General features: G+C 31.2%; 13 protein-coding genes and 1 non-coding gene across 20 annotated transcripts; 7 read left to right on the forward strand and 7 right to left on the reverse strand.

Annotated features, from left to right (window-relative positions):
- The first annotated feature begins 4257 nt into the window (after positions 1-4257).
- On the forward strand, positions 4258-6513 carry LOC114385218 (two-pore potassium channel 3-like). Its single transcript, XM_028345237.1, has 4 exons — positions 4258-4327; positions 4580-4783; positions 5021-5953; positions 6483-6513. The coding sequence occupies exons 3-4, from the start codon at positions 5109-5111 to the stop codon at positions 6511-6513; spliced, it is 876 nt and encodes a 291-aa protein (XP_028201038.1). The 5' UTR covers positions 4258-4327; positions 4580-4783; positions 5021-5108.
- On the reverse strand, positions 5947-10310 carry LOC114383485. 2 transcript variants are annotated; one of them, XM_028343168.1, is made up of 5 exons: positions 10041-10310; positions 9529-9728; positions 8470-8945; positions 8149-8222; positions 5947-7368 (listed from the first exon to the last, which is right to left on the reverse strand). In XM_028343168.1, the coding sequence occupies exons 1-4, from the start codon at positions 10216-10218 to the stop codon at positions 8186-8188; spliced, it is 891 nt and encodes a 296-aa protein (XP_028198969.1). In that variant the 5' UTR covers positions 10219-10310; the 3' UTR covers positions 5947-7368; positions 8149-8185. The 2 variants fall into 2 exon arrangements, with proteins under 2 accessions (XP_028198969.1, XP_028198968.1); XM_028343167.1 differs by lacking the exon at positions 5947-7368 and having other exon boundaries at positions 8004-8222.
- Positions 10311-18292: 7982 nt separating this feature from the next.
- Positions 18293-21092, forward strand: LOC114383649 (WRKY transcription factor 71-like). Its single transcript, XM_028343366.1, has 3 exons — positions 18293-19086; positions 19569-19709; positions 20190-21092. Exons 1-3 carry the CDS (start codon positions 18605-18607, stop codon positions 20572-20574), a joined length of 1008 nt encoding a protein of 335 aa, XP_028199167.1. The 5' UTR covers positions 18293-18604; the 3' UTR covers positions 20575-21092.
- Positions 21093-34202: 13110 nt separating this feature from the next.
- LOC114385382 (probable receptor-like protein kinase At2g42960) lies at positions 34203-39664 on the reverse strand. Of its 4 annotated transcripts, none has more exons than XM_028345436.1 (9): positions 39526-39664; positions 38911-39060; positions 37666-38466; positions 37432-37536; positions 37112-37234; positions 35943-36113; positions 35727-35856; positions 35403-35612; positions 34203-34643 (listed from the first exon to the last, which is right to left on the reverse strand). In XM_028345436.1, exons 3-9 carry the CDS (start codon positions 38358-38360, stop codon positions 34527-34529), a joined length of 1551 nt encoding a protein of 516 aa, XP_028201237.1. In that variant the 5' UTR covers positions 38361-38466; positions 38911-39060; positions 39526-39664; the 3' UTR covers positions 34203-34526. The 4 variants fall into 4 exon arrangements, with proteins under 4 accessions (XP_028201237.1, XP_028201236.1, XP_028201238.1 ...); XM_028345435.1 differs by having other exon boundaries at positions 38911-39106; positions 39526-39647; XM_028345437.1 differs by lacking the exon at positions 39526-39664 and having other exon boundaries at positions 37666-38457; positions 38911-39468.
- A 2995-nt stretch (positions 39665-42659) lies between these two features.
- On the reverse strand, positions 42660-48945 carry LOC114383700 (probable sucrose-phosphate synthase 3). Its single transcript, XM_028343427.1, has 12 exons — positions 48339-48945; positions 47665-47897; positions 47478-47541; positions 46359-47054; positions 45994-46128; positions 45624-45755; positions 45362-45538; positions 45210-45267; positions 45064-45122; positions 43878-44819; positions 43653-43780; positions 42660-43108 (listed from the first exon to the last, which is right to left on the reverse strand). The coding sequence occupies exons 1-12, from the start codon at positions 48621-48623 to the stop codon at positions 42826-42828; spliced, it is 3192 nt and encodes a 1063-aa protein (XP_028199228.1). The 5' UTR covers positions 48624-48945; the 3' UTR covers positions 42660-42825.
- Positions 48946-52093: 3148 nt separating this feature from the next.
- LOC114384712 (cellulose synthase-like protein D4) lies at positions 52094-56735 on the reverse strand. Its single transcript, XM_028344455.1, has 5 exons — positions 56284-56735; positions 55650-56048; positions 54494-55298; positions 53267-54030; positions 52094-53163 (listed from the first exon to the last, which is right to left on the reverse strand). Exons 1-5 carry the CDS (start codon positions 56733-56735, stop codon positions 52200-52202), a joined length of 3384 nt encoding a protein of 1127 aa, XP_028200256.1. The 3' UTR covers positions 52094-52199.
- An 8033-nt stretch (positions 56736-64768) lies between these two features.
- On the forward strand, positions 64769-65206 carry LOC114383035. Its single transcript, XM_028342616.1, has one exon. It carries the CDS (start codon positions 64877-64879, stop codon positions 65060-65062), a length of 186 nt encoding a protein of 61 aa, XP_028198417.1. The 5' UTR covers positions 64769-64876; the 3' UTR covers positions 65063-65206.
- Positions 65207-66682: 1476 nt separating this feature from the next.
- Positions 66683-71612, forward strand: LOC114384731 (conserved oligomeric Golgi complex subunit 5-like). The gene is made up of 3 exons (XM_028344486.1): positions 66683-67862; positions 69150-69623; positions 70282-71612. The coding sequence occupies exons 1-3, from the start codon at positions 66771-66773 to the stop codon at positions 71218-71220; spliced, it is 2505 nt and encodes an 834-aa protein (XP_028200287.1). The 5' UTR covers positions 66683-66770; the 3' UTR covers positions 71221-71612.
- A 4477-nt stretch (positions 71613-76089) lies between these two features.
- On the reverse strand, positions 76090-78647 carry LOC114384553 (GDSL esterase/lipase At4g10955-like). The gene is made up of 2 exons (XM_028344245.1): positions 78371-78647; positions 76090-77174 (listed from the first exon to the last, which is right to left on the reverse strand). Exons 1-2 carry the CDS (start codon positions 78541-78543, stop codon positions 76232-76234), a joined length of 1116 nt encoding a protein of 371 aa, XP_028200046.1. The 5' UTR covers positions 78544-78647; the 3' UTR covers positions 76090-76231.
- A 1441-nt stretch (positions 78648-80088) lies between these two features.
- Positions 80089-82342, forward strand: LOC114383516. Of its 2 annotated transcripts, none has more exons than XM_028343200.1 (3): positions 80089-80337; positions 80955-81026; positions 81946-82342. In XM_028343200.1, exons 1-3 carry the CDS (start codon positions 80133-80135, stop codon positions 82233-82235), a joined length of 567 nt encoding a protein of 188 aa, XP_028199001.1. In that variant the 5' UTR covers positions 80089-80132; the 3' UTR covers positions 82236-82342. The 2 variants fall into 2 exon arrangements, with proteins under 2 accessions (XP_028199001.1, XP_028199000.1); XM_028343199.1 differs by having other exon boundaries at positions 80093-80343.
- A 51-nt stretch (positions 82343-82393) lies between these two features.
- Positions 82394-84938, reverse strand: LOC114383517 (cytochrome b561 domain-containing protein At4g18260-like). Of its 2 annotated transcripts, XM_028343201.1 has the most exons (3): positions 84307-84938; positions 83276-83424; positions 82394-83031 (listed from the first exon to the last, which is right to left on the reverse strand). In XM_028343201.1, exons 1-3 carry the CDS (start codon positions 84430-84432, stop codon positions 82839-82841), a joined length of 468 nt encoding a protein of 155 aa, XP_028199002.1. In that variant the 5' UTR covers positions 84433-84938; the 3' UTR covers positions 82394-82838. The 2 variants fall into 2 exon arrangements, 1 of the variants encoding a protein (XP_028199002.1); XR_003660525.1 differs by having other exon boundaries at positions 82411-84149.
- A 1522-nt stretch (positions 84939-86460) lies between these two features.
- LOC114385219 (aspartic proteinase nepenthesin-1-like) lies at positions 86461-93460 on the reverse strand. The gene is made up of 5 exons (XM_028345238.1): positions 91441-93460; positions 88135-88197; positions 87929-88044; positions 87713-87776; positions 86461-87048 (listed from the first exon to the last, which is right to left on the reverse strand). Exons 1-5 carry the CDS (start codon positions 93115-93117, stop codon positions 86707-86709), a joined length of 2262 nt encoding a protein of 753 aa, XP_028201039.1. The 5' UTR covers positions 93118-93460; the 3' UTR covers positions 86461-86706.
- Positions 93461-98856: 5396 nt separating this feature from the next.
- LOC114385363 (putative methyltransferase NSUN6) lies at positions 98857-105259 on the forward strand. Its single transcript, XM_028345410.1, has 12 exons — positions 98857-99152; positions 99236-99554; positions 99668-99815; positions 100157-100294; positions 101378-101440; positions 101902-102023; positions 102316-102523; positions 102967-103178; positions 103679-103779; positions 104241-104322; positions 104574-104635; positions 104818-105259. Exons 1-12 carry the CDS (start codon positions 98941-98943, stop codon positions 104930-104932), a joined length of 1782 nt encoding a protein of 593 aa, XP_028201211.1. The 5' UTR covers positions 98857-98940; the 3' UTR covers positions 104933-105259.
- Positions 105260-120167: 14908 nt separating this feature from the next.
- Positions 120168-120239, forward strand: TRNAE-UUC. Its single transcript has one exon. It is a non-coding gene; the product is annotated as a tRNA-Glu (tRNA).
- Positions 120240-121592: the final 1353 nt, after the last annotated feature.

Genomic DNA, 121592 nt, shown 5'->3' on the forward strand with positions numbered 1-121592 from the left:
AAATTAATAATGCATGTTGAAGATGTTTTGCATAATCCCTCTGGAGTTTCATTTTCATATCACATAAAAATTTTAGGGATATAGTCTATATATTATTATACAACTAATGCATGTATGAAAGTGACTTTTTAATTATAAAGTTGAGAACGATTTGATGGATTATTTTTAAAATTGTAATTAATGACTAAATTATTATACGGTTTTAAACTATTTTAAGGGTTTACTTGAGATTAAATTAAATTGTTCAAGAAGGATCACTTGTATGATCAAAATTAAATAATAAAAAAAAACATAATTCCTTTGAATTCACGTGAACCACCAGATTGCTTGAAAAATTCACCTATTCGTATGTTCCCCCATACCAGATGCTATGGAAAATTAATGTAACTGAAGGACAAACTAACTCAATCTCTTCCTGGTCAGTGGCTACACCAGGTTCTGACATAAACTACAAATATTTATGACAATATTGAAAGACAAAGCAACAATGAAACCCACGTCAATATACATACATGAAACATTAACTAGAAAGGGATGATATTAAGCAATAAAATAAGATTACCATTAGAATTAGTCACGTAAGGTGATCCTTTCTGCACAGCACACCAGCTTGTTCACTCTCAGTCTTGCCTTCTCTACTTGACCAAAGATCGTATTCCTTACCACTTGAAGTTAAACCTAAATCATTATTCACAGCGAATCATAAAAAGGATTTTTCACCAAATTGTTGTAGTTTGCTTTTAAAATCACTAAATTGGATTGGTGTACCTTTTAAAAATTTACCTTTTGAGTTACTATATTAAATTAATTATTTAATTATTTGAGTTATTATATTTACATTATTTATTTCACATTCCAACCTTTTTTTTGAAAAATTAGAGTACTTTTTTTTGTTGTCTCTATCCGTCGCATTAAAAAAAGTAAAAGTAAAATTATTATCTCTATCCATCGAAATCACTTTTAGCAAAATAAATAAATAAAATCCATCACAATCACGGTTGTAAATCTTGACAATCTCCACTAATAAATTATTGAATTTACTTTCAGCTTATTAAGTTAATCATTCATTTGATTGTTAGGATATGATAAAACATGAAAACAGAGTAAGGATAAAATATGATAAAAATATGATAAACAAGTTATGTAAGTTTTAGGCTTATATTATTGATTTTCTATAATTCAAATATTGATTACATAAACAAAATAGGGGATCATAATTGCATTTAAGTCATTATAGGCTTAAATGTAATTTTGATCTTTCTATTTTACACAATTCATAATTTTGATTTTTCTATTTTAAAATTGAGACATTTGATTTTTCTAGTTTAAAAATTTATAATTTTAGTTCTCCTATTTTAAAATATAAACACTTAATCCCTATATTTTAGAAAATTCAAAATTTTGATCCCATATTTTAAAAAATTCATAGTTTTGGTTTAAAATTTAATTTTTCTTACATTTTATTTCTTTTATTTTTTATTTTATAATTAATTAAATCATTTCTTGAGGATATCTTAAATGAATATGTTAATTTTATGATTAAATTAGACCAAAACAAAAGAAATAAAATGTAGAAAAAATTGAAAAGTTAACTAGAATTACAAATTTTCTAAAATAGGAGCATTAAATGTCTTTCTTTTAAAATGAAATGACCAAAATCAAGTTTTTTTTTATAAATAAAAGAACCAAATGCTTCAATTTTAAAATAGAAAAATTAAAATTATGGATGAAATAAAATAGAGGAATCATAATTACATTTAAGTCTAAATTTTAATCCTATCAAATATTTAGTATGTGTCGAATGACAAACCAATAATATAACTAAATTATAGAAAATTATATTTTATTTATGCAATCAATATTCTTCAAATTATAAACAAGTTATATAAGTTTTTAAAAAATTATAATTATTATTCAAATATTTTCTTTAAAAAAATATTTGAATTAGTAATTATTTAATTTTTGATATTTTAGCTAATAATATAATTTAATTATTTTTCAAAATTATTCTCTCTCTCTATATATATATATATAACAACATTATTTTTCATATATATTAATGGAATGTTGGCGTTACGTGAAAGAGGTTGAGTTGGTGACCGTGACTGTGGGTGTGACCATGAACATCGTAGCGGTTTTCCTAGTCTTCTCTCCTTTAAATAAAAGCCTAGCTTCTCTTCTCTTTGGTTCGAGTATGCCTCTTTTTCTCCATTTCAATTTTATTCAACAGTTAATTTGTGTTAATTGTTGCATGCGATTATTATTTTTGTGCTTTGCATCCAAATTGAAATCATCATCATCATAATAATTTGCAGACATTGCATTAATGTTTATGGCAAGGTAGTATTAAGTTAGGAACCCTGTGACTAACCTATCAATTTGGCCGATAGGATGATAGGTTAGTATTATTTATATCTTGTTACCAAATTAGATTTTCTATTGATGATTACTGTTTTCCCTTTAATTAATATTTTGATTTTGTTTTCTTCCACTGGCAATTTTATATATAACCTCCAAATATCAGATAAACATAATCTTGTTTTCCCTTTAATTAATATTTTGATTTTGTTTTCTTCCACTGGTAATTTTATATATAACCTCCAAATATCAGATAAACATAATCTTGTTTTCCCTTTAATTAATATTTTGATTTTGTTTTCTTCTACTGGTAATTTTATATATAACCTCCAAATATCAGATAAACATAATCTTGATTGAATCTGTTGGAAATGGTGTAATCAAATTTACACTTGAACTATGAATATCTAAATTGCTAAGATGGTGTGTTCATTAGACAGTGCTTTTTATCAAGGTAAAGCGTACAAGAATTGCAATTCTTCAAATTAAACCGCTATGTGGATACTATCTCAAAAATACAAGCATATATACATAGGTATACTATTTCTAAGCTCTATTGCTAGTTAGATATGATTAAATTACACACAGAATGGAGAAAAAAAATATTTTTGTAACGAATATCTAAGTAAAAGAGTATGTATAAAATTTGGGAGAATATATGAAATTGCTTTATCTGCTTGCTGTCAGAATTTTAAGGAACATGATAAAGGAATCTGGTGGATAACACATTAAGACCAAATGTATGAAGTTCAAAATATGATTTAGGTCTATTTGGGTTGTCTGAGTGTTGCAACTGGAGCTTCAACAACTACTGTTTGCAGTTGATTATTCCTTTTCATAGTCAACAATCATATGCATATATGCTAAAGAGAAACATACTCTGTGTCATGATGCAAGCCACCATGTTGCATGTGAAGTGGAAATTCATGATCTATTATATTCAGTAAATGGATTTTCTATCCTCTTCATGGAAGTGAAGATTATGAATACTTGTAAGTCTTCATCATATTTATATGAACTAAAAAATTAATCTCATAGAAGATTTATTTATTCTTGGTTTTTGTTATTTCTATCCAAGAAAAAATAATACAGAGAAAACCAGTTACTTTTGATTAGAAGGAACGCATTGCCCTCTTGAAAGGCATGAACAGAGAGGGAAACTAGGTTTAAGAAATCCATGATTTGCCATATAAAGAATAAAAAGAAAGGAACTGAACAGAGAAAGATAGAATCCCCCTTTTTGTTTGTTCTTACTACTGTCAAAAGGTTCTGTTCAGTCACACAAGGCTATAGTTTAGTTCTTGTAACTCAAACTTAGAATTTCCCTCATAGATCCTGCTTTTTTGGGCATCAAACTGGGTAGTGGGCCTAATGGCTTTAGCTCTAGTATTAATTTATGTACGTGTTTTGTTTGTTTCATTTGGATATATTTAGACTGAATTTGGTTGTAATTTCACCCTGTTTCCTTCTCTCTCTTTAATTTGTTGTTAACAATATTCTCTGAAACTGATTAATTTCCTATTCTTAAAATCTGATGCTATGATTACCATAAGCTATATTAATCAGTTTTCTTGGTGATAAATATAAGTTTTGGATCTTTGTGAATGGTTTACTTTTTCAACATTCTATCGTGATCTAAAATCATTATCTAATATGCAGGGCAGTGTCATCATAATTATTTCTTACTAATGCACATGATATCATAGGTTGTTTCGTAAATACATCTTTGGGGCTGCAGATGAAGTTGAATTGATGTTTATGAACAGGTGATTGCAAGTGCTTTGAACCACTATATATAAGATTTTTTTAAAATATATAAGAACTTAAGTGTAACATAGGTGTGCATTTTATCTTTTTTGTTTGTAACTTGGATACACAATGTTCTTTCCTTCCTGGTAGGAGGAATCATGAGGATTTGCATCTGTTCACTATAATATTGAACCAAGAAATTAGAAGATTATCAACCCAGGTAATTATGCAGATTACAGCATGACTAATACTGTACTAGTAGAGTCTGCTACAAACTGTAGCTTTGTTAAATAAAATAAGAAATGTAGTAGCGAGTGAAACTTTTACATATCGCACAATTTAATTGATTGCACTGCTCTAATAATTTATTTAAATAAGTAATTATGTAAAAATAAAATAAAATTGGGTACATAAGTAATTATGTAAATTGTGTACACAAAATTTTATACTTATCTCTTGTATGACCTAACAGGTTATAAGAGTGAAATGGTCACTCCATGCACGAGAGGAAATTGTTTTTGAACTTCTTCAACAGTTGAGAGGAAATGCAGCAATAGTGTTGCTGGAAGGAGTAATGAAAAGTACAAGACAAATGATTGAGGAGCAAGAAGCAGTTCGAGGTCGCTTATTCATAACCCAAGATGTCATGCAAAGCTCAGTCTGGGCATGGTTGCAGGTTTTTAATTTTTTACCAACTACTGAACTATAATTAGTAAGCTATTAGTGTTTCATTGAATTCATTTATGTACCTATATAAGTGTGCAAAAGATTTATTTGGCATTATTACTGGTGCATGATAATTTGTATCCAATAAGGAATGATAATGCACTAGGATTGGGCCTCATATAGCTTCCTTGCATGATACTAGCTTGTAATCACTAGTCCCCAACTACAATTTGAATGCACCATGCAGGAGTCCCTCCTGAGCTCTTGCTCTAGGAAAGAAGCAGACTCACCAAACAGATAGTTCTCATCATGTCACCAATGAAGCCAAGACTTCTATGCACCTCATAGCCAACTTGGCCTTCAATAAAGGGAAGATTATCCTTCGCTCTTGCTCTGCACCATCTTTATTATTCACTGACACGGGGGTGGATTTTCAAGAGCCCTCTGAACCACACAAGTCATCAACTTCAATAGTGAAGCTATCTTTTCTTGGTGTTTTCTTGTATGTGGCAACTGGGGTGACAGTGTACATGACTAGTGGGAGTTTCAGGGGCAGTACCACTTTCAGGCCTGTAGATGCTGTGTACTTTACGATGGTAACTCTTTGCAATATTGGATATGTAGATATCGTTCCTGACTCCACGTTTACCAAGATATTTACATGTGCTTTCATTTTGGTGGGTTTTGGATTTCTTGGTTTTCTGCTCAATGGATTGGTTGCATACATTTGTGATATACAAGAGGCCTTCTTGTTGAGCATGGTGGATGAGAATAGATATAAGAAAATTCTCAGGACTTATATGGTTGATGAAGAGAAAGGAAGAATGAGGATAAGAACCAAATTCTGTCTGGCTTTGGCTGTTGTGATTGACTGCATTGCTATAGGAACAGTCACAGTGCACTTAGTTGAGGACCTGAATTGGGATGACAGTATTTATCTCTCCATTACTTCTGTTACAACGGTTGGTTATGGGGATTTTTCTCTCAGAACAGTAACCGGAAGATGCTTTGCAATTATATGGCTTTTGGTAAGCACACCGGCAGTTGCCAGGGCCTCTATATACCTCACTGAATATAGTATTCAAAAGAGAAATTGTAAGATGGCACAATGGGTTCTTCAGAAGAAGATAACATTATCAGATTTAGCAGCTGCAGACCTTGATAATGATGGATCAATCAGGTATGCTTTATTTTAAATCAAGAATTTATCATGTTGTAGAAGAGGATAAATAAAAAAAAAAAACATCTTTCACTTTTGTCCCAACGCTCTACTGTAAATTTGTATCTTCTTAATTAAAAGTCCTTTCACATCTCTCTTATGGCCATATGATTTCACCCTCTTCCGTCCGAGTTAAACAAAACAACAGAATGACCTTAGTTAGGAACTATCTGTAGCTAAATGATTGATGATGGAACATGTACTCAGTTCAAGCGTCAACGGTTCGGGTTCTTAGGATGCATAATGACATAACTCCACTATGGTTGGTTTACAATGTCTTCGAAACATATATGTCGCAATATAGAAATTTACGTGCTAATTTGAGCAAATGAGAAGGCAACGTAGCAAAATAGATTACCTGGTTGAGCCAATAGGCCTCAATCTGCATGCAGAGGTGACGCAGAAATTTTCAGTTCAATAGAGAATACTGACTACTAAGTTATATTACTTTCATTCATTTTTGTTAACTATTTTAGTTGTACTGGTGCAGCAAGTCTGACTTTGTCATATACAAGCTTTAGCAAATGGGGAAGATTACTGAAATAGACATAAGCAAACAATTTGATTCCTTGGAACATGGCATGTATGGCAAGATTACTCTTGCTGACCTCATGGAAACTGTCTATTAAATCCAAACATCTCTTCTAAAAGGGCAGGAGCAATATACGAGACTACCACTATTGTAGAGTGACTGTTTCTGCTACTAAAACCTGAGACCATCATCAGGCCACAAAAGATAACCTTAGTGTTATCTCATCCTTTATTTATTTTATTTTTTTTGGTCAAACGTTATAAGTGTATTGCACATCATTACCAACCATTTGCTGTCACTTGCCCATATGCATGAAATACGGATATTCGGTGAATAGAACTATAGAAGCATTGGCCATTACTTGCACCGATACTTGTGAAAATTGAAAAGCATAAGATCACGGGTGCCCATTATTATTTGTACTTCGTAGTACTAGTTCTATTTGTTTCTTGATGTGATGTCATACCTCAATGTTAAAAGAATATAAATTTGGATTACAGTGGTACCCTACTCTGAATAAATTTTGAAAATGTTTTTTGCATAAAGGTACCTTACACTCGGAGAAGAAGGTACTCTACTCTGTGATGGCTGCCACGAGTGGGTTTGTGAGCAAGTAAATTTGTAAGTGAAGTTAACTTTAGGTTAACCTTTTTAGTTGTTAATAAAAATTCAACCCTTTCACTCATGGAGGCCTGAGTTGAACATGCCTTACTTCAAACTAAGACGCTTAAAATAGCATGCATGAGACATTTCATAGTACATTAGTTCACACAGAAATTTATGCAGTCTAGTTAAGAATACATTTTTTGTTCTCAACATTTCACGAAGCTTTTTGTGCAAATTGCTAACATCACAATAATGGAATTAGAAAATCAGCAGCTAAAATAATAGCTATAACACTGAAACAAATGGTTTAGTCAGTAAGTGATTAATAAATGAGTTAAACAGTAAACAACACTTATCATGGCTAGTGTTAACACAATTTACACGAGTCCATAAACAGAATAATTTCATCCGCAGTTGCAGAAGCTCCTGACATCATATGATGTATGCATCATGCATGGATTGTGTAAACTCAAACACATGATGGGAGTTTATGGTATTGCATGAAACAAATATATTAAATTGTGAATCATGGAAGCCATATTTAAAACTCACAAAAAAAAAAAGCCACACCTTTTAGCCTGCCTGATACAAAGTAGATGCATGATTTAATATCTAATTTCTCATGAATCATGACAACGATAAGAACTTTAGGTGGTAACTTGCAGGCACACAAAGGACATCTCATGGAATCCTCCAAAAAAACTTCACTACTATGTGCATTTATGAGACAGAATAAGGTCAAAAGACTTTGGAATGCAAGTTAAAGACAAGGGCAAGCAACTTCACTCGGTTATCCTTATTCCTTAGTCAAATTTCTCAATCTGTTTCTCCTCCATGACCAAACAGATAATTGCGTGTTGGAAAGAATAGTGGTAAATCAAAACATCAACACCTCTTTTAATTTTAATAAACTAATAATAAGCATCTCAAATGTGTCTTTCCTGTTTCCACATTAAGTGATTAAGGGATACAAGAAAATTGTGGCAGACCTTTTTTTACAAATGAAGTTAGTTCTCACCTGGAAGCAGAAGATGAGTCGAGCAAAACAAAATTGATCAGATCCTCACTTTTGCCTCCTTAGTATTTCTAATTCTGTGAGTTTGGAAATTTGAAAAAGTGTTGCGTTACTTATTATTTTCTCTTAATATGAATATATTCATATCTTCGCATAGCGAAGAGCCTCTGGGCAATGGGGTACGAAGAAAAAAAGAAAAAAAATGAATATATACATATCAATAATTCAAAATCACTACAGAGCACCTAGTCTAAATTGATTTTTATAGTTAAATCTTCAAAGGAGACTATAAAAATTATGCTTTAATAGATCGAAGTGTTATACCTCTGTCTAATGCCATGGATGCTGTCAAGGAGTTCAATTGTTTGTTGCAACCTAGAATTCTTTGCTCTCTCTTCATTATCCAGTACCAAGGTTGAGACATTCAAAACAGTCACTAGTTCAGCTTCAATTTCACTGAGTTTTAGATCTATATATTCCATGAAGTCCTCATAAGAGGATATTTCTGACGAGTTTCTGGCTATATTTTCTTCATTTGGAGTGCTGATACTAAGGGATTCCAGAAGATGCTGAGTCTCCTTATCATCCAGTGAACTTCCTTCACTTTCGATAGAAAGTTGCACATCTTGAATATCACCACCAAATTCCGCCGTATCAGGATCTGACTCATCCTTAGTGACATTATTTTGAACTTCCTCCTTTGGAGCAATAATTCGAACTGGACTTGAAGCATCTTCTGTTGTGTCTTCAATTTTCACAGTAACATTTCCAATTAGCTGACTTTCTTTCAAAGATATTGCCTGAACCCACAATACGTTTCTTTCATTATACAGTTACTAAAATATGAACATTTTGAGTAAAAGCAACAGTAGCATACAGAGTGTGGGTGGGAATAAACATTATACATAGACGCAAAACAAACATATCTTTTAAAATACACGAGATATTCAACACTAATAGTCTAGGTTGACAGGCATAGTTATGCCATCAGTCAGTGGAACATACTGAAATACAGATTTAAGATAGAAAAGTTGAGACAATCATTGTACAAACCAGATGAAAACTGGGAATCCTCCTCAAATGAGCATAGAAAACAGATTGATATATTGATAGAGAGGAAAACAATAGCTTGAGAGGGATATATGCAGTCCCTTCTGCAGGTGCACATGCCTCTACTTGTAAACAAATCACAACTTTTTTTCCCAAACACTTGAAATAAATCCCTTCCTCAAACATATTGGCCATACATTACATTAAGAATCTAACAGAGCTGTTCTCCCTCAAATGTATTGATATTGCCATAATTACAATAGAAACTAAAACTGTGAACAAACAAGATACTACAATAGTACTGATGAATTCCATAATTTATATACACTTTACCTCACTTAGCTTGGAGGAAAGCTCATCGAGCACTTCAATGCGTCTTTTAGACTTGTCTAAAGCCTGCAACACTTTCTTCCTCTGAAAAAGCATTTCCCTTGCATAATTTTCCTGCCCCTTTTGAATGCTTATAGCTGCTTGCTTTTGAAGCTTCTCTGCAACCTCTGACAGTCGCAGAAACCTCAATCTAGCATTAGTTGCTGTTAAGTGTTAACCACCACACACAATTATTTCAATATAAGCCTCAATCCTCAATCTTTACATGAACCCTTTAGACAGCAGTCCAATTTCAATTCTTTTGGTGAGAATTGTAGTGGAAAAAGTAAAAAAAAAAGTAAAACTTCAATCATATTCATGGGACTGGCTATAATGGGTGTTGTCCAGGAAACACGGTTGATTCAGATAGAGAAAGTAACTGCTTATCTAAAAAAAAAAAAGATAGAGAAAGTAACTCAGAATGAAATAAGAATGAACAAGAACAATAATAGAGATGGGCAAGTTAAGTAGGGTACCCTTGGCTCTGGTGGCGTCAGCCTCTGAATGAAGGTGATCAAGTTGAGAACGAAGTTGGTCAGTGTTGATGGTTGAAACTGAAGAAGAAGAAGAAGAAGAAGCGCAGCAGCACGTGGATCTCCATGAAGGAACAGCCATCATAGGCATAGCTGTCACTCTAACACAGTTCAATATCATCCCTTTCTCTTCTATGCTCCACAACGTTAGACTTGGGCCGTTAGACACAACACACTCACAATTTCTCTTTCTCTTACATTGGCTAAGAATTTTAGATAGGAGGTTAATAAACCTCATCACTTCTGTTATTATTGTTAGGGTCGGGACTATTAACGAATTAAATGAATAACACAGGTTTTTATTAAAAAAGTAATTGAGTGTAATGAAAATCATAATAAGAATATCTCAATAATATTTTAAACAAAACTTATACTTCTTTTTTATCTTTTTTTTCTTCTTATCGTGATCTTATTAATCATTGTCCTGTAAAAAATGAAATAAAAAATATAACATTAAATGTTATAAATACACTTTTAATGTGATTTTTAATTAATTTTTTTATATATATTTCTTAAGCACTTCCCTTGGGTAACGATTATATGAAGAATCTTTTACTTTGGACTAAATCTCCTTTTTAAGATTTAAATTATTAAAAATAGGATTCATGAAAATTTTTATAAAATGTGGTTACTATCTAATTGTTTTTATGAATAATATATTTTTATAATCATCTATGATAAGAAAGTTAATAATTATATAATTAATTATGAGATAGATATATGTACAATAATTCTTATAATAATTTATATTATATTATTTTATGTGTTTATCTCTTTTTACTATATCATTTATTATATTTTAAAATTTTATCTCTTCTTTCACTTTTCTCGTTTTCTCTCTTTTGACAGGAAGATTTGTTGTACAAATTGTTATACAAGTATCATTCCTCATCAATTATTATAAAGTTTTATTTTCTTCATTTATTCATATTTTGAATTCCTAGTCCATGTTTAAAATGACACATTAGGTGAAATCATTTATCAAAAGAGCTCAATTACATGTCATAAGAACTTGCACATGTAGGATAACAACCCTACACCAATAGTTGCATAACTAACTATGAATGTCTCTGGAAGAATCTTTCAATCATCGTCATTATCAATGCTTAACCAATTTTATCATTAATGTTAACTTAAAAGTACTACAAATACCTTAGATCACCCTATGCAAGGTAAGTTATCACCTTATCTTTCGTCCCTTGATTCTAACCCATATTAACTTAGTGTTAGAATCATTATAAGTGACATTCAAAACACCACAAACACAAGGAAGACCAACATAATGTTATGAGGTTGTAATTCGAGTGAATACTTTCCCTTAAACGTGCAAGGAACATTGGTGTGAACTATTAGAAGGTGGATAGAACAATTTTATCATGTCCTTGGGACATATGGCACCACCCCTCAATCCACAACAAATGAAAGTCCTTATACAATGAAATGTAGTATAGAAGTAAATATTTGTAACTCCTTGGTAAATGTACCAATTTGTCGAAATAATATTTAAACGGTAATATCAAATGTCGAATTCACAAGAACTTTGATTGTACTCATAGTTTGCATATATCAAATTTTAAATGAATAAATGACTAAAACTAGATATCTTTCATAGTGATAATGCAAAGTTCAACCATAACATAGGATAGAAAAGTAGAACAACATGCAAGAGACAGAAAAAAACAAACACTTAGAGGTGGAAAATGGTATTTGGTGTTGATTTTTGTGGAAATATTGGGTGTTTGACTTATCAAAATTACTCTTGATGCAATGTTAAAGATTTTTTACTATTTAAAGTTATTACAACTATATCAACTAAACTACTTTAACCATGATTCCTCATGTGAAAGCCTAAATCACTTAATTTTACTCCTAATCCTTGAAGAGTTAAATCAAGTAATTTGCTTTAAAACTAAAGATGCACAAATAAGACTAAATAGCACCACTCTATCATTAGACATAGATTACCTAAAAGCTCCTTCAAGTTCTTAGGGTAAAAAAAATTTCCCAATGATTAAAATCCTATAGCATACATGTGAATGAGCTATCAAACCATAAACACGACAATAAACTTAAAAAGGAAGCAATAATATTAAAATAGCATTAAATGGATAGTAAAGATCATTACATCAAAGAGTGTTTAGTATCCAAGCCTCCAACCATGGGTAATTTAGTCTCTTATAGTCATGAGAGACACAACAACAAGAGATGAAACAAAGAAAATGGAAGAAGAAGAGTTCTCAAGTGAATATTTTGCTTCTTTTTCGTGCTCTTGTTGCCAACTTCTTCCAAAAGATACAATATATCCTCTTTATATTCTTAAAAATGCTACACAATTATGCTTTTCTAAAATCACTGTGCCCTAAGCCTACATATGAGCGCTTAGCGCACATGTAAAGTATAATTGGCTTAAGTGATCATGCGTCAAGCCTCCAGTCGCTTGGCTTCTCTCACTGAGCGTGCAATGGCACGTTGAACATGTTGTTTCAATTCTTCAACATCTTCTAGTCCTTTATTGGTGTATCAAAACTTTACAAAAAATAGAGAAAAATTTGTAAATTTACTAACTTTAGCATTCTTGGGATAAAAACTCAAAAGAAGCTAAATTTTCATCTTTTTAAGTCAAAAGGAGCATTAAAAGAGAAAAAAAATTAAATGATTGCTATGTAATTCAAGTATACAAATTAGGTATGCATAACAATTATCAATATCCTTGTGGATATATGGGTGCCTAACTTCATAACAACATATGTAGATCCCTAATTCAATGACTAGCTCTTAAGCAAAAAGATGGAATTGGAAAAAGAAAGAAAAAAGGTTGTTGTCATCAAGGAATACACAATGAGATAAAGTTCAAGCTTTAAATATAATTAATAACTTAGTATTTCACTTAAAAAACCTTGTATTTAGAAGTGGAGGTGATCACAAATCTAGATCAACTGGATAACTTGATGAATCCAAATCAGTCCAACAAAAAAATTGATCGATTTGGATCATTGATTAGAATTAGATCGAAAATTTGTTGATCTGATTAATTTTGGTGGGATTTCAAATTTTGATTTTGAGAATTTAATCTAATTTATATTTGTTACTTATTATGTTTTATTTTTATATATTTTTTAACTTTTAGCGTTTAAGCTTTTTAATCTACTCTAACTTTTTTTTAACGTACCCTAATTCAATATGAAATAACATTTTATGTTTTTAGAATAATCAAATAAAAAATAATAATCAAACCACAATTTAAAAAAAAAGAAGAAAAAAACTAGGTAACTATATAAGTTTTTAATTATTTACGTAAGAGTGATATTTCCCTTTGTCGAGCTCAAAATTTTTCAAAGTTTAACCCTTTTATTTTCAAAACAAAATATTCATTTTTAAAGAAATAAAAATCATGAGATTCTAAACTAGAAATATACATCCATTTTCTTAAATAAATAGATAAACTTTCTTCCTTATTCTTTTTACAAACAAAAACAAAGAAGTAAAATAAAATCATAATTATTTTACGCATTTGGTTAAGAGTAACTATTCTTTTAAAACGTACATCATAGGATATTATCACTTTCCTTATGTATTTGGCTCCTAAATCCAAACTTCGTTTCTGAAAACATTTTTTTTTCTTTTAAAAGGGGTTTCATCAATGTTATTTCTAAATTAAATAAATTTTGGTGATGAGTCTCATTTGTTATTAACTCACTTTAAAGTTTTTGTTCGTCTCCATAATATTCCTGATTACGATAAATAACTTTTTAAAAAAATACCTCATACCTTATTGTTGACAAGAAATTTTTGCAATTTTCATCGAAAACTTAGATTTTAAATCTAGATAGAGATCATTCAAAAAAACAAAAACAATCTAGATAGAGAGAAGAGAATCACATCCTCGATCTAAATTTTTTTGCTTTTAGCATTAAAATTAACGTTGTACGGGATGAACGCCAGCAAGTCGGATTGAAGTTACCAACCAAGTCTAATCCAACACAAAAGCACTCAAATATGTCAACAATTTCATGCTCCTCGTAAAGAGTTTTCAGTTGTCAGAGAAAGAAGGATATAATGATGAGCCCAGGAAATCTTGCTTGCCATCCATTTCTTTAGATTTTTTTGGTCAACACAACATATATATCTATATATATTAAAGAAAATTAACTTTGTTATAATGTAAGATTATTTAAATAATCCATAAATAAAGAAATATCATATAATCATAATACCAAAAATTCACTTTAATTAAAATTTTAATTTTTTTAACATATGTGAACAGATATAATTTATTGATAATTTAAAACTGTATATTTAATAAAATCTAACGTAATATTATTATTTGAGCTTAATTAACTCAGGTAGTTAAACTAAAAATTCCAGCTTGTAATAAAATCCTGTGGTCCGTGGTTAGGCGGACTCAAAGTCAAGGGAAAGGCAATGCAATGATGCTACAACCTCTATATTTTAGTTTTCTTTTCTCTTTATTTCTAATATATATGAATACTTTATATTCGACTTTGTACCAAAAATTACTTTATACTTGACTAGTAAAAATATATTTGTTTGTCAAATTTATATTTATTGATTATTGATAAAATTGCCCCTAATGATATAAATTACCATATCATACTCTACTTATATGCTATCACGTAAACAAAAAACTCGCTAACCATTTTATGCTTTAAATATTTTAAAAGAATTATATTGGACACCACTAAAATAAAGTATAACATCATGAACTATGTTTTTTTCATTTCTGTCATAAACCTTATGTTTGGATTAAGAAACACGGATAGCAAAAACAGGGTTACCTATATAATTAATACGACTCTAATACGTAGATTAGCCAAATTATAAAACTTATATGAGGCGTGACACGTTTTAATATAACATACTATAAAATTAATCAATAAATACATGAATCCTAATTACTTAAAAATGAAAACAACAATAAAAAGATATTGATCCTCCTTTTATCGACGTTTCTTTCAGCTTGGTTTGGTGGGGACATTAGGATGTGCTATGATTGTTGAATGGGCGGTGCTCTGATTGTTGTGTTTGCATTTGCACCCACCAAACAGAAGAAAAAGTCTTTGGTTTACCAACTTTTCTTCTCAGATATATATGGGAATTGGGAATGGGAGGTCTTACTTTGAGAAGGAGCAGACATATATATTATTCAGCAACACTATCTGTTATTTTTAAGGGGATCATTCACCAGTTTGTCTCCAAAAGGGATTAAAAAGAGGTCTCAACTCTCATGTTTAATTTGCTATTAAATATTATTGTAAATTTGTAACAAACAGCTTTAGCTTTAAGTTGAGGGTCTGTTCATTAGTGAACATCCCAGGATTCAATCGAGGTTTTTGTTTTCAGCGTACTATACATGAAGGGATGAATGCCAGAAAGTTTAATTATATATTCAACGATTGAATTTGACTTCTTTACCTGTAAGAAGCTAAAACTTTGTTATGCTATTTTTTTTTCCCGATTATATTTTGCTACACTGTCACTTGTTAACGGTTTAAGTAGTAAGTATTGTATATGGTAATCTTCAAATAAAGTTATGAATTCTTGTTTTCTAAAAATATTCGCTTTTAAATTAGTCTATTGTATTTTAATCAGATTAACTAACTTATATTCATATATTATATCATAATCAAAATCTAATTAAATAATTATTATTTTTTGTTTATATGTATTGTAAAGTATTTTTTACACAATAGGAATTTACCCAATCACCACATATATTAATTAAAAGAATGGTGTGGTGGTTAAATTAACGCTAACAATAGATATAAATTAAATTATTTATATATTTTCTTAAAAAACTTAAGCAAATAAAGAAATAGTGAGTTCTTTTGACATCATACAGTAGATACGCTGCCTCCTTTATAAAGACAAGACAAAATAAGAATTGCACCGATATATGGCGACAGATTGTAAAAATATATTTTTATCTAAAAAATTGCTATTTTAGAGTCTCCTAGTCTACACTGACATGGGGAAAAAATCTTTAATTTCTAATGTGAATTGAAAAAGAAAAAGGAAATAAAAAAAAAGGTAGCGATGTACAAAAGATCTCAGACTAAAATTAAATTAAAGGCGTTTTCTACTTTTTATCATATATCCTAGAAATCATTCGATGCTAGATTTCTTTCCCATCATAAATTCGGGTTAGGAGACACTTGAAGGGGCAATATATTATTATCTAAGTGATAATTGAGTTATGGAAGAGTGTGAATGAATAACTAATTAAATATAAAGATGACCTAAATAACATAGTAAGGGTCTAATTATTTCGACAAATGGTAGACTTTGATTCGTCTTATGTATGAGACGCCTGAAGTTAATTAATAATTCATTAGCGGATTGATCTACTCTTTACCTCTATTCTTTAGATTGAATTTTTTGACTTGTACATCTAATTAATTAAAAGAGGACAGGAAACTTTATATTTGGAGCTAAAGTCTAAAAGTTCATACATAAACAACCTTAATGCTTACACACACATTGATATGCTTCACGTATGAAGTCCTATTGCACATACATAAACATAAGTTTGTTTGGATCTGCTTAGACTTATTCTCTTGCTTATAGTTAATTAAAAACAGTGTATGCAACTATACGAGACAAATGAGAAGTTTATAAATACAGAAGATCGAGTGGGGGAATGGGGTTGGCGTTGGATATATACATATACATCACATTTTGATCATCTTATTTTCCTCTTTTGATTTGATGTGAATATGATAGTGTGAGCATATGAGCATATGATCAGGCATAAGGGAGGGAAAGGGAACCAGATGCGTGCCACAAACTTCGGGCAGCAAGAAAGGGAAAAAAGGAATGTGACGTGAAAACCCACTCAGCAACACATATATAGCCATAGTCATAGACATAGGCGTGATGAGGAACAGCATAAGTTTTTTTTTTTTGCCTTGTATGTTGTTATAGAAAGAATAAAATCCGCATTATTAAATTTATGCTACTATTTATGCATTATGCTTTTTATTTTATTTTTTACTATGATTTTAATTTTACTGTATCTAAATGGATTCATGTATTTAATTAATATATAACATAGAACTATTGTTATACCGAAGAATTTACGTTGGAGCCGAACAATCAACAATAGCAGCGAACGAATCTCTCGTACGTGTCACTCTCCGGTCAAATGCCGGTGCCCAATCGCATGACACGTGTAAGAATAATCCTCCAAAAACAAACTGTGTATAGTCGGAATTCTTGACTAACACCACTCCCTTGTTAACAACGTGACCCCCCAATGACACTTCCTTCTCTATCAAAAAATATCTCCAACAATGATAGTAATGATAATGTATATGAGTACAAATTATTTATATTCATTTGTTTATTTAATAATACATATTAATTATTTGTATTTATACAAATTATTTTATATTCATTTGTTTACTAGCTAGAAGGTATTGTGCCTTGTCAACATACTAATGCAAGGACCCCGGATAATCAATCACGCTATCATATAAGATCCTACCAAACCAAACCGTATACGTGGAGCTCAAATGAACATAAAATGTAAATTTGAGGTTGAGGTTTTTATTAATTTTTCTTCTTAAACATTACAAAGCAAGCCAAAAACCCTCTATATTAAAAAATACATAGCATTGTTGCCTTCTTAACATCAATTATCTTTTATTATATAAAAAGAGAAACATCTTAGCATGCAAGCATTATTCAACTTGTTATTTTTCTTTCTCTTTTGATTAGATTCAAAACGATCAAATAAATTAATAAAGGAGTGCTTTAATTAATTGACAAGTCGCTATCAACTATATAGGTAATAAATCTTTCAACCAACTGACTAATAATTCTCGAATCAATTGCATTTTGAGGATTAAAATATTTGCCTCATGTTAATTATTTTATATACTTTTTTTACACCCTTTAAAATATGTCAAATTGCATAATATATGAACAGAAAAAAAAAATAAAGCGACTTACTATTTTTAAGATTTGAACTCCTGACCTTAAAGTCATGCGACGACAACTTTAACGTTCTCATAAGACAAAAAAAAATACAACACAAATTAAAGTGTGTTAAACAAGTGATATACGTAAAATATGATTAGATGTTGTTTGAGAATATACGGTGTATCACTATTAAATCAAGAAATCACGCCACATGCACAAGCAGGTATATATAAACAATTGTTCCTTTATTTATTTTGAAAGAAGAAAAATTGATTTGCTTTAGAAAAAAAATGAACCACACACTGACTTTAGAAAGATTAAGATAGAGAAACACTCCCCAATTAGCTCCAAACACTAAAGTGAGGTGCAAAAGTAGAAGGGAATAAAAGCAAGAAGAAAAACAAAGTTCTAAACCAAAAGCTCACTTTCCCATAACAAGCAACCACATCGAATTTAAGTCTTAGCTGAAATATCATTCTCAAATCTACCTTTATTTTTTGATCTGGCCCTTCCTCCTCCAACCTTCTCCTTCTCCAATTCTCCCATCTCTTCAGTTTCTCTCTTCCATGGAGAATGAGAAGGACCGTTTTTATGATCCCTTTCATTACAACCACCACCATGATCAGCAACTCAACCACTCATCATCAAGCTTTCCATTCTTTAGGGACAACAACAACAACTCAGCACCAATTGGCTCACAATTAAACTTTCAAGGGTTTGATGATCATAATAACCCTTCTTCTCATCATCACACCACTTTCACTGACTGCTTACATGGTTCCATGGATTACAACACCCTCTCAAGAGCCTTTGACATGTCTTGTTCATCTTCTGAAGTGATCTCCTCCAATATTGTTGAAAACCCCAAGAAGCCTAGTGCAGGAGGAGACTCTGTGGGGGTCAGTGGGAACCAACAATCAACACCTAATTCATCTGTGTCTTCATCATCCAATGAAGCTGAAGCAATCATAGAAGAAGACTCAACCAAGAGCCAGAAAGATAAGCAGCCAAAAGGGTGTGAAGAAGGAGATGAAAAGTCTAAGAAAGAGTAGGTTTAAATTAAAATTCTTCTTCTTTCCCCCCTCTTTCTTTGTGATTTCTTATAGATCAATGGAGGGTAAGAAGATTTTAATTTCCTCATAGACTTTCTCTTTCTTCCTTTAACAATTCATGAATAGGACATGATTATCTTATTAATTATTAACTGTTATTTTCTAGAGGGTATGTTGAATTTTGAATTACTATTTAGTAGTATTTACTAATGCAATTATAGTATGCCCATATATCATTTCGTGTCTTTTCAGTTGTTTATGACTTTCAGTGTCTCTTATGAATGAATTTGGTCAATCTTGTCTCTACTCTCTTATACTATATCCAGTTGTGAGTTGTGTGTAGGTTTTTGTGTGTATGACTAAAATGGTGGAGTGTGGAACAATGATAGGCACTTAACCCTAAAATAATTGTTATCGGTTTGGTGAGTATTATCTGCCATCTTGCGGAGAATTTGACTGATGTTTTGGAGCGTTTCAGGAACAAACCCAAAAAGAAAGAGAAAAAGCCAAGAGAGCCTCGCTTTTCCTTCTTGACTAAAAGTGAGATCGATCACCTTGAAGATGGATACAGATGGAGAAAATATGGACAGAAAGCGGTCAAGAATAGTCCATACCCAAGGTTAATTATTTTTTCCAATTTCTAAATTTCTAATCTAGTTACTTGTACATTAATATTAACCTTTTAAGGCAAAAATGATGAGGGCTCTTGTATTTGTATCAGCCGAAAAAAATGATTAAGAAGGGCTGTGGAATATTGGGGTGTGCCAAAATCATCACATATTGACACACAAAGTCTTCTATTTATTTGTGTATTTATTTGTTGCCATATCGATGTAATGATTCATATTCTTGTCATACTGAGGTTGTGTAACAGCTTATTTCTAAGTACTTATTGAGGCTTGTTTTTGTTATCAACTATCTAATGATGAAATTGGAGACATACCATATATATAGTAAATATGGCCATAATATTACACTTACGTATATATATTCAACAATACCAAGAAATTATTAGTTCATCAAGAAATTATATACTTCTCATCAATTAATTGCACATTTCACGTATGAATGTAACATTGATTCTTTATATATAATTCAGGAGCTATTATAGATGCACGAGTCAGAAGTGCGGTGTAAAGAAAAGGGTGGAGAGATCATTCCAGGACCCAACAATCGTGATCACAACATATGAAGGGCAACACAACCATCACTGTCCAGCAACACTAAGGGGCAGTGCTGCAAGCATGTTGTCATCACCTTCCTTTTTTGGTTCCTCTTATATGGCGTCAAGCTTACCCCAAGATTTTCTTGCTCAGTTGCTTCCAAGTTATAGCCAAAATGATCACCAAAATCCAATGTTTAACCAAAACCTTTCCCATAATCTCCATCCCCAGCCTCAACAGCAGCAGCAGTTCCAACTCTCTCGTGACTATGGTTTGTTGCAAGACCTACTACCATCATTCCCTGGCAAACAAGTGCCATGAACTTACTAAAAACCTAGTGCATGTTTTGATTTATTTTATCTAGGAAAAATAATGGTTTTATATTTTATGTTACTACTAGAAAAATTAAAATTAGTAACGGAATGATCTATATATGTTTAAAAAAAAATTCCGTTACTAAAATTTAGTGATCCCGAAATTAACTGGTGAAGGAAAAGTAATTTTCTATCACTAAATTTGATCACTGATTTATTAATTTTTAGTAGTATACATTTCTAGGATTTAAAAAAAATAGTTATTTTTTCAAGATAAACAGAATGAAACATGCACTTGACCCATTTCTATTAGCATATGGTGGAGCTTGCAGTGTATTTTCACACTGTCTATATATAAGTATGTGTAGTAATTAAGCAGTAGCTTCCCCTTACTTGGTTAATTACCTCCTTCTCTCTTTAAGTCATATATATATGTACCTAGATTTGTATGGAAATGAAAGACAGGTCTATGGTTGTGGCCGGGGATCTAAGAGCATTAAATGAGTATTTAGAATTACTGCAGATGACATTGATCTTGATTAATATTCTTAAATATAGTTTGGTAAATTTTGTCAAAAATGTCAGAGATGGGCGGTGTGTTTTGCATCTCAGTACTTTACAAGTTGCGGATATGTAGTGGAGAAAGATAGTTTTGACAAGACGATTAACGTACCATTAATGATTGATCTTTTTCAGTGAAAGGTATATATATTGATAGGACTACTTAGTGAAGGTTTCTTGGATCACCAGCTAACACAGTTAAAGAGTGGTCAAGGAGTACGCTACTAGAAATAGAAGTTTTCAATATAACACGATGGTAACGTAGCTATTGATTAATTAATTCCTATTCATGGTCCTTATTTTTTTGCATTGATAATTTCATATATATGTCAATCATTTTACAGTTTTTATATTACAAATTATGGGGGGATTAATCAAGAAATATATAGTTACATGGAATTAAAACCGTATATATATATATATATATCGACGTTTCAGTTGTAGTGTACGAGCTTGCGTGTGTAACTATACTTTTGGTTGTCGATAAATACCTAACTTTTAAGATTGATATGATCTTCAGCTACTGTTTTACTATTTATCTTCTTTTTTCTGTTTTGTCGTGAAACCAAATGGAGGAATCAATATAGCTCCAGATGATTCAAATGCAAGCTGAAATAACAATAAATCTTTACCAACTAAACCATTTGTATATTAGGGTCTACTAGTTCGAGATGAAGTTATCTAGAATTAATGATCTATTTTTCTTTAAGGATAATAATAAACAAATTGTTAGAAATTAATTCAGTGTCTCCTTTATTTGTTTATTTAAAAAAAAAAAAAAGAAGAACCAATGGTATCATAGCATTTTTTGCTTACTATTAGATCCCCATATGATTTACAAATAGAAAGGAATGAAAGAAAAGGAACTGGAGGTTTTATTTCTCCATTCTTTTCCTCAGAGAACCTATTTTAATTAATTCACCCTTAAAATTAGGGTAAAAGTGGGAACTGAATTTTTTTAATAGATTAATTAATAAGTACAATAATTCTGTCTCGCTACTTTATACAATGCAACTTGAAAACAAGGGTAATAGAGTTTGCATTTGCTGTCTTATTAGTCTTTCAAATGAAAGTAATTTTATTCTATTCGTTTTACCCTCTAGTACATCCATAATTGTTATTCATATATTTTAAAAATCCAAACATATCATGAAAATTCTTTGTTATACTTAGGAAATTTAGACACTTTAAAATAATAATCATGTCGTGCCATATTCATATATGAACACTTTGAAATTGTAATTACATATTTCTTTCCTTTTTTAAAAAAATATTATACCAATATAGATCATATTAATATCATAATAATTAGATAAATTATAATTTTTTGGCTCATTTTTAAAATATTAATTTTCTCGTGTTTATGTTGTAGTGCAGTTTTAACTTGTGTGCATGTGTACTTTTTAGGTTATACTAATACTATATTTTCTATTTGATTTAGATTTTCATTATTGAGAATTCACTTTAACTTATTTGAATTTAGTAAGATGATTGACTGAAAAGGACAATTTTTTCGAAATTTTACTCAAACTTAAACCTAAACTAGCACAGTTAATAGGCTATATTAACACTCTCTATGTTAAGGCTTTTTTTTAATATACTTTTTAAAAAGAGTTGAGATAAGTATACAAATTCTTATTATTGTGTAAATATGACATTCTAATTAAAGCCCTCTTTCTTAATCAACATGGCGAAATGGTATGTACCTCTTCCATCCATGCCAGGCATATGATAATTAAAGTAATACGAAGACAATAATTAAAAAATAAGCGCAGATAAACCAAGAAAATATATACAACGAAAAAAAAAGCAAGAAAATGAGAGAAATTTTATTCTTAATTTAAGAACAATATGTCGCAGGCATCTTCTCGAATCTTGTTTCTAGATTTGTTTGTTTTTTCATTATTGCAAAATTTATGCTCTAAACTTTCAATATTCAGGAGCATTATCATTTTAGAATTCCAAAACTAATACGATTGGATTAATTTTCCTGTTTAAAATAACTTGATTCACGAGCTTTATATTTTTTTATCATTAATTCACGAGCTTTATATTTTTTATCCTTGATTCACGAGCTTTATATTAATACGAGTATATACGACCAACCTATAAATTCATGATATATACAAGCCAGAATTTGTGATTGAAATATATTGGCTGAAATTATGTATATATTGGACTAGAATAAATATTGCAAAGACCATATGGGTTTAAAAGTTAATGCCGTCAGGTTTTAGAAAGACAATTATAAGTAGTTAAGATGTCTGTTGAATGCTGTGACATTTGCAAAATAACTTTCTTTTTTCTACTTTTTTTTATGTATTTCTTTTTTCCTTTTTCATCATATTATTTATCAAATATATTTCTCACTCTCTTTATTCTCTTCCCTTCTTTTCATCTGATCTCATACACTATAAAATGGGGATTAGTTACCCTTAACTTTTCCATGTTCATTATTAAACAATTATTTGACGTTTACCAATCACTTTCATAATTAATCGTATCCTGTTTAGTTGTTTACGATGAATTAATGATAATCCAACTAGCCATACAGCTATCCAAGTTGAGAATTTTATAAGAAAAAAGTAATGCATTGGAAAATGGAAATGCACGTTTTAGGCTACGTGATATCCATAAAATCCTTTACTGGTTCTAACTTATAAATGTATACTAGTATATGACTATAATGGGCATATTTTATTTTTTTATTTATTTTCTACTTAAAAATTAAATACGCAATTTTTTTTGTGTGTAACTATTCAAACACGGGGGCCTAAAATCCTAAATGCATGTTTTCCGCAGATCAAATCATACTTAAAAAGGAAAAAAGAAACAAGTTGCTTAAAATTTCAGTGCTCTCATACTCATTTGCTTAGCAAGTTGCCTCGCTCTGACCTTTTTGAGATGAGTTACTGTGTTGATTATTTTTCTGCGATGTTGTACTAACTTGTGTTTATTGTTTTATTATTTGAACATAAAAAATTTAATATTAGATATATTATTATCTACAATTATTTTTATAGCAATTCTTTTAAAGTTTTTCATTCTTTAATGATAAAATCTAAAGTTAAAAAAGACAGAAAAATGTTGATATTTGCCATCAAGGCAAATAATCATGAAAGTGTGATATATTCAGATAAAATAAATGAACATTCTATCTGGGATGTTGGTTCAGAAATGTGTGATTCACATTATAATACATGTATTCTAAAAATGCACCCTAAATTAAAAGGACATTTTGTTATTTCAAATTTGTATTCCAAAGACAAGACAATATATAAAGTCTCGATGATGCTTACAACGCTTCAATAAAGTTATGGATAATTTTTATATATGGAATTTATTTTTAATAGTATACATTATTTCTTAATTAGTTATGTATAATTATATTATTGTAAATAATTTAAAATAGTAATCTCTAAAAGCAATATTTTAGTGTAACCTATAGTATATATTTTTTATATTGTACAAAATTTTACATTATCATTTTCAAAGTTCCCTTTTTTATCCATATATTTAATATACATGAGACTTTAGTAATTTCTATTGTATTTAAATTAAAAATATATATTAATTTTTTTACTGATAAGTAATATCTTAAAATACTGAACAACTAGACCATGTTAAATTCTTAATAGAATGTTGATTGGAAATTTGACACAGGTAACATTAACGTTAACGGGGGAGTGTTATATGGCATACAAAGTCAAAGCAGGTGAAGCTAACGGTATAGCTGAGGGCTGCTCCAAGGTTTAAAACATTTTAATATATAAACATTAAAACTAAAAAATGATATAATTTACTGTTAATTTTATTTCGATAATTGATAACTTTGTGAAAACGAAGGAAAAATATTCCATATATAAACAAATTCTAAATGATCACGAGACAAATAAAAAGTTACAAAACTGATTTATTTTTTTCCCACGTAAAACATTATCACAACTTTTGTAGATCGCAGAAGTCCAAATCATTATGGCTATAAATTCGGTTTACCATAATTAACGGAACTAATTAACAAACTGTGTACCATCCAAACCGTCTTAATTAATTCCATGAATGAATCATTTAGTGCCTCCATTATTGATTTATCGTTTTCTCTGTCGCCATAGAAGCTTTTTAATAAGCTTCACCTTTCTCGCGACAAAATTTGAATCCTTAACAGTTTGTCTGTCTCGTGTGCTTTTAGTTTATTCTAACAACGATTAGTCAACACAAAATTACTATCTCAACATCATAATATTTGCTACTTAAAAAAATCAAGACCTATTATTTATTCTAATATATCTTCATTTATTTTTTTAGTATAGATTATATGTATCTTTTATTAGAATAAATTTTGTTCAAGGCAAATACAACACTATGGACAATATTTTTTATTTTAATACATGCATATCCAAAAATATATTCATTTATTAGTATTTCACGTGAAATATTTAATTAATTTACAATATTATACTTTAGCTCTTTTAACAAAAATATTTTAAAAAAGAACAAGAGACTAGTTTGTTAATTAAAAATTAAAAAATGGAAACTTATCACACTTAACCAAGCTAATCAAAACAAATATTGGTTAAATTCTATCTATACACAGATAGGAAATTACCATTAAGCTAGATTAAGTCTAATGAAAGAGATTAATTACTCACAATGTAACAAAATAAGGTTTTGATCTCCATTGAAAAATATATTCATATTTAGTGTACGTCTCCCTATGTTTTAGACAAAATTATCTTCAAAAGAAGAAACTAAAGAAAAAAAAATCATACATCGATCCATATCAAATTTTGTCAAATGAAAATTTCAAGGAAACAGACGCTTACATGTTTTTTTTTTTTAAAATAGAAAAGATAAATTTTGTTTACACAATGAAATTAGCATTCTTACACTATTTTTTTATGATCATTTCTCTAGGGTTGACTTGGTGGTAAAATGAGAAGGGAGAGAGAAAAATGTTGTAGGTTTTATTTTCTAATTCATTCTTTTGAAGGCATTATCTCTCATTATTAAAAATTATAAAAATTAATGAGTTCCATAAGACACATTATTTAATAAATTTTCTTGATTTTTTATTTTTTTAATAAGTTTTAATCAATAATAAAAAAATGTGTGTTAGAAAGTGTTATTAACAATAATCGTTTCCATAATGTCACAAAGAATTATGGATTCATTCATATTAAAAAGGTTAAATGATCAATTTAGTCCCTGAAAATCTATGATAATTTTAAATTAATCTCTAAATCAAATAAATTAAGAAGCCCCTAAAAGTAGTTTATAGCTTTCATATTTATTCTTCCTCACACATTTAAGATAGATATTATCATTAAAGTGCAATTTAATTTAGTACTTATATGCAACGATTAAATTACATTTTAACGATACTATTCAGAGACCTATTTGTAATAGAAGACAAATATGGAAGACAAAAGTTATTTTGAGGGACTCTTTTTAATTTATTAGCATAAGAGACTAACTTGAAATTGTAGTTCACTTTCAAGATGCCTATTGAAAAATGAAGGCGGATTAACCTGGGTAAATTTACAAATGAAGTATTAAATAATTTGAAATATTTCACCAAATTGAGACAATCAATACTAAAAGCCTTTAATTTAATTAAATAATGTCATATATACTTTTCGATTTATTAATATTAAGACACTCCAATACTAGTAGCAAATCATAGTTTCTCACATGGACACTAAATAACTACATAGCATTGATAAATCAATATTTTTAAATATTATTCTTACTAAAATTTATAATTGTGACACATCAAGATGAACGTAGTTGAGTGGGATCTCAAACTTCACATGTCGGCTAGGAGATGTGCCTTTAATAGGAGGAGAGAGCTGTAAAATAAATGTCTCTGACGCTCAAATATATGATTAATAAGGCTCGTATGAGTGAAAGAGAGAGGGGGCACATGCTTGTTGCCGTGTGCTGAGTTTGTGACTGATCGGATATGATTGTTATGTTAAGAAGTTTGATGAAACCTGTATTTATATTAGTTGAACATCGTTACTAGTTCTTGTTTATAGGGGTTGTTGTAGTCTTGTAGATAATTTTTGACTTATAGATAATAACTAAGAGCTTGCAGACATTGTCAGAGATAAACACTTGCTTATACATAGAAGGTAGAATATAATCGTATCTTATAGATAATGTGTGACTTTATAGATAATTTAATATCTTTCAATCAATAAAATAATACATTGATTTAAATATTAATAGGTTAGAGATACCTGTTTGTTGAGAAGTTTAACAGCGGATGAGACATCTACACTCTTGTAACAAGACCGATGTGAAAAGTTGACACATATCTCTCATTGACAAATAGAATGCCACACAAATTTTATAAGTTATCAACAATACAAATATTATTTGAAACTTTATTAGAGTTTTCCGGTGTTGTCTACCACAATTTGATAAAATATTTCAAAAGGGATCTACTTTTATGATTTGTTTGTAAAATTAACCCCTTTTACCCGTCCCCAAAATTGAAAAAATAGTCTAGCTATATAAATGCACCAGTTGTCGTTGCCCAACTTGTTTGCAATAGCGACTTTTCATTTGTCTACACATACGGATACAAACAAAGTTGTTGCCCAATAAAAGTTTGAGTGACATGCAAGGCATATCTTGATACAATAAGGAAAGTGTTTCATTAATGTGGGACAGTAAAAATTATCCTATTTTGTAGAAATAAATTCATTACTGAAGTAGTATTTCATGTACGATTTTATTTTTAATCTTTTTATGAATACAAAACATGTTAAAAAAATCCAAGTAAATTTTACAATGCAGTTAAAGTTTTTTAAAATTTATAAATGATTGTGGAAATTTTAAAATCAATTTATTATAAAAATAAAATTTTAATCCCTCGAGCAAATTATAATATTTTCGTACTAAATCCTTTTACTTATTTGTACATTGGATTTTTTTATCATGTCATAAATGTTAAGTGTGTAAGAATTTTACCAATAATTAATCTTTATTAAAAATTCTAAGCGATCACCTCTAATATCTTGATTAACTAAGAATCTAAGTCTAATTTCATCATACCAACGAAATAATATTACTGAATAGTCATATTTTTGTTATGGTATATAACATTAGCCTTGAAAAAAAGATCAGTTGACGTGGAATTAGACATGCAGACAGAAGAAGTGGTGCATCTATCTGGCAAAAAAGTAGACGCCGTGTATGAAGGAGAACTAAAGAAGTATTGAAGCACCAACGACAATCTCGCAAAGTCCCTCTACTTTTGATATTTGAATCGATTCCGTGGTTGAAAAAGTGACATGCTTGTGGCTATTGCTTATAGAAATAGACTTGTTTTGTCTGACTTGCAAGTTCCAACCTCAAAGCAATGCCTTAAAACGGCAATACTTTCCATCACATTCCAATTGCATAATCAACGTGACTTGAATATTGCCAACTTGTTAACTCGATCAAAAGTAAGAGTAGCAGAAGGTGGATTTACATTTTTTTAATTTCATGTTATAACTAGGGTCCAAACAAGCTAATTTATAAGAAACAGCTGGTTACTCATGTTACATACTCTTCTAATAGCATTTGAAATAATTATACTAGTTACTATGGAAACTAGCATAGATTTATACTACTCTATTTTAGAAGTCCAAATACTCAGTAGTATGCGTGTAATATATATAAAATTATGTGAAAAACGGTTTTGTTTGATAGAGAGAAAGAAGATAGAGGGAGTAGAAACAAGTAAATAATAAAAGAAAAGAGAAATAGATAAGAAATAGAGTGACAAAATTATAGTTGTTTCGTTTGAGAAAAATAGAAGGGGAGTTGAGTAAAAATAAGATAAAGTTGTTTGGTTTGAAAGTAGGAAAAGCAAAGAAATTTAATAAAATTTAAAAGTTTAAATACATATTTTTTAAAAAAAAATTAGTCTTTGTAAAAAAAATTGTTTAATTTTAATTATTATAAGTTTGTATTTTTTTTTATTTTGATTTCTGTTCATTTTTAGTCTATATAATTTTTTTTTTTAATTTTGATCTATGTGAATTTATTAGAACTCTAAATGAAAATTTTGAAATCTTAAATGGACTGAAATTAAAAAAAAACTTAGAAAGACTAAAATAAAAAAACTTTCAAACACCAAAATTAAAAAAAAAAATTAACTTATAAGGATAAAAAACATATCTAAGTTTTTTCTAAAAATAATACCATTTTACACTTACACAAAGAAAATGTTTTTTTTTTTACTGTTGGCCAACATAATCGTTATGTTAAATACACGATTGATTATGTTGGAGATCGAACGCTGGAGCTTGTGACGAAGAAGAAGACACCAACAACGCGAGATGAAAAGAGTAAAAGAGGAAGAAGACATGAGGACTGTAGGGTCAGTTTCGTAAGAGACGATAGTTTTATTATCAGTTCAATGCACGGACTTTTTTTTTAACTAATTTTTTAATTGAAATTTAATTTATGACATCCAATCTAATTAAATGAAAACTAATTACTCTAGAGAAATTTAAAATTTTGTTAGATAAAATGAAAAAATTAATTAAATTAGTTAAGTCAGAATATAGTAATTAAGAGGATAATATTTTTATATTTAAATTATTATAATAATAGAACGCAATTTCTTCCGAGTAATTCAAACTTTAAGCTAATAATTAAGGTAAATTTTTTATTTTGAGTTAAGTAAAACAAATTCTTCATATTTTATAGAAAAGATTAAACTTTCTTATTATTTTTTTAGGATAAATACTCAATTTAGTCTGACAAATTGATTCCTTAAAAATTAAAAAGTTAAATTTAATCAATGATAAAAAGTACAATATATTAATCTTGCCATTAGCCCAATCTCGTTAACATTAAAATTTATACTTATGCGACACCTTTAATGAAAATATGACAATTGACGATTATTACCTTTTAATTTTTATTTTGTGTTTTGTTTGTTAGGACATAAAAAAAGTTAAGAATGAGAATTTATTTCCAAATCAATATTTAGTGGTTTTATTTCTGTTTCAATACTGCTGCCACTAACCACGACAAAAAAAAAATGATCGAGACCCATTTCATTTGGGGAGCGTTTATAACCAATTCTTTTTATTCAATAAACATTGTTATTTATTGGCAAGTATATCGTGTGATGGAAGTAAAAAAAAAATGAAAAATATTATCTAAATGGTATTGATAAAATTGGGTAGTAATTTGCTATGTATAGTTTTTCTTCTAATCATATCATATTCTCATATTTAACTTCTTTCTCTTTGTTTTTGCAAGTGCTATTTAGAGTAGACATTTAAAATTGATAGCCACGCATCGCTTTGATACATAATTATTCTTTCTCTTGTGCCCCCTTCTTCCATTACATCATATGACAAAAATAAAGGTAATATAATTTGGGATTAGACATAAACAGTCTTTTAATGACCACTTTGAAGTTGAAATAAGTTCTAGTAAGTACTTTTCTAGTATGATTAGATAAACGAAAACATTTAAGTTGGAAGATAGTAAGTAGCTAGGAGAAAAATCAATCCATTATAACAAAGAAAATCTCAAAGTGGAAGAACTTTTAATAAAGGAGAAGAATTTTTTCAACTTGTTTTCTTTCTGTGACTTCCAAAAATGTTACTAATAATAATAAAGGAGAAGAATTTTTACATTTCTCTAATTATTCAAGTAGCATTTTCTTTTTTAAGTCAAACACATAGAGGGTGAGGTGAATTTTGGGCTTCTTCAATAAACTAAACCTAAAATTCTAAGTTGAACCTTTTTGCACTAGAGATGAATATAGCAAATTGTCTTCCTGTGAATAGTATCCTCAGGGAATTCACCTTTTTCCCATTTATGGTAGTTGCTTCTCGTGGATTTTTGGGCAAAGAGACAATTTTTTTTTTTGGAAACAGCGTAGATTTTGATGGTTGTTATGGAAGAATCAGATTTGCATTACTGTTAACTCCAATAATAAATTTTAAAAAATAAGGGATGCTTGATTTGACTGTTTTTTATTTTTATTTTCATTAGAAATAAAAAATATTAATGAAAATGCATTTGATTAGATTTTTGAAAACATTTTGGAACTTCATGTTGAGTAGAATGAAAACGCGGTAGCAAGAAATATAATTTTAAGTAAATCTAAAAATACATTTCCTTTTGAAAATGCATTTTCAGTGTTTTTATTTCTTGAAAACAGAAAATAAGAAGTCAAATCAAACATGTTTTCAGAATTCTAATCCTTTGAAAATAAAAATAATTTTCAGATGAAAATATAAACCATACACACCCTAAGATCTTGAAGTTAAAATTTCCTTCTAAGAACTAGTGATGGAGATGCCCTTAAAATTTTAAATTTCAAATTGTCTATATGCAATGTGCATCTTCCATACTCCATAGTCTACCAGAGAGCTTGTTTTCACAGTTAAGAGAAAAAAGTAGCGTTTTGTGTTTTGCAGTGTGGAAAGAAAATGTTGTTTTTTCTCATAAAAAAGATTGTGAGATATTACAATACTTGGATTTCACCCATAAATGTAAGAGTGAGAAGAAAATCGGTTTGGATTGAATCAAATTGTATTCAAATCTAAATCGAGTTGATTTTTTCTCAATCTAATTCAAGAAAAAAGAGTGTACTATTTTATAAAACTAATTTGGTTAACATATTGTTTCTACAAAATCAATTTGATTAATCAAATTAATTTTCATTCAAATATTTGTTTATTTGAAAAAAATAGCTCAAAACTAGTTTAAAAACCAATTCCAACCTGGTTGGGCTCTTAAAACATACCCAATTGTCTTACACGTGGCTTGTTTCTATTTTTTAATAATGTCTTTTGAATTTTATTACTTTAAAAAGATAATATTTTAAAAACAATTACGGTAGTTAGGATTGTAGTTTAAGTTTTTTGCATTTTATATATGATCTTCATTTTGTTTATATCTATTGATAGTTGCCTCAAGTTTTTCACTCAAATCTTCTCTGTAGTGAGTGGAAGTTAATGACTATGGACTCCATCAATTGTTTTTTTTTTTTTTTTTAATATTTCTCGTTTATTTCACGTGTACCAATCGAGGGAAGTCGTACACTTCTTTGCATTTCAATCCCCTTCACTTTTTTCTTCTTCAATATTTCACATGTACTAGACAGAGTCTTACTAATGAAAATTGTATGTACAACTAGCATGTGTTGCTTACATGCAGGTTAATTATTCGTAGATTTCTATATTATCTCTAAAGTTAATAAATAGTAGCTGATAGCTTCCACGTCTTTAAAAAAATAGATGCGTTTTTTTCTTCTGTTCCTAACTACCATGTTTCCAACAAACATACTTAACATTGCTTGTATAGAAGTAGTACGTGTTTGTAAGTTATAAATAGATGTTAACATATTGAAAAAAAAATAAAAGACCATTAATTGTAAATTTTCAATAAAATAAATACTAATATAAAAAAGGTTAACATAATCAACTCAAAAGGTTAACAATTATACATGTGAACCAAGTATTAATTTAAAAACATGCAGTAAATAACACGTTTATAAAAGGAAGGAAGGAGAAGTCAAAAACTGTGGCAAATATGGGCCAACTTGCCCCATTCCCCATGGAGCTTGTAAAGTGGAACGTAGCAGAAGAGAAAGATAGTTATCAAGAAGCCTAGATGCTAGTCCGTGAAAATAGGTCTACTTTATCAGAATATTGAATTATTATGTATTCCACTTCCACCGTTTGAAGCCTTCAACTTGAATCATTTGTTTGCCTGTCTGCCAAATATGTTCTTCCTCAAGAAACTCCCATGTTTAGATTCTCTTTCCGTTTGGGTGAAATAAGAGAATAAAAAAAGGATTGAAATAACAAATGCAAATTTAAAAGTTTTTCCCTTCTCATTATTTCTCTAAGATCCACAAAAATGTTTGTACAATTTAATTTATTGGTGAAAGATAAGATTCCTTTATGACACTAGCATCAATGGAATGGAACAAAAATTATGTTGAAAAGAATCAAAAGATAATCATAACTAGCTTAGCCATTCACAATTTTAGTGCATGAACCAACAATGTGCTGTGAAGGAAAGTAACCACTTTTACAAATTATTGGGGTACTGCATCATTCGGTGCTGGCCATCTTGAAATGAAAACTTAATTAACTATACTGTTAGAAATGAAAAAAGATTTAATGCCCATTTCTTGTCAGATAATTTGTGCAAGTTGGAATTTGAACCATGGGGACATTGCTTCTACACGTATAATAAGCACATAAGTGACTGTAGAGACAAACCTTAGCTATATCTAACCGTAAAGCCCAATAATTTGGAGAGGGGAGAGAAGCAGCATGATAAGGAATCAAATTGTTGAGAAAATAACACAAATAAGTCAAAATACTGCATACGAACATCTCCACAAGCTATTTAACTTCTTAATTTATATAAGCCCTATTACCACATAAGTTTTAAAATTTTCAATGTGCAAGGCTGTGTTTGGAAAGTTGTTACACTTACACTGCTGTCCAACAGACCTTTTACACAATTAAGCCTTGGATTGGCATTATGTTGAACTTAACGGATATACAAACACACTAAAACTTTAAAAACTTAAAATAAATCTCACAAGTTATTTCATATGTTTATATTCTTTTAGTAAGTCACACAAGAAATTATTCTTTTAATGTAAGGAATAAGGACAACTTATTTTTTAACAAAAAAGAAAGAAAAATTCTTACACGAGTTCTACATTTTCACCACTTTGCTAAAAATCATTAGGTATCAATAAGTTAAATACCTTAAACTAGATTGGTAAAACACTAAAAATATATCTCTAAAAAAACACGTTTATTTACCATTTCAAAAGGAAAATATTGTTAGAATGAACAAGATATAGATGAATTATCCATATACAAAATCACAATTATCGACTCTAATGGTGAAATTGTATAAAAACTGATTCTTAAGTCTAAGAATCTCATAAGGAACCCCCATTCAACATGCTTGGAAAATATATTGTCACTTGACATGGAAATTGAAGCAAAATATTCGTTTTTACTATCGCCACTCTCCAGCAGCGTGTGACTAAGCGAGGATATAATAAAGTCAAGGAAGTTAAGAAAGAAAATCAACAATCATGTAAGAAGGATAGGCCCCAAAGCATCTGTACAACACTAATACTCACACCACCCATACTGATTCTACCCTCTTTGCAAGGCTAGCTAGTGTATCATATCTTCAATGGCAACCATTCAATTAAAAACAAAAACAAAACAAAACAAAAGCTCACTCTGATCTGATTCTATCCTCAGATGAAACAAAATTTTCTTAAGGTCACAAAGTTGGAGATATTTCAATATGGTATAGATAAGTTACTATATATATAACGTGTGTATAACGGGAATTGTACTTGCAGGCTAAGTCATGGGGTTGTCAATCCTATTCTTCAACGTGGCTTTCAGAAATTCCCATCTTTTCAGCATCAGATGGACCAGAAATATCCTTCACGGTTTCAATTTCCATGCTGGCAGTGCCACTCTTTCTTTTCCTTCTATCCTGAAAGTGATTATTATCAATCAGTTGTCTAGCTTACGTTTTAGTGTTTTGTTGTCAACATATAATACTTCAATATTTTGTATATAAGCACCCAAAAACATGCATACAAAAGAGGACCATGCTCTTTATAATATAATGCATCAGAATGCTAAGTAGGTAGAATTGAACAGTATATTCCCACTAATATGTTATGATAAACACAAAACATTATGCTTTGTTTGGTGGTTTGTTTTTGAGCTATACTGAGGTGCTAATTGAGTAAATAAAAATTGTGTAGGCTGAAGAATATCAAATTTTGGGTTTTAATATGGTGACTTTTGGTTGTAGTTCTTGAAAAAAAAATATTAGTTTTAGTTTTTATGTTAAAAGTTTTGAAAATAGTCTCTATCACCATTTATTGATTTATTGATGACGTAACATGCATCTAAATACTAAATATGTCATGTCACATGCCATCTTAGAGTGTTCATTAATGTGACCTTTATGCCACATTATGAGGACGGAAACCAACAATTATTATTTGTAGGAAACAGAAACATATTTTACGCCCAATTTTTTTTCCTGAGAGTTCATCCAATGTTTTGTTCTTTCTAGTTGGTGGTAGCCTGGTAGGTTAGCCAATACATGTACGAAGGAGAATAATGAGAAGAATGCACACAAGGTAAAAAAATATGCAAAATTGTGATAAAAGACTCAAGACTCAAGTTATTAACTAATCATTAGAACTTATGTATGAGAAGACAAGATATTGAAGGGAACCTCTCGAAGTGGATATTCGTCAGCTTCAAGCATCCTCACAACTTGACTCATTTTGGGCCTCTTGTCAGCATCAGGATCTATGCACCTAAGTGCAACCAAAAGAGTGCGCTTCAAAGCACGCAGTGGTGGTTTAACTTGAAGGCTTGAGTCCACTACTTCTTCAGCTCTCCGTGTCCCCACCATCGTTTTGAGCCATTCAACTAGATTAACCTGTCATAATGAAGATAAACAATATCTCATCAGCTATTTGAAAGGCAGTGATCACTTCTGGTGGAAAGCATGGTTAGAACTGGCAAGCAGGTAGAGTTCATAAAAATTAGCCACCTCATTAGCAGGACGCGCATAGTCTACAGGGTCCCTTCCAGTAACTGCTTCCAGCAAGAGGACACCAAAGCTGTAAATGTCACTCTTCTCATTTAACAAACCGCTGTTAGCATATTCTGGTGCCACATAACTGAAATCCAAAACAAAAGTGAGTTCCTAAGTGTACAAATCCTTTAAGTATAAAATAAGGAAAGAGATAATAAATTTTCTGTATACCCAAACGTTCCCATTACTCTAGTGGTTATGTGACTTTCGCCTGAATCCAAAAGTTTGGCCAAACCAAAATCAGAAACCTTTGCATTGAATTCATCATCAATCAATATGTTGCTAGACTTTATATCCCGGTGAATAACTTTTGGTTCTATTGCTTCATGTAAATAAGCAAGCCTGCCACCAATCACAGTACACTAAGGGGTTAATCAGGAGAACAAGGTCCATCATTGAATCTTTGACACGAACAGACGACTAAGCTACTCTAAGCTACTGGTAATGAAATTTGCAGAGGTTAATACTTGCTCATTTTATTGATCCTTCATGTATTTATAGGCTACTACACGAGTGCAAAGGCAGAAAGGATAATCCTTAGCCATTCACAAAACGACAAAAGCAGGTAAAAAGCATAACAGAATTGCTAATCCACTAGTAACAGAATTCCATTAATAGTTTCTCTAACTGATTTGCAGAGCAAGCAGCACTAAGACCTTCAAGCATAATCCTCAAGGTACGTGGGCCTCCCGAATGCCCTCTTGGGCCTGCTGTAGCTTCTTCCTATTAATCTTCCTTAAAAATAATTTTGTAACTAATTAAGAAGTAAAATATTTAAACTACAATAGGTCACATGTTCACTAAGACTATGTTTGAACTAATGGAGTGAAATGAAATGGAATCCATTCCATTCGATCCAAAACTGCTCCTTTTCTTCCCCCCAATTTGGGGGTACTGGGTGGAACCAGTTTTTCTAATTCAATTCCATTGCATCATAAAATATTAAAACAATGCAACGGTAAATTTATTTCATTCCATCACATTCCACCCATTGTTGGTAATCCAAATCCAAATATGGCCTAAGATAGTCAGTGGTCCCATGGGCAGAGAGCATATTGTTGTTTACACTAAAAACCTAATGGGCTTAAATATACTGCAAACTATATGAGAATATAAAGTCTATAACATATATCAATAAACATAAATAAACAGTTAATAACATTTATGATATATTTTGACACACACAAAACACTAATAGTAATAACATTAATTAAAGGAAACACATTTTTACAATCAAAATTCAGAGATGAGAGATTTATGATAATTATACCGAGTGATTTGGCACCAGATTATACAAAAGATTACCATGGTATATATTTTAAGTTGCACCCTGAACTTACGCTTTGGCAGTGCCAAGTATAACTTTCATGCGGGCCTCCCAGGTAAGTGTTCCATATTGATGCATGTCTCCATGTAACCATTGTTCTAAGTTACCATTGTTCACATATTCATACACAAGCAGCCTGAATATCAATCAGGAAGCACATTCATTATGACAGATAAAGAGACATAACACAGAGAAAAGCTTATGTCCAATTTCGGACTAAGTAGAATATGACTATCATAAACCCAAAGCTGGCACTATTATTGAGAATGAATGTGCAATATAATACAAAGTGTTAGTGGATACTAATGTAGGAAAACAAAGAATATTTTTTACCTGTGAACTCCTTCTACACAATATCCAAGAAGGCGTACAAGATGCTTATGTCTAACATGGCCTATAGCCTCCACTTCAACCCTGAATTCTTTCTCAGCTTGGCCCCTAGGAATTCAATGCAGAACTCAATTACATAACAAGATTAAAAAAGAAGTCATTGTTTATGTGTAGTGTCAGAAACTGGCAGAAGAAAAAAAATTAAAGGGTACACCATTGATAAATAAATATCCTTACAAGTTGTTAAGAAGCTTCTTCACTGCCACCTCGGTTCCATTAACCAGTCTGCCCCTGTAAACAATCCCATATCCACCCTCGCCAATGATGTTCTCGCTTGAGAAATGATTGGTTGCCATTTCCAGATCTCTAAGTGTAAACCAGTGGCCCCACCCAAGATGAGAAAATTCTGGCAAGCCAACTAAAGGAGAGGCAGTGGCCAGCCCTCCATGTGACAACGTAGATTGCTTCTTAACATTCCCAGAGCTTCCTTCTTCGGCGGACATTGAACTCAATCCTCTCTCATGATGATAAATTGAGCTGCACTGACTGATATTATCAGGATCACCAGATTTGCTATTTCCCAAATGAACTGATACATTATCTGAATTCTTGTCACTTGCCTTGTCATGAACAGGAATAACCACATTTTCTGGTTGAACATGAGAACTCTGCACCCCAACCTTGTCAACATCGATATCTTTTGAGAAATTTGGTATTTGGGATACAGAATACTTGTCCAGAGATCTCCTAGACTTTCTCCGAAACATCGCCCATATCGATAATATACACAAAATCAGCACTATAAATGCACCGACACCTATCCCAATCAAAACCCATCGTTTCAAACCCAAAAATGACGTCTTCTTTGACAATTCCATATTCAAAGAACTGTTGGATGACATAATTGGTTGCACCGAGTCAATCAATATCATCCCCACAAGTTCTTCAGCTGGTAGAACCAAGACATTCCCACTCAAGTACAGGATTCAAGTTAAGTACTCCTCTTACTCAAGACTTCGAAACACACATCTGAACATACTAATTTACAGCCAACATTTCAGTTCTTGCAACAATGCCATAAACAGCAACCAAAGCAAGAGTTTAACAAATCACTAATTGCATCTTAATCATGATTGAAGGTAATCTCAGACTACAAAATTTCCTGTAAGCTAAATTTGAAGATGAAAGACTCCCCTCTCAGGCTTTATTGGCAATGGCATACAATAAAACAGAATCCAACTAATACAAGAAGCAGCATACATAATTCAGCAGTTTCAAAACCATCACAATAAAAAAGGCATGCCGAATGGATTCACAGTTCATTGGGAAAGTAAAATAACCTGATGAATGTTGATAAGCACAACAATTTCTAATGAAAAAAAGAAACGAAACCAGGAAAGCATCACTTATGATCCAAGCAAACAAAAGAGAAAGTGAAATGTATATTATCCAAAAAGTGATTGAGAAAGACAAAGCATTTACCTTTGTGGTGATCCAAGGTAGCTAGACTCCTGAATCCTCTACCCAAAGAAGCAACAGGTTTCACGCCTCATTTTGAACCGACGAGAGACTTAATGTGCAAAGATTACCGGAGGATGAGCAACACACATACCCTACAGCAAAATCCAGATGCTGCAAAAGATGTAGTGGCACAACAGTAGGTAACAAGTGGGCCACACTTAAACAAAAAAATAAAATGTAAAAAATATTAATATAAGAGAAAATGGAAGGGAATGCCAGACAAAAATCTTATTTTGATGGGAAAAATAGAGAGGCAGAGAGAGAATGGTTGTATTTTACTAATTAGAGAAGAGAAAGAGTAAATGTGGTAAAAACGGTTGGTGGGTACTGTGTTGTGTCTGAGGGCAGGACCAGACCAAGCTGGAAAGGAAGCTTGGTTTGCAATGAAGGAAAGCAGAGACAGAGAGAGAGAGAGAAACAGTAAAGGGAAAGCAAATGTGAAATGAATAGTTATGTATGGTGTTTATGGATGGCTGGTAGAAAGAAAGAAAGAAAAAAAAAAAAGGAAAATTGTAATGAGTAATGAATAAGGAAGAAAGGTAAAGTGAAGAGAGAGAAGAGAGAGAGAGAGTCAACCTCAATCCAACAGAGAAGCTGAGCACCAAATCTAGGCTTCCTCTGATGTCATGTCTGCTCACCAAACTATCCTATTTGTGTGAAAGGGAAAAATCTTATGCAAATCTTGAAACTTAGCACCATGCTACTATGCTTCCCTTCACATGCCATTCCAATTTGCTTTGGGTTTTGGATTTTGGACATCCCAAAATTAACTCTATGTTTTGAACGGATCATAGAAAACAAAGATGGAAAGAAAATCTTAAAATCAAAATAATAAAAAAAGAATCTTAGAAATTAATTTTTAAATTAAATAAAAATATCATTATTTAAAGAAAAAATGTATTTTTAATACTGTATAAATTATTGAATGAATTATTCTATATGTATCACATCTAAAAAAAATTCCTAGTAGAGCTTGATATGTTCAATCCAAGACTAATTATTTCATATTGTTGAGAGAGAGGAAAAAAACTACAACATTTGAATATCTAGTAAGAAAGAATATTTTTTAAAAATTATGGGAAAAAACCAACAAATATAAACACAAATTGATGGTGGAGGGAAAAAAAGTGAAGTAATAAAATTGCATTATTTCTTAACCAACTCAAATTTAGTCAAGTAAGGTTAGGCGAAAATACATATATTAGGCGAAATATAACTTGCTGAAAGGTATGTTTTTTTGCCCTTAATAGATAATGGCATGCCTTGATGTTTAACTATGCCTTTAATAGATATAAAATTCGGGTGACTATAGTGAGAGGTAATTTTGTCAATACGTTTTGACTAAGCTTAATCTTCAGACCTTTCCCGAGAGAAAATCGTAAGCTCGAGTAAAAAATTGTGCATTTTCTGAGTATGGGTTTAGAGGGCCACAAAAAGCCACCAATAAAGGAGGAAATAGATACTTTGATTCGAAGCATAATTTTTTATTATAGATAATCCGGACAAAACCTTTTCACTTTTCCTCACCTTTTTAAAATAATTACTATTAGAATTACTATTTTTTATTATCTATTATTATATGAGCTTAAAATTACTATTGGCTCAAACTATTGTCAAGGTATTATTTTTTATCCACATTTAAAAGATATTATTTTATATATATGGTTCAACTCTTGCATTTTTTTCCCGGTGTACTCAACTCTTGCATATAGGGATTTAGTATTTCAATCATAACTTCATAGGGAACAACATTTTTATATTAATATAACAATATATAGTCAACAAATATAAAATATCCAAATGTATAAAGTAGCAATTTAATCAAATATTATTTGTAAAAAAAAAATCAAATATTATAATTTCACAAAGATAAAAGTAATTATTTCCCCTGTGATAGCGGGAATGATGAGGTTTTATAATTAACAATTCGAATTGAAAAGATATATTATTCAATTAGTTTAATATATAGTGGGCCAAACATGTAATATATCAATATATTGTTATAATTTGAATTCTAACAATACTATTATTTTTTTTGAAAGCAGCATTTGTGAATTTTCTAATACAGCGTGCATAGATGGTTCTTAATCGGATCAAAAAATAAATTACTTCAAGTGATATAAAAATTTAAATGTTTTTTTCTCAAATTTGTATTATTTTCTTTTTCCTCCATATTAAAAATTATTTTATTTAATTCTCCAATTTTAAAAAATGTTTTTTTATCACTCTTAGCCGATGGTTTTAAACGCATTGTCGATGTGTCTAATCCATGTCAACAATATACACATTAATTAATAACAATTTTTTTAAAAAAATTAAGTATATTTTATCTCTTGATAACCGTTAAATATGAGCTATTTTTTATAATAAAAATATAATGGAAATATTTTTAAAAATATTTATTTAATATTTATTTTTTGCTTAAATATTAAGAATTGATATTTTTCTTATTTATAACTTGCAAATATGAAAATGAGGTATAAAATTCAAAAAGATACAGGAAATATAAAAAATATTAATAAGAAATATTTTTGCCCAAAAGTCGAAGAAAAAAACACACATAGTTTCGGAGCACTCTAATACACACTTAAAGTCTAACATTTTTCTCTTAGGAAATTCTTTCTTCTCTCTCATCATTTTCTATTCCTATTTTTCATTCATTCTCTTGCATCAGTTTCCAAACCCCTTTTCACATGTAAGACCTCTCATGGCTACGAGAGACTAAACCCTTAGTTAGGGTGTGACAGGTCTAAAAAAATCAAAAGATGTATTGTATACTTTTGGCAGTTAGGTGCTCGATAGTCAGTTTTAGGGATTAGTCATTTGATAGAATGTAATTTCTAATAGAAGTAAAAGGAATGAATATCTTAATAAAATCATAGAGTGATTGCATTATGTTCATGCATCAAAGCAAACATCTAGAATTAGAATTTCATGTATTTTATCTATTGAATTTTTGCAAAAACATTTGTGAGATAAATATGTAAGATAGACTTGTCGTCGTGAGACATCATGACAAGTATTTTAATAGATGTGGATATAAAAAATTCACCTAATTGATAAAAAAATCTAAAATAATATATCTCAGACAAATAAGATATATTAGGTCTTAACATTCTCATGTAAACGAGTTAACATCTCTCACATTTTGATCTCCTAATTTATATATATATATATATATATATATATATATATATATATATATATATTTCACATTATCACATAAGGATTAGGGAGTGAACTCTAATTAGCAAAAATTCAGTTTATTAAGTAGGAAAGTCTCATCCCATAAATTTCATTGTTTTCTCAAACACACATAAGGCCGAGATAAATGCATAAAAAAGGGATAAACTTTAGCGGATGATGCTACTACCATGGGCGTGTTTTGTCTTATAATTCTTCGAGTGCTAATGAAATTGTTTTAGTGAAATTTAAGTATCTCAATTTCAGGATGATTATACAAATTCAATTTATTTATATTTTAGAAAAATTATATGTAACTTCTTGAAGGTCTATCAAGAAAAATATGTTGTAGCAAAGAGAAGCATGACCTAGTTACACTTTAGCCACATTCAATATATGCATTAGGTAACTCATGATTTACATCAATTCATTTTCCATTTTGACTGTGGTGGTAAATAAATTTAGGAAAAAGATTGGTGGAGAACACCAATCTTCTCGTTAACACCAGGAAAGAAAAAGAGAAAAAAGAGATATAAATATGAGTATATATAATAAGTGATATGATCCAATAAGAAAAATAAGATATAAAAAAATAATAGATATGGATAAAGTGTGTAATATATGAAAGTGACCACATATGTGAAGATATTCATACCACTCTCATAAATTTATTACTTAATATATAGTAGCACTTCAGATTCCTCCAGATTTGGAAAGTTGCTTCAAAGCATTAGCAATGTTTTCATGTGTTGTTTCAGTAATGGATGCAACAAGAGGGCTCTCATTTGGGACAATATCATCTCTTTGGTAGCTTCCTGGACCTCTTAGTAACTCTTCTGAACCCTTAGACACCACTCCCTTCATGATTATGGTCTTGTGAGTTCCAGAAATCATCTCCTCATAATCCGTGTCCCCGGTTTCTCCAAGGATGACGTACATGTTTGCAACGTTCAACCTCCAACGTACAAAGAGATACCTAGTTAACATATTTAAGCAAATAATTAACATTCAGTTTGTGATTAGGCCAACGTTTGAAAAATTGATTTCAAATTAAATTGATTCTAAATATAATTGATTAGTCGAGCAATTTAAGTTTGGGTGCTTTTATTCTTAAAACAAAGTTAGTAATAAAATTTTGTATAAAATTTCGAAATAAGATTACTTTAACTAAAATCGTTTCTAGACATAGAATCATGTAGCGTTTGATTTGACATTCCTCGAGAGAAAACTCGCACAAAGAACATGCCCATGATATTTGGAAACTATCTATTTCAGCTTTTATGTTAAGTGTGTGTGAAATTGATGCAACTTTTAAACCAACTAGATCATAACATGCTATCAATTCTTTAACGCCAGATCGAACACGTGAACATTTACTCAAAATGCATGTTAATTGATACTATTTTAATGTGATTTTGGATGACTCAACGTGAAACCAATCATGCACTCAATATTACTTGCTTTATATTATGAGTTGATTGCAAATATAAATTAGAAATTAAGGATGAAGTGGTAATTACCTGAGTGCCTGGGCTCTAGATGCAAGAAGAGGAATCACATGCATTCTAGATGACCCCCTGCAGTACATAGGATGACAACGTAGACCTCTCATCCTAAGCTTCTGCCTCAACTCATCAACTTTTTTTGCCTGAATTTTAATACACATGATTATCATTTATCTCTTAGTGCGCCCAGCTAGCCATTATGTAAATTAATATAATGGTAAATGTCATGTTGATTTATACCTTACTAAGATCCTTTATTTTGTATGAGATGCAATGTGCATTGCTGGATTTGAGATCTTCCTCAATGGGGCTGTTCTCATCACCATTCATAAGTTTCCAAATGGTTTTCTTAAGACCTTCACACCCCCAACGATAGTCAATATGTACCTCATAATCTGGATCAGGCAAAAGCTTTCCTTCTTCTGTATTGATGCCAGGGTAGTAAACTTGACTTCCACTACTGCAAATTAAAGCATCAAACTCATTCACTTGAACATTGCCTGATGTTAGGAACTCTACTGTTTCTATCACTGGCATAGCAGTTGATAAAGCAAACCCTGTAACTCTAGCAGTTTGAGGGTCTAGTTGCACAGCTTTAATTATCTTTTGCACCATCTCAATCATTTTCTTCTCCGGAGCTCCATTATTGTCATACAAATCAAGTGCTATAACAATCAACCTACGCCTTCTTCTCAATAGAGGATATTTGCTAGTGTTAGTGCTAGTGCTAGTGCTCGTTACATTGTCAAGCAGCATATTGATATTTCCACCACCATTACCATTTGAGCCAGAATCTGTCTTCCTTATCTTGCTTAGGATGCGTTTAACTTGGTCTTGCATATCTAGACCAGTGCCTCCACTTGCTGCAGCCAAGTCACCATCAATTGAGAGCCTAAGGGACATGTCGTGTTCGTCCTTGAGCGAATCGTTGAAAGACTCTTCTTCTTCAACAGCTTTATCATCCTCTGGATTGTTGGTTTGCCATTGTGGATGCCTCATCCTACAGGCAGCCACCCGGGTCAAGTAAGTGCGACAGTGTTCAGGCCATGAGAAAAGGTGTATGTTCTTCCAACCGTTCTTCCTGCACTCATGCCACATGTTTTTCTCTGACAACAACTTCACCAATGCATCGGCAATTGCTATGTCATCATGAGGGTCCACAAGCAAACCATTGTTCAGGGCCTAACATCACAATTCAAAAGGAGCTTTGATTTCCAACATAAATAAAACAAGAAAAAGCAAATATGGGATGTACAATTAATATCCAAATCACTATATACTGAATGTGAGTAACTCTCCTAGTGGGAATTCAAATCTTGGTTTACAAATTTTTTTCCAATGCTTTGGTGCCATCTGACAAATAAATTATGAACTTCCTAGCATGCATCATGCAACTGACTATCTAAACTTTTAATTCTTAAATTACCCGATGAATGTCCACAGGTCCCCCATTTTTAGTGGCCACCATTGGAAGTCCATGGGCAGCTGCCTGCATGAGTTTAAGCACATTCAATAATCACTTCAGCATCAAAATAAGAATAATATTACAAAAGTGGCTAGTTAGTTAAAAACCTGCCTCAATTAAAGTAAGGCCAAAGGGTTCCACTAAAGCCGGATTTATGAAAACACCCTGGGAGAAATTTCAAACTAGTTAGCTGGCCATCATTGTTATCACAAAAGAAGTTAGATCTCAACATATACTATAACTTCAATAAATTTTATACCTTTGTTTTTGCAGCAAATCTGTATATCTCTGGAACATCAGATTGATTGTGATGTTTTGGGTATGCCACTTGCCCGTACAGGTCATACTTATCAATCAATTTCAACACTGTTGTGAGCACACTAGCATTGCCAGAGGACATTTCATCTATGTCATCCCTGTTTCCCATTATAAGCGTCTGTTTGAAAACATATTAGTCCTTTTTACAAGTTCTCAACCATAGTTCCCACCAAGTACTGAGCAGTTGAATTATGTCAACTTACAAGATTAGCTAATTCTCTTAAGGGGCGGCATTCTCCAAAGGCTTTTAACAAAGTGGTTATGTTCTTTTTCGGATCTGGCCTTGACAAGGCTAAGATCATAGGTTTATGAGGATTTGTGAAGAAACGCATCACCTGCACAAAGTTATCGGTTATAACTTGACAAGGCTAGTCATTGATTTTGGATAATTATAAAAGAACTAAGAAAGAAAACAAAATGAATCAAATTTCTTTCATAAGAAAACTTCTATAAAAAAGTGATCTTAACTTATAGGAGAAATTTAATTCATTTTACCTTCTTATTTTCTTCTCCTATAAGTATTTATGAAGAACTCAATGTAATTCAAGATATGTAGACATGTTAGTTACTCACTTCTAACCAGATTGTAGGTAGAGCCTTTGTTGAAGACCCATCAACACCACGAGTAAGCTGTGTGAGCTCCCCGTCAACTTCAGGGCCATCTTCTTGTGTCACAACATTGCTAAAGTCCATACCAGGCGGGATAACCTACATAAGTTTGAACCATTAGTACTTCATACAACACGTTATCTTAAATTCCAGAATTTAAGACATGCTAAGGTGCATAAGAAAACACCAAATAAAGTAACTGATATAACCATCCCTTGAAAAAGTTGGTAAATAGTTGTTTCCTTTTCCAAAGAAGTTTCACCAAGGTTTAAGAAATAAAAGACTTTCGAACATTGAGTCTGAGTGTGTGATCCTAGTTGCATTCTTACCGCCATCCTTGGCATGAATCGGCCATGACAATTGACACCACGTCTAACTCGAGCACGCAAAACTTTCTCAAGCTTGACATCAAACCCATCATAAAGTCCCCATTGCTCATCAATTTCTTGCCTTGTGCTAGTGATAACAAGTTCAGCAGCATCTAGGGAAAGCTCTTCTGCTTCTATTCTCCTCATTATCTTATATGTTGAATTGATATCCTCCTTCGATTGACGCCCTTGCTTAAGAAGCTGTTCTAGCTTGTTTCTTCCAAGTGAATGACCAGTGAGCACCATTGGCACATTCAAGGCACCTGAAAGAAGAGCAGCACTATCTCCAGCATCAGCATAATGTCCATGAATAACGTGTGGCCACACTGGTTTCCCCCCGCTAACTTGTTCACCCAATACTTTTGACATATTGAGAATGTGAGCTAAAGCCCCATCTACAAATTCTTGAATATGGGGCCAAAGAAGTTCTTTCTGTAGATATTTTTCACGTGGACCAAAGGGTATTCTTATGATGTATGCACCACTGCTCTCCCCAATGTTATCATCATCCTCATCTGTGCCTGCAGTTAGCATTTCTGTAGGTTCTCCGTAGCTCCAATCAATTTCAGGAGATGAGATTTGGCGTGTGAAGAGGTCTACTCTATACACTCCTGGCATTTTTGCTAGTGCACGAGCAAGTTCTACCACATATTTAATCTGGAAAAAATACATTGGTTGAAATTGAATCAATGAATTTGACCACCAATTTAGGCTATGCTTGATAAAAATTGGGAATATGTTTTTGGGAATTCCAATTCATATTCTTGAATTCCAAGACAAAAAATGAGAAGGAAGATTGATTGTTTTGAGAGTAAAAGTATTTTTAAGCTACTTCAACTGACAAATTATTAGATAATTTAGAACTATCACCTATCCATAGTTTTGACTAATCTATGTGACATGTACCCGAATTTTTTCATTTATGAAAAAGAATTAATAACAGTTCATTACTTGTCATATACGTAAAGATTATAGGACCATGATCATCTCAGACCATCTAATAATTTATCTCACCAACTGGCATCAAAACACACACTAAATGGGAGGGTCACAGCTTATTCATGTAACAATGTCAAATACCTGTCCACCAGTATCAGAATCTCGACCAAGCTCCATGTTTTCTCCTCGAACCAGACCATGCAAACTGTCAAACGACAAGGGTCATAGTCAAACAATCAATATACCTTAGTAATACACAATCAAGAAATTTGGCTAAACACATTTATTGAATGCAAAATGATTGTGAGAAAGTGGAGAATTAATATACCTTAAGAGGACAATGTAAAGCTTCTTTTCCTTTTTGTCATCAGACCATACTTCCAAGTTGGAAATCTGCCTCTGGAAATTTTTCTTTGATGTCTCAATTTGTATCATCTCCCCAACGCCATCTCCTTTTTCCCCTTCTGACAACTCTTCAGACAGATCCTCTGTTGCATCCCTGCGTCCTTGTTCTCTTTCCCATCTTCTGTTTGCAAATCTCTGCAGCTCCTCCCCTTCCAGCTACAAGTAGTGCCCCATTAATTTCACTCACAATCACTCTGGTAAATAAATAAATATATATACACACACACACACACATCCCCCAAATTCATCGAATGAAAAAGCAAATACAACAAAAACGAAAATTTACAATTTAAACCAAACAACATTTTGCTTGGCCACTCGAGATTCTATTGCATAGCATTCAACAAAATCAAACAAATAAACATTAAACAGGTATTAAAAAACTTACGTGCACATGTACATATATACTACTATCAATTCTACTTTGAAATCAAGTGTTATTGTCATGTTTAGTGTTATTTTTTTCTTCATTCCTAACAAGTATTCTTCTTCAGAACCAATCTTGTTTGAAGTATTGGCAGACACTAAATGTAAACAACTCTCCGGACAGGAGTTCGAACCTTAAGCAATTAGCACTAAATGAAATATGATTGTTACCTGTTTCTTCTTGCGGGCAAGATGCCAAATTCGCCAGCACATGTTCTCCAACCTTGAGCTGCGTTCCCTGGTGTTACGAGTGGCAACCACCTTGATCCATGTACGGTGAAGGTCAGACTCGTCAACACTAGACACCACTTCTTCCACAAAGTACTGTGTGGGATTAAAATGTCCACTTTCTGGTGGAGTCACTGCTTTTTGCATTTGCTCATCAACGGTGCCAGCCCCAGTTCCAGTGGATAGTATAGCCTCAAGGTACCCATTAATCCATTCATTGCCAGCCATTAGAATATATATATACAAAGTTTCTTTTGTGTTGTTATCTATATATATGTGTAACACTGGTGCAGTGCAGTGTTGTCTTCAAACACACCTAAAAACCTTAGTCAGAACGTGGAGAATTTCATGAATTTTACGTGGGAATTCATTGACATGGCCGTCCACGTGCCTATGCAATGAAGAGGCAGAGTATGCTATAGAATTAAGGTGCAAGAGATTATTTGGTTGTGTTGGAAAGAAGAGTATGAGTGGGAATTTTATAAGACATGTTGAAGAGGAAAGAAAGAAGGAGAAGGAAATGGAGAAGAAGAGAACCTGACCACATGGTAGGCACGGAATGGTGGGCCCCGCATATTCTTCATTCGTTTGTTCTTATTTGTGTGTGTTGCCTTGTCTTGTGTGGTTCATGATATGCACTCATTAATATTATTCATTAAAGAACATCAATCACAAGATTAGTATGTTTTGATAAAGAGTGTGTTATTGCTGACTAGGATATTAATACTACTTCAATCTTGTTTTGTTTTGCGGAGGATTGGTTACTTGTTATTCTTGTAATAATTTTATTTCTTAAATAACAAGGAAGTGTTCATTTTTTTTTTATTTCTCTAGGTCATATTATATTGTAAAAAAATTGATGTGTAAACCACATTACTCCATGTATAAACCTGCTTTTCCTTTGAATTTTTTGCTTCATTGTAGTTTGCAATTTTTAAAATTTTCTTTTAAGATTAAACTATTTTTCTAAATTTTCAAAATTGTAATATTTGCCTTAAGCAAGTTCATAATATCTATGAATGTCCACTTTGTAGAGTAAATCTGATGCACGCATATTTCAAAATTGATAACGCGTACGTATCCATTTCATACTCGTGTGGACTGTCAATATATGTTATTATACGAGTGACCGTGTATCAAAACTTGGCTACATAATACTTTCCTCATAAGTTGTGCAAGAAATAATGCAATAATGATAAAAATTCATACGAGTAACAAATTAAGAAAATATAAAGAAGTAAAAAAGAACAGATAAATTAATAAAATATTGGAAATGTATTATTACTATAATTACATTTAACTTAAATATTATAACATATATATATATACTTATATCCTTTTTTTTTTATAAAAAAAACATCGTATTTACATATGATATTCATTTCTTGTACTCATATCCCATAGAGCATGATAACGCAATTAAAGGTTGGTCAATTATAAAGTTAGGTAATATGAATTGAGTGTGGGATTAAATTTCCACAATTTTTTTTCATTCTCTTTTTTTTTTTTATCGGCTTCTTTAACATTCTCTTATTTCGTCCCTCTTATAAGTTCTAGCATCAGCTTTTCCTTGAAAAAAAAAAAAACTAAACACAAAACTACAGTCCTCAGCACTCACTAGCTAGCACCATTTTTTTTATATGATTCAGCATCTATCTTTTTCATTTCTCCATGCTATTGCTGATATGCAACTTATACAACTCCACTTGCTTCTTGCAAGATAAATTCAACTTGGTTATATTCAGATTTTGACTCTCTACTTGAGGGACAGATCTGACGAAATATTTTAGTTTTAGAAATTAAATTAATTTAAATTCATTAATAATAAATATAGTTATGCACGATCATCTAATAATATTTTTTATGTTTTGTCAATGGAGTTTAATTATCTTAGTTTATTAAATTTAGTGTGTGAATTATTATAAATCTGTTGATATTTAATTTTTTTGATTTTTACGGATAAAAAATATATTTTATACTTTAATAAAATTGGCATCTTATGTATTTTCAAACTTATTAAATAAATAAATAAATTACCAAAAAAACTCATTAAATAAATGTGATGACGTATTGTAACTTAAAATTCATACTTTTGAACTGTTTTATATATTTAAAAACTTGCCTCCATTGTCTGACACACACCAAAGCCTATGATGTTTGAACAAAATGGTTAAAAATAAAGGTGTCGCCCATGTGTTTGATGCGAAAGTTTGTGGCAAGTGAGCCATCATCCCTAAAGTGGTAACCACCATCAACCAAACTTTATCTCTTCTCTTAACATATTTCCCTTCATTGTTTTTAATTTGAGCCTTTTACAAAATATGTCTTTCCGAAATAGCTAGTAATGCATTGAATTGATTGCACCAAATTTTAGTTTCGAGATTGATTTCATTGGCACGTCCTCTCCTTTAGCAATCAGACAAAGAAGGTAGCAATTTGGGTGAGAGTTGGCAAAAGCAGACAAACTAGTGTTTGTGGCACTTCGTCACACTTATCCTTTTGTTTTAGACTGATTCACTGAATCGATTCCAATTGATATATCAAAAAAGAAACACGTTACTTGTTGTCTTGCTTCTTCTTTGTTATCTTTGGTAAATTTTAGGAACCCTTCACGAGTAGTCTAAAGATGTTAATAATCTTCAAATTAAAAAAATAAAAACATTATTAAAACTTATTGCATAAATATGTTAATAATCTTCAATTTTATTAATTTTAATAACAACTTTTCTCTTTTATTTTTTTTTAACTAGTGTTCTAATTAACATTCTCCTACACGTAACAATGAGAATTATGCGATAAATTTTGTATTCGTAAAATTTTAGAAAAGACCAAAAGCCAAATGAAAGGGTTCTCCGAGTTGGCTCGATCTAGTTACTTGAGATTTTTATGGGTTAATTAAAAGATTGAAAATTTAAACCATCTTGAGACTTTTGTAAATCGTTAAAATATCCATACTCGTTGAAAATTCCATAGCACGTGCTCAATGCTCTGCGTATCATATACTACAGAATACATTTTATTTTTTGTAAAAATTTCCATACATTAAAATAATTGATATTGTTTATTTCCACTATTTTATTTTCCTTCTTGTCATTGGGTTGGTACATCCTGTAAATACAAAAATTAGACAGCCCATATGTACCCAGAAACAAAAATATAGTCCATAACAGTGAGCCACTTATTAGGGCAGCCCATTCCTGTAAGTAAAGTTAGCAATTAGTGCTACACAACAAATACCCAAACAAATTGATTACTTTACTGATGTTTAGTTGCTTAAGCAGCACGTAATTTGTAAGAGTACAGTAAGAAGAATTAATTATAATATTTTGCCAAATTGGTTACCATTTTTTTTAAGTACTTAAGCTCAATTAAATTTTAAGGAATTATGATTTGTACCTGTAAAAGGCTTGCCAAACCCTTTTCTTCTGCCACCAATTTGACCAGTGAAACAATTGAAGGATAGTCCGTTTTCAGATTCATTTGAACCTCATTTTCCCTCTAGTTCACTTTAATTTAAGTTACTAAGATGTTTAACATTTCATCTACTCTACTGAATAAATCAAACAACATAAACATGTAATGCTTTTGAGGATGGAAAAAATGGAATGGTCAATGACAGTAACAACTAACCCAGATGCACATTATGTACTTAAGACATGCGAATTAAAAGGTTTACAAAAATAAATGACTGTTACGTACATATAATAAGAATAAGACAAAAAGAAAAGCTAAAAACATGAGCCACACCCACCCACCAGGCCTAGCATTAGCAATAATATTGTTAATGTAGTTATTACTATTATTTCATGGAAATTGAAAATCTCCCCCTACACCTTGTCCGTCAGCACCTTGGGGTGGGCTAATGGAAACCCAAAGCAAAGAAAGTGTGATGGCAATGAGACCTGACCACACAAAGACAATAGTGGGTGTCTTGCCTCTCCTCCCCATCAACCCTTTTGCAAACGGGTACAAATGAGCAAGCACCCAGAAACTGAAGAATGCACCTCCAATAAACTTGCTCCATTGTGGATTGGCACTGTAAATAGTCCTGGAAAAAGCAACCGCAATGGCAATGATGTTGGTCATAGCAATAACAATTGGCGGAACCATGAGTGAGCTCCACTTGACTATGTACAAATCTGCAAACATGTCATCCTCATCTTCCCCGGCAGATTTCGACGTCAGCGTGAAAGAGATCTCTATCCCTGCCATAACCTTGAGGAGTCCTTGCACCACAGCAGCCAAGTGAGCACTGGTTCCAGAAATGAGCCAAAACTGTTCGTTTCTCCACCACTGCTCTAACTCCACACCAGACCACTTCACCTCCAGAATGGCCAGCATAACCAGGCATACGGTGATGATGAGCAAGTAGATTAAGAAGGCAATGCTGAGAGTTTCGACAATGAAGAAACCAGAGAACAAAGAGAGAGCGGGGAGGAAGCAATAGACGACAAGGAAGACGGAGGTGAAGGGGTAGATGCCAACGTTGAGATAAGAGAGACGCTGGAGAAGCTTGAGGCGCTTGCTGGCGAGGAATGCGTTGTTCTTAGAGAAGAATATTTCAACTGAGCCTGTGGCCCATCTCAGAACCTGGTGCAGTCGATCCGTGAGGTTAATTGGTGCAGATCCACGAAATGCATCTCGCTTCGTTATGCAATACACAGAACGCCATCCCCGGTTATGCATGCGGTATCCTGTAACCACATCTTCTGTCACAGATCCGTATATCCATCCCACTCTGTCTCCCCATTCAGTCTTGTCTTCGTACCTATTATGCATGCATAGACAACAACAACAAGTTAACATAAACCATTCAAATCAAAATGCTTCAATTTGTTCTAATTCATATAGAGAAATTATTAAAGACGAACCAACAAGAAATGACAGATACGGCTTCGGCTACGGTAGTAGCATCGAGTGGCTCGCGAGGTGTCCTAAGAACACCGAGTGGACGTCCAAACTTGATGGCGGGGTGATCTGCTAAAGGACGTCCTTGGAACTCTGCGATGGGTATGCTCTCAGCCAGCATTGTTGAATTGCCAAAGCGCTTTGGGAGTAAGTTCACGTCAAGGTTTGGATCAAACTCGCTGGCATTCATGGCTGGCGTTTCGGACCCTTGAAGCCTTTTACCATCGTTCTTATTGTCAGCGTCCTTGTCCACTACTGGAGGGTCGAATCCGTATAGAGCAAATCGTCGAAACATGCATCCTGTTCCCACGTACATTGGACCTTGTAGACCATCAAGGGCTCGCATGTTTCCATCAAAGAACACAGTGTTGTGGTTTGCATAACGATCTGAAGGGTCAATGCCTTCGAATCTTTGTGGGAACTGGATGTAGCATATGTCCTCGCCACCTCTGTCCATCATGAAGCACATCCCTTCTCGTACTGCCTTGCAGTTATAGATATAATGGTCACAGTCAAAGTTTAGAATGAATGGCCCGTTCGACAAAATTGCAGATGCTCGAACTAATGCATTCATCGCACCAGCTTTCTTGTTGTGATCGTAACCTGGTCGTTTCTCCCGAGAAACATATACAAACATTGGCAACCGTGTATCTACCCCTGTGAAGTCTAGAATCTTTTCATCTGCAGTTCCAAATAACGGATCGGGACTTGGTGGCTTTAGCATCACCTGCATTCATTAATGCAAAAAAAGTTGGATTAAAATACTATTATTATATACCAAATTTAAGTTAAATTGATTCTTGGATATCCACATCATATCTTTTTATTTTATTGGTTACTCAAATTGCTAGCTAGTTAACATGATTGATCCAATAGGTAAGCAACACATTACTATGAAAATCTTGATGGTGGACAGTATTTGATATACATCTCAGCTAAACTTTTTTTGAGCAAGAAAAATAAAATTTGCTAGCTAGGTGCCAACAAAGGTTGGTTTAAGTTGATAAGTAACATAGACTCATATTCCATAAAAAGGATATGATCGAATTTGATTTTTATTGTGGATGTAAGAACCTTGTTCATACATAATATGTAAGATCTATCATGATTCTATCTGAGTTTTGGAATTCAATTCAACTAAACTTTTCTCAAAAATAAAAAAATAAAAAATTTCTAGGTAGGTGTGGTACCTGAAGTATTCCAGCATGATCACCTTTAGCATGTTCACCAGAAGGACTGGCCCATGTACCAGGCCAGTGGGTGCCATCAGCCATCCATGTGGCCTTTAACACTTTGACAGGCTCAGAAGGGTCAGCCCCACTCTCTTTCATATGCTTCATCATCTTCATCTCCTCTCTGGCATTAAATGCATCAGATCTTCTCCTGATGGAATCTGGAAGGCCATTTATACGTACCTTGAACTCATCATACTCCCTCTTAACTCTCCTTCTGTCCTTCACAAAATCAGTTCTGCTTTTGTTCTTGGTAGGATCAACTTTTAAGCTGAAATATGACTCTGGATTCCTCGGCTCGATGTTGTGTTTTCGGCAAAAGGGAACCCATAAATCAGCAAAACTTGCAGCCTCAGCCATGGCTTCAAAGGTCAAGAGAGCACCTCCATCATCAGAAACGTAGCATGCAAGCTTTTCAACAGGGTAATCAACTGCCAATATGGAAAGAATGGTATTGGCAGTGGTTAGAGGTGGCTCCTTCTCGGGATCAGCAGTGGACACAAAAACGTCCATACCGGGTAGATCAGATCGCCCTGTTGGATTTGATGGGGATGGACTATCAAATTTCTCATGAAGGGCTTCAAGGTCAGTGGAACGATTCACAGGGCAAAGCTTCGGAACTTGATCTAGAATCCATGAGAAGCCAAACCATATCTCACAAGTAATTGACATAAGCCACAACCATACTGCATCTTTATTTGGATTTACCACTCTCCAGTGTAAAAAAAAGCACAATACTATAAGTCGCACCACGATAAGTAACCTGCAAATACATACATTGACATAGATTTCATCATGAAATTATTATTATTACACTTAAATACATTTTTCTATTTTAATATTTTTTATTCTCATCCATGTAAAAAATAATTTCATTTTAGTCATAGAATAATATATTTATTTTATTTTTCATCTTTAAAGAATTTTATAAATAATGTTTTGAACAGAAAAAAATATTTTGAATTATACAGTAAAAAATAAAATAAATACATTTTATAAAAACTAAAATAAAAAATTACAGAGAGATAAAAATGAAAAAAAAATGTATTTAAATCTTATTATCATGGTTATAATTACAAACTATGAGCAACATAAATTGATATAATTAATTAACCTGTAAGGACTTATGATGCCTGATGGAATTGGCATTACCCGGCTCAAAGGCTTCCATGGCTTCTCTTGATCCAGTATTCCTTCCTTTAGGGCATCATCACCATCATCACCATACATTTCATCTTGGGGCCAATATGCATTACCAACTCCGTAGGTACCTTGAGTCTCAAACAACCACTTGTTATGGTCAAATTCTCCATTTTGATTTCTCTTCATAACTGACATGTTGTTTGCGTTACGTTTGGAACCATTTGGCGCTGTTAATGGCAATGCCCCATTGTTAGAATACTGATCTGTGAGGTCTTCCTCATATTCCCCGACTTTATATGGCTCCTTGCAACCGGGACACATACCAGATTCTTTTTGTGCATCTATAAAGCAATCTCTACAAATCTTGAACCTAAATTTGAATTATTATGTAACTTAGTTAGTTTCCCTTCATTTCTCAACAAGGAATCAAATAAAAAATAATGTCAAAAGTTAAAAGGAGAAAAATTCTCATTGAAAGACATAAAATTATGTTTTTTTTTTAAAAAAATTTCTTATTACTTCTACAATAATTACTTTATCTTTTTAATTATTTAAATAATATCTTTAGGACACACCGGTTAGCAGGACCTAATAATAAGACGTACCTGCACTCACAGGGAGTGACATCATGTCCCCTCTCATCCCTCATGACCCTGCCATCACAAATTGAACATAGAGAGCCTTTGGAGCCTGCCATTTGAGGATGAGTGACTTCAGAATCAATGACCTTATCCATTAGATGCGCTCTAGTGACGCTGTTGAATCCCCCGGTAAACAAAGAATTAGAAACATATTGTTCTTCAGCTTTCATTGCAACAGATGAGTCCATGGGTTGATTGTCTGGGGTAGGAGGTATATGAACAGTGTAGTTCATGTAATCCCCTGATAAGTCTGAGGACATATCAATGTCATCCCTTGACAGACTCACATATCTCCCACTTGAAGTTCTTCTCGCAAACTTAACACTTGGCCCGCCAGAGCTTTGTGACCCTTGAGATGTTGATCCTCCAGAATTACGTGCAGATTTCTTCGAAGGTTGCCTATTAATGGATGACATTGTTTCTAACTGCTACACCTCACACCTACGTACACCTATATAATTTACTACTTTTTCTAGTTATTAATTAACAAAATCTACATGTATATTGTATTCCAGTGCTAGCTTATTCTCCATTTTGATTGATAAATAGCTTGATGATGATTCCTGAAGAGAAATTAATGGAACAGGAAATGTAAATGAAATTACACCAACATTAATTTACCGTGGCAAGATCTATTGGATGTTGAACATGTTATAGCTACAATGACAGATAAGAATCAAAGTTCAAATTATTCATGGTAAGAGAACAAAAGTAGTTAGAGAGAAGAAGTTTGATCGACAATAAGAGATTTGTCGGAGTATAGAATGTTGGCGGAGAAGAAGAATGATTTATGGTGCGAGACCAAGTCTATCTTACAATGCTATTTTCAGGAGTCTCACTTCCGAATTCATAGAAGTGTGTCGCTCTCTATCTCTCTTTATACATGTAAACTATTTGATTTTATAACTTTTCTATTTATGTTCAATCTTCAACTCTTTCTATTTTTAAACTTTATTTGGTTTAAATTTTGTTCATACAATACTTTTTTATTTTTATACGATTAAACTATTTTTTTAATTTGGTTAAGAAGTTTATGTATTTTGAAGAAGAAAAAACTTGGTCCATTGTTGGTGATATTTTTACGAAATAATAAAACATCAATTGAATAACTTGAACCAACTATCAATGTATTGTGATGTTATCTATTTGATATGAAGTTTACATTTGTCATAATTGGTTGGGAGGGTACGCTGAATGACTCAAGAGTCTTTAAAAAACGATTAAGAACCTAGATTATTAATTTCTCATTCTTCCTCGAGGTAAATATTATCTAGTAGATTCTGGATACTTGGTCATGTCTTGTTTTCTTTCACCATATCATAGAGAAAACTATATATCACTTGTGTGATTATAGAGACCAACAAATACCCCAAGGTCTAAAAGAATTATTTAATTATATGCATTATTCTTGGTTAGATAATGTAACTGAAAGATGTTTTGGGATTTTAAAATTACGTTTTATTATTCTAAAATCAATGTTGTCTTATGCCTTGAAAAGACAAAAATATATACCGCTTCCATGTTGTGTTATTCATAATTTTATTAAAATGGAAATACAAGATGATTCTCTTTTTAATATGTGAAAGAAAAGGTTGAAAGGTTGAAGTTAAAGAACTAGATAGGAATAACATGACATAGCAACATAGGGCATCATTAGTTACTACCACATATACCTATCGAATGGCAAATTTTCAAGATCGATTGGCTCAATGATGATGGGATTCAGCTAATGTAATATCGTAATTGTATTGTACTAAATCGTTATTATTATCACATTTTAGATATATAAACCTTTTGCACTTTTATGTTTACTCGTGTAATTTTTTGCTTGATAAAAACTAAATACAAATTGTAAAGATGTGTTATATAACCCAACATATTATTACTAGTGTTATGTTTGTGTTATTAATTTTTTAATACTTTTTAATTATTTTTATTATGCTTAATTATTTTTTATATTGCATGATTTTATAATGAAGCATGATAAAATAAAATAGTGAACTTATTTTATCTATTTTTAATTTACTATAACTTTTTAAAATTTCAAAATTAATATAAATTGAAACTCACAACTCAAAACATAAATTGAATTTAGTTTTTAATAATTTTAAACTTGGAAACAGAAAATCACCCCAAATAGAGCCTAAATTTCAAAACTCCAAATTTTTTTCTTACCAAAGGCCTCCTAGGTAGTGTTTGAAGAATCGGACTAGATTGGACGGTCCAATCAAATTCCGATGGGCACACCAGTTCGGTTTCCTAGGATCATTAATGTATATGTGATCCAGGTTGAACTAGGATAGATCTTTAGTCAAATCAACTGGGTATTGCATTTTAAAAAAAAATTAAATAAAAATCAACTTTTTCTATGTTATTTAATGTGAACTTATGATTATTTTCATGAGTGTTTGTTTGTATTTGAAACTTATTATGAGCTTCTATTGACATGAGAAAGGAAAGGGGAAAGGGGGGAAAATGGTGTGCATAAGGAAGGCTACGGTGAAGGAGCTACTGGCGATGCAGGCGTGCAACCTGTTCTGCTTGCCTGAGAACTACCAGATGAAATACTACCTCTATCACATCCTCTCCTGGCCCCACCTCCTCTACGTCGCCCAAGATGGAGAATGCCATGGAACAGCCATCCCATTATCTCTTTCCATTTACAAATTGCAAATGTAGCAGCGTGTCTTGACTTGGGTGATTCATGCTGCTACTTGTAATTAATTACTAGGGATGATAGTAAATGAGGATGAATATTTACAGTACCAAGTTACCTATTAATGAACTGTTATTGCCTTGCTTTGGATGAACTTAATGGTAAGGATGAGTATTTTCATTTCTGATGCAAATTGGATAAAAGGATGTTGATAAAGAAAAGATAGTTACTTCTATTTCTTATTGGTGTGTGTTTGCATCCTATACTCATTTTATTTCTGATTATCACCAACACCTACAAAGAATGGGAATTTGCTTCTGGATCATTGTTTTTTTTTTTTTTTTTTATGAGAAGTATGAATATCTTTTTAATCACTGGATTCTGACCTGGATGAATTGTTCATCCTTGGATGTAATGTGTGTTGTATGCGATTGGTGCAATATTAATGATATGCACAGTGCAGTAAAAATTGAGGGTGGGTGTGATTTCTAACAGTTAAAGTATTTCACAGTAGATAATTTGCTGCATTATTTTGGTTTAGAGTTTGATTTTCCTCTTGGATGATACACTGATGGCCAAAAGTAGAACTGTGTAGACATCCAGTTTCTTCCAAAGTTTTATTATTTTTTTAATTTTCTTATATTTCATACATTTTGCTTTATTATATAGTAATTTATAATATGAATATTAGCAGGTAATCAGTTCTGCATTTGCAATTTTATGAAATGTTCTTTGGCCTGTTCTATATCCTATATTTGAATTCCCGTGTTCTCTATCAATTGGATGCTTGAACCAATATTAGCAGGTGTTTGCTTCCGCTCTATTTTGATGCGGCAAACTCTTTCTTGTGGTTGATCTGTTTTATTTATGAAGCTAATTTGTTGAGGTGAACATCTCAGAATTATTGGATGGTTTCTCACTCAACGTATACTCAATGGATGTTATATAAAGAGATCTAGCTTTTTCTGATATTAGGAGATATCACTTTTTTTCCTTTGGTTTGTCTGCTGCAGCTAGCTGATTTTTTCCACTTAATACAAAGCACTAGGCCTGCGTGGCTGTATGTTATCCCTTTGCTAAATAGTTAAATTTTGAACAAACCTAAATTTTAGGTCAGCATGGTGGCCCATGATTAACGTGACTTAAATATGCAAGAGTCTGCATCTTATGTATAGGATGTTATATGTCAAGAGTTACACCGTTACTAATAGCTTAAAATTAGTATAATGGTAAACTTTCTTAGTTATACCATTTGGAATCAAAGTTAGCCAACATGGGTTTGAATTCCAGGTTCAACTTGTTTCTGATTATCTTAAGGTTCAGGGCAAACCTTCTCCAATAGAGAGGGGAATGACGTGTTCAAAGGGTCGTGAAGGTACATTCTAGTCAATGGGTTGGGTTCAAACTAGCGGCTCATGTTTAATGGCCTGCCTCTATGCTGGGCATATATGTCGAGTTATATCTTAGTTAAACAACTTATGAAAGTAGCATAAACTAATGAGTCTGAAATCCTTCATCCCATGCACCATATCAACCTTTGGAAATAAGGAAATGAAAGTATCATTTATCTCCTTAATTCTACTCGGCTCATAAAAAATGTTTAGCACAAGCTGAACAGGAGAATTTCCCACCACACTCCATTGGCTTTGGTAGAATAAAGCTTAATTGAAGGTTTTTATGATATATTATATTTTTATTGCGTTTATGAAACGGTCGTTAGTCATTACACCCAAGAGGTTTATGGTATATTATATTTTATTTGTTAACAAACCTATATATTTACTGGTATACTAGCCGTTATGCAATTGGAAATTGACATATGTAGTTGGAGAAACCAAGTAAGCAACGATTAGCTAACGTCTAAACTTAAGTGGACATGAGTATCTGGGACCACTTGATTGAATTGACCCATTTTGGAGGGACCATACCAAAATGAAATTAGGGAACCAATGAAATAATGTCAATTTGTCTTTTGACAACACTGCAATGAGAAAATTGCTGAAAATACAAGAAAAAAGGACTTGATAGATAAAGTTATGGACAAAGGTAGAAAGGATTGATATCCAACACATAACATGTATTTCACACGATGTTGTTTCAATGAAAATAACACTAATGTCATCTATTACTACAATTAATAAAAACTAGAGAAATATTATTGTACTTTACACGGAGAATAAAAGAAAAATGTTCCAATCAGTACCTAATTCCAGTTTTCAATGCAAATAAAAGAAATTATGACATGGAATAAAGCAGAAAGTGTTGAAATCTGTCCAATTCCTGAGCTAATTTAATCTATATTGAGAAAATTTATAGAAGAAATGAATAAAAGATATCAGATTCAATTTTGATGGATTATTTTATTGATTTCTTTTATATTTCACTTAATTTTGTATTATTAATTTGTTAAGAAACTCTTCAATAACCATTATTTCAAAATATTTTGTTTGATGACATGATAATATATACGAGTAACCGATAATAAAGGCTTTCTGCACTGAACCGAAGTCAGTTGAAATAAAACTCGAAGATATTTTAAGATTTTTCTCAAGAAAAGACATATTTGGATTTTTTTTTCAGAATTGGATATTTTCTGACATTGTTATCTTTATTATAATATAGTAACTTATTTTTTCATAATTATAATATAAAGAGCATTCTGAAGAGCTCAATGAAAAATATGAAAATAGTTTATCTTTTTTATAAACTCTTACGGTGGACTCCTATATAATAAATTTAAATGATCATTATATTGATTTTAATTCATAAAAAATCATTTAATTCATTTTACTTTCTTATTATTTATAAGTTGATTTTATTCAAACTCACGTCATAATAACAATTGAATATTATGAGATTCTAGGCATGTCTTTCAAAAATCATATGTCAAATTATATCAACCTCTCTAATTGAGTAAAAAGTAGGAACAATTTAACAAGGAAAGGTATGCATATTAGGACGTAATCCTAATTTAAGAATGGTTTAATAAAAGACGGAAGTTTTAAAACATACAGATAAGTTTTCTTATATATTTCGTATGATCATTAATGCATAAAATGTAATCTGAACATTCTTTTCTCACCTCCATTTTATTTATCAACGTATCAGAATTGTAATTAATAAAAATGAAACGCTCCCCTCATCTTTTTTCCCTTGTTGAATTTTTGTTAATTTGAGACTTGCTAGTTATATTATATACACACCCTTGTTACCAAGCCAGGTCAAATCTTATCATCATGCAGTGCACGACAACAATGCGGGAAACAAGTTGCTCCACGCAACCAAAACAAAACAATAAATATCTCTGCAAAAATGTTTTCTACTAGTAACAAAGTTGTCTTACTTTATAAACAAACAAAATCAATTATACAAAATATTGGATTGAGGGATTTTGTGTATAAATAAATTCATAAAAAGTATATATATATATGTATTCTACAAAGGTGAGATTTGCCGGAAAGATCACAATCACATTACTTTTGGTGTTTGAAAGGGAATATTACCTTTCAGTTTTCTTTGCATACATTAGTAAATAATCAATAAGAAAGAAAATATTTAAATATGTTTCTGGGTCTTAAACAATTTTATGTACATGTACCTTTTAATTATTTCCATTACTTTCATTTTATTAAACGATGACATTTTTTTCATTTATCATATCACTTAATAGAATAATAATAATAATATAATTTAAATATAAAAACAATAAAGTGAAAAAATTTGTATATGATTTAATTATTGACCCTAAATCTGGATAAATGATGAGAATTGTATTAATCCTTCAACAAACGTAAATATCGATAAAATAAAAGATCAAAATAAAATAAAAATCGTAGGAACTAAAATTAAAATCAGTTTTTTCAGCAACCAAAAACATTTAAGAGGAATATTACAAACATAATTTAATGCGATTTGATCCAATTCATTTACCAACCTCTATATTATAAATTTACAGTACTCTCATTAAATATAAGAATATATTTTTATTATAATTTTTTAGAGGATAAAACATGACTTTAATTATCATAATTTAATATTTATGTATTTTTTAAATTCTCAAACTATTAACCATTTTAAAACTTATTTTTATATTAATAGTTTTTATCCTCAAATCTCAACTTTAATTACTAACGGCCGGTATGTGTCTAATTTATCTTTAAAAATGTATCAGTTTGTATAAGATGAATCTATATAATTTTAATCTAATAATTGTAATTGAATACTTTCATTATTACTCACAATAACTCATGTTCCCTCTAGTAATACATTATAGTATAAGTTAAAATACTGATTTTTTAAATAAAAATCATATTTACTTTCTCTTCTCATATAATTGTGATTAATAGGGGTGTTCAAATCTAAACCGATCAAAAATAAAAATTTAAAACTGTTTAAAAAAATCGAAATCCAAACCAAATCGATTTTTTTGAATGATTTTTTTCTTAAACCTATTGATTTGATTCAGTCCGTGATTTGTGTTTTGAAACTAATCCAAACCACAACACTTACATTAAGACTTATATTAATTAAAGGTTATGTATTTTATGAGTGTACTACTTAAATTTTACGATATTTTTGTATTGTTATGTATACAAAATTTATATAATATATATTACTTTTTTATACTACTTTTTTAAGATATGTTTGATTTAAAAGAAATGATTTTTTTTTACAGAATTTTATCATAAAAGATTTATCATTAAGTTTTGTAAATTGTTATCAACAATTTTTTAATATAATTGTATTTAAAATATGAAAAAAATATATAAATTTTAATGAAATAATATATATTAATACGCTTTGTAAATTATTATGAATAATTTTTCAATGTAATTTTATTTAGAATATGAAAAAATATATAAATTTTAATAAAAATCATAAAATTTAAATTGAATCAAACCGTAAAATTTTTTTATTCCAATTTTATTTTAAATGAAAATTTAACCGTATAACGGAACGACGAACACCCCCTTCATCCTTTGTCATTTCGTGGCACATGATCGATATACGGTATTCTATATCAAATCAAATTGATACAGAATTAGTTATTCAATAAAAGAAGACTTTATATGTCCCTTCATCTTTCACAACCTTTTAAATCTCATGCGCGCTCTCATTCCCCCAACAACTCTCCAATACAAATTTACATGCAACACATGAAATGAAACCACTTTACACGAGAATCAACAACTCCACTATTTTTACCAATATTTTCATTTTTTTTATAACTTTGGGTATCTCCAAACTTAGTAAGAAACAAATCCCTTTAATATTCATTTAAAGGGTTTAAACTCTAAAAAAAAAATTAATGAAAAGCAAATAAATATATTAGGAATTTCACATATCTTTGCTATAATCATTTTAATTTTTAAAAATGCAAGAAGAAGATAAATTAATCTTATAAGATAAAAAATTAAAATTTAATTCTCAAATATAAAAAAATGAAACAAAAAAAATCAATTTAACAATAAATTATATATTTTTTTATGATTAATTTAATATTAAATTATAAAATTTAAAAATCAATTTATTATTATATTATCCACATAACCAATGTATCATACTTTATACATATTCAAAAATTAAATATAAAATTTTCAGCTTGATATCAATTTATCATTATCTACACTTTGATACTTTTCGTAACCATTACCAATTTTTAAATCTAGTTATCTACGATTAAAATTTGCAACGGAAACTAAAAATGGGGAACAAGATTGGTGGAATTTTGTAATGAGTGTCGGAAGGAGCAGGAATTGAGAAATGTGACAAAAGTAATAGAGTTCATAAATAAAGTGTTTCATGGGCCAGCAAACATCCTTGTCTTTGAAGCATGCCACCCTTTCTCAATATAAACAAACAACAGCTCATACTCTGTCCAAAATTACATAATAGAGTTTGATGGAAGAGAAGAAGAAGAGCAAGTTGTGGTTGAAGAAGGTGTCTTGGCCGTTTCGCTGGAAACGACTGGATCTTCAAACGACCATCATCGACACCCTCGTTTTCAAGATACTCTACGCGGCTGAGGCTGTAGTCCTTGTCTCCACCCTCTGTTTCTTCTACCTTTGCTGTGGCTGCCACTTCTGAATCATCATCACCACCACCGTCACAAAACATGATTTAGCTAATTTCACCTTACAAATATGTTTTTTATTTTTTTATTTTCTTCTCCAATAAAATATTTATAGAAAATAATTGTCCAAATATTGTTATTTCATTCATTTTTTTCATTACTACTTTGCTTCAATTGCATTTATTTGTAAAATATATGTAAGACGTTATAAATTTCTTATTTTTTATTCTTAGTGATAAAAAAAATTATATTTATTTACAGTTACAGGTTTCTCATTAGTAATAGAATAGGCACAGAACTTAAGCTTGCAGTGATATCTTTCATGCTTTATTATATTATAGATTTCATCTTTTTGCTTAACCAGCGGCAATTCCTTCTTGACACTCCCAGCTTGCTCTGTTTTATAATTTGAAAGCTTAATTTTCTGCACCAAATTGGAAGATACGAGATGATGAACGATCATATATTATGTATATAGTTTGATATATTTTCACGTTTATAGGTTGGAATGAATAGTTTGAAGAGCATAAACGATGAATTCTGGAGAACAATTTTCCCTAGCATTACAATTTTGGCTCTTCCTCGTACTTTTTTTTCCACTGTATAAAATAGTACGAGAAACTGTTTGGTGAACAAATATGTTGGAGTGATCTGTCTGCTTTTTGTTTATTTATTGGGAGGAGAAGACTGGTTTCTATTATTGTAAATGCAAAAACTACCACTTTGAGTGAAATTACAGTGTGGAACTACCAATTGTTGGTTCAGTTATGAATTTCAAGGTCATGGAGTCCCAAATTTTTTCTCTTCAATTTGTTTAGGATTGGCAGAAGTGGAAGGCCGTAATTTCATGCATGTTTAGAATGATATAGATCAATAGATGCATTATTGTCACTTGTAGAAGTTCTCAGCAGTAAAAAGTTTGATCTTTGACACGTTAAAGGGTTTTGGTACATAAGGTTAGATGTGATCTTTGTTAGCCATTTAATTTTTCTCTACTTAAAGTCATCAAATTCTTATATATATTCTTACAAAAATTTGCAAACTGAATTTCTTAATGCTATGTTTGGTTTAATGTTACAAAAATATTTTTACAAAATTTCAATACAAAAAATATGCATTTTAATGTATAAATTGAGAAAGAAATATTTTAGTCTGTCTGAAAGATCGTTCAAATACCTCTAAAAGTACATTGGAGTGAAAAAAAATACGAAGAACATGTGTTGTGAACCCGTTATATTTAGGTTTTATGAATTTCGAAGTGTCATTTTACAAGAAGTAATAATTTATTAGTTAAAACAAACAAACACGAGAATCACTTTGGAGGAAGCATGTTCATGCTAAGAGTACTTTCAACTATCCTAATTTCAATCAGAATAAACTTACTTTCACTTTTTTTTATAACAGCAAACTTAAAAAAACTTAAAAGCTTGCTAATCAAAATATCACACTTTATCCGTTTATCCAAAAAACATAAAAATAAAAAACATTCTAGCTTCGACACTTGAAAAAGAATTCCATGTTATTAAAAAGTTAGGATACTAAATTAAAAAAAAATCACATGAATGGTAAGTAAATTATAAAAAAAAAAATAACACAATCGCACAAAACAATTTCAGAAGCAAGAAGTTACATAAAACAAAAGAAATAGAGTAACTATCCTATTCTAGTGTCTGTACTAGACTAAACGACCTTCGTCGCTCGCTCGCGAAAACGAAAATCACAATGGCGTCACCAGCGGCGGCGAGGACGCCGGTCTCTACCGGCGCATCTCCGATGCAACGCCTCTCCACCTTCAAAAACCCCTCCTCCGCCGCCGCCTCCACCGCCACCACCACCACCCCCTCCTCCTCCGCCCTAGACTCTCTGGCCTCGGATCCCATCTTCTCCGCCTTCCTCTCTCCTTCCTTCTCCTCCACCTCCTTCTCCTCCGCCGCGCTCTCCTCCGGCTCCCCGGCCTCCACCGCGGAGAAGCTCCACCACGCGATCCGCCTCCTGGAGAACCAGCTCCGCTCGGAAGTCCTCTCGCGGCACCACGACCTCCTCTCGCAGCTCTCGTCCCTCCACCACGCGGACCACGCCCTCTCCACCCTCAGATCCGCGCTCTCCTCGCTCCAGTCCTCCGTCCGCCGCCTCCGCTCCGAGCTCTCCGACCCTCACCGCTCCGTCGCCGCCAAAACCGCCCAGCTCTCCAACCTCCACCGCACCACCGAGCTCCTCCAGCACTCCATCCGCGCCCTCCGCCTCTCCAAGAAGCTCCGCGACCTCATGGCCGCCGCCGACCCCGAAAAACTCGATCTCGCCAAGGCCGCCCAGCTCCACTTCGAGATCCTCAGTCTCTGCGACGAGTACGACCTCGTCGGCATCGACGCCGTCGACGAAGAGCTCAATTGGGTCAGGGAAACGGGAGATTTGCTTCGCAGCGAGGCGATGAAGGTTCTGGAACGCGGAATGGAAGGGTTGAACCAGGCAGAGGTTGGGACCGGGTTGCAGGTTTTCTACAATCTTGGGGAATTGAAGGGCACTGTGGAGCAGGTGGTGAATAAGTATAAGGGTTTGGGTGCTAAGAGTGTCACTGTGGCGTTGGACATGAAGACCATTTCGGGTGGAAGCGGGTACGGTCCTGGTGGGATTAGAGGATCTGGAACGCCCCACATTGGAGGAGGGGCTAAAGCTAGAGAGGCTCTCTGGCATAGGTTGGGAAATTGCATGGATCAGTTGCATTCCATTGCTGTTGCTGTGTGGCATTTGCAGAGGGTGCTCTCTAAAAAACGTGATCCCTTTACACATGTTTTGTTGCTTGATGAGGTCATTCAGGTGAGGCTCATTGTTTCTGTTTTAGTTGTTTGTTTACATCAGAAGGAAATTATGTTGTTGCTTGCCTTGGATTCATATATGCTCTTCTTCATCCATCGCACGACAATAGAAATTATTGTTTGTCCTCTGAACGCCATAGTTTGATATGTAGATGATAGATTGTATTGTGATTATATTGTGGGTGCTTCTCTCGTAGAATTGGTTTACTTTACCGACATAATTGTGTAACGAATACCCTGTGGCTTTAGCTTATTATGCAAAATGGCCAGCCAAACCTTGGTGTTTGAATTTTAGTTTGGAAATTATTAGCACAAACAGGTTTATTTTTAGTTTTTCACACCCGATTTGGTTAGTGTATTGAGAGCTATTATTTTGTGTGCCTCTCTTCCCAAATGGAAGAAACTGACGATTATATTAGAAGTTTGAATTGAGTCAGTTATTGCTACTTGTGTGTTCATTTGGTTCAGAAGAGACTGACATGACAAGATCTATGAATCTATTGCACTGGTTTAATAGATCTATAAATGTTAGAGACCACAAGAAGGAAAGACTGTAATATTTCAATTTTTTAGTATCAATCAAGTATTTGCTGTGCAATACAATCCATTTGCCAGCCTTCCAAATCTTTCCTTTTTGTGGTCTTCTTTTCCTCTGGTATGCTGTAAACAGATGCCAAGGGGTGACTTGTGCTATACTATATTACCTAGACATAAGTGAAGAGGGAGTAGGGAAATCAAGGGTAATTGCTTGTTGTTTCTCTTTTGTGTAAAATTCTTTTAATAGGCTTCCAGCTTTATGCAACATTATACTGTCAAAGGCCTTTCTCTCTTCAAAAGAGTTGTATGGGATGCAGAGTAGAGAAATTGTAAAAGTTCATGCCTGTCCATTCTCTTCTGATGCATTAAACACCGCTAGATGGATTTTGGATGAGATGAGATCAATATGCAATCTTTTGAAAATCAACTCCTCTGTATGTATTCAGTGTAATAAAGTGATCAATATGTTAGATGTATGAAGATGTTGCATTGATTTATTTAGTAAGGTCTTTTATCCTAGATTTTGGAAAAACTTGTGATCTTATACCATGTGCAAATAAACAGATTCAATGGACTTCCTATTTCCTAGGGGTTTGAGTCTTCATGATCTATTATACTTTACAGTATTGAGTTCTTACCAAGGAACACTCATCAGATCATACTTATTCTAGCTACTGCTGTTCTCACTTTCTTATTTTCTATTTGATTTTTTTTTTCTCATTTTCGGATGTTGACTGCTGCTGCTGCATAGGAAGGTGATCCCATGCTAACTGATCGAGTGTGGGAGGCCATTACAAAGGCTTTTGCAAGCCAAATGAAGTCTGCTTTCACTGGATCAAGTTTTGTTAAAGAGATTTTTACAATGGGATATCCAAAGCTTTACTCCATGATAGAGAATCTACTTGAAAGAATTTCACATGACACAGATGTCAAAGGAGTGTTACCAGCTATCAATTTGTCTGGAAAAGAGCAGATAATTTCAGCTGTCGAAATATTCCAGAATGCATTTTTGGCTCATTGCTTGAGTCGCCTTTCAGATCTAGTGAATTCTGTATTTCCAATGTCCAGTCGTGGTAGTGTTCCCTCCAAGGAACAAATATCAAGAATTATATCACGCATTCAGGAAGAGATAGAAACTGTTCAGATGGATGCACGCTTAACTCTTCTTGTTTTGCGTGAAATTGGCAAGGTTTTAATTCTTCTTGCAGAACGAGCTGAATACCAGGTAAACAGAAATGACGTTATTGTATCTAAGGCGTTGTATGCTGCTTATTAGATGTTTTAAGCGCTACATTTATTGGCTTAGAAATGAACTCAATGCTATCTAGATCATGGGTTTTCAGGAATAACTACTTATATTTTTGGAATAAAGAATATTTTATTACAAGGAAAGAATGGATTCACAGAAAAAGGAAAGTCTTGTTGACTGTACTGTAAATCATGGCATTGTTAACTGCATGCATAAAGAATATCGTGTGTTCTTTCATTGAGGAGTTTATACTTCATATGTGTATTGTATTATTGGACTTGTACTGTATCACATTGTAGTGATCAGCAACCATTCAATCATTTAACTTGCTTACTCATTTTATTTTTCAGTGTGTTAAGTAATTAATATTTTTGCTAGACTTATATAATATTTTTCCGATATTACTACCTGAAGTGTTGTCACTTGTCATGATATGGTGAGATATAATGACCGGAGATAGATGTTGCTGTATGTTTTCTCTGGAACCTAAAGGCTTTGTTTCCCCTTCTTCTTTGTGTATGAGTTTTGCAATATATAGAATCCCAAAGTCCATTTTATTCAAGTGAAGGGAGGACAACTACTATAGAAGCATAGTTTCTAATCTTTTAATTATTCAATGTCATTGTTATGACAGATATCCACTGGTCCTGAATCACGTCAAGTAAATGGTCCTGCAACACCAGCACAGCTCAAGAACTTTACATTGTGTCAGCATCTGCAAGATGTTCATACACGGATATCATCTATACTTAAAGGAATGCCCAGTATTGCTGCAGATGTGTTGTCTGCTTCATTAGGTGTCATATATGGTGTTGCCTGTGATTCTGTAACAGCTTTATTCCAAGCAATGCTGGATCGTCTTGAGTCTTGCATATTACAAATACATGATCATAACTTTGGAGTGCTCGGAATGGATGCTGCTATGGACAACAATGCATCACCTTACATGGAGGAGCTCCAGAAGTGTATTCTTCACTTTCGCAGTGAGTTTCTTTCTAGGTTGTTGCCTTCCAGGAATTCAACAGCTCCTGGTACAGAGAACATATGCACCAGGCTTGTCCAGAGCATGGCTTCACGTGTTCTAGTATTCTTCATCCGACACGCATCTCTTGTGAGACCACTTTCAGAATCAGGCAAGTTGAGGATGGCTAGGGATATGGCTGAATTGGAGCTAGCTGTGGGTCAAAATTTGTTCCCTGTCGAGCAACTTGGTGCACCATATCGCGCACTTAGAGCATTTCGTCCTCTTATTTTCTTGGAAACGTCCCAGCTTGCATCATCACCACTTCTTCAAGATCTGCCACCAAATGTCATACTTCATCATCTGTACACCCGTGCTCCTGAAGAATTGCAGTCACCACTGCAAAGGAACAAACTAACACCATTGCAGTATTCACTATGGCTAGATTCTCAATGGGAAGATCAAATCTGGAAGGGCATCAAAGCAACACTTGATGATTATGCTGCAAATGTGAGGAGCAGAGGAGATAAGGAGTTTAGCCCTGTTTATCCTCTTATGCTTCAATTGGGTTCTTCTTTGATTGAAAAAGATCAGACTTCCTCAAAGTCATGATCCAGTAAAGAATTTGTAGTCTAGCAAATTAAACCACATCTGGTACTTCCCATATTGCTTCTTGAAAGTTATTGAAAAGAGTTTGGTTGTGGAAACATGAGGAAGAGGCCTGCTACTTCTGCTAGCAAGCATGAGGTACAAACATTTAAATGATTAAATTTTTTTTCTTTCTTTCATTTCTATTCATCTTCCTTCCTCCTTCCTTCCTTCCTTTTTTTTTTTTTTTCCTTTTTAAATGAAATTACTGTTATTGGTTAATCTCGAATTTCTTGATTATTTGTTGTTACTTTCAATGTAGAGAAATATAACCTTTTCATGGAATGTAGAAACAAGTGCTGTTGTATACTCCCCATGATTAATAGACATGTAAACGATTATTTCATCATGCCTTACGTATGCCTGCCAATATCTTCATGTATAACGTAAACTATCTTTATCTAATTATTCGTTAATTTATTTTTCTCAACAAGTTTGTTGCAGCTTCGCAATATTTCACGTTATGACTTATAATCTATCTTTTTTGTTAAAATTGAAGTATTTTATCTTCAATGTAAACTGGTAGATCCTATCAAAGTATGGGTAATATAACTGCTATGCTGTCTAATAATGATGGCAAATGAAATGATTCTTAAGATTTTTTATCAGTAAAATTGCCAATAATCATAAAAATTCGAGTACCTTAGTTTGTGGACCTGAGGAGTTCAATATTCACCTGCGTCATAATAAAAAGTAACGGCAAAAATAAACATAACACGAAATAAGTTGGAGAATTAAATTTATAAAAGAAGTTAAATGTTAAAGTGAAGCTTAAAATAAAATTAGGTTTAATATAATTTTTAAACTTATCCCTTTTAATCTATAGTTAATAATTAAATTTTTTAGTCCTTAAAATTTAATAAGAAAAGTTTTTAGTTTTTAAAGTTTATATTTTAATTGTCAAAAGATTTTTGTCATTAAATAAAATCTGTTAGTCAAGAAAATTGTAATGACACGGTTCTTTTGAGAATTAAAATTATAGAAATTAACTATAGGACTAAAATGAATAAGTTTAAAAATTATAAAAATTAAATAGATAATTAAATCATAAAATTAAAAGAAATTGCGAGAAGGAGACCCATTTAACATTGAAGGGAAATCACGTTGAGAGCTTCGATCCAAATCCTTCTCGGATTTATTTGTTTCCCTTCATAATTCAGAATCTTCAAACTCATTCTTCATTGTCATTTTGAGTTTGAAACACTGTCTTTTATTTGCCACTGTTGATTTACTCTATTGAAAATTTACAATTGAAAATTGTCAACAGCATGAATTTTGGAGAAAAAAAAGAAGGCATACCGTAAAGTTTCCATTGCCCATTTTTGGAATCGCTAATCAGCCAAACTTAAGGTTTGCAATATGATCCCATTAATTTGTATTAAATTCATTTTTTTAAGATGTATTATATTTATTTTTAATTTGTCTGGTAATGGCAATTTTATAATCATTGCCAATTTATAGCTGTCCTATGATTTTTGAAGAAATAAATAAGATTTAATTATTGAAAAAACAAAAAATTGCTTCTTTTTTTTTAAAAAAAAAGGTGAATTAGACAAACATAAAGAAACAGAAAACTAGTTATTATATTAAAAAAAGTATTTTTTAACAAATAAATTTAAATTAAAATAAAGGGGGCTATATGACTATATCCTCTCATACACACACTAATTTGGAAAATAAAGGCAAAGGTAGATATGACACAGAGGAACAGTTAAAAATGAAAGTAGTTAAATTTAGTAAGCTCCGCCACTTGACACCGTCCAAAGCTGCTGCTGCTGCGTCATTGGTGTAGATCATAATTCATAACGAGTAACTTGAATTAGTATTGAAAGCTTATGATAATGTGTTAATTTGTTGCTCTCACCGCAGGTAAGGATTTGAAGGCATCTTTCTTGTTCGTAGCATTCTTATTTACAATTCCAAGTAGAAAACATTTACCCCGCTTCCGCTGTGAATCTGTACAGTCATACCAATGCATGATAGTAATATTTGATGAGCGTTACTGAGTTTTTTTAACCAACTCCTAATTGCAGCATCAAATAGTATCAAGATGAAGGTGGTGGTGAGGAAGCTTCCAAGTTGTGATTGTAATGTTAACCTTCCAGAATTCTTTATGTTGAAGCTTCACATGCCAATGCACTGTTGTACTGGACGAGAGGTGTATTTATAGCTTTGCTTGGTGGTGACACAACTCAAGTTAATTGCCGGGAATGAAGTCAATAAGAGAAATATATCACAATGATAAATTAAGGACTTATTCTTCATATCTGCCATGTTCTGTTTTCTTCTAAGCTAGGAATTGAAAATAACTGCAAGCAACATTTCATGTCAATGCTGCCAAAAAAATAAGCAAATTATGCTCTACTGAATCTGAAAAACTACAACTTGATTTTCATACTAATATTTTTTCTCAAAAATGTATAAAGCATAAATAATTATTTATAGTTACTTCACAACTTATTACTTGTTTTTGATAAAATGTTAACAATTTCATTTCATCAACAAAGACAAATATTGCAATCAAAGAAAGTTAGAAAGAAACTAGTAGGAATGTGAACAAGAACTCAACCTCACACTATCACTACATCACAATCTCGATGAGGCTCTTTAAGTGGCTTGCATATATCCCATTTATATCTTCAAACAAAAAATAAAGGGTACAAATCTATACACTTTTATAGTTCCTAACTAGAAGAAGGAATGAAAAACTGATGAAACAATATAAAAAATAAATGATGCATAAAATATCAACAATGATGCTTACAAGGAAAATCAAATGCAGGAAACAAATTCCATAGAGAGAGGGATGTTCAATTCAAGCAAAAGCACTATAACCAGGACCAGAATTAAAATTCCTTCAAAATCATGCATCTATAACTTTCTAAACTCAACGTACATAAAGAAAATAACTAAATGTAGCACAAAAATCTCACCGTTAAAAGCTACATGTAAATCACATTTTTCAATTCCGAACAACAATAACATAATAACATAATCTAAGGGAACCAATTACATCACAAAACAAAGTTAAAAAGTTATGATACATGCCGCGGTAAGTTAACATAAATTTCTTACTACATAGACAAATCCAAATCACCCACTACTAGATTTCACATAATCCCCACTAAAAATTGAAAATTTATGAAAACCCTTCACTCAAATGGAAAACAATCAAACTCTAGACCACAAAACAGAGGAATCGATCAAAGCAACTTAAAATTAGATCAAAAACAAGAAGAAAAAAAAAAGCAAAACAAAACAAAACCCAAATTGTATCTTACTTTATGGATCCATCTTTGGCCATAAACCAAAAAAATGATTTGCTTTGATGAGAAAAAGGGAAAAGGGTACGGAGAAACAATTAAATATAAAAAAGAGAAAGTAAGAAACTTTCTTGAGAAAGTTACAATAAAATCATTTGTAATTTTCACTTTTGATTAAGGGTCACTCAAAGAATCTCCGACAGAATTTTTGTTTAAGAATGAAATAAGAGACCAGTGTTGACCGCTAAACAACCTTTGACGGGTGAGAAGAAAAAACAAAACAACTACACAAACTCCCTCGACATGAATGACTAGGCCACATCTGATGGTGGGTGCAAGCAATGTGAAAAAAGAAGCAACTCCCTCATCTTCAATTATTGCATACAAAATTAACTTTCTTTTCCCTCTTTTCATTCCTTTTTTAATTTTCAAATTTATCTTCTGTTCTTATTTTATTATTATTAATTAATAGTTAAAATAATAAAATAATATATTTAAAACCAAATAAACAGGTGTCTGGGAGTATTACACTTCTTGGGTGTTTGTGTATCTTCTGTCCTTTGCATTATTTCATGTACGGTAAAGAATGTTGTATTCTTTTTTATATACATTCTTCTTAATCAGTTCTCGATTATGACTTATGAGCAACTTCTTTTCATTTTCCAATTATGACTTAATCTGTCTTCTTATTACTTATTAGTCTCCGACTCTCTGTTTTCCAATGACTAAAATACTTCTAGTCCCATGATGCATTAAAAGTTATCTATTGCAGTTTTTTTTTCTGTCGAGAATTTCAATATTGAGATTAAAAAATGAAAGGTTTTCGCTAAAAGATCTCATTAATACATTTTCATTGTGATTTTTAATGCATTCTTAACGTAAATTTTAATAACAACTTTCTACTATTTTGTTAGGTTTAGTCATTTAAGACCACGCACGATCAATCTAAAAACTTTTACATAGTCGGTTAATCAGAAATAATTGTTAGTATAGTTATTACAAAAATCAATAATTTATAATTTAGTGTGAGTTTTTTTTTATCAAATTAAGTATGAGTCTGGTTAACTAGTATCATGCGGCATGAGTTAAAAAATCATTCATATAATTTTTTATATTAGAAATCATGCTTTTTTTAGGAGAAGAAAAGTATATCATTTCATTCATAATAGAAGATTTGATACATGAAATTGAAAACATAGTGACTAGCATAAAATTATTTAAACGTCCCAGAAAGGATGCATATACTAGATATCGTGTTAACTGCTAAGGATATATATGTTGAATATCATGATAAAGTATATTATTAATATTTTTTAAACACTATTATTTTTTAATTTTTGTTTTTAGTACCTGAATTTTTTTTTACTGGTCAATATCTATTAACTTTTTTTAACTTTCCTTACTTTTAGAAGAAGAAAAATCTATTTTTTTGTGAGAAAATTTTCAAATAATGCCTTAGTCCAAGATATAGGAATCCAATATTTGTTCAATCCCCAAATTTACGTGTGTAAAAAAATAGCACATTATTTTCATTTCATCAATTTTTACAACATTACTAGTAGACTAGTAGTTGACAAATAAGATGTCTTCGCTTGTAAAATAAAATAGTATGAATTACAACATATACAAATGTCAAATTTCAGTGAAAACACGTAGGAATACAAATCTCGTATTTTATTTTATTTTATTTGAAATCACATTTCACCACCTGCTTATGAGTTTACTTGGGAAGGAGTAGCAGTGTATAAAGATCGAAGCTGCCTGCTTATGAGATTGCTACTATGGATAACCTGCTGAAGTTCTGCATCACTTGACCACCATTGTTCCAAACCATGAGCCTCAAGAAACTTCTGTTTCTCCTTAGAGACAACAAACAACTTTGCTTGTCCATTTGTAGTTCCTACATTCACCTTTGTGCTTGTGCCAGCACCATCATTGTAATAGCAACAGATATAGTCACCCTTGTTAACATACAAATAAGGAACCCATTTTACCACCCCCAAACTAGCATCTTTCAAACCACCATTGCTGATTTGAGCCTCACCAATATAAGGAAGCATGGATTTAAGTCTATTCCACACAAACTCAGCCTTTTCTCCAATAGTTTTGAGACTCATGGCTAGTGAAACAGAAGGTGGATTAAACAAATGTGCCTCCACATAAGTCCCTTCTTTTGCTAGTTCTTTTCCCACTTGAAGAGCAAAACCAGCCCCCAAGGAATGCCCTGCAATGCATACATTATTGCTTCCGTATTTACCACAAATCAATTTTAGTACCTCCAAAGCTGCTTTAAACCTCACAGAGCCCTTCAAGCTTTCCCAAGCAACAAAACGGAGGTCATCTTCGATATCTCTTCGCATTGTAGGGCTTTTGAGTAATGTTCCTCTGAGTGCTAAAACAGCCCTGGGGGCACCACTTGGTCTAATTGGTATCAAGTCAGCCAATGCAGCAGATCTATCCCATTCAAGAACTGCACCAAAAATGGATCCATCTCTTTCATCAATTAGTGTTTGTTTAAGCTTGTACTTGAAGGGAATCCACCAATTTGGGGCAAGAGCATTTCCTTGTGTTCTCTTCTCCTGTCTATCAAGTTCAAGCAAGTACACTGCCTGTATAAAGCAGGCAATGACAGTTCTCTTATAATTTACATCCTTCCTGTATCAACAAAAACAATATCAACATCCGTATATGTTACAAAAAAAATGTGAATGAAACTAAAACTATGGGTCCCTTTCCATCAGATTTGGCAAATGAAGGATAAAGGGGTCTTGGTAGAGTTAATGCCAACAAAATTCATACGATAATAAATCCATGGTATAGATCAAAATTTAAGATGACCTGGAACGGGTTCAAAAGAGAAAAGGAAAAGGCTTCCTAGGTTGTGTTTGGAATTGCATCAGGAATCAAGTTAATGCATAAGTTACAATGGTGTATAGTTCGATACACATTTTTTCCTGCGGTTCAAAACACCCACTGAGGCAATCCAAGCAGTAGAAGTTATTTAATTTTAGAAAATATCCACTATGCAATTATGTAAATGCTTTCTTTTCTTTGTCCTGTCATGTACATGTTTGGCTCTGGGATGAAATATTATATTTATGAGACGTAGTTATTATTATTTTTCTAAAAAGGTCTCTTTCAGCAAACTGATAATACTATATTAAGTCCCCAAAAATAACGTCAAGTGATCTAGTTCAATCATTATCCAAGCCAAATCCCATTAGAAAATAATCATAATGATAATACTATATTAAGTCCCCAAAATTCTATTCCAAATGCTTAATAATTAAGGTAACTAAGAAATTGGGTATCATGATGAAGATTACAACAAACAGATAGATATACTGAATCAAGAATTACCAAAATTATAACTTATAGAACTATGAAAAAGACAATCAAAACAAAGTACATATCATTGACCTCTGCAAATTTGGAGAATCCATCAAATATATCATTTAGATCTGTGAAACAACCCATCTCTAATTTATGACGATAGATGAAACCCAGTTGATAAATTTTGCTATCATTTTCCATTTCAATAAAAAATCTTAAATTCATAAACTTTGCAAACCCATTTGGTGAAGTTTAAAACCTTACACCGATATGTTCCAACCCATTTGTTCTAACATGTTCAAAATCGATCAGCAAACAAACACTCCATACTAGAAACCACGCACACTACCAATTTTGTTATTTTGCTTGCTGTCTTCCAGCACCCCAATAACCATTAACCAGTGGCAAACATAAAGCATTTGCACATCCAAGTTAAGGGATGAACAAAGTGTGATGAAGGATGATCAAATGCAAGAGTGAAAGGCCAACTTGAAGTGAGAATTGAAATGGGTACTGACCAACTAGAAATGAAAAGGTCCCTCCAATTAAGGGAAGTGAACTTGCGAGGGCCAGAGACATGAAAGGCATAAGGGTGAGATTCACGAGGAACCACCTGGTTTGCCATTAACGTAGTAAACAACACAAGCAGAACAAGACTCGTTGGATGGTTTCTTAATTGGGCTGTTTGCATTGCATGGTGAGTGGTGACGGTGGAAAAAGAGAGAACTTGTTCTTCTTCTTACGGAAAGGTGCCAACTCGCGCAATCAACGATCAGTTTTCATTTCAATGCACTTTAAGCGTACCTTTATGCTTATTTTCTAAATTAAAATACGGTAGTGTTTAGTATTTACGGTTGGAACTAATTGAAAGAATACATGCCTGCTGTTCCTTTATTTCAGTGCTTTTCAGTGGAATTGGAACTTGTTCAGTTGTTCTCTTCAAAAGAAACACTGACATTGTATTCGTTCAAATCTATTTTTATTTATTATTGGTGAATTCTTAAAAGTTAAAAAAGAAATACTAATAGTAGTTTTTAAAAGTAATTTATTTAAGAAGTACTTTTCTGATTTTTTCATAGGTTAAATGAGTTTTTTTTCTAATTAATTATTTAGGTTTAATTTGGTCTTCTAATTCATAGGTTTAATTATTTCTAAAAAATGTGTTCTTTATACAAGATAAAGTCACCGTCAAAGAGTATAAAATATTATTGTATTTTTCTTTTTATTATATTTATTGAACACAGAAAAATGACTTAATTAAAAGTAATTTTATGAGAAAAAATAATTAATGAATGAGACATTCTATATTCTATATTGGTTCTTATGAAAAAATATCAAATTTCACTTTTAATTTGGATGTTATAAAAATAACCAGAAAAATTATTAAGTTGACTCTATAAAAGTAAACTAATCACTTTAAGCACAATATTCAATAATTTATTTTTTTAATGTTAGTTTATTTTATAAAGTCAATTTGATTACTTCTTAAATAAATCACTTTTAAAAAGATATATTGGATTCAATTTGTTTAAACTTATAAAAATAATTTTTAAAAAATATAATTTATATAAGTATTTTTTTTAAGAAGTAGATAGACTTTTCTTCTTTAAACAAATAAAAAAAATCACTTATTTTAAGTAAAAAATAATTTAGAAAAACACATTAAAAAATCATAAGACTGTTTATTTTATTTAAAAGAACAGTTATTTTTTTATAAAAAAAATAAGTTTAAACAGATTTGTCCATTAAATTTTATAAGAATGATCCAATAATAAAAAAATTACATTTGACTTAATAAAAAATGATGAATGTATTAATTCAAAACTTAAATCCATATTAGCAATGTTTTTAAAATTAGTTATTAAACTGGTGAATGTGTTAATTCAAAGTTTACTAATTTAGTTATGATTAAATTGTACTTCAATTAGTAATAATCTATATATTTTAACAGTGTGCAACATATTAAGCAATAAATTAGTACAAGATAGTAAAAAATTATAAATTTACATAAAATGACTATGTTATATTCTAATAAAATGTAAAGTAAACATTAGTGACTAAATAATAATAAATCCATAAGACAAAGAGTGTAGTAACTTGACATTGTGTCTTTATTTAGTGAAAGAAAAATATTTTTGAACGGTGGGGATTTAGAAGAATGATTTTTTTGTGGTCCTACATAGAACTAGAATCCTCCACAGATAATATTTGTGGCAGGGAGGTGCCGCCTTTGGCCAATTAAAATACCGACCTGAAACTCCAAAGCTGAAACCAAAATGAATGGCATTAGCAACTAACTCCAAAAAACCTCACTGTATGGCCATCAATCTCAGCACCACTGCTTCTCTTCACTCCAAGCCTTCTTTTCTGACCCATAAACACAACAACCTCATCAAAATCTACCATCCTTCTTCCTCTTTACTCACAACATGTGCTCAAACACAAGGGACTGACACTGGAGTTACACAGGAAGATGCTTCTGCTGGTAATGGTATATATGCTAACAATTCCTACCCACTCTTTATTATTATTATTATTATTGAATCAAATATGGGCTCATGGGGATAACCATGAATTTCCATATTTGTTGATTAACCATATGTGTATGGTCCATTGCATTCACATGTAAGAGAATAATTCATATTTGATTCATTTTGTGTCTAAAATTTTCTTAGATCAGGTAGTCATAGCAATCACGTATCGTGAGTAGGATTATTAGTCTCTAATCCATGTGGATTGGAAAACATACATGTCTCCGACCCAAGACCAAAAAATATTGGTTGTTGATTTATATATTAAAAAAGATATTCTTTCTTTGATGGTTGGGAGACCACAAATATTTAGAAAAGTTAGAAATTGTGTCAGTTATATTTTTTATATTTGTTATATCCACATGGTTACAAGTGGAAAAATGAATCAGAACTTCTATTAAACTTGAAATATTTGTAGGAAAGTCATGTATTTAATTTCTTCACTGTCACAAATTTTCTTATAATTTTTTTTTATCTTACCAGTTTAAATTTCTACCAAATACTTCTAAATTTTACAATATGAGGTTCTCGTCCATGTCTGACTTGGCTTCTGGGGACTTTGTGTTGTTAGGATCTTTATCTTCTTCTCGTGCACAGCTGGATCTTTTGGAGCAACTTACATCTACAAGCTCACCTAATAGTGGTACGTTAGCTAACATCTCCTCTTTAAATCAATGATATGTGTAAGGGAGACAGATTAATTGTCTTCTGTTTTTGTGATGTCATTTTATCACTGTTAGAAACCCCTTCTCTGTTTTGTTGTTAACTTGTTAGTTTAAATGAAATATGCTGAATATATAGACATGGCTGGAGAATGTAATTGTTTTAATAGTTTTAATGGGAAAAAAATTGAAAGCAAGAGCACTGCCTTTGAAATCACAAGTTACAAGATTATGTTGCTGCCATATCATTAAAATTTCAATGATACTATGAAAGAGCTTGCCTTTGATGTTACCTTATCCTTCCCCCTTATGGCCGCATAGTATAATAATTTAGAGTAGAAACAATAAAGTTGGAATCACATAGTATTACTCAGCATAGACCAAATTCATGGTAGAATTTGGGTGTTGTAATATGATTTGTTCGTCAAAGATAATGTGTTTAGCAGTAGTAGTTGTATGGGAGGAAAATAGGCTGGCATGAAAGTTTGAAAATTGAGTAAAAATTTGACTCCTCTAAGATAAGAAAAAATGTAAAGTGAGAAAGTAAGGATGTATTTATCCTTAGTTTGAAGTGGCTCAAGTATACAAGTTATTTGGATTCAAATCAATTGTAAATGCACCCTTAATTTCTCACTTTAGAAGAGTAAAGTCCGTATTTTTGGTATGATCATATGTCTATTTCTCCCCATCTTGCATAACTTTTGAAATTCTCCCATGTCATTTATCTCTCTTTTATGAATCACTCCTGATATGGATGTTTGTCGCATGAGTTATGTGAGAATAGAAATTTTATAGCCATGTCTGTTCATAACCTCTTTCTTGTATTTGGTTTTTCTTCTCTTTTTTTTCCCTTTAATATTGGGAAAAGGATTACAAAGATTGAACATTTCTGATTTATAGGTTATGAAAGTGATGGAAGCAAACTTACAATCCGAGAGCAGCTCGAGCAGTTGTTTGGAGAAAGGGATGATGATTTCACCATACCCCTAGGTAAAAACTTGAAGAAAGTGAGTGCGAAGTTCTTGACCATCTCACAAAAGAGAAATATCAGGAGACAAGCTTACCTCAATGAAGTGTCTCAAAGGAATGATTCAGTTTTCTTTGCAACCATAGGAGCATTTGTGATTCTTCCACCTTTTATAATACTAGGAATAGCTATATTAACTGGCTATGTACAGCTTTTTCCTTGAAATACTATAGTTAGCGATACTTAAGTGATATATCAATGTGATATTAATAGAATTTCTTACCTTATTATTTGTTTTCTCCTGTTTTAGCGATAGAGTGTATGTCTTTCCCCGTTGGTTAGCACATTCTTTTTATTTTGAAATGCTTATAAACACTGATAAACAATGTCCTCAAACATTGAGAAAAACATCATGGATAATATATTGATCTATCTCCATGAAGTATTACAGCGTCCACATCAAGGTTTGAAAAAAATATCAGAATTGATTGTTAGGAGAATAAAAAAAAAAAAAATGTTAGGAGAATACAACAAAAAAAATGTATCTCGCGGGAAGACATCACAAAGTTTTCTATGACTGTACCTTCTCTGAAGAAAGAAACCCACACAAACATATTTTATCTTAGGGAAAGAAATTCAGGTCCATCTGTGGTCTTATGTGTTTCAAACACTTGCATCCATGGCAAGGCATTGATTCATTTTTCTTAGCAAGACTCAGCCTTCATGCCTGCATTCTTGTCATCTGAACTAGCTTTTTTTCTTATCAAGTAGGAATCAGTAATTAGTTGTCCCAAATCACTCCCTGGTTTTGTATGTAGACCCATTTTTATTGAAGAAGGTAGAAGATCACAATCAAAGATATCTGAACGGTGAAAAGTATATTCCAAGTTGTTATGCTTTTGGATGTTTTTTCTTGGTAGGCTTGTAAACCTATAAATACATTCAGCACACCCAGTAATGACACTGCAGTTCCCACTACCCTGTGTGCAAAGAACCAAAGACTTCTTTTTTTGGATCCCCTGCGAAGAAGAAGAAAACACTTGTACCCTAATCATCATGCTTTGCAAACAGAAAACTGTAGCTGTTAATAAAGCTGGCTCTCTAGAAAATATGAACATAGAACATGAAAAATCTTTATAAAGAAATTTAAAAGAGAAGAAAAGTTTGACTGCATTGTCTAAGTTTGGTATTTATCAAAGGCTAAATGGCCTAATCCAATATATTGCATAGATTTTCTTAATAACAAGCAATCCTTTGGTTCACCTTTGTGGTCGAAAAATACCAACTAGAACTTGCAGCCAGATAATACAATATAATGCTACCCCTAATCTTTGATGATTATTGCTGAAGGAGTTGTTGAAACTTTTTATGGACATGATTGCTCCTGCAGTGGCAAGAAGTACGGCAAGCTTCTGTTGAACAGAAATACAAAACGTGCATATAATTAATAAAAAAAAGGCAAGGATCAATGCAAGAAAAGAAAGCTTCTGGCCTTTTTATAACTTGAGCTAAAACTTGATTAATGATACAGACAACAGCATAATTGCAAAGTTCTTTTCACATGCTCTATTAAAAAATGAGACAAAGAAAGCTTGGAACTTCCAATAACCAAGAAGATTATTTCTTGTCTTCAAACCATTCATTATAGTCCTTTTCAATAAACAAAGATGAAATACCCCTCACTTGACCTTATGTAGTGACTAACAAGCTTTAGGACAAATAAATTAACTGTAAAATTGGAATCTTGCTATTCTTATCTCCATTCCACCATCATTAGAAGTTAATTAGTGGGACAACCGACCCTTCTAAACTAAACTGAAACCATATAAATAATTGTACAAATATGGGTTGCCACGTAAAGGGAAAAGAAACTAATTAAATATACCAAAAAAGAAAAAGAAAAAATTATGATCTATGATTTAAATTTATAATGATAATGTAACAGAGGTTTTAGGTTTAGATACACTTTCCTGCAAAACTGCATGAACATAAAATATAATTCTAAGCCTTCTTTGATTCCCCTCTCTGTTGGACAGTCTAATGACTAGTATACCATACCAATAGGCATTAAGAACGCCATTGAAGCCCACAAGAGAAACCCATGTAGTGTGATTTCGAACTGAAGTCTAGAACTCATCTTCATACATAAAACAACCACAATAAAAAGGTAACTTCACAAACAAAACTTAAAAGAGGATTATAATAGCAATGTAGACAAGGAGAAGAATATACAAAATTATAATACCAACTTAATTGATCAAAATTAGAAAGAATACAATGCAGGAATGAAATACCTTGATGTTATGGTCTTTTTTGCTTGAATGTCTGCCTTTAGCTTTCTTGTGCTCTTGAGATGCGCTAACAAGGAGAAACATGCTTAATTGAAAGAGGAAAGCACCGAGTTTTTGCTGAACTCCCATTCTTCAATGCTAGTGAATAAGACTTCAAGGCAGAAACACTGACATTCTGGAATTTATATGTGTTTCTTCTCTAGCTGGCTAAGGTAACTTACATGACTCTATATGTGTATGTGTGTTTGAGGATTCATAGCACTTTTACCGTTCGTCTCAGATTGCACAACTAAACAGTTGAGTCCAAATCAGGAGAGAATGAGAGCAACTTGAAGCAAAGAGAGAACTCATCAATAAGCCGAAAATAGATAGAGTTTTAACCTTCAAAATTATATATTTCAGTTTGAAGTTAGAATAATAGACTAAATAACACTGGTTGCTGCATGAAAAATGATGGTTATGAAAGTGGGGTTGTGGGGATATATAATGAAATGAGATTTCAAACTTGTGGTTGCGGGGTTAACTTCCACAAGCTTTTTGTGTTTATGGTGGAGAATGTGCAGTTTCAGAAAAAAGAAAAAAAGTATGTCAGATTTCGATGGAGGGTTCTAAAAGACAAAGTGGGTCGTGGTAGACTTCCCTGGTAAACACTATCTTCTGTTTGCCACTGCTCAACAGACATTATTATAACATGCTTGAACAAAACATTATAAGTAAGTGAATAAATTCAAACTCTACCAAGTTTATTTCCTTTCTTAAAAAAAAATGTTAACAATTTTAGACATGGCATTCTTGTTCGTATCAAAACACATTTCTTTCATGCAGCTTCGAGGTTAATATTTTTTCATATTTTAAACGACCAATCCATCTCAAGGAAATTATACATCAGCCCTTTCTTTGTGATTACTCTCAACATTTCACATAATTTAAAATTTTGAGCCAAAACTTCAACGCTGTCCCTCTAATTATTACCAGACCTGCGATTAGAAGTTTTTCAGTATTCTTTTTCCTATATTTTTATCTCATGCTTGCATCTGCGTGACAATGGTAGGTCACAAATATGATTATGGGATGTGGAAAACACAGTAGACAGACAGTCACAACTCATATAACCTATTTATCATTGTGAGTTAAAATTATATCTGCCCTTGCACATGGGAAAAGAATAATTAACAAGTGCTAATAATGCAGAACCTTAAAAGGTAGATGCACGTGGTCCCTCATGTTAACCCTTCACCGTTGCTTATATTACTTTATTTTTACTTTTTTTTATTACTAACTTTGTTTATTACTTTTATAGCATTCTTCTATTTGTGTTCTTTAGTAAATGTAAATTCGCTTACGAGCGACAGCATAATCCTGCGCAGTAAGTAATAAGCATGTTTAGTTCAGGTTACCAAGTGAGTTTTTTTTGTCATTTAATAAAAATCAAAAGTTAAACTAATAATACAAAAGCTTTTTTTAATTACACCAGTGAGCAAATTGCAACGATTTAATTTTGACCAAGACCATGATTGTAGTTCGTAATCAATCAGGAGTATGCACATGCACAAGTATACCCGTTTAAAAGAAGTTACACACTAATCATAAGATACAGATGAAGAGTGCGTAAATGTACGTAAAGGAATCTTAAAACAAATTTATAATAGTTATCCAGCCTACAATTTTGATTACTTTTAAGATAAGTTAATCCTTGTCATACAACTTAACAAAATAGTTTATTAAAATCCAATATTAATCATTTATTTTAATTCATTCATTTTAATTATTTTACTTAAATTTAACATTAAATTTCATGTTCTCACTTCTACCCTAATAAGCTAGATAATAAATAGCAATGACTGAATTTAACACAATTAATTGCCTTGTTCATCTTTCTTCCAAAGAAATTAAGTTTATTTACAAACAAAAACTTCGGTGCAGTTGCTAAGGTGTTTTAGTGTTTTCTGCAGTTTCACTTCATTAACATAAATAGTCTGCATTAAAAATCAACGCAGAAATTTGAGATAAAAGTTCAATACGATTTTAAAAACAACACAAAAAAACTCAAGGTTGTACACTTAAAGCTTTGTCCTTTATTAGCCATGCTTGGTCGAAAATATTTATTACCAAAAATCAGAGAGCACATATCAACTAACAGGTGATAAACCCAGAACCGAGACAAAAAAGTAATCGCTAAATTCAAAAGCAACTTGATCGAATACATCAGAATGAGTAAAATAGACGACTCTGCAAAAATATAAAATTAAATAAAACACCATCTTTCAAAAACAAAATCTTCAGAGCTTAAAAGAATGCAAACTATGGTTGCAGGCAACGAAGTTTGTCACTACATGGATCACCTCTAAGCTCTTCCTTTTTATACTTAATGAATCAAAAAGCAGGGAAATTCCATTAACTGAATCACATAAATAGGTTTGGCCTGGATGCCTTGTATGTTGTCTTCAGCTTCCTAGTTGGAGGCCTAATCTTCTTGAACACCAATGGGAACTTGATTTTAGAATTGTGAAACTGCTTGGTGCTCTCCCTTTTGCACAGCTTAGCTGGGATGGTGGCAGTCTTAATTATCTGGATGCATGGATGCCTCACCCTATGACGAGATGCCATTTCAGTGTACATATGCTCAACTGCACCATTCAGAGTTGTATCTCGGTATTCCTTGTACATATTGTGATAACCAGTGCGGCTCTGATAGCGCAGCCAAATTCCATAATTCTTAATCTTGGTAGGATTCTTCTCAAAAATCTGCAATCAGTACAAAAACTCAAACCTCCATGTCCATTGTCCAATAAGACAGCAATTGGAAGCTAAAATACAAATATTTGTTCAAGTATTTCTTTCCTAAAGGGGCTTTCATAAGACCATAATTCACCAAATGTCCAAACTTCAATGCCTTTCACCTCATTTACCATTTCCTGTGTGCTAATGTTAGGTTGTTAGTCAGAAATAATGCACCATATGACTCGAGTACACTCCATTTATCTACAGTCCTACCCCTACGCCACCAGATACCATCGTATGGGTGGCAAAAATTTAAGAAAAACTATTTGCTTCCATAGTCAATAAAAATAAAAACAGAAAAAGAGAAATGATGTGATCTACCCAACAGATAGTTAAGCATAAATGACTTCCCGTAGTCAAATCCACACTTAACAGGGTCTCTACATGTAGCATTATGTCTACCCTTCTTCAAATGTCTACATAACTTAAACATATTTAATGCACAAGTTAAGCCCAGCAGTATAATATTTATAAAAAAAAAAAAAAAATCCTCTAGAATCCTTCAACATAGAAATCTAGCCTCATTGCAATCCTTTTAACAAGTAACTAGCGCTCAACTCATTTTAGTGCAATAATTGATATTTCTGAGACGAACAAAAATATACTAGTAAAATTGAGAAGTGCACACCTCATTGATGGCTAGCACTTGTCCATTGCTTTTCTTAACCTTCTTCAATTTTCTCAAAAAATACCTGTAACAATTAACATTGACATTGTCAATAATAATAACTATAAAGTGATTAATGGCCAACGTTTTCAGAAATAGAAAAGATTGCATTTTATTATTGAATTAGTACGAATACGAATAAACAACATTTGAAATAGAGATGAACAATAAACATACCAGAACTTGGATTTGGCACGGACCTCGTTGGTGGCCCAGAGTTTCATGCGGTAGATCTTAGGATGCTCATCGGATTCGGTAGGAAGAGCCCTTCCCACCACCTGGTACTGGTGAAACTGCTTCAACCATAATCACATTCACATGTTAAATTCAACAAACTCACTCTGCAAACTAAATCAAACACAAAAACCATTAACATTACCCACCCTCATGGCAACCATCTCCGCCGATTTCGATTGACTCCGCAACTGTTGTTCCACTGCTACAAGCTAATCAACAAAGGATCATATGTGCAAACTAGAACCCTAATGGGCCGGTGCCTTCCTTAGTAGGGCCCAACTGAAACCCCAGGCCCAGGTTGACCTTTTTTACATTTGACTAACGCTCTAACCAGTAAACTTTTTTTTCTTTCATAAAGCCATTTCAAATTTTTTTTTTAATTCTCCAGGGGTATTTGTATCATTTTCATTAGAAATTAAAGAAAAAAATTATAATCTAAAATCAATCCAATATTTTTTCACGAGGTAAATTTACAAATATTATTGAGATTGACTGTTTAATTTATGTGCTATGACAATTAGAACTTAGAAGTCATTTTAAGTTCAGCTGATTTTAAAAATTAAACCGTATCTTTTACAAATTTTCTATACAGGATTTATAGAAAAAAAAAATTATCTCTTTAAAAACGTATCCAAACCAAACATGTGCTTCGTATTTTTTTTAATAAAATGTGCTTCATGTGTTATTAAATGAGTTATTATAGAGGCCGTATTATACCTTAAAAACAACCTTATCATGTAGACAAGTCAGATTCATATCTTATAATGTCTAACCTATCTATTTTCAGATTTTTCTTGTGTATTGAGTAGTTGAGATTTTAATTTTTATAGTTTATAATTTTTTAATATAAAATAAGCCTTTAAATAAATTAATAAATTGTAAGTTAGGTTTTTAAAAATATCAAGTCTAAAAATAGATTACTTGGGCCTCTTTGAATTTCTTGGCCAGACCTATTTAAGTATGGCAAAAATTCATAAACATCTAACATCTAACATCTATATGACAACTAGTGAGAAAAAAAAAAGAGCTAGATATGATAGTTTTTTTTTACATGTCAAATGATATAATATACCAAAAATAAATAAATATAAAAATAATAAATATTAATAAAGTATTTGATATACAAGTGTTCATATATAACTACTTATTTAAAATATGCAAATAACACACTTTAAATCCGTGGTCCACAATATCCCCAAAGGAACATATGCAAAACTGTACACTTTAAATCCGTCTTCTATATTGTGGACTCACCAACCTCCACCATCCACTATTATTCATTTGAGAAATAATACTTGTACAACAACATTCAATAAAATTGTACAGAGGAGAAAGAAAAAGAATTGTAAAATATAATGAATAATGTCATATAGAGGGTTGTATGAGTGGTTGTAAGTGTATCACAATTCACAACTAAAAAAAAAGTCTCTGGACTAAAAAAGTAGGCTCTCAAGGTTAACTTTTTTATAAATAAAAAAATTAATTTCATCATTAAGAATGCAGTTAAAAAAATTACATGATTAAAGACCAAAAAAATTTAAAAAAAAGTTTAAAGACATACTTAAAAATCCCAAATTGTTTAAGTCTTTAAGAATCAGATAAGAAATTTAACCTAAATTTTACTACTAACTTATTTTTAAACTTAAAACACTAAAAAAATCATTTTAAATTTCATTTCATTTAAAAATAATTTTATTTAAAATTAGTTTTAGAAAATCAACTTCACTAAACAAAATAATTTCGCAAATAGCTCACACAAACACAAGCTTAATATATTCGCTCACTTTTTTGTCACCATCAGTGGCCATAGACAGTTATATTATGACCACTCTCCGTAAGCAAATCTATATTAACAATGTGCGTAATTTATTAAATTTTCATTGAAAATTCCTTCACCTAATTGATGTCACACTCTACCAATACTGAGGGTGAAACACGGCTCTGGAGTTGAAAAATAATACCCACTTCATATCTCAACCTTAGGTTTGAATATGGACCAAAAAACGAATAAACTAATAACTAATAGTCCTGTACTCCTGGTGCTTGGAATTTGGAGGAAAATGAATATATGATGATAGTCTACAATGATTATTCACGCAAAACTTAAATATAGGCTTCATAGTTCATACTGGTTCCCGATGCAGAACTATGAAAAATAATAAAATGTACCAGAACATTTATGGAAGTAGGCAAACTGCAAATTTTACGTTTAAGTATACAGACCAATTCAGCAAAGGACGATAGTCAAATAATTGTATTTGTACTCATCTTATTAAATAGAAGCTTACACATAAAACTTATAAAATCTACATTGATGGAGCTAGATTAGAGTAAAAAAACGTCTCTTATAATTTGTTTACTATAAAGGAAATTCCTATAAACATTACCATTTACTATAATGGCATAATAAGGAAAAACGTCTCTCATAATATAAAACAAAAAAACAAAAAAGATAAGAAAAAAGACTCTATTTTAAGGGTAAAAAAATATAACTCTTAGAAAAAGAAGAAAACAAACAAGGAAATAAATGAGTGAGCTAGATTAGAGTAATAATACACTTACAATAAATGCTTATAACACTTTTTATAATTTGTTTTTCTTTATCACATAACTTGTCTTATTTAATACTTTGGTTACAGAGAAACATCCTTGGGCAGACACAAAAAGATTGTGATCCCTAATACTTTTCCCTTTTTTTCCCTTTTCTTGTAAATTGTAAAATTTATCATATGAAATTGACGTATAGGTAGTATTATTCTTTAGATTAATGTAAAAGTACCTAGGCCAACAATATTCTTTGGTCCATGCTTTTTTTTTCTTATAAAGTTGGCAGTGTACCTAACAGAAAAGCCATGGAATAATACACTGATGCGACATCGGGGAAAAAACCATGTCTATGTGCTATTTGATTTATTTTTCATTTAAAAGTAGTTTAAAAGAGAAAATAAGTATAAATTTTAAAGGATGTAGTCTACAAGAAAGTAGGATAGTAACAATGGGCAAACCACGAACTGTTATTGCCCCCCTTGACTTGGAGACTCAGGATACAGAACTTCATTGCCAAGTTTCTTTATTTCTTGTGTGTGCATACGGAGCAATTTTCCTTTGAGAATACTGAATATACAAAACAATAACATGTCCAGAATGATAGTAAGAGAGAACATCATATATTCATATATAGAATAGAAAGAACAAAATATTAAAATTAAATGAGACAAGCTCAAAATTGAGCAGTTAAAAAAACAAATGTTTATGTTTGTAATGATCCAGTTTTGTGTAATTACCTGTAAACTAGTTCTATAATCAACTTTAAATTATTATTTTTTTGTGTATATCACTTTCCAATTTCCGCCTAAGGGAAAACTAAAAAATCTACCCCCTGACTCGCCATGTTTACAATTATGAGACTATACAGTATACACCTTTCAAGTTTCAACCCCAAAAAAATGTTAAACATCAGCACACTTCATTGGTGCATAGCCAAGTCTGGATTTCTTCATATCATATAGTATGTGGAAATTCTGCTGCTGATAGTTTCCAATTATTGAAAGGGCAGATCGAGGATTCCCCAAAATAGCCAAACAAACAACATCAGGATCAATCTGGATAAAATAATTCTCCACTGGAAAATTCCACACTGCTCCATCAGCAAACAAGATTCCAAAGTCAGGTAGCTCCATCTTTTCAATTCCAGACACATTGTAACATGGCTTTAGAGGAGGAAGGCCTTCAACAAGTTCATAGCCCTTAATTTTCCTCACAAAAGCCTCCTTGATAATCTCATAAGCAGGCTCAGCAAAATATGTTAAAGTGGTGCCAGAATCAATTATGGTACCACCAGCACCTTCTGAAGACAAATGCCAAGTCTCCTCAGGTATCTTCAGCACCTCATCATCAACCATAACAGAATTTATCTGGACATAGTAAAATGTGTCAACTGAACCATCTTTCCCACCACCAAAAGAAGTGAAATTCAAATTGGGGTGGCTGAGGAGCTCCTTGTCCTCACCAAAAATCAACTTGCTGCTAACACTTGCATTGCTATTCCTATCCACAAGACAATAGGAAAAGGATTGACCATAGAGAGATTGCATTTGAGAAGCAAATGACAATGGTCCTTTCCCCAATCCTAGCAAACCAGCAGCACCATGAAATAGGCCTCTATTCCAATGACCACATCCAAACATCACATTCTCCACATGCTTCAACTCTGACTTCCCATTAGGAGTGGTGAGATTAACAGTGAAAGTCTCCAATGCAAAATCCCCAGTTGTATTGGAACCATCCCCATACCAATAAAAGTAGGGACAACTCTGATTCTCAGCCTTGCAAGGATTAGGTGGATCCGGGGATGAAACCAATTGGCACCGGGGATCATGACAGCTTATATTCCTAAAAGAACTAGAATCTTTGGGGTCATAATATGGCCCACTTTGCTCAAAACATGCAATGCAAGGAACACATTGAATCCAATTAAGGTCACTACCAGTGTCAAGTATCAGAGAAAAATGCTTAGGGGGTGTCCCCACAAACACATCCATGAAATACTCACCAGAGCCAAGACTCACCCCGGATTCCAAGGTTGCCACAAGCTGCCCGGAAACTGGACTTGTCGGTGAAGCGGCCGGAGCAAACACTGGCTTGAAGGACTGCTTTGGTTGCTCCTTCTGTAACCTCTGCAGCCTTGAAATGGTGTTTTGGTTCCTATTTTCTATAACCCTTCTGTGAAGGTTCTGAATTCTGGTCAAATCTCTTACTGTGGAATCAATCACAGAGTTTTTAGGCTCAGCACCTTTGCTCCCTGATCTGTGTTTCAAGTGGAGTTTCACCGAATTCTTGTGTGGTTTTGGTGCTGGAAAAGCCTCACTCTCTTCATCAGTTTCTTCACCTGATGTCATGGTAGGTACAGAATGCCCAAGTTGCTCAGAATTTGAGAAGCTACAATCATTGTCCCCAGAAGAAGAGACATCACTGAAACTTGGATGATCAGGAAACTTTATGGCAGCCAGAGAAGATCCATTTTTGTTGATATTGTTGTGATTGTGATTATTGTGATTCCTAGAAATGGCTTCCACAACACAGGAGCATATCACAAGCAGAACCACAATGAGAGAAACCTTCAAAACCATAGTAACGATGATATCTTGTTTCTTGGACCCAATGAAAATCCAAGATCAAGCACCTAACAGAATTTCAGGGAGAAAATCTATTTCTTTATGGAAATTTCTGAGCTTGGCCAAGAGGGTCAAAGAAAGAACTGAGTTCACAAGTTTCTCTCAAAGGCAATCAATCAGAAGCAAAATCTTAAAACAAGAGGAAAATGAATGAAGAGGAGGGATTGGCAAAGTGAATGGAAAAGAAGAAAAAAAATGTGAACTTATGAGTTTTGAGACCAAAACATTGGTTTTGGCAGATGGAAATTGTTTTTGACGGAGAGAAGGAAGGAAGAAAGAAGGATTGAAAAGCAAGCTGGTGTGCCTATGAGCTTTTAATGGTGTGACTTTATTAGTAACAACGAATGAGAAAGACTTGGAAGCCTAGCGTCAAAGGTTGATCCCAACAACGCGGTTTTATTCACAATAAAGCCTTAATATTTTATGAGTTTTGCTGATTAGTATTCTGAGTTTCTTTAGTGATTGATTAAGAATTAAAAATAAAAAATATTTATTATATAAATTATAAGAAAGATTATGAGTAATAAAAATTTTTGTTTTTAGATAAAAATATTTAAATTTTAAATTTTTTAACCAATCTTCTTATAAAACTAGTTATTATTTATCATATTTTATCAGCCCTTAAAATGAATTATAAAGTTTCTAATAAAAGAGATTGCGTAGAATTCTTATTTTCGAAAACCATTTTTAAAAATAAAGAAAACATATAGTACTTATTTGAAGTGAATTTCTCATCACGGGTAGCATCATTTCAAACTATTTACACCTCCGAGTTAGGACTACATACAGTACTTCAAGAAAAGAGAGTTAGGATTACGTACATGGTTTTTTTTAGTGTTTGTTTGGATTTAAGTTGGAAATAAGATACGCGGGATTCTATGTAAATTCAACGGATAAAAATAAAAACAAGGGTGATGATGTTTCTGTAAATGCTTAGCCTAAAATGTATATGCCTAAAATTGTTGCTTTGTGTCTTTTTATATTAATTTTAGAAATAATTTTAAAATGAGACATTATATCATGTATAACAAATCTTTTCAATAGGTTGAGATGGTATTGGTATAAGGTGGTGATTCAAAATAAAAATTTTAATATATCATAATTATTATAAATTTAATATAAAAAATTACCAAAAATTCAAAATAATTATGCTAGAGATAAAACATATTTAAGTGTAAATAATAAATGATGTTTGGTCTGGTCTTGTTATCACAGGATTCTCCTCTTTGCTTCCTTGGCTAGTGATTGTGTCACAGATATTAGTCTTGCCTAGCAAGGCTGCAACTACCAAAAGTCAAAGACATAGTGTTTGTTAGGGAACAAAAAAAAACCAATTGGAGAGGTAAAACTCTCTAGTCGCTGGTCAGAGTTTTGAACCAGTCGTCATGCTATTGAAGGGAACATGGAGAAAGACAAATCCACCTTTGTGACTTAAATAATGAAAACAAATGCTAAAGAATTTGTTGAAGAGAGCCCCACTTACGAGCTGGAAAGTGGAAGATAATTATACAAGGCCAAAGTAAATCATAGTGATTCAGGAGAATGAAGATCATTATCGACCCCTTTTTTATGGGGTTAGAATTTGTATTTTAAAAAGTGTAGGTGATAATGTGCCAAGTAGAGGTGAAAGGGAGGCCCCCAAAAATGTGTAATTTTCTTGCTTAGTTCCTTATGTTAATTTTTTAAAACGATTTCTTAATAAAAACGTATTTTTAGTAAACGATTCCTTTTTTTTTTGTTGGTTTTTTCTATTAAGTATGTAGTTTTTTTGTTTTTGTTTGATTCTTTTAAATATTACAAGCACATCATTTAATGCTTTTAAATATCATGATTTTATTTAATTATTTAAAATAATGAAATTAAAAAAATCGTGCTATTTAAAAGGTTCGATAGAAAAAAATAAATGGAAAATTTATTGTAGACAAAAAATATATTTTATACAGGTATATGTAGGAAAAATTTTAAGTAAGGGATATATAATAAGAATTACAATTTTTAAGGGATTAAAATGTATTTAAATAAAACATTTTGTAGTAACAATAAGTTTCTCTTAAAAAGATCATTTGAAAGATAGGTAAAAAAATAATTTAATTTCAACGTACTATTAACTTTTTATATCGTTATCAAATCGTGTAACATTAAATTATTAAAATCTTTATTATCACAACTTGAAAAAAAATTCTACAAAATTTTATTTTATACAAGTTGTATCTAATAACATATCATTATCTTAGTGAGATGATCTGAAAAGAGAAAATTATGGATGCAATAATTAATGCGATGTAAAAGAAAAGAGAAAAACAAAGGGAAAATGGAATATATGGCGTGTGCCCAATTTTAATTGTCTGAAAATTAGGATTGATAAAAATAGAAAAAAATATTGCATTGTGTGGCTGCACGCCGAGGCACTTTTCTCGCTGGAGCATGTGAATACGTGATTTTGGTGTCGTAATGTGCAAAATGGGTTCCTGGAACTGATTGTGGATACCCCAGAAATCTCAATCACTAGACAAATAAGTGTGAAGGAACATTGAGATCATAGAAAAATTAGCATAGTTGTTGAAATTCGATGCAAACATACGTGCCAAGAATCAACATCAAATTAGTGTCCTTTTTTTTTTTTCCTTTTCCGGGCCGGGGTAGGAAGAGCTTAGTACTTTGAAATGCGATAAACTCTTCCATTTATTAGTTCTTGGATTTTACTGTACCATGTTGTAATCTTTCTTCCACGTGATACTTCCTCACTCCGGTACAGAAAAAAATATGTTTATGCTGTGTAATTTCCAATTTTTTTTCATATATCTATCAGATTGATGTGCACTATAACATGACTTGTGTGATTTTGAGTGTCAAAAAACTCAAAATAAAAGAAAAATATACACGAAATCATTTCACTAGTGAATAGTAACACTTTCCGTGATGAATTAAATAAAAGAAACCTAAGTGTACCATCATTGTCTTCTCTAGTTTTTTACTTGTGACATGCATTGATAATAGTAGTTTGTGGAACCTTTAGCCAAAACCACGTCTTATTCGACGTCCACACCCAACCCAATTATTTTCCACTTTATGTTGATTTATTATTGTTTTAGATTACTTGTACTAATTGTAGTGTTGTATTAATGGTACAGGCTATACGATATAGTATTTTTTTAACAAAATATTTTCTATAAAAAAATACTACCAATACAAGTTAGAGTATTTGTTGACTATTATTATGCCAAACCCTATTCACTTTTTGTGCATTAAGAAGTCTAATAGTACATATTTATTGTGACAGTATTATGAGTAATAAATTTTAACAAACATGCTACTTCTCACACTTTAACAAACACTAGGAGTAGGTTTTATCTTAATTCTCAAACTTCATTTAGAATCAAACACCCACAACATGAATAATGAATATCGCCTGATCTCGTTTGTCAAAGCACATTGTATTTGCTTGGATTATGAAAGTCGCCATTCTATATCTGTCTATGTGTAGACAACACGATCAATGCCTGTCTTTATTCTACTCTATCTTATTCTTATCACGTATTTGAATGAGTCTGCTATTAACAGGTGTTTTGAAGTCCTTTTCTAGTTTTATTCATAAGTGGAAAATTTATCAACATATTACATCAGCTTAACTGGAACAGAAGAACGTACACATGATAACGCAATTAATATTTATCACCCTTCTGACATTGTTCGAAGAATTCTTTTATTGTATAAAAAATTGTAATTTATCACAACTTAAATTTACCTCTATCTATTCAATCAACTCTTTATGTCCTAAAGTTACGGCAGTTAAAATTAGTCAACAAACTAAATTTATATCATTTTTTCATTCATCTTTATCCTATAAATACAATCAATACTTGTTTGATTCCATTTCTTTCAATCATTAAATTGAATTGCCCAACTAGAGACTATAGTTTCAGTTAACTCTATCGTTCTCGTATACAACACACGACCCAAATACGGGTGTACAAAAATTATTTCTCTAAAAAAAAAATCCAAACCAAACTGATTTCGAACTATTTTAATCTATTTGGTTTTATATTTTAATAGTAAAACTGAATTAATAATTAATTCAAAAACTGACTAATTTTAAAAAATTGATTCTAAAAGTCAAATTGGTTTTTAAATTATTTTTTTCAAATAAAAAATATTTAAATGAAAGTCAATTCGGTTAATCAAACTAATTTTATAACAATAATTTGATTAACTGAATTAATTTTATAAAATAGTACATTCATTTTTACTTAAATTAATTAAAAAAACAAATTTAATTTATGGTTCAATTATAATCCATTCAGTCAAAAACCCGACTTTTTTGCAAACCTCTAAACCCAAAGAATTGACATCTTGAACATAAGTTATTGGAATATAAGTAGCACTCAAAGCTGCAGCAGTCACTATTTCAAGAAAAAAAAAACATCCAATAAGGTTAGGGTTGTTTGGTTTGACTGTTTTATGTTTTCATTTTAATTAGAAATTGAAAATGGTGATGAAAATGCGTGTGATTAGATTTTTGAAAATATTTTAAGTGAAAATGTTTTCTCAAATGAACCAAAAACTGGAAACAATAAAATCTCATTTTCAGTGTTTTTAGTTGAAACCAAAAACCTCATTTTGAGTAAAATGAAAATACGGTGATAAGGAATATAATTTTAAGCAAATCTAAAAATACATTTCTTTTTGAAAATATATTTTCAATCTTTTTATTTCTTGAAAGCAGAAAACAAGAAGTCAAACCAAACATGTTTTCAGAATTCTAATCTTTTGAAAATGAAAATAGTCTTCAGAAAATAAAAACAAGAAATGAAAATAGAAAATGAAAATGCAAACCAAACACGCCCTTAAGAACTTGTCCCTGTACATAGTTTGGTCAAAATTAGTGACAATTCAATCACATGAATCAATAGTGATCACAAATAAATAATTAATATGTCGAAATTAAGATTGAATTATTTAAGTATTATTTGAGTTTGATTCTTAAAGAAACAATATTTAGTCAAACTTTATTTATTTATTTTTATCAAACTCTGAATTAATAATTTTTTTTTTCATGAATCGAAAGATTAAGATAAAATAATTATGAACATTAAGTTGGAGGTATAATATGTTTGATTGATATTTTATTTATAATGTAAACGTAATATTTTTAAGCTTTATTTTTTTGTCATTATTTAATTGGTATGTGGTATTTATTAATTTTATTAAAGACTAATCTTTATTAGAAATTTGATTGACCACCTATACTATACTTTGATCTGTCTTATTAATTATATTTTTTTAATTCACAAAACTTCAACTTAAAATCTAATTAAAACATAAGTCTAATTCCATTAATATATTGATATTTCATTATATTTTCTTGAAATAAAATTTATTTCTCCTGCTTAAATAACCTTCTAGTCTGTTCAAAACATGATATTCTTTTATCATTTAAAGTTTTTTGTTTGATTTTAATTCTTATATTTTCTTGATTTAATTCTTTTTATCAAATGACAACATAACAACATATTAAATCATCAGATAACAAATTTGATCACATATAAGTTTTTCTTAAATGATGCGATAAGTAATTTGATTGTGAATATCATGATCAATTAGCTTAATTAACAATAAAAATAATAAAAAAAGGTACTACTATCGAAACAAAGGTGTTTAAAGAACTAAAAAATAACATTGATAGTATTTACATTTGAAATTTTGCAAATAAAGAGGCGAGAAGCCCTAGCCATTGCACCTATTGGTGGCGGTACTTGGGTGCTTGGCTATGGTGTTTGAATGAAAAAAGGGAGGGAATTATTCGTTGGTAGTTACAGAAGCCTTCACCAAACACCGATTTCCCCCATTCAGTTCCAGCAAACGATGTCGCATTCCGATCCTTCAAACAGATACTCCTACACCCCCATTCTAAACTGGAACCCTCAAGTTCACCACTACTTCCTCAAAGCCTACGGCGCCGACCACTTCTCTCGCATCTCCACCGCGCTAACGTACGCACTACGCACTACGCACCCTCAAAGCCTATTATTTTGCTTCCAACTCTTTGATTTTTATTCAGCTTTCGAATTCGCAGGCGCCCTTCTCGCTACTCCTGCATCCGAGTCAACACGCTCAGGTCCACCGGCGACGCCGTCATCGACAAGCTACGCTCGCTCGTGCCGAATGCTGACGTGCCACCGGCGCAATCCGATTCCGGAGATGACGTGGCGAATCCGTTGAAGGAGTGTTCGGCTGCTGCTGCTGCTCCAATTTCCAAGTGTGAGATTCCTGGACTTGATTATGTGGTGTTTGTTTGGGGTTCGGGACCGCGCCGCATCGATTACGGCGATGCGCCTCCCAAGGAGGTCATTGTTAGTAGGAAGTGTGCTGAGGCAGTTCTTCGAGGTGCTCAGGTTAGTGAATAGTACTATTACCTTTGCCAATTGCCAAATTCTATGTTGTATTGGGGGGATTAAAGTTTATGGCGAAGAATTTGTTTGGCTCCTAATGTTAGTTTTGCTTTTAGGTGTATGTTCCTGGTGTGATGGCTTGCAGTGCTCATGTTGAGAAAGGAGATACAGTTGCGGTTTCGGTTGCTGTGGAGAAGCAGGGTGCTGATGGGGGATGGGGTATTGCTATGACACGTGGCACTGTTCTCCAAGGATCTGAGACAGGTAACAATTGTGTGTTTGTGTCTGAATGCTGTAGACGTTTAGGTAGACTTTAATTTTAAACTTGGCAATCAGATACGTAATTGTTTAACCTGAAAAACCATCAGTGGATAATTGGATAGCCATCAGGGAGATGAAATTGCATTTTCAAAGAGACATGGTTACATTTTCTAATAATAGAGTTTTAAATAGTAAGACATGAGTGGATTCTTCTTTGTAGAAATCATGCAAAGGATGCTTTGTTTGTAATCAAAATGGTTTGTTTAGGAGGAGGATAAATGTTTCTGTTGAAGTAAACTTTTGGAATATGGTTGATAGGATTTTGTATTTTTCTTGTTTTACAGATCCTTATTATTTTGAACGAAATGGGCTTTATATTGGGCAAGGAACAGCAATATTGTCAAGGGCTGGGATGTTCCGAGTTTCTGAAGGAGTTGGTGTGGATATGAAGGATAGAGTATATGAACTGCATTCTTTTCATAGTAAATTTCATCTCTCACTCACATGTGATATCATATTCTTGTCTTGGGCAGTATTTATTATTTTTGTCTTTCTTTCATCACTTCATGATTTGTAATTATGTTTGTGTTTGTTTCATGTTCAATAAATGCTCTAGTAATTATTCATTTTTCTTTATTTCTTTTTAGTATATGTATCATTATTTATTTATTTATTTTAAAACATATACCTAATTTGTTGTTCCCCTCTTCATATGCATGGTTGTGCTTAAGTAAGATATTGAAGCTTGCTTGAATTACTTTTTGTATTTTTTGGCTGCAGTTGAATTGGCTTGAACCTTGAAGCTTATGAAATTTTTATAGTATGATATAATGTGGCATGACAAAGTTAACTTTTTTTTCCAAATAAATTTGAGCAAGGAAGACAGCTTTACTTTGATCTAATGAATTTCAACACATGATTAGTTTAAGATTACTATAATCTCATTAGTTGGTGTTGATAATGATTGCTGCTTTAGTACGGAGTTGATCAAGGAATTTCAGAAACTGAAGATTACATTTTTTTTTTGAAGGAGTGTTGAAACCTGTTTCTCTGCTTTTGGAATCCTATACTGAACTTTTGTCTTTATCTTTTGCTGTTTGGAATGTTAGTGAAGAACATTAGATATTGTTTTAATAATTGGCATCTGTTATGCATATCTGAGGAGATTATCTTTAAGAAATTAGATTTTACATGGTCTCTCACTTGGTAAGTGGAGGGGGTGGAGACTTGTCTAGCTTGTATGAAGCCTACAGATTTGTGATTATAGGTGAGATAGAATCTGGTGTGCTGTGGATATTTTTTTTTCCAGAGTTTTCTTATGTAATTTTATATGGTCCTTTTCTGGTCTGCCTGTGCAGCCATTTATTTGTTATTTTGCTCTGTCTATTTAATGCTTTTTTCCCTCTGTAGAGGCCACCACTCTGTTTAGTCTAGAACTCCTGGGTTAATCCCCTTAGTGGCATTTATCTTTGCTCTCTTTATGTAATTGGAAATTTTGTAAAGTATTTGTGGTTTTGAAGCATGTGTATAGCTGATGTCTTATTGTTTCTTTTTCTGTTTTCCAGATGTGCTTGAGGGAGAAATATTTCTTCAAAACCTGCCAAGTATTATTGCTGCTCATGCTTTAGGTACATAAATTGGAGTCTCATTTCTTATTTTCTGACTTTGGAGTGATTTCCATGCAATGTTATTGTTGGCCATTTGTTTTCCTTGGTAGTAAATGATTTTTTACTATATTCCTCAGCAAGCACTCCAGATTAAAACACAACTGAGAGAAGTTGGATTTGAACCATCGTAGTATAATGCTTTTCTGGCAACCATGTGGGCCTCAGAACATGCCCTTTTAGTCGGGGATAGGTCTTGCTATGGTCTCATCCGCTACTGAGTAATTTAGATTTTCTGGCATGTGATTGATAAAGCTGAATGATAATAATTGTTTACTTTGCTCTATTGGTTTTTCCCTTTTCATTGCTGTTTTACTATTCTTCTTATTTTAAGAAGGATTGAGGATTCCTTATCCTCTCATCTCTTTGTAATTTTTTTTTGTTTTAAAAAATTTTCTTTATATAGATTCTTTTTTATACTACAGATCCACAAAAGGGTGAGCGGATACTAGATATGTGTGCTGCCCCAGGAGGGAAAACAACTGCAATTGCAATACTTATGAAGGACGAAGGAGAGATCATTGCAACAGATAGATCTCATAATAAGGTGAATATTCTGAACTCTAGTAAAAACTTGCCATTCCTATATGCTTGTTTGAACTCAAGTATACTGCAGTAACTGGATGTTGTGGAATCATAGCTTAACATGCATTTTCATATTGTTCTATCTTCTGATTTATTTTGAAGTTTCATTGGTGGCCAGATTTCTGTACCCTGTTTTTGATACACAGAATATTGGTTATTTTGTTATGATTATGATAAATATGATAAATTAATGGTGTGCAGAGTTGTAATAAATTAATGGTTTGTTAACATATCAACTTTTGATGACTGTCTAGGTGCTGGATATTCAGAAATTGGCAGCTGAAATGGGCTTGAGTTGTATAAAGACATTTAAATTAGATGCTCTTAAATCTGTTTGTCGAAGAGATGATATTGATACTTTTACTGATCCGTGCTGTAATAATGCCAAAATTGATGTGACAAATCAAGTGTTGGATTCACCAAATTTGCAAGTAGAAAGAGTGTCACCCCTTGTTACAGAAGGTTTAAACTCTCAGACTCTAGAGGAACATTAAATGTCTTCATTTGCTACTTGCCGACTTGTTCATTTACACATGATATAAAGCATTATTGGGTCCTATAGTTACATTAAATTTATATTTTTATTCAATGCTAAAGCTGTACTATCAAGTGCATTGGAGTTATACATTTAATCACACTAATTGAATTGCTCTTATTGTCTAACATTCTGTTTTATGTTGAAAGTAGTGTTTGCTAAATGCAAAGATCAAAGAAAATTATTCTTAGCAGAGCAAAAAAAAAAAGAAAATTATTCTTATATTTTCAAATATTATGCTTGATTAGATTTATTGGATTTCTGTTGGCTCATTTCTACTGTGCTATGGTTTGTCACTTTCCCGTTTTATATTTTGTTATATACACAATAAGCATTTCTGTATCAACAATTTACAAATGCATTTTTAAAGATAAAGGCAAAAAACCAAATGGAGGAGCTTATGTTAGCAAAGCTGACATCCGGAAGAACATGCGAAGAGCACGAAATGGACCTGGAAGAAATCAGTGTGTGGGTGGTAGGGTTGATCGTTCAAAAGGTTTTTCTCCTGACAGTTTTGACAGAGTTCTTCTTGATGCTCCCTGCTCTGCCCTTGGTTTAAGGCCTCGATTGTTTGCTGGAGAGGTAGAAGTGGATCTGCGTATTGAAATTTATCCTGCATTTACTTGAATTTACACACACGTGCTTAGACCAATCTAGATTTATTGGTGCAAATATAGATAGGATAAGGGGACTACTGGCTTATCTTAAAGTGGAATTGTGTTCTCATTTTTCTTTTCTTGATTTATACCACCATTAGTTTTTACTACTAAATCCTGCACAAATAAGTGTATATCTTAACCTTTGCCTGAAATACAGGAATGTGTAGAAGTAATGGTTATTTCAATGTAATTGGGGAAAAACAATTTATTCTATGGTAAATTCACCCTTTTTGCCCAGAAAGTGTAATTTGTGAAATTGTCAGCATGAATTATATATCGGTCAATGTGATGCATAATCATCATCTCTGTCTGGGTGGTTAAGTTAGTTTTTATTGTTCATTTTTATATAAAAAAAATTAACCCACAAAAAAGTTGTTTTAAATAAAAGAGGAATAACCATGCAATGCCATTTGTTTTTGGCAGGAAACAATTCAATCTTTAAGAAACCATGCAAAATATCAGAGAAGGATGTTTGACCAGGCTGTTCAATTAGTTCGACCTGGAGGAATAATTGTCTATTCCACGTAAGTATGCATTTTTGTTGATCACATTGTTCTGTGCATGCTCACAAGTTTCTATTACAATATGCGATCATGTTTCTTTCCTTTCACTTTCTCTCATACCAAACAACCTAAAAAATCATCTCACTTTCCATTCTTTTTCTTCCCTTCTTTCTTTCTTTTCACTTTCTTACCTAAACTAAACATGACATTCGTAATTTTGAAATGTATTTGTAATGGTCTGAAATATATTTTATTTAGTGTCTAAGTTGCTTCTTTGGAATCTGCTTCCAGCCAGACAGCTTAATACAAGAAAGATTTAAGAGATTTTTTGTTTTCAATTATCAAGATGTTTGTTTTGTACCTATGCTGCCTCAAACCATTATGTTATCTTTGGATGGGCACTTCTGAAGTTTTATTTTACCCCTTTTTAGTTGAGACGTTTCTTTAAAACTGATTTGTTGATGGCTATTATCTTATAACAGTTGTACGATTAATCCTGGTGAGAATGAAGCATTAGTTCGATATGCTTTGGATAAATACAAATATCTGTCATTGGCACCACAGGTTTGATGCTAATTCTTTGCAGTCTCAATTTCCTATTTTGATTCTTTTGAACTGATTAGGCTTCTATAATTCTCGGGCTGAATTACTATCTTGATTATACATGTAATTAATTGAAGGATGATCCCTCTTATAATTTATAAATAAGATGGGTAAGTGGTGAGTACAAACAAATTTTGATGTTTAGTTTGTCTGTAATGAATTATTAGTTCACTTGGTTGAGTTATTCGGATTTGCTATTTGATTTATTCCAGCACCCAAGAATTGGAGGACCGGGTCTAGTTGGTAGCTGTGAATTTCCTGATGGATATATAGAGTAAGCCCTTCATCCATTTGTCCATGATTGTGCATTTTTATTTCTCCCTTACATAGACGATCTTGTATGCACACTCATCTGTGATGCTGTTTAGTATTGTTTGTGGATATACCTTTCTTTTCTTTTTGTCCAAAAAAGAAATTCAGTGCCAATTTTTGGTGCACACCATGATGTCTGTGCAGGGAGTGGTTACGACCAGGGGAGGAAGACCTTGTTCAGAGGTTTGATCCATCGTCTCCGCTTGATACAATTGGATTTTTTATTGCCAAATTTCTCGTGGGGTCTAAAGATACCTGACAACTATTCATGAGTTGGCGTGGATATATGTTTACTTCATAATTGCCACTGAAGGAAGCCATCAAGTTTTTTTATGATTGGCCTCTGGCAACAGTCTGAGAGCTTCTCATATGTCCATTTGGAAAATGAATTAAGAAAATTTCAACAATCTAGATGCACGGCGAATAAGTTGACAACTATTCATGATGTTATGTACTGTAGCTCCCATTTTGCATCTGTGCATGTACCCATATATTGTCAACTTATTGGATTAGTTCGTTTAAATTTATTTGTTAAAAAATACTTATTTTTTATAAAATAAGCAGTTTGTTGTTTTTTTTGTGTTTATTTAAACTGTTTCTGTTTTTTTTTTAAAAAAGTCTTTTTGCTTATTTTGAAAAAAAAAATCTTATCTGCTTATTGAATAACTTTTTTTTAAGTACTTATTTCAAAATTGTTTATTTTTATCTCCTATTCGAAACTCATTGAGCGTAACTTTGCGTGTGTAATAGATAACTGATGTGATTAGATGAAACACTCCAGTCATACATAATTAAGATACAGAGCGTACAAATATATTTCGGCAATTCCCAAGCCTTATTACTGTTTTTCAATGTTATATATAATCTTTCTTTGTGCTTCAAACTTTTTAAATATGGGAAAAGTGCCTTAGTAATTATCAACTGGTCAATATTTTTTATGTTCATCAAATACTTATTAATAACTTAACATTTATTGTGAGTCTAACAACTTTTCAGATAACTCACCTCAATTCTTCTCAAATAATGTCAACCAAACGTTACTGCAAAAATTTTAAGGGTAAGGATAATGATGTAGTAATTTAAAACCATTAAAAAAATCACAAAATAGGCATGTATGCAACCTTACAATGATGTAATTGAGGAATCAATTCAGAGTAGGGGCGTGAAAAAAATGGATTCAAATTGAATTTGTCATCCAACTTAAATTAAATTGGTTTTTTTTTTCTTGGAATTAGTTTAAGAAAAAAAGAGTACATTATTTTATAAAACTAATTTAATTAATCGAATTGTTTTTATAAAACCAATTCAGTTAATCAAATTGATTTTTATTTAAATATTTTTTTATTTGAAAAAAATAGTTCAAAACTAATTGGGCTCTTAGAATTAATTTAAAATTAGTTAAAAACTTTGTAAATTTTCATTCTTCCCTTTGAACCACTGAATAATTCTGATTCATATAGTTATCACATTATCAATTCTACATTGCCAAATACGATCCTAATATATAAATATTGTCCTAAATGAGGCATCAAAGCAAGGTCCCTCTATTTTACTATTACTTTGTAAGCATTCATCTTATTTCTCAGCTATCATGCATAATATAGAATGAAAGAGATGGAAAAATAATAAGGAAAGTATAAATAGATAATTAATTAACGTAGACATGCAGCAAATAATTTGGAAATCGAGTCTTTAAACTAATTATTATAAGTCTTTTTCTTTCACTTATGTCTTAATAGAACTTGACCCAAACAACATTTACACATGTAGTTCTTCTAACATGCTCTTCAATTTACGAATTACTAGCCAGATTCTTTCACACGTGAGCTATTTTAGCCCCTATTCCCCTCTTCTCTTCTAGAGCTAGCAAAAAGGTAAACTTTAATATGCATCTAAATATCATAATCTTCCCACAGGAAACCATAACTTGCCTCATTAGAGACAAGCCCATCACAAATTTGAGAGTAACATTCTTCATTAGCATAACCAAAATCCACCATCCCAACAATGTCATCTGAAAACCAATTCATTTTCACATCATTCAGTGGATTAGTTGGCTCCATCATATTGAGCCACTCAAAGTCATGGCACCCATACTTCTCCAAACAGTTCTGCTGCTGCTGTTGTTCTTGCTCCCTATTCATCATGTCAGGATGAGCATCGTTTTCTTCTACGGATTCTACCATGCATTCTACTTTACCATGATCCTTATCATCCTTGCCCTCTTGATCTTCTTCTAGCAATTCTCTTAGGATGGCCGCATCAATTTCAAAGACCTCCAAATCTATTTCTTCTAAGTTCATATCATTGTTGTCATATAAGGCCATAATATATGGAAAAGTGGGGAAAGAAGCAGAGGAAAATGAGGCAATTAACTGGTTTACAAAATGAGAAGGTTATTATCTTACATATTTTGAAAGGATGTATATCTGTTACTCATATATATACACCCAACAATGATAAGCAAGAGGTAAAAGTGGCCATGACATGAAAATTACATTTACCTAATATTGCGGAATCAAATGCTGACGCAAATTGAAAAGGGGACTGAACATACCAAAGGGTAGTAAGAAAATTAAGATGAGAAGGTTCTAAATATGCATATGTACTTATATACTAGAATACGGCATTAATCAGTCACAGGAAGTGACAAGAGGCAGGTATGAAAGGTTTCTGGCTCACGATTTTCATTGCCATGGACGGAGAAGGCAAAACCAAAGCAAAGGATATGCCTCTAATAATAATATTTGGCCAACAATATCTAAATGTAGCTATGCCATGGTGGGAGTTTGATTGCCCCATTTACTAGAATATCATGTTACGTGTATTTCTTTGGGCATCTTAGTTTGGTGCAACGTATGTTATTAGATATGGTTGTCATTTTCCAGTAATACATCCCACCTCGTGACTTGTCTGGTTTCCTTTATCTCCTTTCTGCTCTTCTACGGGTATTCGGTTTTCCTTAAATAAAAACCAGACACATATATAGTAAGGAACATTCACATGATGTATAAAGTTGTATTGCATTTACGCCTATATTCTAATATAAACAATTCTGCTTAAAAAAAAACCATGAATAACTATAGATAAGTTTATCGTGAATGCTTTTCTTTTTCCAATTTAGTGACGATCTCACTGTGTCATTCATACTTATTTTTTAAAGGGATTTGTAACATATTCCAAGTAAAATTTGGGGTTAAGTAACCCCATACAAGATGATTTATGTAATTAAAAAAAGGATTTCTTTAACTGACCCAATGAAAATGCGATTAAGTAATTCTATCTTTAATGATGAATAGAAATTAGATAATTATCTTAAGTTTTTAATTCTATCATTAATGTTATAATGATCACATTTAATATATCATCTTTAATTTTATTTATGTATAAAATTAAAATTTTATAATTGCTAATTAAAATTATAATAAAATGCATAAATATATGTAAACAAGTTATAAAATATTAAAATTTGAATAATTACTTTTTAATTAATTATAAAAATCTATATTCTTTATTCACTTTAGGTAACTAGTTTTCATTTATTTTAACTTTATAAAAATTAATTTACTTTTTTTATAAATTGATTGAAATATATATAAAAAAAATAACTTTAGGTACTCTCATTTTACATATAGATAAAGTTAAGTTTTATATATTTCAACAAATTAAAAAATTAAAAATTGATTTTTTCTAAAATTAAAATATATGAAAACTATTTACCTAAAGTTTTTTTATGACAACTATTTATCCAAAGTGAATAAAGAATATAGATTTTTTATAAATAATTAAAATACTAATTATTAAGATTTTATAATTTTATTACATATATTCATGTATTTTATTATAATTTTAATTATTTATTTTAATTAATAATTATAATGTTTTAATTTTATGCATATGAAAAAATACATGATATGAAAGAGAATTAAAGATAATACATTAAATCGGATAGTCATAACACTAATGATAGACAAACCCTTAAAAAAATTATACTAACAGTTTGAAGTACATTTTTAAATTAAATGCTCACATTATCTATTATAAAAAAATAAAGAAAATCAGTTTGAACCTTTTTTTTTAAATGCCTTTTTGGTTCTGTATCTTAAAATATTTTAAAATTAACATATTATTAATACTCATATATAATATTTATATATGGATTGTTATTATTATTTAACTTTTTAATACATATTTTCTTGTAATGGAAATTAATTTTCTTAAATAATAAAATACAACAGAACAATTGTAATTATAAACTAATTATAACTAATGATAACTGTAGAGGGTAAATATCACAAAAAAGGAAAGAGGTTGAATTGTGATTAAGCATAATTGTAAAAAAAAATTTTCAAACGAACAAAGTTTTTAATCTGTGAAGATCATCTTGTAAAAATAAGTAACAAACTTTATTACAAGAACACTTTACATGGTGAGAAAACACAATTCTGCAAAAAAAACGCACGATATCCTTAAATGACTGCAAAACCATTCAGGCTCAAGATCATTAAAAGCAAAAAGCAGCAAAAAGAAAAGTAAAGACACACAAGTATAGAGTTATACTTGGTGGTTCTTCTCTACCACCATGTTTCATTAACTTTTCAGAAGTTACAAATATTTGAACACTTTTATCTCTTATAAATCAAATCTTATCCAAGTTTGGTCACACTCAATATTCTTTGTTCTATTATGTCTTTTAAGTATGAGTTGTCTCGTAATGAGTAAATCTTCATTTGTTGTCTCGTAATGGGTAAATCTTCGTTTGTATGAGATCAACTGTTTTAATATTCAAACCTTCTAGTTTATATAGGTCTTTTAAGTATTTGTTGTCTCGTAATGATTAAATCTTCATTTGATCTTCGTATGATAAATAGAGTCGTTAGATGCATTTAATACATATCTTTTCCTCATGCATAAACACCTTTGTTTAAGGTTTGTGTGTACGAGAAATTACAAATATATCCTATGTAGCTTTTCATAGTGAACATGACACATGAGATCCCGACTTTTGACTTCTTTCCTTCGTAGTATTTGATAGATTCTAGGAGAATATTTACACAAATACAATATCATGGTACACAATAATAAATAAAGTTTTGAAGGTTATATCACATGCGACAACAAATGCTATAATTTTATTTTTGTATTTGTTTATATTTAATCAAAATAATTAAAGACTCTTGATTGATTGTTAAGACGTAAATGTTCTTTTGATTCAACAATAACAACAATTATAATAATCTTAAATAATATGAAAAAATAGAATAGAAAAATTATAAAAATATGTGAATAATAAATTTAATGTTAAAATGTTTATTTTGATGGAATAATAGGATTTTATTTATGTAATTAATAAGGGTCGGGTTTTGGTTTGGATAATTATTAGCAAAAAAAAAAGGGTATCATACCCAACTTACCCCATCCCTAAACAAATTAACACCTATAATAAAATGTAAACATAAAACTGCATATTTCTTATATTTTATAATTAATATATAATCATTTTTAAATTCATTTAAATATTATTTAATTTGAATATTAAAAAATATGTTAAAAAATATACACTAAAACTAAAAAAGATTGTTCTAGCCACAAATTACTTCCAAATCTAGGGTTTCAGGAGCATATTGCACGTACGGTTGCCTAATATTTTATACTCATTTCTCTTACTTTTTTTTTCTTTCTTGCAAGAGTATAAACTTAATAGAAATGTTGATAGAGTCCACACAGAAGGAGTAGTTTTGTTTTAACAAATATCCGAGTGTTATAAATCTCTTATGATCATTGTGCTTTCTATCGATAGGACAACTGGTTGAGCATCAAATTGATAAACTGATCGCTATGGCCTTCTTTCTGGAGCAGAAACAACAGTGATATTGGGAATATTTATATCACAAGGAAAGTGGAAATGCCAAGTTTTATAAGAAAAAGTATAATTAAAAATCCTACCCGGTTTAGTAGTTTGAGCAGTGCAAGCTACTTACTAATCAACAAAATCATGCCGTCAAAGTTGGATATTCTTCCTCTCGGTGATTATTATTATTTTTTTTTTTTGTGAAGAGAGAATAGGAATATATTATTATAAATCAGAGGATAAAACTAAAAGGTCCAATTGGTTTGGGAACTCATCTACCCAAAATATATCTCCCATATTGAAAGCCAATTTGGCTAGTTCATGTGCCACTTTATTCCCCTTCTTTTTGTAAAAACTAAGGCACTAATACTTTTTTTTTTTTTTTTATCAAGGCACTATTACTAAGATACTTGCAATCTGCAACAATCAGATTCAAAAATCACATTGGTGATCAAACAAAATTCTGCAGCAAGCTTCGTTTCAAAAACCATGTCAAGTTTGCTCGTGGCAGCTCCCAGTACTGCTCCATTATGATCATTCATGAGCATGTTGAAGGCTCTAACATTTTTTTTTTTTTTTATATATAATGGTCATACCGATGTTTAAACCTATGACTTCAGGCATATTACTTCAAAGATCCAAGCCCTTCACCACTAAGCCGACACCCTAGTGATTCTATAGGCTCTAAAACCAAGGCGCTCAATCTTCTTCTGTTTGGTCAGTTTTCCCTAACTTAACCAATAGACTTTTCTCCCTTCTGTGCCATCACCTTCTCTCGGAGATTATTGTGCTGCTCAAAATTTTTAATAGCCATGCCACATTAAAAAGGAATATATATGACATATCTATATTAAATAATTAAAATGCCCTAAAGTTATAGATAACGAATTTGAATCAAATATTGGTCAGTGAATTTTATTTCGGATATGTGTTAACTGGTCAGATGTTTCCTTTTTTATTCTAAATGAATATCTAATTAAGATTTAGAACCAAATCCTCTATTTTGGATTCTACTTGTGAGTTTTGATATTGACTTTTTGAAGGCAAATGAATACATGTGATGTCTAGAAATATCCTAATTTTAATTGAAACTTTGAAACAAATATGAATAAATATATGACGGGTTAATTTGGTGCAAGCCATTCATAATGTCATCATCATAGTGCTCGGATTATTTGGCTGCATGTGTTGCAAGAGGCTAATCAAGTCGCATATGATCTTAAAAAAAAAAGTTACGAATGGTTTAGCTGAGGCTGGACTAAACAGTAATTGTCTGTTTTGTATTTATTTTTGTAGCTCCTACTTTTATTGTTAATAATACATTACTGGTAAATATGGCTAAGGAAAACTAATACAATTCACATCTACCAATAATATATATTAGCTTGTAGTTCCCCTTTTAATAATGCATTTCATTAGGAAAAAAAATAAAAATGAAATAAAAAATATGGCCTGGGTAACTGAAATGAAAATATAATAAACATTTTACCTAAATGAATAATATCATATGGAATGCATGTGCACAACTAAAATCTTATGATATTCTTTGCTCAAAACGCTTCCCGGCTATCAGAACATTTTCCTGAAGGCAAGAAATATAAAATGGTGATGTTTTGATATTGAAAAACTAGATGTTAACAGACTGTAATAAGAATGTTGCTTTCGTAAGTAATTAATAATATTTCTCGACAACTGATATTCTTTTCTCAAGCTATTGCAACTTTGCAAGCTAAATATGGCAGTTTCACCGGTTGTCCACCGACATTAACTTGCCCAATTAGTTTGGAACAACACCTCTAACAGCACTAATAAATTATAATTTATTAAATTATATTATTTCAAAATATGTTTTAAAAAGTATATTTAAAAAAAATATTATATAACAATAATAATTTTTCAAAGTATATTTCATTATATATTGGTATTAAATTCTATAATAATTAATTTGTATTTAATAATTTATTTTAAAAATACATTGACCAATATGAAAAGCCACATGTTTAATAAACATATTTTATAAAAATTTAATGCAATTAATATATTATATTCATAATAATAATATTAATATTATTATTAAAATTAATTGTATAATTATATTAATTAAATAGAATATCTAGGGTGTGTTTGGGATGGCTAAAAAGTTAAATTATTTTAATAATCAATTGATTTTAAGATAACTAAATTTGTTAGAATGCAACAACAAATCCAATTTTACGCAGTAAAAAGTATGAAAATAGCTAAGGGAAAAAAATCTGTTGAGAAATAATTATAAGCTGAAAAATTTCAGATTCATAAAAATAGTTTTTTTTTTAATTTTTTTTTTACATTTTTAAGCTATTGTTCCAAACAGCTTTTTTACCACAAAAATAATTAAAATCTTGAAAAATAATCTTTCTCAAATATGCTCTTAATGTTATATATGAAAAGTTGCATTATGGTGACTAATGTCATGGAATTGATTTTGGAAACAAACTCGTTGTATAGGCAAAGGAAGATTGTGTACAATTATTCTTCATGCACCTATTAAGAGATTCTAATCCAGGGGATTAAATAAGATGTATAAATTATTATAAATTTCTTATTATATATTTATCTTTAATTTTTATATATAAAAAAATTCATACCTTCACAAAGTGATGAGAAGCCTCTGGCATTGAAGTTCGTCCTTGTATATTTTTAAAATATTATATTTATAATATTAAATAATATATTAATATTTGTATTGATGTTTTACTTTTTTTTTATTTTGATTATCTTAAAATATGTTTTATGAACAATAATGATGAAAAGTTAGCATTTTTAAATATAATTTTCTCGAACATAATAGAAATAATGATTTTTAATGTATATTTTAATAATAAATTCTGATATACAAGTATTGAATTCTATAATAAATAAATGTTGTTTAATATATATATATATATATATATATATATATATATATATATATAATACCTTGATTGGTATGAAAACTCACATGTTATAATACCTTGATTGGTATGAAAACTCACATGTTTTATAAACATCTATGATAAGTATTTAGTTCAATAAATCTAGTATATTTGATAAATATAATATTCAATAATATTATTAAAATTCATTAAGGATTATAATTAAATAAATATTATTTATATATTTATGAAAATACTATATTAATAATATTAAGTACTTTGTTAATATTGTACTATTTAGGTATTAATACTTTTTTTTTTATTTTAACAAGCAAAGTAATATCTTTATTAATATTAATTGTTTCAATATATTTCATATTAATTATATTAATACAACAAAAGTATGGTGGAGTGATAGTAACAAAAAGGTGATGACAATATTCATGACAACAATAATAATAGTAGTAAACGCAATGACAATGGAAATGGTGAAAATAAATGCACAACCATGAAGGTGATGTAAACAATAAAGATGACCATAATATGGACAACAATGATGATGATGTCAATTAATGTGATAATTTGATGACAATAATATAAATGGTAGTGACGATGATAGTGACGACATGGTAACCATGAGAAAAGAGATAAGAAAGAAAAAATATAATTATTAAATGAGAAGTCAAATAGGTTTTTTTTATCTTTTAATTATTTAATTTATACTTAAAATAAAATATTATCTCATGGTTTATAAAAAAAAATAGTTTTTGTCATTTTCATTTTCACTCGATTTGTATTATCCCATGGTCTATTTTTAAAATGAAACGTGAAACATTTATATTTATCTTATCTACTACCATACCTTTTAATAAATCAAACGAATTTATGTATATAAATTTAACAACCGTACCCCTACTATTTTTTTTAAATGAAAACATTAACAAGTTATAATATGATCACCTTAAAATACACCCAATATGAACTTTGCTAGAGTACTCCTACAAAACAGGTGGGTTTATGTCAACAAATCCTTGAAATACACCTTTTTCATGTGAGAAGTAACACTTTAGCAAATTACAACTTAAAATACACCTATGATATAAGTTGTTAATGTACTGTTTCTAAAACACAATTGGATGTACGTTTGAATCTCATTAAAAGTCTTATATTTATGAACATATATTAATTACTGTTATAAAATAATATGTAAATTCATTGTATTTATTAAATGCAACAATAAATGTATAAAAAACCGTCCACTTTTTATTTAATAATACTTTTTAATATGTATAAATTGAAAAATATTAACCAATTATCTTAAAACATTAGTTAAAGAATTTAAAGTGAAAATATTTTTATTAGGAAATAAAAAATCATATTGTTCATGATTATTTTTACTCTCTTTTATATTTTTCATATTAAATATTTTTTCTTTTTAACTCTTTAACCAAAACCTCAAACAGACTGGTCAACCAAACTTATATAAATTATATGAAAAGGATACATTTAATAAATATATATTGTATTTATTAAATCTAATAAATATTTTGCTTTGAATAAAGTTAAATTTAATTAATTATATATCATATTTAATATATATATATATATATATATATATATATATATATATATATATTACTTGAAAGAATCATCATTTCATTAAAAGAAAATAAAAGGTACGAAAAATATTTCTTTTAAAATTACTCTTACATTAACTTAATCCTTTCTCATATTATAACATTAAATACTTTATTACTTGTTCTCAAGTATAGTTTACCTATATATAAATATATCTAGAAAAATTGGTAGACAAGTTTTAACATCATCAATTAATTAAAAAATATACTTCAAATAAACATAATCTTTTCTAGCATTATTATAATTCGAGTAGAATTAGATTTGTATCTTTGAGTAAAATCTTATGTTGAGTCTTTGAGTGAAAAAAGATATAATTAGAAAAAAAATCATTAAAAATAGTCAGATTTCTGGGGAGATGTTATTAGCAAGAAAAAATAATAGGGAGAAAATGAGAAAAAAATAACAACTGGTGTTTAGTTTTCCACTATAATTAAAAAGAAAGAAGAATGCACAGCGACCAAGTAACAATTGATTAACAGAAAATGGGTCCTAATTAACAGAAAATGAAATACAAGACATCATGCATGTAATTTGCTAGATACAATTCTTGGAAGCCTTGTCAACAATGGCTTTGAAGTTGTCAACATCATATATGATTCTGAGGAGTCCTTGCTGGTATCCCAACTCATCTGCAGACTGATCCAGCAACTCAACAATGGTTGGATGCTGAATCGCTTTGATGGATACCCAAATCTTCTCCATGTTGTGTCCCCCTTTGCCCACTAGCACTGGAACATACCCTTTGCGACCTTCTTCCATTTCGATCTTCCCTGCTATTGCTTTCTCTTACAGAAGACGTACTATGTATTTATATAGGGCTCTTCACCGGTTGGATGAGATTAATTAACCTAAGTAAGTCCTAGTGGCATGCAATTGGCAATTCGTGACCAATTAATATTAATTAATATATCTGCCAAGTGGCATGCTTGAGTGACGCTATTTAATTTTCATCAAGTACATATACAGAAAGTACAGAGTGACGAAGGATTATTAATTGTGAAGTATCAACATTTTGTTAATCAATTTTTATCGTGAAATCTAACTAGATATTTTTAATAGAATCTTCTTTTACTCAATGTTTTTTCAGTCCACTGTACTTTAATATAAAATATTTGCTTAAATAATTGGAGTGTAATTTTATTTTAATCATATTGATAATGTATTGAGTTTGTTAATGCAAGAAATGAACTTACTAAGGTTTAAAAATTTATTCTTATGCATATGAATTTAGATGTGTAATACTTTCATGCTTGTTAATTATATTTTTTTAAAGTATTCTTAAATATTATTTATGTTTTCAGATAAGTAATAACATCTCTTTTTTTTATTCCTATAATAAGATATGGAAAATTTATATCATAAGAGTATATGTTCAGAAAATTTTTATTTTTATTTTCGAGTCTAATTATACTTTATATTTCTATTATTATATTTTATTTTCATTATTTTGAATTTAAACATTTTAAAAAATATTAAAATTTAATCAAACATACTTTTGAATTTAGTAAAAAAAAATTGTTATAGTATTTCTGAAAATATCAACTCTTATAATACAATATTAATATAGCTTGAAACATGCATACACCAGCTTGGACTTTAAATCAAACAAGGTTAGGTTTGTTTTGTAATCTATCAATTATTTTAATAATGAAGTCATACTTCTCTGATCAAAACATAAGGGTATTTCGTGGTCCTTGTCACAATCACTAAGATATTGACAGATATATACTCTCTCAAATTGATTTGCCATGGCAATAAATTAATTTATATATCAACTTCCGAACCATGCACATATGGGGTAGCATGCATGCCGGCGCGCAGAAAAGTAACCTCTTTATGCTTTCTTTTCGGTCTTTTATTTGATTTGGGCGGGGCTAATTAACTCTTAATTATTTAAGAAGATTTAATTTTTTTAAAATCAAGAAGAAAAATACTTGTACTGTAAAATGGAAAAATTGTCACTACTAACTAAAATAGTGCATTCTACTACGCCAAAGGTATACAAGAGTTAAGATATATACTAACAAATGAAAAAATTGTCACTACTAATATTATTGAATTAATTCAAAGCAACCCTTAGAATTTTAGCATTTATGCTTAATTAATTGTTTTACAGATGAAAGAGTTATTCTCCAACTAAGCTAAAGGTGTACAAGAGTTAAGATTATATACTAACAAAGCTTTCAAAAAGGAAGTGACCACGCCTTGCAGTTGCAGGAGTAAGTCTACGCTCAAACTATAATAATAATAATAATAACAAAAGACGGCAAATCGGGTGACCTGATTCTCCTAAGGAGACCACAAATTCTATATAGCAAAAACTCGATTCTCATCCATTGTAATGCCTGAATTCAATAGTGCTTTGTAAACATCTCAGATAAATAAAAAACTGAGTTCTACTTAGTCTTTTAATACTATATTAGGAAAATTTCTCCCTAGATAAAACGAGTAAACCAAGATCGGTCATGGACAAATTCAATAACATCTAAGGGAAGGGTCAAATGCCAACAAATTTTTACACATATACTTTTATATTAATAAATTTCAAAATTATATATTCTAAAACTAAATAAAATTTACCTATATAGTTGAAAAGCAACTGCAAAGTGCGGTTATGATCTAATGGTTAGAATGATTTTTTTTTTCTTAATTAGGCCATGAATGTGGCTATATAAAAACATTTAAAAATAAGAAGAAAGCCAAGAAAGCATCTATACAACTATAAAGGATAGGCATAAGACTGTGAGGGAGGTGAAGAGCTCTGCTAGGGCTCCAGCTAAGAGTTCTAAGGAAGAAGAGGAAGACTCTTTTAACTGTAATACCAAAAAGGTTAAGACTATGGCAGGTTCGATTACGATAGATGAGGTTATTACTGAGGCCAGAGACAAAGAAAATATGTAGAAAGATAAGGTTCCAAAGTCCTATTTGGATACCTTGTTAGAGGCTGAAAAAGAGATTGTGACAAACTTCCAGAGCTTTGTAGATGAAATGGAACGTAACACTCAGGATAGATGTTACAAGGTAATTAGGAGTATGACAATAATAATGATGCTACAAAGCTATAACTATGTCCAATAACTCCTATCTCGAAGGAATTTGAATAATGGTGTGACCCCCGGAAGAACTCTCATATTGTTGTTGATGTGTTGGGAAGAAAGATAGTTTTAATTATGATTGAACACAAGCTACACAAGGAACAATCTATAATGGGAACTATACGCATTATCAATATGTCGCAAGACTATTACTACCTAGTTTAATTAGTTCTCGGTAAAGAAGGATTAATGGCATGCCCTATATTTTGAAGGACCATGGATTTTTTTTTGGTCAGCATGAAAAATTACTTTTATATAACCAAAAAGGGCATAAGAGATACCCATTTATATATTACATGACAAATGTTCCTTAAAACAAGTGACCCCTCTAATGGTTATATCATATTTAGCATACTACAAGATTGATGTTTATATCTACATTCTGGGTCTTTCCATTGAATTATATGAGAGAAGTTCTTATGGTAAGCAGGTCCAAAGCTGGGAACCATTTTAAAAATCGATATGCTAACTTTATACACTCCAGAGGGAGATTTTGCCAGAATCTATGTTGAAATTGACCTAGGAAGAAAGCTAGTATATATCGTGAATCAATGTCTTGGGTTAGATTCTAAAATTGAAATACGAAGGACTTCACTCAATATATTTTGATTATGGCAAGTACGATCATAAACAACCCAATCCATTCTTAAGAAAATATATTCTATTACCTTTATTAAAAGTAATTAAAAATATTGCTTGTATACTATTTTTTCAATTTTTCAAATGGTAAGAAGATTATAGGGATTAAAAGAGAGAAATATATATTAAATGCATGTATAATAGTGTTTAATTATCTGAAAGAGAATTTTCTAGAAAATGAATCAGATAAATATATTATTTTCTTTTCGTCTAAAATCTTGTTACAAATCTAAGTTACATCTATTGAAAAGAAAAAAGATATAATGAAAAAAAAAATATTTTTTAACAGTTTGGGGGATGGAAGTGGACTCACAATGTAGTGAAGCAACATTAGGGATTGAGCAAACAACAATTAAATGTCCCAACACATAATCACCAGCAGGAAGCTACCATGAAAGTAATGAAAGGTGGAGAAAGGGAAAATCATGCTGATGTAAGCCCTAAACAAATTAATGAGTCGTAAATTGTGGCTAATCAATTTGTTCAAGATAAGGCGGGATTAATTATACGGTCCATGGATGGTAGTTAAAAAGGGTAAAAATGTGTCTGAGACGCCAAGGGGCACAAAAATCAATGTTGAAGTTTTGAAAGCCATTAATGTGAAAGCTCCTGAAAAAACAGATCAAAAAGGGGAAACCAGATCAAGATTCAAATTGAATCAGTACCAAGATGTCACGTTTATTGCATATGATAGCTATAATAATTTTGCATTCGTTGCAAATGTGTAGTACATAGTTTCTTATGACATTCTATTCCAATCCACATCCTATTTAAAGGATATCCTTATGGACAATAAGTCTAGTAAACAACAATCTGTTATTATATATTATCATGATTAATTAATTTTTTTTGGATAGATAACATAAACAATTTATTATTAAGGTGATTTAATTTTGATAATATTTTTCATTAATTTAAATATACACTTATATTAGTCTACAAAAATGTTTAACTGTTTTATTAATTAATTAAATTCAATATCAACATTTTAAGTCTTCATTGTTAAATTAGTTTCGTAAGGTGCTAATATGACAACAAATTGACATATCAGTACTGCAAGTAAAAATTTTATTTTTGGGTAAATTACAAAACATGTCTGATTAAAATTTTATATTTATGAGAGAATTTCAATAATTGAAATCATAAAAGAAAAAAAATAATAAAAGGAAAAGATGAAAAAGAAAAATAAATAGACACGATAAATTGTGCCAAATACTTTTTATATGTTACTGGCATAATCGCTTCCAGTATGCTAAGGGTGAGTTAAAAACGTTAAGTATATGCAAATACTGCTGCACTGTCGTAGTCACATTACTGAAAATTACTAGCTTATGATGTATAACAAATATTTAGGATTTTGTTCACCTACTTATGAAGAAATCCGTTGTCGTCCAGCGGTTAGGATATCTGGCTTTCACCCAGGAGACCCGGGTTCGATTCCCGGCAACGGAAAAGTTATTTTAAATTATTTACTTTATTTGTTTTGTAAAAATGTTTTAACTTTTTCTGTGATATATATCATGAGTCATAGTCATGACTACTTATCCCATTAATAGCATATTTACCAGAAGCTCTCTGCAATCTTGTTGGTAGCACCAAGACTAGCTAAAATTAATGTGAAGACTACTACTTCTGAGTGGATTCAGTTGCCAGAAACTTCTGACGGTTGTATTGTATTGCTTCTCATTACATATCTAAACACTTTTGGTCTAAACACTGTACTTCCTACTCACTTGGATCCAGTTTTATATATTGTATGAGATCTTTTTTGAATTTCTGTAATTTAAAATTTATTGTTTAGATATTTTTTATGAAGAATTTTAAATAACTAAAAATTTAGAATTTCAATTCTCTTCTAAAAGGTGAGAAATTAAAATTTTTTCTTCAAGAACATAGTTCCTAAAATATCGATTGGGTATGAGCATAGAAGAACACATATAACTAGCACACCAATCATATTTTTTTTATTCATTTTTTTCATCCTCATAATTTTAATTTTTTTATCCAGACACAAACTTTTGAAAATAAAAGAATTTCAATTGAAATATTTGAAATTCTTAAAATTTAAAATTTCTCAAAATTTTAAATTTCTCCATCCAAACACACTTTTAGGAATTTTGTGATCTTAGGGTGTCTTGCTTTTGGAGAGCACCATATTATTGTAAAAAGTGAAAAATTAAAATTCTCTTCTTACCGTCTTCATCAAGAAACATAACTCCTAAAATATTGATCGGGTGTGAGCATAGATGAACACGTATAACTAGCACACCAATCATTTTTTTTTTCATTCATTTTTTTCATCCTCATAATTTTAATTTTTTTATCCAAACATAAAATTTTTAAAATAAAAGAATTTCAATTGAAATATTTAAAATTCTTAAAATTTAAAATTTTTCCATCCAAACACACTTTTAGGAATTTTGTGATCTTAGGTGTCTTGCTTTTGGAGAGCACCATATTATTTTACACTTCCATTGTTGTGTGAAGGAACAAATATTGTGGCACGTAATTCAGTTGAAAATTGAGTTTCATTGGATCATTGTTATATATTTAGTTTCTGTGTGTCTTCCTTTGGATGAGAAATTGGATTCACTACAAAAAAACATTTGAACTATGCAAGGTTCAAAACCATATTCCTTATCATTTCTCTGTCAGGAAAACTTGTGATATCATAAAAATCACTACATCTAGAAAGTTTAGTTAGGATTGTTGGTTGATGCAATTAAATGTATTAAACTTCAGTTTGGTGCGTATCTTACGCAACATCATGTGGATAGCAATTATTGAATAGAACTTACTTTTTTT

Source organism: Glycine soja, chromosome 14 (assembly GCF_004193775.1).
Source record: "Glycine soja cultivar W05 chromosome 14, ASM419377v2, whole genome shotgun sequence".
In the NCBI taxonomy this organism is placed as follows: Eukaryota; Viridiplantae; Streptophyta; class Magnoliopsida; order Fabales; family Fabaceae; genus Glycine; species Glycine soja.

Bases quoted from the DNA above. Each gene is read 5' to 3' on its own strand.
- LOC114385218 (XM_028345237.1), top strand. From the start codon at position 5,109: ATGCACCTCATAGCCAACTTGGCCTTCAATAAAGGGAAGATTATCCTT. The intron at 5,954-6,482 runs GTATGCTTTATT...GTACTGGTGCAG, and splicing joins GATAATGATGGATCAATCAG to CAAGTCTGACTTTGTCATAT.
- LOC114383485 (XM_028343168.1), bottom strand. From the start codon at position 10,218: ATGATATTGAACTGTGTTAGAGTGACAGCTATGCCTATGATGGCTGTT. The intron at 9,729-10,040 runs GTACCCTACTTA...AACACTTAACAG, and splicing joins TGACGCCACCAGAGCCAAGG to CAACTAATGCTAGATTGAGG. The intron at 8,223-8,469 runs GTATAACACTTC...CCAAACTCACAG, and splicing joins ATCCATGGCATTAGACAGAG to AATTAGAAATACTAAGGAGG.
- LOC114383649 (XM_028343366.1), top strand. From the start codon at position 18,605: ATGGAGAATGAGAAGGACCGTTTTTATGATCCCTTTCATTACAACCAC. The intron at 19,087-19,568 runs GTAGGTTTAAAT...GGAGCGTTTCAG, and splicing joins GATGAAAAGTCTAAGAAAGA to GAACAAACCCAAAAAGAAAG. The intron at 19,710-20,189 runs GTTAATTATTTT...TATATAATTCAG, and splicing joins AAGAATAGTCCATACCCAAG to GAGCTATTATAGATGCACGA.
- LOC114385382 (XM_028345436.1), bottom strand. From the start codon at position 38,360: ATGATATTGATTGACTCGGTGCAACCAATTATGTCATCCAACAGTTCT. The intron at 35,857-35,942 runs GTATACAGAAAA...TTTGGATTTCAG, and splicing joins AGAGTAATGGGAACGTTTGG to TTATGTGGCACCAGAATATG. The intron at 34,644-35,402 runs GTTCCCTTCAAT...AATCACTTTCAG, and splicing joins ACGAATATCCACTTCGAGAG to GATAGAAGGAAAAGAAAGAG.
- LOC114383700 (XM_028343427.1), bottom strand. From the start codon at position 48,623: ATGGCTGGCAATGAATGGATTAATGGGTACCTTGAGGCTATACTATCC. The intron at 46,129-46,358 runs GTAAGAATGCAA...AAACTTATGTAG, and splicing joins GATTCATGCCAAGGATGGCG to GTTATCCCGCCTGGTATGGA. The intron at 43,109-43,652 runs GTAATTACCACT...TATGTTAACTAG, and splicing joins TCTAGAGCCCAGGCACTCAG to GTATCTCTTTGTACGTTGGA.
- LOC114384712 (XM_028344455.1), bottom strand. From the start codon at position 56,735: ATGTCATCCATTAATAGGCAACCTTCGAAGAAATCTGCACGTAATTCT. The intron at 56,049-56,283 runs GTACGTCTTATT...ATTCAAATTTAG, and splicing joins GTCACTCCCTGTGAGTGCAG to GTTCAAGATTTGTAGAGATT. The intron at 54,031-54,493 runs GTACCACACCTA...TAATGAATGCAG, and splicing joins ATCATGCTGGAATACTTCAG to GTGATGCTAAAGCCACCAAG.
- LOC114383035 (XM_028342616.1), top strand. From the start codon at position 64,877: ATGGAAGAGAAGAAGAAGAGCAAGTTGTGGTTGAAGAAGGTGTCTTGG.
- LOC114384731 (XM_028344486.1), top strand. From the start codon at position 66,771: ATGGCGTCACCAGCGGCGGCGAGGACGCCGGTCTCTACCGGCGCATCT. The intron at 67,863-69,149 runs GTGAGGCTCATT...GCTGCTGCATAG, and splicing joins TGCTTGATGAGGTCATTCAG to GAAGGTGATCCCATGCTAAC. The intron at 69,624-70,281 runs GTAAACAGAAAT...TTGTTATGACAG, and splicing joins CAGAACGAGCTGAATACCAG to ATATCCACTGGTCCTGAATC.
- LOC114384553 (XM_028344245.1), bottom strand. From the start codon at position 78,543: ATGCAAACAGCCCAATTAAGAAACCATCCAACGAGTCTTGTTCTGCTT. The intron at 77,175-78,370 runs GTCAGTACCCAT...TTGTTGATACAG, and splicing joins GACCTTTTCATTTCTAGTTG to GAAGGATGTAAATTATAAGA.
- LOC114383516 (XM_028343199.1), top strand. From the start codon at position 80,133: ATGGCATTAGCAACTAACTCCAAAAAACCTCACTGTATGGCCATCAAT. The intron at 80,344-80,954 runs GTATATATGCTA...TTGTGTTGTTAG, and splicing joins AGATGCTTCTGCTGGTAATG to GATCTTTATCTTCTTCTCGT. The intron at 81,027-81,945 runs GTACGTTAGCTA...TCTGATTTATAG, and splicing joins TACAAGCTCACCTAATAGTG to GTTATGAAAGTGATGGAAGC.
- LOC114383517 (XM_028343201.1), bottom strand. From the start codon at position 84,432: ATGGGAGTTCAGCAAAAACTCGGTGCTTTCCTCTTTCAATTAAGCATG. The intron at 83,425-84,306 runs GTATTTCATTCC...TCTGTTCAACAG, and splicing joins AAAAAGACCATAACATCAAG to AAGCTTGCCGTACTTCTTGC. The intron at 83,032-83,275 runs GTGAACCAAAGG...TCTTCTTCGCAG, and splicing joins GGTATTTTTCGACCACAAAG to GGGATCCAAAAAAAGAAGTC.
- LOC114385219 (XM_028345238.1), bottom strand. From the start codon at position 93,117: ATGGTTTTGAAGGTTTCTCTCATTGTGGTTCTGCTTGTGATATGCTCC. The intron at 88,198-91,440 runs TAACATTTTTTT...TTTGTTGATTAG, and splicing joins CAATGAAGTGTGCTGATGTT to CTTGTAGCAGTGGAACAACA. The intron at 87,777-87,928 runs GTATGTTTATTG...TAATTGTTACAG, and splicing joins CGTGCCAAATCCAAGTTCTG to GTATTTTTTGAGAAAATTGA.
- LOC114385363 (XM_028345410.1), top strand. From the start codon at position 98,941: ATGAAAAAAGGGAGGGAATTATTCGTTGGTAGTTACAGAAGCCTTCAC. The intron at 100,295-101,377 runs GTAAATTTCATC...TCTGTTTTCCAG, and splicing joins TGAACTGCATTCTTTTCATA to ATGTGCTTGAGGGAGAAATA. The intron at 104,323-104,573 runs GTTTGATGCTAA...GATTTATTCCAG, and splicing joins ATCTGTCATTGGCACCACAG to CACCCAAGAATTGGAGGACC.